The sequence below is a fragment of the Megalops cyprinoides genome, chromosome 9 (genome assembly GCF_013368585.1).
Source record: "Megalops cyprinoides isolate fMegCyp1 chromosome 9, fMegCyp1.pri, whole genome shotgun sequence".
NCBI classification, from domain to species: Eukaryota; Metazoa; Chordata; class Actinopteri; order Elopiformes; family Megalopidae; genus Megalops; species Megalops cyprinoides.
In genome coordinates, this window is record NC_050591.1 from 7,588,780 (window position 1) to 7,732,958 (window position 144,179).

Sequence of the window (144,179 nt, forward strand, 5' to 3'; positions counted from 1 at the left end):
CTGTGTCACAAGCGAGGCTTTATCTCTCAGAGTTGCCCATTTCACACGGCTTTTGTTTCGTTGTGGTGCCAAGGGCGATGTCAGCAGCGGGCTGTTGCTTAATGCTGCGTTTCAGCGTTTCCCACGTCAGCCCAGTTCGGTACAGTATGTGTGTGTTTTGGAGTTGACTTTTTTCAGTATTTACAGTTTACATTCCCAAGCAGTGTCGTGTTTCGTTGAAATGACTGACCGACACAAAGCAGAGGTGTCACATTGTGAAGATGGGTGGCAGTGTAGCGTAGTGGTTAAGGAGCAGGACTCGTAACCGAAAGGTTGCCGGTTCAATCCCCGCTGGGACACTGCTGCTGTACCCTTGGGCAAGGTACTTAACCCACAGTTGCCTCCGTAAATATCCAGCTGTATAAATGGATAACATTGTAAAGAGCTGTAACCTATGTAAGTCGCTTTGGATAAAAGCGTCTGCCAAATGAATAAATGTAAATGTAAAATGTAAAGATGGCATAATCCTCGCAAACACAGACAAAATCTTTCCTCTGTGTTTTTAATTATATTATTAGAGTTTGAACTGTTTTACAAACCATGGCACACCACTTTTTTTCATCTCTGTGATCATTGTGTGGATGAGAACACGAGTGTGTGCCAAGTAACATTAATTAAACTAGATGATTGTAACATAGGAGCAAGGACAGATCAGGGAAGACCCATTTAGCACATTTGTGCTTCTTGTTTTATACCATTTATTCCCTTGTTTGCAAAATTCTAATGGGTCTAATGACAAAACGGATCTCTCAGCTTTCCTGCGCATTGCAATTAGTTGTTACATAAAAGAGCACTGAGAAAAATTTGCAATAGGCTTGCCAGGTGCCATTTTTTTGTTTGTGAAAGGATTTCAAGTGTTGGGTGAGGTGTGGGAAAGGGTAAGTGTTAAAACCCCCCTTAAGTCAAGTAGCTGTGGAATAATGAAACCTTTTGGCTTGGTCCACATTCGTTCACTTTCTGGAAGTTGTCCCTCAGTGGCAATTTTGCTGTAAAAAGCAGTCTCTGGCTTAAGTGGATAACACTGTGGCAGATGGGCTTTGGGAAGCAACAGTGTTGCTGGATGATTTGTGTTGTTGAAGTGTTGTTGCATAACCCTGCCAGCAGAGGGCGCGTCCAGATCGAATGGCTAAAGAGCACGGTGTGAAAATTGTAAGGAGAGCAGTGGGCGCTCGGAGCAAGCGCTCTGGCTAAGGCATACTCAGCACTGAATAAACAGGACCAGTCGTGTCGTTTATGGTAAAGGGCACCCAAATGTACAGGGAGCAGAGTCCCTCTGTAAAACGTGCTCTGTTCAGAGTACAAGGGCCCCTGTAGACACAGAATCGGCCCACTAATTTACTCCCCCGCCCCCCAGAGTCCTTCCTCTTACTCTCTGCTTTCAGGTTTAACACAGCAGATGAGCTGTTATCTTTACTGTTCCAGAGCGTACTGGACTGCATCAAAGGAGGTGACGTGATCGTAGGAGATTGAGGCGTTTCAAAGAGGAGGGTGCACCCGTTTCTGTCCACCTGAACCCGGCAGCCTCTGAGCGAGTTAACGTGTCTCATAAGCACTGGCCCAAGAGGAGTGTAATTGCTTGGCCCGGCTTTCTCCTCCTCCGAGATCAATACTCATTCGTCACACTTTGCTGTAAAAGGCACCGCCGCTTGACCTTATCGCTTGAGTCCACTCGCACAGTGATTCAGTCCTTCACACTGAGTCTGGAGCATGCTGTTGGGAGCTTTCATCTGGATCTGTGAGGCTGTTTACTGGGGATGCTTGGTTGTTTTTTGAATATCAGGCAAGAGCGGATAATATTTTGTTGATATTATGACACTTGGGTTGGCACATGCTCAATATGGTGAACTGTGTGCTCTGAAAGAAAGGGAGTTGGCAAACAGGGGTGTAGGGGGTGCAGTTTAGGACACAACCCTGTTAGGGTGCCTCTTTCTGTGCTGGGTTTGATTGCTTCAGTTTCCTCTACCCTTCCTATTGGCCCCCATATAATTGGGGGTGTGGCATCAACCCCTACCCTAAGATGCTACTCAGAACTCAGATTTGCTTTTCAGATATGCTTTCTGATTGGCACAGTCCCCTAAAAAGGGGAACCCCAGTCAGTTGTGTAGAGCCTGTGTGTAACTTCTAAAGAAAGAAATTAAGTCATTTTCATGAAATTATTCATGACTGACAGTCTCTCTCTCTCTCTCTCTCTCTCTCTCTCTCTCTCTCTCTCTCTCTCTCTCTCTCTCTCTCTCTCCTCACTCCATGGGTAAAAAAGTGGACCCTTTCTGGAATGAAATAAATAAGATTGAATGGCTGAATGAACTGGATCATGGTGCACATTGGTTCTACAGGGGATTGAGTTGAGTGTGGGGATGCCCAGTGGATCACCTCATAGCTGAAGGGCTGTAGTTAAGAAGCTCTGTTTTTACATTACATTACTGCCATTCTTACCCAGAGCAACTTAAACAGGTTACAGATTTACATATTATCCATTTATGCAGCTGGATATTTACTGAGGCAATTTTTTGTGTTAATTACCTTGCCCAAGGGTACAACAGCTCAGCCCCTGCAGGGAATTGAACCAGTGACCTTTCTGTTACAAGCTCTACTTCTTAAGACTACACCACACTGCCGCCCCAGTGAACAGTTTTCCCGGGGAACAGGGGGGGGGTCCCACTATCAAGAGGCAACACAAGGAACAGGGCGCACCGTGAACAAACTCCCAAACAAGCGGCGTCACAGAGCGCAGCCTCTCACCCCTTTGATTCCACTGCAGACTCTTGATGAAATGCTCTCACTGCGCTGCGCTGATGCAGACAGACTGGTAAGACTGAGCTGAATGTGATGCCCTGAGGGCTGTGCTAACAACAGCTAGCCCTTTGATTCAGAGAAGCCATCATCTGACTCCAGCACCTAGTCCAAATTTAGACTTGAGCAGTCCGCACACTGCGGCCTGGAGTTCCATCTGCGCTGGTATCGTTGTGTGGCTTTTATGAAAAGACTGAAATTATGAAAATCACGACTTTGCTCAGCAATATATTCACTGCAGGAGGCGGTTATTTTCGCACCAAACACCTTTGATCCTGAATGTAGACTTTGAATTGGACTAGCCAATGAAATGAAAAATGCATTACCTGACATTGAGTGTATTCATAAAGTATATTTTTAAACACATTTAGAAACTTTTTGGTGATCTTTGACATCAAAACATATTTATTTTGTTATGGAAGTGGTGTTTATTGGCATACCATGCCAGGTACACAGGGTGATGTCGCAGTATAGGGTCATTTGCTGGTTCACTTCTGTTGTGTTTCCGTTTACTGTGCTGATTTTTTCCCCGACATTGCGGGCTGGCTGTCTCTTACCGGGGGCTTTATTCTTTGTGGAAGTGAAAAAATACCAAATTTCCATTTATATCATCAGCTCTATATTGAATAAAGAATAACAACAGCAGACATCTGAAGAAAGCATTGCTGTTCTGAATACAGAAGGTTTGAGTGACATTGGAAAATTGCTACTGCAGAAATACTTGTCCCCTATAATCCGTGTGGCACAGATGATGGGGCTGCTGCTTATTTGTGATTATATGACCCGCAGCAAATGAGAGAGTTCTGGCAGTCGAAACGGTGAATATTGTCTCGTACGTTAGACCGCAATGTGCTTCACTGATGACAGACAATGGTGCTTTTCCACCTCGACCTTAATCAGTGTTGTTGCACAGTGGCACCAAAACCACCTACTGTAAAATGAGATTCTCACCAGAGATTAGATAAAGGACACAGTGAGGTCTGAACATTCCCTGTCTGTCAATGTGAAATCTTTTAATTGCACTCCCCTTTGTAAATATCAGTGCTGTTTTTCATTCTCTTGCAACCAAAAAACTTTCAGTTCCATATCTAATCAAGCTTAAGCAAACCAACACCCACTTAGGATAACCCCTAGCAATCCATGACATTCATCCATTCTGACATTTCAACTGATGCGTAGGAAAAACATCAAAGTAGACATTGTGGGTGATTCACAGACTAGATTCACCAAACATATTTATGCTTTGCCTTTTGTCTTCAATTAGCTTCATGGCAGATACTAGTATATTCTCATCCCTAGAATGGGGAAGCAGTTGACGATGTCCTCAAGGATACAGGCTACAGAGAAGAGGCTGAATTGGAAAATTCATGTGATAACATAGTAGTGTATGGCAGACTTCGTCTAAACTCTTACCTGCTGTTTCTGGATCAGTTATTGGCAAGTGAGCAAAACATGTGACACGTCAGGTTCAGATCAGTTGTCAGCATGGATTGAAAGAGTAAAGGAAAGGTCTGGAATGAAGCCAAGGTCTCCTGGGCACATTCCTCACAGGTAACAGAGCACTGACTGCAACGTTCTAAGCCAGCAGCCTCTGGGAGGGACTTGGAAGAGCCTACAGAGGTCACCACCGGGGAGAGGGGGCAGGGTCTCTGATCAGCTGACCCATCTCCACCAATGGGGGTGGGATGGGTTAGGGGAATAGAAATTTGGCTACTAATGAATGACACTGTAGCTCTTCTTGTCTTTGATATCAATCTATCAATCAATCAATTTTAAGTGAGAAAAATATTGGAATGAATAAGCTGTCATTTATGCGCGTGAGTGCCCTACATGTTTTTGGATTTCCCTGCCTCTCCCTGTCTGCCTGTAACTCAAAGAATTGTGAGACACCTGCTTTATGAAGCCAACACTTTGGCAGGCTGCCTCCCAATCCAAGCGAGCAAGGAAAGTGTAGGTGAACGAGTCCATACTTTATCTGAGATCACACAAGTTAATTCCTGCACCTTAGCTTGCATTGGAAAAAAAGTGATAAAAAAGAGGAAACTATGGCAACAGAACAGAAGCATTGGTCTCTGGAAATCATGTCAAGATCATAATGCATTTAATAAATATTAAATACAAATCTGAAATGGGTTTTAATACTGTACATTTTTTTAAAAAAATGGCACTAATCTTTCTTATTAATGACAAGCAGTGTTTGGAACTTAGGGACTCCACAGAGATAACATTAAACCACAACCATAAAATATGCAGAAACTAACCTTATATGCAAAAAAAAACATTACTTTACTACATGACTCCTATTCACAGTAGTCTTCCAGTTTTAGCAAAATAAAAAGTTATATGTTACATTAAACATACAATTGTAGTAAGTTATATGTTGTAGTGAAGGGCAGACAGTTATAAATCTGCTGTGAAAGACAAATGCTGATGTGAAAGGTTTTGTTTTTCTAACTCTTCACAAATGCTGCTTGAGTAGCAGATGATTATCATAGTGATTCAGATTAGTCTAAGCCTTCAAATCCTTTAAGTCCTCTTGCGATTGTGTGTGAGAAATATTTATTTGTACAGTCCAATTTCATACCATCTGTAGTATTGCAGCCGCACTGAAGTGTATGTGTGCATGAGGCAGTGAGGGAGAAGGGCGCATTACTGTAAAACACCAACCCCAGCAGCAGAATCGTTTATCCCCGGGCACACATGCAGCATGCTGACCCGCTCTTCCCCTCCACACACAGATCCCAGCAGGCCCACTTCCATCATCCTCAACCTCCCCAAGGATCACATGACCATTCTTCATCTGGCAGAAGAATAGCCAAAAGAGCAAAAACAAATGAAGAAATGAATCATCAGAATCATTCTTTTGTTGCCAGGCAGCAGGCTGCCAGGATGACAGTTATACGTGCCCAGCCATACAACTCCTCTGCTAATTACTTTTAATCGCTAATGCAAGAGCAGACCTACGCCTGCAAACAGCATTACAAAGAGCACATCACATTACGGCCGGTTAGGGCATTCAGGGAGTACAGGAAGGAGGAAGGAGGCTGACGGGCCAGGCAGTGTGCTGCAGAGAGATAACAACGCCCTCGCGCTACACAGCTTTTGCTTGCTGTGCCACTGCTCAGTGCCTGGGACCCCTTGTCTGTGGGATTTCACAAGCACGTTCCAATGCCGGGTAGTTTCAGGAGTAGAAAAGTGAAACCAATACGGTCAGATGAAAGCATACATTATATATACACTGTTCAAACATGCAATATATACAGTGTATCGTATACATACATAATATATATGTATACATACATACATGCATTGTTAAATGTATATGTGTGTATATTATACAGTGTGTGTGTGTGTGCGTGTGTGCGCACACGCAGAGGGAGAGATAACGATAAACACAGGAACAGGTTTTTATGGAAAAAAAGTGGCCTATTCCTTCTCTCTTTCTAGAACGTGTTTACCGTGGCTCTGTTGCGATTGCAGTGTCAGGTTGCAGAAGGCAGTGTGTAGAGCTGGTGCGCTGGTTTGGCTGCCACGTCAGAGAGAGAGAGAGAGAGAGAGAGAGAGAGAGAGAGAGTGTGTGACATGAGCTGTGTGGCTTAACCACTGCAGCAGCTGTCCCAGGGAGAAATGCTCTGATAAGCATGAGATGAACATCTCTGCCCAGCACCTAGGGTAACTCTGTACCCTCTCACCAGAGATTAGAGTTTTCCGCTACTCTACTTTAAAAAATGTAGATAATTCATGGGACATTTGGGGAATTATTTGTGAATGAATGCCTCTCTGAAATGTGAACTGAAGACGATTAAGCTTTTGAGATTACATTTTCTTTGCTCTCTTTGTCAGCCATTCTCAAATCTAATTCCAAGGGCGTTACATAAAAATATATTTTACATTTTACATACATGCTACAATTTAAATATTTTGTTTAAATTTTATTATGGTAGCATTACCATGGTAATGGTAGCATGGAAACATTTTTGTCAGATCTTTAGAACACTAACACGACTGACAAAAATCATCACTGTTAATAAAAACAAATTCTAGTGTAGTTCTGATATTATAATTACATTTTGTTGCTTAGAAGATGCTCTTCAGCATCTTCAGAGTGACATACAAGATAAGTACATATAACATTACATTTACATTCATATATGTTTTCATATCTGAAAACATCACATAGTAAAAGGTGATAGACTGAAGAATTTAGAAGTGAGAAAATGTTTTACCAACCTCATCAAAAAAGTTGCAATACTCACTTGAATCGGACTATAAAGTTATTCATTTTGTTAAAACATCTCAGTCTTCTCAAATGAGAGCTGGACCTGTTTTTTTGACAGACTGCACAACTCTCTTCATTGTGCAATAAGTGTGATGTCAAAAGTTGGATCCCACTAGGATTGTTATTTGAAACCAGACAATCAGCTCCAGGGAAAAGTTCATATGGAACCTCTGACCAAGATAGTCTGTTTTGGGGGAACTTTCCTCAGACCACCTGGGGCCAGTTATTACAAGCTGTTCTCTGTCCTGTGTCTGTCTATGTCCAGCAGGGCAATGTTGGCACAAGGAGGGAGTTTTGACAACTGTACTTCACATTAAAATAATCAGTTTCAGTCTGACACTGGATAAAGTGTGAAATGAATAAAAATGTCTGTGTGTGTCCATGCAAAATCAAAGTCAATTGCAATGGTAGTTTCAATTCTACACTGAGGGAAGTGGGTTCCCACGCTAAACAAGCAGTGTATGTAGAACTGTCTTAACAAAAGGCATAATGTGTGAGGAGCAGTTTGTCGAGGCAAGCAAGGATTTGTCTGTATAGAATGAAAATGATGCTAAGTGTTTATGTTTAAGGTCTTTTGAGGTTTTTTGTACAAACATGTGAATTCACCTACATTCTTATTGTCACAGGTATTCTAGGCCATGTACAGTACGTTTAGAACTGGCACAAATTCACCAGCATCTGAACAAGACTTAAGTTGGACAAATGCTTGCAGAGTGATTAGTCATGTAATGTGAGGACTACTGAGAGTCACCCGTGATTGTGACTCTGGAATACCCACACGAACGTCATTAATTTTGTTCGATCGAAAAACAGCACGTAAGATTCCATAGCTGGTATCTCGCTCGGAAGAACTGTCTCTTCGTTACGGGAAAAAAATCACAGCAATGAGTAACGCTTCATTGATACGGAGACAGATGCCGAATCATTTGAATCCTGAATTAATAGTGACGTATTTGGTAATCACGACTCTACGTGTCGTTCATATTTGCAATTTTTATGAATGTGAAGGAAGCTGTAAGCCTGGAAGCGTCCGCAATGCCAGCGCCGAAGTGCCGAGGTTTATACACAGTGGGATGTTAATTGCAATTCAATCTGTTGAATTCGCGGCTCCCATCACAACCCGTAATGATATTGCGGCGCACATATTACAGTAATTGCCCTCCTGCTGTCAGCCATCAGACTAGATATTTAACTGAGGTACTTGATAATATTTTTGAGATGACAACTTTTCAAAAAAAAAAAAAACTCACAGAAAAGCTACGGAGGCTACAAAATTCAACAACGTCATACGCGCAGTCTTCTCGTACAATACGTGGCTATTACCAACGTGTTGAGGGGAAATGAACTAATTGCTTTTACTTTAATTGCGTTTCCTTAATTTTGCGCCTGTCTTTTGGATAGTTTGATACATACTGGAACGTGAAAAGCAATTCTTGGGAAATATTTCCCTTGCAAGACGTGACGTTGTGTTGTGCGGTGATTAAGTGGTTAAAGACTGCGCAGCGAAGCTTCTGTTTTGGTTGGCATGCTCTCTCAAACCGATAGGTCGCTTAGAAGTGGTCTGCTTTCTCCGGCACAGGGAACCGATTGCAGGGACGTAATGTAACGGGACTTCATGACTCCGCCCCTGGGAAACGCCGATTAGCCCGTTGATGAAACGACTTGGTCGCCGTGAGCGGAATGCCTTTTATGATTGGAGCTCGCCTAAGTCAATCAAACATTCACTGTGTAACGAACACATTGATGCTTGTCGGAATGTTCGATGTTTCGAAACTTGGGGAGAGAATGCAAAACTCAAAATGTTGCATGACACAAAGTTAACATCCATCAAGATAGTGCTGTAGTGCATTTTATTTACGGACTTGTTATTATAAAAGTATATTGACAACTCATATTTCACTCCATTTCCCCGATGGTAAATTGCCGTAAAGGTGCCGTTTACAAATCAATGCGTCTTCCTCCAGCCGGCTCGTGGTTTTGTCTTCGAAAAAAAGAAATCAGAAAATTGAATGCGAATTAAAGTAAACTTGAGCTACTGCATCTATACAAAGGTAGACTCAATGCTGGGACTCACATGGTAAAGAGATCTGGCTGCGGTGTGCATCGGACGCCTGTAAAGGTAGGAAACTGGTGAAAATATATTGTTTTTCTTCTGCGGCAAACTATGATGATATGCCACTGGGGTGAAAGAACCTCTAGTTTGTCACTAAGAATGGATAACCGTGGCTTTTTACTCGTTTAATCTTGTCATCATATTTTGACCAGTGTCGCTGACATGCGTGAAAATGCGTTTTCCTTACTGTTGCGATTTGATTGATTGCCGTAGCCCAGTTGTCTGATTACCTGGGATGTGTTGGACTCGTGTTTACTGTTTCAGTGTCTTGAATTTAATCCACACGCCAAGGTTTGGTGAAGTCAATTATAAATGTTTCTTTCACGTGTCAGTTGAACCATATTTTTGGAATATAATGGTTGGTTGTGGCTTTCAGGAATAGCACGTCAGTCGGTTTGCAAAGAGATCCGCATGATTTTTTTCCCCAAAGCTGTCATTTATCATATTCAACCTAGAATTATCTATAGTGGGCTTTTGCAGTAGTTTTACAAGAACGTGGGTGCTCTTAATTGACATGGCTCCTGAGGATATGTTTTTGCATTTCAAGGTGCAGGTCCAGCCTGACGGACCCATAGTGGTGGGAGAATGCTCACCGTGCCGTCTGGTCCAGTCTTGGTCTTACACTATACACTACAGTATATATTTCACTATATATGTCACTGTATTTAGTAGTATATTCTTCTTCTCAAACGTTATATTCATTTTCTCTCAAAGCGTCAGCTGTTAGTAGTTTGCTGTATAAAATGAATGGCAGTGATTATTATTATGACAATGTGATGCTGATCATTGGGAAAAAGCTTAAGCATTCATTTTAAGTTTTGCGCTGGAAATGTTTTGAAGACAAGATACAAATGGGGTTAAAACCAAAAACCTCAGTGTTGGGAGTGTGAAAAACATTCTGTAACTTCACCATTGTTTGGAGGTGTAAGTGTATCCCATCCACAGCTGTTGGGGACACATGGTTGTGTCCTGCTGAGTACCTCTGCCATGTGCAGGGGGCTGTCAGGCTGAGGAGCTGCTTTCTATTGCATCAATGCTGCGCAGATGCTGCGTAGATCCACCAAGGTTTAAATCATGTGGATGGCTCACTCTTTTGACTTGGCCCACTGTATCAGCCAATCCCTGTCCTATAAAGGATAGTGAGTCTGCGTAGCATTGTCGCCCCCCCCCCCCCCCCCCCCCAAAAAAAAAAAAAATGTCTCTGGAGCCCCATCTGTCATATCTGATTGGCAAGCTTCATAAGGGTTAGGTGGTCAAAATGTCGGGTAGGATTTCATAGAGTTGCTGATAGGTGGTGAAAGGCTGTGCAACCTTTTGCCACGAACTCTGCTTCACATTTTGCAAAGCCTTGGGAACATTCTGCCTGTAAAACTCGCCTCTCAGTCAGGCTCAGTGCTGAATGGTACAGACAGCTGATCTCTCAGATGTGCCTTACTTTGTTCGGCTTGTTATGTGAAAGTGTTTCTTCAGCTGACAGGAAGTCACTGCTCTGGGCCCCTCGGTGCGAAACCCAGACTTCCTGCCCCTGCTTCTCTGGGTTGCGCTGATCTCATTCTTGTCAGTGCTGTCACACAGGAGGAGCGAGCGTGTGTACGTGAGTTTTTTTTACAGCACCCTGGGTGCATGAGACGCAAACCAACGAAGCCCTGGGTTATTTCACTGAGGCCAAAGTGAGGTGGCTGTGCACAGATGACGCAGAACAACACTCCTTCTCAGTTTGAATTCGGGCCATCAAGGGAAGGTGTCACGAAACGTGCTCTTCCCAGAAATACAGCAGGACTATGGACTTATGCAACGGGTCACAGTTCACTGAGCTCTGTCTTAATATGAGGAAATGGATTGATGCTGGGGGGGGGGAGGTTCAGAGTGAACAAGCTGGAAGGTTTCAGAGAGAGATGGACGTCACAGAGAAAAACAGCACAAGCCTTCCGGGCAGAAGGAGCAGGCTGTCTTTGCTCCTGCGCCATTAACTGGAGGAATCAGATGTTTGAGCCTGGGCCAGATGTAAGCTTTTAAAACTGGCTCCGCTCTGTCATGAGACGCTTTGACAGATGGTAATGAAGCATGTGGGAGGTGCAGCGATCCAGTTGCACAGATTCCCAAGAGCATGTATCTTAAGTAAGAGTCTGCGCAATTAACCTGTGGCTGCTTACAAGTGCAGTCCCCTCAGTTCTGCTCTGTGCTACACTGTTTCAGACTGTTCCCAGACGGGGGTTGAGTGACCGCGTGTCCATCGAGAAATTGCCGAGTTTTGACAAAGGGAAAGAGGCTGTTTTTTAATCGTTTTAGCTTGCTCAGACTGGATTGTGCTCCCAAATCCAGGGGAGTAACACCGCACCGGCGGTCTCAGAATCTCCGGCGCAGACCCAGACGGGCCAGTGACCTTTCTTTAAAGGCCCTCTCCTCGCTGCCGGTTATTTAAAACCCCGGGCCGGGGAAGGCGGGACGCCCGCCGTGCGCCTCAGACCGATGGAAAGTCCGCTCTCGCCAGGGGTTGTGGGGAATTGGGTCACCCAAAGCAGGCTTGAAAGAAAAAGGCTTTATCCTGAAGCTTAAGTCGGCACTGCAAAGGAAGCCCAGGTCTGGGTTTTCCAGTGACTCAGACTAAATATTAGCATCGCACGCAGACCGTGAAGCAACAGGCTTTCTCAAGGGAGAATAAATCGGCAAACCACAGTAACAAAAGTTTGTAAAGCAATAATGTTTTTTCTCTCTCTAAATGATCAGGCTATTAAACACGTTACATAAAGGTTTTTTATGTGTGGCATTTTTCTGGTGCTGCATTATTCTAAAATGTTATCATTCTCAAAGCCCTGTAAATACCGATTTCAAAATATCGAGATATATGTCGTGTATAGCGATATAGCCTAAAAATATTGTGATATTATTTATAAGCCATATCGCCTCCTTGACAGGTAGGGAGTTGTTTCCTAAATTAGTGAATCAAATCAAGGCACTGCTGTAGGAGTTTTCTCTGAAAATTTAAGGTATTCTACAGTACATCTGTGATTTAAGGAGTTTAAGGAGTCTAATTCCAGCTTAATGTATTCTGGAAGATGTCAGTAAGTGTTTGAAAAGGAACCCCAAGGTCATTGTCTCGAGAACCCTAGGGAAAGTGTACTAAGGTTGTACTGTTCGAAAGACATCAGACTAACAAGCACATGGCTGATACAAACACCTCCAGTTCAGCCTTTCCAGTGTTTAAACTTTCTAGACAGCCACCACACAGCAGGTGCCATTTACAGAAGTAGGTACTGTTGGAATCAAAATACTGAAGAGTCCCATTTTCTCTATTTCTGTGTATGGAGGAAGTAAAAGTTGTGATTACATCTGTAAAACCAGGTGCTTCATCAGGACGTTCCACTGAAGTTTCACCATAGCTCCAGTAAAAGCAATTGCTCCATTGACATGCGCCGGTCACTGTTGCTGTAGGAGCAGTGGGGTTCCTCTCTCTGCTCAGCAGCTTTTTAGATAAAAATAACATGAAAACGCTCACTGCTCCCCTTTCCTGTGTCCCAGACACTGTACCCATTGATGGCTTCCCTGCGTTTGGCAGGAAAAGCAGCGGTAAGGCTGTCTGACGGGTCTCCACGCACGAACACACACACATGCGCGCGCGTACACACACACACCCACAGAGGCACGCCCACATATACACACACAGGTAAACAGGCACACACATACACACACAGACAACACACAGAGGCACGTAAACATATACAGAGGTGAACAGACAGACACGTACACACACACATACACAGAAAGGCATTTGCACATTTAAACACACATAGAGGCACATAAACACATGCACACACACACATAGATGCTTACATACATAGACAGACACACAAAGGCATGCACACAGAGGCATGGTCTCACACACACACACACACACACACACACACACACAGCCTCTCTGATGGCTGCCATCCTGGCTTGGCTCTAAAATTAGAGCACACGGAGTATATGATGTAAGCTGTCCCTTCAGTGCAAAATCAGCTTTCTCATGCGCTGATAAAAGGTGTAAGGCATCCCAGAGAGGCACACAGTGCAGTAATTGCTTGCTGGCATGATAGATTAAGCACGACAATCCTTTTATAGCCCATCAAAGAGAATATAAATACATCCCGGCGCTCTGTATCTTTATTTCGTAACTCTCCGGCCATTGACAGCGCAGAACACCCAGAGCACAATGCCGAGTCTGTTCCCAGGTCACCCTAAGAAATGTGTGCGTATGAGATGAGCTCCAGTCTCAGTTATGAACGGGAGTTATTGTCTGAGAATAACCAAAGGTGGAACCGTCCAGTTTCATGCTGTGTCCACAGGGTGATGTTCTGAGGGAGAGGCCGAGCGAAGCACAGCTCCGAAGCGCACAGGGTGTTCCTGTGCGAGCCCAACTTGCGAGCTTTATCTGTCATGTGTAATATTTTAATATTTATGGCGCTGTGGTTTTATACTGGTGGAGTTTTATTTCGGACCCAGCTGACATTATTATTAATAACTCATTATCGATGATGCGAGGAAGGAGGTGGAGGTGGTGGCAGTGCGTCTGTGAATTTTGGAGCTTTTCAGTGTAGCGCAGTATGTAAGTGCTATGCTTACACTAAAACCTGGCCATGAATAAGAGCCTGAATGTACCAGTGTCATCAAATGGCCAAGGCAAAACTTGTGGCACAAATGTAATACTTAATTCATTTATTACCATGAGTTATGCTATATGGTTTTATTATCTCTAGTTTATTCCTTTGTATATGTTTTTTTATTATTTGCAGTTGAAATGAGGTGGAGGTGATAGAATGGCTGTTTGGCCAAACGTACATTGCAGTGTTGCTGGTTCTGTGGTTCTTGTTCTTGTTCAGGGTAACTGGCACACACTTTGCTCAGAACCCATATTGTCATCTTTGTCTATGCTGGAATAGCATTTCATGTATTTCGCAAAGCATTTCTTCATAGCATTAATCCAGTTTGTACACACAACAGGTGCCACATATGTAACTCACACAGCTTCTGGTCCTTGAATCAGTGGCCATATGTGTGGGTAATCATACGCAGCCTTGTATTTGAGCCTGAAGTTAAGCCATAAACCATGACTGGTGAAACCACAGAGCTGAACAATGAAACAGTTCAATTATATGCCCATCTTACTTATTCAGATTTCATATGTCATAAATGTATATGGTATGCACTTCACCCTTCCCATCATTTAATCACTGTAATTCGATCCGTTCCTCGCCTGATTCCTCACCCATCCTCAGCCAGTCGGAATTGGCCGTTGGAGAACACCTGACCACTCTGGGCTGTATTGTAATTGTGCTCCCCTGATTATGTGATGATTAACTCAATTGCTCTGAAGCGGGGAGTGATTGTGGAGTGAGCGGTCTTTCTTCCGAGCACACAGGAAATAGGAAGCGCCGTGATCACCTCTTATATGTGCACGTGTGTTTTGACACAGGCATCTGGGATCAGTAGGCAGGGGTTGGGTTGTTTTGGTCCCTTCTTGGCTGGAATGCACTTGACTCCATATTGTGCAAGCTTATGCTGTGTAGCTGCTTCAGGCCTAGATTGTCAGGTGAGTTGATGTGAGCCAAATAAGGTCTGGCCAGGATGAACCGAGAATGTGCAGAACATCCAGCAGCACAAGCCGGTAACTGGCGGAGTGGTGTAGTGCTCAGGGAACTTGGCTCGCAGCCAGAAGGTTGCAGGGTTGAATCCCGAATGGAGACTGCTGCTGTCATTCCTTTGAGTGAGGAACGAACCCAGAATTGCTTCAGTTAATAGCTATATGGGTAAGTGGATAATGTTTAAGCTCCGTAAATAGCTCCGGGGAAGAGTGTCTGTGAAGTAAATAAATAATGAAAGGACATTGAGACAGAACAGCAACAGAGGATTTCAAACATTGTGGGATTACTGTGGGATTTAAACCGCGTAATTAAGAGGGGAGGAAACTGTTATAGTTTAATAAGGGAAGGATTTAAAGCAATTTAATAACAAGGAATAATTGAGATAAATACATTTTCGGAGTCTGCTTTCTTTCCCCTGTTTATTTGTTTTGCACAGGGAAGGTAGTGTTGGTAGTTGTTCAGGCCACGGTGAGATTTCAGGGCCTCTGAAGTAGGGGTGTACGGTATAAACGGTATAGAAAGTACACTGGTATGAATTTTCCCTATGGTATGGATTTTGACTGTATCATGCTGACCGGTGGAGCCCTCACAGATGTAGGTGTAATTTCATCGAAAACACGCGATGCACACCTTGATACATTGCCAACAATCTGATAGATTAAAGATACATATGAAGCAACTAATAATATAACTACATGCGGTATGATTCACCTCTATTGTGATGCAGTACGATTCGACATGATTTGATTCAACACAATGTGATTCAACACAAGACGATGCAATGCAAAAGAATATGATGCTATGCAATTCAATATGGTACAGATTGTTTAATTTTATTTCTTTGGTTAGCTAATTTTATTTCTTTGGTTAGCCGTGCTGCCTGTGTACTTAGCGGCACGACATATTTTGCAAATTGCATGCGTCTTGTCAAAATGTCCGTCTCTTTTGAAAAATCTGAAGTGTCGCCAAACATTTGATTTGTAGCAATTCGGTGGAACTTGTAGCTCTTCCTCCTCCATGATAATCTGTGATTCACCCGGACACACCTCCAACTCGCGTGAGACTTGGCCGAGAGACTTGACGAGAATTGGCCACTGACAGCAGTGGAGATGAGAGAGCGCGCTTGAGAAACAGTTTAGAGAGGAGGAATCAATCTTAATATAAAATTATTGATCACAAATTATTGGTCACATTTCTAAATAATAAAGGCATAGGACCTCTACTAATAATTAATTATAAATAAATCAGATTTTACCGATGCAAAGATGTTAGAAACGATTCATCCCAAGTTCATCCCAAATTGTATCAGGTGCACACTTTTTTAATCGGGGCATTTCCATCGTAAACTTTTATGCTGGTGCATGCACCGTGGTGGCCTCTCTGGGATCCAATTGACGGAAATCCGTCGTAGCGACAGAGAACTTTAATCCCTGAGTCAGTTTTTATTTTCACTTTGTGTATTTTGATTTTATCGTATTCATGAAAAAGTGTTTTTCATAGATGGAAGTTACTTGAGAAAATGTTTTGTGTTTTTTTTCTATTTATTATTGCAGTTTTTCACAGTGAATATTCTTAAAATACCTCTTAAAATACCTCTGTACTATGTGAAATACATCCTAGTAGTACAATTAAGAGTACAGTACCCCCTGCATATAAATTGAAATTTTAAGAAAAACTAATATACCGTGATATATACCGTTACCATCCATGCTAAAAATCATGCCGTGATATAAATTTTAGGCCATACTGCCCAGCCGTACTCTGATGTGACCATTCCATTAGATTTGGCCAGTTCACACTCAGGGTGCCACAGCCTTCGGAAGTGTCATGTCAGGGAGTGTGTGACATTTGTATGTCTGTGTGTGCATATGTGTGTGTCGGTGCTCTTCAGAACAGCCAGTGGTTCCGACAAACCCTGCTGGAAAAATGCAAGGGGTACGACAGCCTGGCACCTCTCCTCCTGGCCTGGGACACTGTGAGAGGGGAGTCCTCTCTGGGGAGCCAGAGTTACAGCATTTGTGAGCAGCGTGGATGTGATGGGACATTCATTATGGTAATGGCCCCTGCTCTTATCAGCTCAGCTAGAGTGTGTGAGAGCATGTGTGTGTGTATGTGCGTGTGTTTTCATATGGAAGAACTACAGCAGAATACCATCACAGCTAATGACTACCATCAGTAGTGCTCATGACCATTCTTCATGTGGCTGTTTGAATATTATAAACCTAATTAATAATCCGTCTGCTGAGCTGAGCTGCTGAGCTGACCTCATTGAGAGGCGACATGCATTCACCGCTGATCAGACCGGTATGATAGATGGCATAACTCCAGCTATGAAGTGCGCCTGTGTAGTTTGTGAACTTACCTGCTTGTCTCTTCAGACGCTCGAAAGCATTCACAGTAGGAAGCGTCCCTGCGGGAAACTGTTGGATTCAGTGTGAAGATAGCTGTTTGGGTGCTGCCTGCCTGGCTGTCACTTTCAGGTGGGCGGAGGGAACAAGGAAGCAGATATGGGTGTCCTGTTCAAATCCCCGGATTCAAAAACAAGGTCCTTTTCTCACGAATTACCTCAAGAGTTTTGTGGGAGATTAGGCAGTATTTTGCTGCATTTGTTGTTTTAACTGACGCAGGAGTGCTTAAAATGAGGAGAGTTGGAGTGAGATTGGCTGGCACGGCGATGAAGTAAGATGGATTGGATTTTGTTACAACGGCTGTATTGTCTGCATCGCTTTCTTCGATCTGTTTAAAGATATTATTGGAAAACCCCAGTGGAAGGAGTAAGAGAAACGGGCTTTCTTGAAAAGCATCGCTGTGTGCCTCTCTGGCCTCGGCTGGACGCAGCCTTGTGGCGTGTTTCCACGAGGTCGCCGTGACAACGTGCGCGCTGCTCTAATTCGCCTTGCCTCGGAGTGCATGCTGAAAAGGAGGCAGCTTAGGATTCGGGTGGAAAACGGGGAATCAAACCAGCAACCTTTCGGTTACGAGTCCTGCTCCTCAACCACTATGCTACACTGTCGCCCCGATGTGAACGGATGTTGCACGTGGTAGATGCGACAAGCAGGTGTCACCATTTCCCTTTCGTTCATCATCTTCTGACTCTCTCCAGTGTCTTTCCTCACCCCCCTCCATGATCTGAGCAGGTCTTGGACCAGTTAGATTAGCGGTTAGCGGAGCTGGAGCTGGGTGCTTCACTTGAAGGTTGGGGGCTTGATTCCCGCTTAAGTATCTGCAATTTTACAACTGGAGAATGTGCTTAATCTGAATCGCCTCAGTGAATATCCAGCTGTGTAAATAGATGATGTGTGAAACTGTTAGCTGTGTGAGTCGCCCTGGAGCGGAGGGCCTGCTAAGCAGAAGAATAATGTAAAGTAGCAGTACGCTAAACTCGTGCCAAAGCCGAGGTGCGGAGAGAGAACGCACCGGCCGCACCGCGGAGCTCGCTGAGCTGCCCCTCCTTCCTCACCTGACAGACCGCTGAGAAACAGAGCCTGAAATAAAAACAGCAGCTGAAGTAAAGGTAAATAAAGGCTCCCGGAACCTGGCGAGACTCAGTGCGGTGCTGCTAATTTAGGCCCAGGGAGGATTTCCTAATGCCTGCTGTCTGCGGCGCGTCTGTCCCCAGAGTTGTTTTCAGAATCCCCCACCCCACACCCACCCTACCTGTTCCCCTGTGGATCCTCTTTCCTACACTGTGCTCTTAATGGAAGTGTGGACTCCTGCTGAGAATGGCGTGAGGTGGGGGGGCGGGGATGAGAGGGGTCCCAGTGGAGCCAGCCAGTCCTGTTCTCCCCCCCCCCCCCCCCCCCAAACCAATCTCACGCTGAGATCTGCAGCCAAAAATACCCGACCAAAAAAAAAAATTCACCAGCAAACACATTCATGGAGAGCTGTTTCTCAGCACTGCCTTCTTTTCTCTGTGCTGGCGAGGTGATGGAACAGCATTCAGACCACACTTCAGTTCACCCTGTATTCTCAGGGCATGATAAGGGGATGCATGACATTCAGTTTCTCATCCACTTTTTGCCCCGTAGCCTCCAGCCTCTCGTCTGAAAACCAGGCAGTGAAGTCAGGACAAACTCAAGGCTTTATCAGCAGCGGCCTGGTTGTTATTACAAACCAGGGCAAGGGGCACTGCACGCTGCTGCCACCTGTGGCCACAGATGGTAACACTCGCACACATTTACTGTGGCACTGCACAGAGAGACATGAATACGTGCTGTCAGACTGTCCTTGAGTGCTTTGTTCGTATCCTGGAACGTAACAGCGGTGTCCACGATGTGGATGAACTTGCGCGTGTGGAAATTTCCGCTCGCTTGCGGACACACGCGCTGAGGGCGCGGAGAGACTTCCTGTGTTCACAGGAGCTCAGCGGCTCACCAGGGGACGCAGCCGTGGGAATCTGCTGACCCCGGCCGGCCACGGGGCCACGGGGCCACTTCCGCTGCCGGACCTCGCTGGCCTCGCTCCGGTAAAACCCACCGGAACACACACGCCGTGCTAGGGGGGTAGGGGGGGTGTTTTGGACCGGGAGGCGGCAGGTGAGACCGCGTGCGGGGAGGATGAAAGCATGGCCGCGTCATGCACACAGGCACGACACGCACACCGGCCCTGCAGCGCTCATCCTGAATAGCCCCTCTCTAGAACACGCCTGTCCCTCACCGTCTGCTTTTGTCACCTCACTAACCAAACCGTCAGTCTGTTAATAATTCATCCAACGCTGCAGCTGGCAGCTCAATTAACGCCTCCGACGGTTACGGCTTTCCCGCTGGTGATTCATATGAGCACACGCATCCAGAAAGATCTCACCGCGGTTTTAAGGTAGATAAGGTCTGAGCAGATTGTGGCCGAGCTGTGAAATTCTGGCGTTTCCTGATTGCTATCCTTCCCATCACTGTGTCTTATTTTACATCGGTGTATATTAGCATGATCATATTCAAACTGCCGCATACAGTACACTCTGCCCTGCAGAACTCCACCCTACTGGCAAAGCCCCTCTCATTCTCTGCTTCAATATGAAGGGCCGACTGCTGTGGAAAAACAAACCAATACCGTGCTATTGCTGCCAGTGCCTCAGTTTGCTCACAGTCCTCACTGAGTCAAATATTTGACAGTGGTGTCCAGGTAAATAGTCTTATCTGCGCTGGGGACAGGAGTCCCGTCCGTTCCCTCAGTCCTCCCAATGGGACTGCTTGGCTGCAGGGCTTGTGTTTGTTTGTCATTGTGCCAGTACATTTCAAGCACACCCCCAGCGTACTGTCAGGCAGTCACTATCTGAATAGGATAGGTGGCATTTTTTATTTATCTGTTTATTTGTGTGACCGAAGGAGGCTGTCTTCTATTATCTGTCAAGGTTGGCATTACCCTGTATAATTATATGTCACTGTATTCTTCGTAATTACAATCTGTATGATAAGTAATAAACAGCACCACCACAAGTTGACTGTTTTATTTTCCTCCCTTGGGCTACAGCATGGGGAAGGATGTTGTCGTTAGTGGCTGCTTTGATGATGTTTCTGGCAGGATATTCTTAGTATTTAGAAAACCTAGAACGTCCAAGGCACATTGAAAAGAGTCTTACCAAGCGTAAGAATAAGGATCACTTTGTGTTCAGTGGAGTAATCCTAAACATTTTTAATTAAGGTGTTTATTAAGAGGTGGCTTTATGTTACTCTGGGTTCCAGTAAAGCCCTATTTCAGGTGTCTGTACCAGTGGCGGCTGGTGAGCTGGAAACAGGGGAGGCTGAAACATTACCTTTAGATCTATCATTACTTTCAACCTGTTCCCCTTTATCCTCCTTGATTAACAATAAAACAAATAATTCACAGAATATTTGACACCAATCACGTAAATGGAGTAAATGATTATGCTCGCGAAACAGTGCAAATTGTCTGTAATTTGTGTGCTTGCGAAAGCTACAATGTGAGATTGTTTAATTAACAAGGATGGCAATTTGAACAATTATTCTGTGAGTTATTTCTTTTATTGTTAAGCCGCCACTGGTCTGTACATGTTACAGCACACAGCTGCAGGGGTATGTAGATGTCCGCTATGTGAAGGGCAAGTTTCTTTACTGTGTACTGTAGACAGGGTACCACAGGGAGTAATGTAAAATAATGTAATGAGTGTACCATAGGGAGTTTACCGTATAGAGTGTGCTGTAGAGAGTGTACTGTAGAGAGTGTACCGTAGACAGTGTACCGTAGACAGTGTACTGTAGAGAGTGTACTGTAGGCCTGTAACCCAGCCGCCCCGTCGCTGCTCACTTTCCTTTCACTGGTAACTGAGTCATTTGTTGTGGCTAGTTCTTCAGGTTCTGGTACAGAGACACAAAAACAAACAAACAAAGTCCAGGAGCTGGTCACCCCTGACCGAGGAGGAGCGTGCGCGTCCATGCGCGGAGTCCCCTTACATGCAAAGGGACGAGCGCGGGTGCCTCCCGCAAGTGCTCAGGGGTCAGGCGGTCCAGCGAGCGCGGGCTCCCCGAAAATACATCACTCGGAGATAGTGAGGGAGGAGGCAACGGCTATCTCCGCATTAGCGGCAGTGGTAGAGGGGTGTTGTCTTGCACTGAGCTGAACTGGAAATATTGAGCTGGTCAGTTCTCAGAAATTTGTTTTGTAAATTCCAGTGTAAAACTTTGCAATCATCACAGGAAGTGATTTTGTAGTTTTTCTGTTTATGTTTTGCTCACTATGACCAAGCTTGTGAAATGGAGCTGGTTACGAGGAGGGCGCGCCAGTCACTTCTCCGTGATGTGTTTGTGGACGAGAACTAACGTTCACACTATCTCACTCAGCTGCTCTCCGTTCCTCTTTAAAGGAAGGAAACTTTTCTGTGCGCCTAAACATCGAAACATACATTGTTCACAGAATTCTGGGTTGCATTAAGAATTATTTCTGTCTTCAGAATTGCTCGTAGCTATATGTGGATATGGCTGCGCTGTCCTAGCAGGCTGTGTCTACACTTTGTATTGCTCCAGGATCAGTGAACCAGCTGGCGGAACCTCTGAGTGGTTGAAGCAAGCTCAGATGTGACCGTTTCAGTTGTGGTCAGGAATGCGTGCGGCAGTGCGCGGTCAGGAATTGGACAGGTGTGGAGGGAAGCAGTGGAGGCACTCAACCACACCTTTGGGCTTGGAACAGAAAACGGCCCGGCTAAGTAAGGTTCTAAAGCCCAGCTTGCTTACAGCCTAATTCACCGTCCCGCAACACACAGATAACAGATCACGTGGAGGATGTTGCTTCAGTTGCATCAGTTTGCGTGAATCTTGTGGGTCAGAGAGTGACTGTATGTGTGTCTGTCTGTCTGTGTTTGTGTGTGTATGTGTGTGTGTGTATGTGTGTGTGTGTGTGTCTGTGTGTGTGTGTGTGTGTGTGTGCGATATGGTTGTGGCTGTGACTTTGCATTGTGTGCATTTGTGTGTTCGTGTGTCTGTGTCTGTGTTTGTGCGTGTGTGTCTGTGTTTGTGCGTGTGTGTCTGTGTTTGTGCGTGTGTGTCTGTGTGTGTGTGTGTGTGTGTCTATGTATTGTGTGTGTGCGTGCAGACATGTGCAGGCAGTGCCATTCCTCGCACACCCTATCACCTTACTCTGACCTGTAGGCTGCGGAGGTGGCGCGGACGAGAGGACAGGAGGAGACAGGAAGTGACATCGCTGGGGACAGAGGCTCCTGCGATTGGCCTGCAGACTCATGCTCGGGAGAGGACCCAGACGATCCTCAGACTGACGGTGACCGAGAGCGCGGGCGTGTGAAGCTCCTGTCCAAGAAGACCTGCAGGGGGACTTGGAGAGGGACCAACGTGATCACTGCTGCAAGTGTGTGTGTGTCTGTGACTCAGCGTCGGTCCCAGGAGAGACTGGAGTCCTGTTACACTCCCCGCCGGCCCTTATGCATGTTTTATCGGCCGCTCGGAGAACAGAACCCCCCCTCCTGCTGTTATCTAATACAGCCTCTCTCCTCCCGCAACGCCACCCAGCTGGAACCTTCAGGCAGCACTGGGCAGCCGGGGCACCGAGGAAGCTGTGCGGCTGTCAGCTGTAAGAGGGGGCGCAGGGGGAGAGCTCGTCCCGGGAGCCAGAGCCTACAGCCGGAGGGAACGGCGGATCTACGAGCCTGGACTGGAGGTTTCTCTTGGAGCGTTGCTGTGGTCAAACCGTGTGAACAGGATCTGAACGGGGTCTGAACACTTGGACCGGGAACCAAACACCACTTTATTCAACTCCCTGTTGTTCAGCCTGAAGTCCACGACCGTGACCGTGATTGTGACTGGGGGCGACGAGAGCCAGACCATGACCGAGACCCTGCGTCTCCCGGAGCTCCAGGTTCCGCGGGACCACGGCGGTGGAGGGGCGGGGAGCTCGGACGGGGGTGCAGGGGGCGGGGCTCTGGCCTGGTCCAGCTCCTCCACGCCTACGCTTAGGCGCAAGCGCTCCAAGATGCGGCGCATGAAGAACGTGGTGAGCGAGAAGGAGGGCGGGCCGCTCCGCCGGGCCGGCTCGGGGCCCGGCTCCGCCTCCAAGGAGTACCTGCAGCTGCCTTCCATCGAGATCACGCCCTCCAGCGACGAGGACGCGCCCTGGTCCAACTGCTCCACGCCCAGCGCCTCGCCCCGCCGCAAGCGCTTCCTGCTCAAGAAGTGGCTGAAGGTGCGCGAGAAGAAGGACCACGCCAGCGAGAGCAGGTTGGTACAGCGCCCGGCCTGGACCAGGGGCTGAAACTCCAGCCAGTCCCCCTCCACTGCGAGCGACTGCACTGTAACCGCACTGTAACCGCACAGTGACCGCATAGTGACCGCACAGTGACCGCACCTGCCCTTACATTGCACCAACATGCAACTTATATATTTGCATCTGAGCTTCCTTCTACTTTATATACAATATTTTTTTCTATTTTATGTATATATATGTATGTATATATATATATATATATATATATATATATATATATATATATACGTAAAAATATATGCACGTGTGTGCATATAATACATGTTATATAATGTGCATATATATAGCTGTAGCTGTATCTGAACTAGCTGTAACGCAGAATTCAGATGTCAGAGATGAGAGAGTAAAACTGATAAGACAGTAAAAACAGGATATGGTGTGACAGGCTGAGTTGAGTTTTCAGTGCATGTCGTGCCTTTCAGCTGAGATCAAGGCAGCAGGGTGACTGTGCAAGCTGTAATTTCACTTCTGTTTGAAAGCTGCGAGTAAAACAGTAACTCGGCACACATTTCTGCAGAAAACATGTGCAACAGGCTGGGATGTTTGTGAGATGCACATCGCTTGAGGTTTTCTGTTGTCAGGCCACCTCTTGGATTCCACAAATAAACACTGACATAAACCTTCTTATCTTAACTACCTTAGAATGATGTGTGTGAGTGTTGCATAGTTTTATTGGAAAGGAAGAGTGCAATTTGAAAAAATCCCAGTGTTATCTCGCTCTGCTGGCTTCAATATTTTATGGCTGAATCTTTAATGCCAGCCTGCACCCTGGACCTCCCAGAGTCTCATCCATGCATTTATGTTGATACAAAATCTTTTGGAAATGAGCTGAACATAAAAGGTCTAACAGAAATGTAGTGTTTTCTAGCACAGTTGTTTGCATTTTTCCTCCTCTGCGTTCTGGTTGGGTGCGATTGGCGATGAGCCAGTCAGGTGACCCTGTGGGCGGAGTCGAAGAGCGCTGCTCATGCCAGACCAAAGAGCATTGTCCAATCACATAATTCTGCCGTGCTGACATTTGGGAACAATGACTTTGCTTCATCTCATTAGTCTTAACATCTCTGTGGAGTTTTGGAGGTGGCCACAGCTAACCTGCCAATGATGTCTCTGCACTCTCTCAATGCCAGTGTCTTCATCTTAAATGTGACTGTGGCCAGAAACCACAGACGAACTGAGTATAAAATGCTACGAAGGAGTCGCTCCTGGGTTTCCAGTTTGGCTCGACTCAGGCCCTCGTTCACACTAACCGGACAACCGTGGCTTGGCGTTTGGATCATTGAACCATTTGAACCATTGTCCTGTGGTCAGCTGACTCCGCCCCCTCCCCACAGAGGCCTGGCTCAAACATGCTAAGTCCACCCGCTCTCGTGCTTTGCCCTCAACAGTGACTAATTAATATAAGCAAGACATGGTCAACAATGTCTTAGACTCTTTCACATCAGTGCCAGTTGTGCTGTTAACTGACTTTTTAACAGATTGTATAGGGATGAAAATGGTTATTCCTGTCTAAATTTGATACTTATAGTTAAACACTATGTGCTGTAGCTGTGAATGTTGCCTTTATTGCTCCAAAGGGCATAGGGGACCTAGCTTTGCATTGATATATTAGTGCTATACACCAGAAGGGAAAATAGGACTGGAGCTGTATCTCAGTAAGATCACTGAGAAATGAAATTTATTCCACAGAGAGGTCTGCAATATTTCAGCTGAAAGAGTCTCGGTCTACCCACAATCCTCTGCACCGTCAGCGTTTCTTAAGTACAGTAACAGCAGATGAAGAGCCCACTGTTAATGCTGGGTGAGTTACATAAGCCAGCGCTTGATATTAATTGTCCTGTCAATTATTAATTAAGGCAGACCATGAGCTATTAATCACAGAGGGAGTGGGGAAGGCTGCACTTATAATGAGGCCAAAGACGGGAGTCTCCACGCCCTCCACCAGCCCACTGGGAGTCATTGTGTCTGCGGCACGTTGCACCATTAATGAAACATGGCAGTAATAGCACACGCTGTTCCATATCGCTGGCACGCTGTGCTGTTGGTCTTAGCTCACTGGATGTCATAACGCTGCAGAGGAGACGCCCACATTTTCATGCTCCTCCATCTTCAGCAACCGTAAGATTAGTGACATGCCCTGACCCTGGGCCAGTGTGGTTTTACATTTTGTTGACTGCGTTTGGTAACTTATGTATGTCTTGCATCGTTTGACTTGAAGTATGCCTCTTAAATGTCTCGCAATGTCTCACTGGGGATTTGGACTTTTATTCCAGAATCCTGTTTACACACACACACAGATATATATACACACACTGTGTTGTAATGAGAGAAGACATGACTTCAGGCAGCATTATAGAAAAATTGGAGATAGGAGCTGAAAAGCAGATTTTGCTCTTCAATTATTCTTAATTCCCCTCTGAATGAAAACAGGAGTTCAGACTCAAGCCCAGGAGTTTCAGAAGCAGTATGTTGGATTTTACTGTGGCTGAAGAAAAAGTGCATTTGAGTTTTTGTTGTGAAACACATCCTGAACCATACATCTTTGTGCGCTAGCGTTTTAGTATGAAAGCCAGCCGCCATTTGTCTGCTTTAAGTAAAGCCTTTGAAAGGGCGGAGTAGCTGTGGAGTTAGCTGTTAATTTGGGGAGTTAATGTATAAACACGGCATAGGGGTAATGGGTAAACTGGGCTAGACACCCAGGCAGGAGTGTCTCTGTGTGTGGAGATTTCCAGACCAGAATCCAGCAGCCCACACAATGAAGTGAGTACCCCCAATACACCGTGGGGATGTGGAGGAACGGACAGCATGGATGGTGGGTCTTGGCTTTTGTAGTAAACCAAAATTCATCTAGAGAAGTGTGTATGCTGTGTGTCTACATGCCAGTCAGTCTGTAGACCTGGGTACCAGATGTTTTTTCTGTGTTTTTTAAACATTGTATCAGGTTGATACAATAAAACTGGATTATGCTGCTGTTAATTATATGTTCTTATTTTTCATTTACTGATTTTTGGATAGCCGGTAGGAATGGAATTTTCGTTAATTTGCATAATTGAGGTGAGAGTTCAATGTGCCACTCCAAATGAAAGATAATCACACTCTCAGTTAGGGCCCAAAACTGTTTTTAATTATGCATCACGTTCATCAGAGAATATGGGTCATGATTTCAGTGGTACTCTGGCTGACTGGTTGATATGTGTTATCACTGGCTGCGCCAGGAAAGGACTGATAATAAACCCTCTGATGTCTGGGCTCAGACAGTGCAGCGGAGACCTAATTCTGTTCTCATACAGCTTTACACCTCTTAAATGGCTACCACACTCGTGCTTCAAGAGGACAACTCCCAGGGAAAGTGCTTGGTTGGAAATGCGTCACATTCTTAAACCTGCCCTGTAAGGGCTGTTGGCTTGTTGTTGTTTTGGTATGTCCAGCTCAAAGCTTTCCCAGTGAAATTACTGTGTCATATACGCTAGTTACTGGGAGGGAGGGGGTCATTTCAGTAGAATAGAGTGACACAGTATAGAATGTGTGCAGAATGGCACAACATCCCACGGCAGTGCTTGCAGCATCTTTCACCTCAGGCTCCACAGATACTATCTGTTACATTATCTGATTTCTTGTAAAGTCTCACATTAGTGATGTCGTAATCACGCACTGATGTGATCAGATCTCAGTGCAGCACATGCGAGGATGAGTCTTCAGGTTCCCTCATCTCCAGCTCATGCGACGGCAGGCTTTTCGAGGACGCGCCTGTGCCGGTGGCAGCCATCGCTGGGGCTCTGTGTCCCACCGATTAGATGGTGCTATGCAAATTCTCTGAGCAATGAGCCAGGGTGGGTTTGAGTTAGTGCGGCCATAGCTCGATCCACGGCTGGTTTCTAACCAGCAAGGCCGCTCAGGTGAACATTATTTTTGCCTGTCATCTTTTTAGAGTGCGTTAGCCTGCAACTGATCCCTGATGAAGTCCTTTTCTTCACATTTACCATGACTTCCAACAGTCAGTTGCTCCAGTTTTTTTTATTTAACTTACTGCATCTTCATCGCTCTGCATCTACATTTAGTTGTTTGGCAGGCACTCTTATCCAGAGTGGCTTCAGAGAGGCGCGAGGGGCGCGTTCTGGAAGGTGAGATTTAGGGGCTCCCCTGTGGCTTAAGTGCGCACTGTGAGCACATGCTGAGCTCTGTGGCCAATGATGACCAGCACCAAAGGAAATTGGTTTCATTCTGCGGGGGACAGGGGTGGGTATGTCGGTGGGGGCTGTTCTCCTCGCTACCCTCAGGTACCATGTGACTCATCCGGCGCCTGCCGATTGCTCGGATGATGCCGGTGACATTGAAGCCATCCTCCAATAGGCGCTTAACCTCACTGCAGTGCGCTGGGCGACTCCCAGTATGACAAGCAGTCACGGTCACCGTGTGATTGTATCGGTCGTCAGTTGTCAGTTGTCATATGAGATGGACATAGCTTGTCCAATCAATGATTCCAAAATTCAGCCATGTAAAAAAAGGCATGCTTTGTAAATACTACATGTTTTTCAGAAGGAAGGCTCTGACCTGAGCCTGGGGTCCTTCGGCAGTGCGGGCTGCGTGCTTGTGTTGAATGCGGTTGTGGGTCAGACACAGTTGCAGGTGAATGTGCGTATGTAACAGCCACAGGAGTAGTTGTTCTGCGTGCAGCCAGTAGTTTGTGTTCGTGGCCAGTTGTTGTTAGATATGTAACGTCATGTACAGCGCACTGTGGTGGCTCTAGTGGATCGTCGGGAGGATTGTGAGACAGACAGCTCTCCTGAAATCCTTCCAGCCCTCTGTTGAGTGCCATGCACTGATAACTTCCATAGAGAAGTGTGATCTGGCCAGTACAGTGTGACACTGAGGAGAGCAGTGGGGCAGTAATCTCGCAGAAACGCTCAGAGTCCATCTAATCCAATAGAATCTCATCTGGCCATTTCTCAAAGGTGCAAAAGCGGAATGCAGTTAGAGATCCCTTTAAAATGAGTGAAATTGGGAAGGGAGTTGGTCAAACAGCATGTTTTGAATGGTATTTACATGTGATTAGCCCCCGCCTATGGGAAGCGTCACGTGCCATTGGCATGGCAGCAGGCAGTGACAGGTTTAATTAAGGCAGATGGGATATCACACAGCCTATTCTAGTGATGGGTAATGGGATATTGTACTCGCTCTTATGGTTATGGGTAATGGGATATTGTATTTGTTATGGTGGTGGGTAATGGGATATTGTACACATTGTTATGGTTATGGGTAATGGGATGTTTTATTAGTGGTTATGGTGATGGGTAATGGGAAATTGTATACGCTGTTAGGGTAATTGGTAATAGGATATTGTACATGATATTGCGGTGATGGGTAATAGGATATTGTACATGATGTTGCGGTGATGGGTAATGGGATATTGTACGTGCTGTTATGGTGAAGGGTAACGGGATATTGTACGTGCTGTTATGGTGATGGGTAACTGGATATTGTACGTGCTGTTATGGTGATGGGTAACTGGATATTGTACGTGCTGTTATGGTGATGGGTAACGGGATATTGTATATGTTGTTATGGTGATGGGTAATGGGTTATTGTACATGTTGTTATGGTGATGGGTAGTGGGATATTGTGCACATTGTTATAAGAGCTAATGGGTGGATTATGTTATCGGTTTGAATTCCTGCCTTTAGTAGTCTGAGGCTGATACTCTTTTATGGTCTAGACATTTTCAGTGATGGGCTGTGGAGGATGCATACATTGCAGGCAGTTATATCATGTTGAGTCCAGGGCATTATGAAATATTCAGGCTCACGCTCGTCTTTCATGTGCTGATCTCTAAAAATAAGCCCTGGGCTGGCCAAACCGAGCAGGCGCTCTCAGAGCGGGCGGTGTCGGAGTGACGGGACCGCAGCGGCGCTCGCTAAAGGGGGCGCTTTGCTGCGCTGCCTGCAGTCATGCTGAGAGCACGCTACAGTGGCTGTGAAGGGCCCTAAATAATGCATCTGCACACCGCAGCACGGCCACTTCCATTTCTCACATCTCAGAGGTGTGTGCATGAAGGCAAACTCTGTCTCACACACACACACACACACACAAACACACACACACACTTCTACACTCATATACATGCACACACACACACACACACACACACACACACACACACAAACACACACACACGCGCATACACACACCCACACTGACGCAGACATACATACTCTCACAAACACACTCATGCACACCCTCTCACATACACAGACCCACTCACACACACAAACACTCACACTCACTCACACACACACATGCACACACACACACATACACACACACACACACACACACACACACACACGCACACACACATACACACACACAGACACTTCTGTGCTCACACACACCCACTCACAAACTCCAGTGCTCGGTGTACAGCGGAATGAGTGAGCGCAAGGCTGTTTTCCCCTCTGCAGCACTCACCCCAGGGCTGCGCACACAGGCCGCTACCTGGAGGAGGCTGGAGGGGACAGAGGCAGAGAGCGCAGAACACAGAGCAGGCCTGCCCAGCTCACAGCTAGTCACGCTAGCGCCACTCTCAACCAACGAGTGCCTCTCTGTGCAGTAGGGGTGCTCTCAAAGGCATGGCCACCGCCTAGCAGGCTGCAGCTGTTGTAGTCCCGTCTCATGTTCCACCTACAGTAAGACCATTGAAAGCTGGCCGTCTGGCAGCCCATATGTATCAGAGTGTAATAATCTCTTATTGCTTTGAAGGCTGCATGACAGGGTATTTCTGTTGCTATTCAATTAAAGCCCTCCCACAGTCCTGCTTATGTTACAGCAAGTCCTGTTTGCGGAGCCATAGGCATAAATGTGAAGAGTGAATGGTTTAGCAGAAAGTTAAAAATGTTAAAAGAGTTCATAATTAAAAGTGCTTCACCCATCAAAGGGTGGGAATTAGCTTTTCATGTTTTTTTTTAACTTATTTTGTGGCATGTGGTCAGCTTAAATGGTTGGACATAAAATGGCTTCAGTTAAATAGAGTATGAGTAGAATAGATGAAAACAAAATAAGTTATCCTTTACTTACAGAGAACAGCCATAAGGAGAATTAACAAAGACCAAGCACTAAAGCTAATTTTAGCCACGTATTGTAATAAGCACTTGATATACTTAATCTGAAATGTATATGGATCAGTATATTTAAACAAGTAGAGGAGTGCCAAGCTGTGATGAACTCCTGCTCTTACCCATCGCAAGTGGTGAGTCTGCTGAAGTGTGTAGGTTTCTCTCATGTTCAGCACAAGGCGGAAGGCAGAAGATGCTTAGTCGATATGGGGGAAACTGTCACTCATGATTACAGGCAGCAGGTGTGGTTCCTTCGAATGCATAAAATCCGGGGAAAGTGTCTGGTTGGACCTCAGTGAAGTGAGTATAACCCTGCTTGACCAGGAAGGCTGCTCAAAGTACACGTTTTCTAAGCGAGTAGCTCAGCGAGTCGGCCAACAGTAAGGGGACAGGGCGAAGGTGGAAGGTTTAAATTTTCACCCCGGACACCCTCCGTCCTGACTCAGTGTCAACGGCAGAGAGCAGAGAACATGGCGTAGAGGGCGGTTTGGGACAAGCCCTGGTGTGTGCTTGGTACAGGATGTCAAGCATGTGAACTTTTCCAGATGGTCCGTTATCATAAGATCACTGTCTGTTTTCAAAACTTAATTAAAGGTTTTAATTAGGGATGCGTGTTAAAAAGTAAGCTTGAGATGGATTGGGTGGGTGGTAAGTCCATAGACAGCTTGAGGTACCCTTTAAAGCCCTGTTAATTTGGCTGGAATGGAGTTTGGATGGAAATTAATATCTGTGTATATAATGTCCAGCACGAACAGGGGAGTTTTGTCTGTCCCACTGTGAATTAACTGGATTAAGAACTCCATGGAAACTCAGTTTTTGAGAGACAGGAACACTTTGCAATGCTACAGTATGTGTCTTGTTGTGCCCCCTAGTGGAGTATTGGTGAAATGCGGCAGTGTCGCATAGTGGCTAAGGAGCAGGATCGTAACCGAAAGGTTGCCAGTTCAATTCCCTGCTGGGGCACTGCTGCTGTACCCTTGGGCAAGGTACTTAACCCACAATTGCCTCAGTAAATAGCCAGCTGTATACCTGGGTAACATCGTCAAAGAAAAAAAACTGTAACCTATGTAAGTTGCTGTATATTTAGAGGCAATTGAGGCAAGTACCTTGCCAGAGCTGCTGCATGACAGCAGCGGGAATAAAACTTGCAGTCTTTGGGGTACAAGCCCTGTTCTACACTACACTGTCTGTTTCCGAAAAATCATTTTCAGAAACATAGAGTATAACCAGTGGGTTGGGTTGTTTTGTTGTGATTGCAGTAAGAGGGTGGAAGTGAGCTGTGTGTCTCAGTATGAGCTCAGATTCAAGAGGATTAATATGTCAAACATTTCAGGAAGAGCCATATGGGTATATTTTATATTAACCAGCAAAATAAATATGCATGTAATTTAGTGTTGCAGAGTGTGGGTGGAATGAACCCTACAGATCGGCATATAAGTGTTTTCTCCTCTAATATCTGACATTCATGGCTGGAATGTCAGTTAAATGGAAAGTTTTGTTTGATACTGACACTGTCTCTGTTTGCTGCTGCCCCCTGGTGGATGTTTATGGGAGGGCCACCGGTTATTTCTTGTGTATTCTACATTCTGGATGGCTGGAGACTGACAGGTATCTGTCTCTGTCCTGTTTTACAGCAGCCAGCAGAGCAGCCAGCAGAGTAGCCATGACGACGACTCTGCCCGCTTCCTGACCCCTTTCATCCGTGAGGAGAGGTGAGTTCCTGAGTGGGTGTATTTGTCTCCAGACATCCAGACACCTGTGTGTGTGTGTGTGTGTGTGTGTGTGTGTGTGTGTATGCACACATATTTCTGTGCTTCTGTTCTATACATTTCTGCATAGAACTGATGAGCTGTAATATGACTCGACCATTCATCCATTCATATATATATATATCCATAATCACTGAAGGCAGCTGTCCCCAATCACCGGGCCACGGCACATTCGCTACCGGGCCGCACGGAAAGGATAAATAATTTATTTTTTAATTTCTTTAATCGGTAAAATAAAATAATATTAAATGAATAATTATATACAATTATAGCCTATTCGTGCAGTAATTGCATTGAACTTGGTGCAGTCTATTGGTCCTTTTCGCACCACTCTAATATCAGCCCACAACAGTTTACAGATTTTGAACTTGAGTAACGCGCGCGCCACGAGTTCGTCACTTACTATACGGTCTGCTTGAGCTGTGTTGCCAACTTTGTACTAGCTAGCTAGCTGACATGATTAAAAAAAAAGTCGTTAAAATCAAGGAATCAAGGCTGAATATCCTGAGAAAAGCACAAAAGCCATGAAACCGTTGCTTCCATTTCCAACATCCTATCTCTGCGAAGCAGGGTTTTCCGCAATGATGGCAACAAAACAAAATTTACGGAGTAGACTGGACATAAGGAACACACTTCGGGTTGCAGTGTTTTTAGTATATGGTCATTAAGAGAAATATGCACTTGACGTTTTTTAATAATATCATCACGTTAGACCTACTTAAACTAAAATGTTATAAAAAAAAGCGGCCATACTAAACTTATAGGCATAATCGATATTCCGGTCGTGTCGTGATACTCTCCAACGCCCACGCCCCCTCGACGGTTGGTCCGGGAAAATATTGTCTATATGAAACCGGTCCATGGTGCAAAAAAGGTTGGGGACCGCTTACTTAAGGAATTAACCAGCACGTGTATTATAAAGCTCTGCATTAAAACCAATAACCACTGGGTTCAGTTTTCTTAAAAAAGTTTTAAATTGTGGCCAATAGAGGGCACTGCTTCATCAGTGCTTATCAAGGTTACGATGCACAATATATCTGTATGTTGTTAGCAGTTCACCACAATGCTGGTTGAAAGCCACTGGTAAAGATCAGTAGCTGTGCTTCACATGTTAAGTCACACATGTGGCCCCACAGAGAGTCTGTAAGTAATGCTGTTGTTGATTTGAGTTGCTTGTGTTTCTTGACACACAGTGAAAATACTACATTTGCTATCTGAATGTTTTCAGCTTTTAATTTGTCATAAAGGTATGTTAGGAGGAAATGAACTTACGTGTGCCTTTGAAAAGAGGTGTAAACTGCAGTGAAAGTTACCAGCAGAATATGCCTATGGAGTGCAAACATTGTTTTAAAGGTGTCTTTGGCACCCTGGGAACGTTTTGATTGGATAATCAGTTTGTACAGTAAATAAGCCACTAACTCAGTGCATGCTTGGGCATTCAGACAGACTCTCTCTATGGCTTTTAAGTTGAAATGTTTATTGACTTTTTCTCTCAGAAAGTGTAGAATCAGTGTCAATCTCTCACTAAAGATTCACCAAATAAGAGCTGTAAAGAAGAAAAGATAACTCAATCATATCATCTAATCAATCATATAACTGAGCAGAGCGGTGGGTGCCCTTTAAAAGAGTGGGAGCTCGGTACTGACTTCCCAGCTGATTAGCTCGATTGTGAGGCCTGACATTTCCAGAGTGCTTTGCGCTTCAGATAACTAGCTCTCTGGGGTTGCTCCATCCTGCCTGCTCTTGTGCCTGGGGCCTTCGGCGCTCTGCTGCTTCTGTCTGAGCTCACAGCTGATTTCACATGACAAGAGCCATCCTTCTCCCCGGGCTGTGGTTTCTGTGGTGAGAATCGGGTCTCATGTGGAAACACAGGGCTGTGTGTAAATGAAAAGGGTGGTATGAACGGGACATTTCCAGTGATTGGTCTGTCTTGACGAGCCCTCTGTTCAGTCACTCTGCACCTATGGAACATTAGGATGTACATCATGTGATCAAAAGTGGATCAAATTGGAGCGCGGGTAATGACCAGTTGGATGCATTTGCTTTAAAACAAGATTCAGTGGTCCAAACCATTCGAAGCCTCAGTCTCCACAGTGCAGTCTTCAAACAGACAGGTGTTATCAAAATAGAGGCAGTTGTTTGGTACAATCATTGTAGTTACTATAAGCCAGTTTGTAATAGCTTTGTTTTCCATTCAACATTACATTGCATGCTTGCGCTAGCTTTCCCCTCTATTGTTGTGTAGTTAGGTAACTTATTGCACAGTTAGTTAAAGGCATGTAATGTTCACTTCAGATAAAGCAAGCTATCCTTAAGAGATGTTTCTGACACCTGTGATTGGCTCACCCGGGTTTCAACGAGACAAAGAGACTCACAGAGAAATCCGCAGTAAATGAGCCTATGGCGGTTGGCTTGCCTTTGTGACATATGACCCCTCAGTGCAGATCTACGATCGACACAGTAATAACTGTTCCTAATTAGCTGAGGCTTCAGGCTTTGAGTCTTCATGAATGCCTGTTACAATTACAGCATGGGGTTTTTCTCCACAGACAGCACAGAAAACTAGCAGCACCTTTAACTGTGTCCTACGTCAGTGAACAGTGGTGCACCCATAATTCCTCCAAAATGACAGCTCATTTACATCTGGAATCAGTCACTCCCCGGGGGATGGGGCACAATTCATTCAAACACGCGACAGGCGCGGCTATAAACCCAAACGGTGGGCGTGCTGGCTTCCATCAATCTCCCAGGGGAATATTGACCTGTCTTCACCGAGCGCAGCGACTGCTTAATTTTACTATGGAATCAAACCTGCTGCAAGGTTTGCTGTTTGCAAGGCTGAACATGAACGGTTTGTTATAGGTTGTGCTGTGCAGTCTTGTGTTTAAATTAGATGTCACACGTGAAAATATGACTGGTGAAAGTCAAGTGTGAGCTGCTGCTAAATCAGTACTCACTGATTGAACCAATTGTAGCATTTTCCTTTGGTCTGATTGGTTCATGTGAGTCTGTGACAGAGGATCTGTAGTAGCTGCTTCCATTATAGGCTTCCTGAAGCCTTACAGCCACAGGGACCTTGGTGGAGTATTGTGTTTTAATATTGCTATATTTTGGGATTATTGATTATTGTACTCTTGCACTGGAAACAAGGAGGATAAGACAAAGATACTGCTATAATGCAAATTATTTGTTTCTAAATATCCGGGTCAACCTCCATTCAACCCACCAGCTGTCCAGCAATGTAGTAATTATGATTATAATTTGACACAGTAGCACAGTGCAGTACTCTGAATTTACACAATACACGACTGTAACACTACAGTCCCCTGCATAACAATATAGCACTCTGCAGTGGCACTGCAGTGCTCTGCAGAAACTCTACAGCACTCCAGAGAAACACAGTCATTTTATAGTCTCTGTACCTCTCTGTGCCTCATACAGTAAATCTTTTGTACAGATTCATGCTGACCCAGCTCTGCATCACTGGTGCTCCAGGACAGAATACAGTATACGCCACAGCGGTGTGTAAGAGCATATATCAGAGCCTGAGACAGCTCTATCCTAATAAATCAGGTAGGAGCGCTGCTCTGGGTCTCTGCCAGCCGGGAGAGCAGCTCGTTTGTAATGACGGAGGAGAGAAATACTGCAGGAGAGATGAGAGGCGATGCTCCGTCCAACGTGCGAGCCGGAGAGGACGCTCCAGCGGATTCACAAACAGGCAACGCGCGTCCCTGCGGTGGAGCGGTGTCGGGTTTCTCTCCTGATCGCCGGTGACGAGAGGTAGCAGGAGCCGCGGTAACTGCCGGAGACGGACCGTAAGCGGGGACAAGTAAAAAGAAAAAAAAACTGAGGTAACGCAGCGATCGCTCGGTGAGAAACGGTGATGTAACCACTGTGAACGGAGGGAAAAGCACACAGAACAAGGATCCAATGGGGATGGAACGCGAGAGGCAACCCCAATAACTACAAGGCCGGCTTTCTGTCTGTCAGGAAGACTCTCATTCTCACTCTCTCATATTTACCCTTTCTTACGCTCTCCTCTTTTCTCTCACCCCTGCTCAATTTGTATTCCCTCGTTTTCCCTGTCTCTCCCTTTCCTCCCAGACTGAGCAAGCTTTGATTTCTCACATGACATGATGAAGGTCACCCCCACACAGGTGTTCTTCAGGCACGGAGGTCCTAGAGCTCCTGTGAAGCCGCCTCCTGTCAGGGCACAGAAATCTATGACTGTGCACCACAGCACCCAGAATTCCTCGAACATGTGACTCCCTCCCTCCACCCCCCATATCTTTTTTTTTTTCCTCCGAACCGAGTGTCATTATTTCCTCCACCTGCTCCAGCTGCAGCCGGAACACTATGTACCCGAGCGCAGAGGGCGTAGAATGTCATGTTTCCTGTGCAGGTAACTGCTTTGCGCTTTTGTTTCCTATCTGCGCGACCTTTTCCCGGGTGCTCGTCTTACAGCGCAGTGGGGAGAGATGCGCTCCAGATTACCTCCTCGTCGCCGGCCAGAGAATGCCTCACCAGCGGGATCTCTCGCTCGAATCACCCCAGCCTCCTGTCTCATCGAGAGCAGCGGTGAGAAACCCCGCTGGAGAGACGTGACAGACACCACTGTCCTGAAGCATCGATTGGTCTGGCCGGCGCGTGGGGACTGATATGTGGTCCACCACAGTAAAAGACACGTTTGATTTATTCTGAGTGTGTCAGCACTGCATGGACCACTTATAGGTGAATTGTATGCAGCAGTTGCAGAGTGAGCAGTATGGTGATTTGTTACTAGGTTTTTTTCACATTAGATTAGAGGCTGAAGTTATCCCATTGTTTGCTGGAATGCCAGTTCAAATCTTGCCACCAGCTCATCACAGGCCTCATATTTGTTTGGCAAATGTAGGAAGAGGGATGGTTTTCTTTGCAGGCCTAAATTGAGGCCAGCTGTCACCTGGCTTGACATAGTGGTTTCAGCAGTGGGATACTGCTGTTTGCAACAAAAAGGTAAGGTTGAAAATGCTAGCTACACTGGTCCGTGGGGAAACGCCGTGGATAGTGTCCCAGAGTAAGGCTGGTGCTGAGTAACTGAAAAACAAATCTCAGCCATGTTGGATTTGCTGTGCTGTCAAGCAAATAATGTCAAATGGATTAAATGTGTAAAGAAATAAGGAAATGACAGTTGGATCTAAAATGTTGGGATTTGCACACCAATGATATTGGGAAAACCCAGCACTGACTGGGTGAATGTCTCAAACTGGCAATGTGCCAGAGTCACCACTGGGTGTCATCAGAATTTTGTCATTTCCTGCAGTTTGAATAGAGTTGCTTTATTGCAGTTTGAATAGAGTTGTTTTACTGCAGTGAATGTCCCATTAATCTGATCAGCAAGGTCTTTGTTTTAAAGAGGCATTGTGGACAATGTGGCCTGTGTTGATTACCATATTCTGACATTTTTCAGGATCCCATACTATTGTTCCTGTCTTTTCTATTTCATAATCAGTTGGCTAAATAAAAATGAAAGTTGAATTTAATTACATTTATAATGCACATAGAAACTTTTTAGACTTAAGTTTTTGAAATAGTCAATTTTCTGTCTTTATGCTGGAGCCAACACTGTCATATTTGGGAGAATTTGACTAAGGACTAAATTCAGTCCTGCAGCAGTTCAGTCTTTCATCTACTTTTCAAGAATCTTACAGCGTTATTGGTGTGGGTCATTGACAGTAATGAAATTTTTGTGTGCTAAAAGCTGCATTTTAAATGAAAATGTCTGTGACAAAGTGCATTCGGTTTAGCTTTGCACTGTCATTCCTTTTGTCACATAGAGTAGCTTGCACATTTTTCTAATCAATCTTATCAATAATTGTTATCATTGAAACATGGCACCCCGTATTGACAAAAACATGACATTGAATTTTATTGAACATCAGTAGAATGAATTACAAATGCGTAGTGTAGAAGAAATAGAGGTTTTATGGTTGTGTGTCTTTAAATGAAAATGCTGAACTCAGCCGTAGGTGTGATGTCTACACCTGGTGAGGTCAGAGCATCACCATCTGTTCCTCCCCACCTCCCTCCCTCCCCCTGTTAGTCACCAAACTGGCCCAGGTTCCTCACAGTCACATCAGCTGTGAAAGGGGCAAAAATATCCCCTCTGGGACCTCACTCAGATTGTCAAGAAAATTTAGCTGAAGCCTGATCATATGAAGCTTTGTTATAATGAAGCTTCAGTCCCGGTGAGATCTTTAACTAATGATGACTGTGGCATTAAAAACCTGGCATCAAAAGTTACTTGGCCTCAAATGAGTGGAGCTAATTACAACATTACAAACTATGATAGCTCTCATTGGGGCCTCTTTCAGAGCTATATGTATGCCAATCAGTGCAATTTAAAATATGATGTAGAATTAAAATGCAAAAGGATGAGAAGTTTTGGTGAGTACAGGCCACCCAGCTAGGCATGTCATTTTTTCTGTAGTGTAGAGTGTATTTAGGAATGTGCCAGTCCTGGTCTTGAATACCCTCACAGTCTCTGCTTCCATTACAAATTCATGATTTAGATTTATATTTCTGAGTGAAAAAATACTTTCATGGTATCAGTACAAAAATTATCGGTTATTAATTTCCTCATGTTCTTTTGACAAAGTTAATCTTAATATAGCTTCAGTAGTCTACCCATTTTAAAACTTTTAAAGCCTTAATCAAGTCTCTCCAGCACTATTTATTAAGGTTCTTGAGTCTTCATTATGTGTTTGACGCCTGGAACTAGTCTTGTTGACCTTCTCTGTACTTTTTCAAGAGCGCTCTTCTGAAGGCGTGGTGTTCACAACTGGACACTGCTTCAAACATGGTCTGACATTGTATGACATTAATAACATGTTTTTTTTGTGATACACACATTTTAGTTCGTATCTCCTGTTGTGCCTTGTATGGGTATCGCCCACATGTAGAACATTTGGTGATGTCATTCATTTGGTGATCTCTTCATTTGCTGGGTGTCTCCGCACCTCAGGATTCTGTTTAATTCTATTTAGTGTCCAAACTGTAATTTGTGACTTTAACTGTTTTGCTTCTAGTGTGTATGCCAAGCTCCTTTATGTAAATTAGGAACAGCAGAAATTCCAACACCATTCCCTGAGTTTCTTGGATATCAGGGTATTTGTGCCACAGATGCAGTCCTGGAAAAGAATTGATTGGCAGGTGTCTTGAATGGAAAAACAATTCCTTGTGTGACTAATATCAAAGGACAAATTTGTATCGTTGTGCTTTTTTAGTTATTGTTATTGCTTTGTTATTGCATGACCAGGCCTTTACATTGTTTCAGACCCCCTGGTTGGTTCCCCATACAAAAAAATAATATATTGAGAATGTACTTTAGAGAACATGTTTTTTAGCTGAATCAGTATATTGAAAATATGTAAATTATTGCAGTTTTGGTATATTGCAGTATATTCCTGCTTTACATTAATGTATGTTAAATGTATTTACAATACATGGTATATTGCAGCATATCAGTATGCTACAGTATATTTCATTTTCATTTGGATCTGGTGCACCCAGCACCTCTGCACAGCACACCTTACAGCTGAGGGAGGGGTCTCTGAGCAGTACACTAACCTTCTGTGTGCATTAACATCATTGAGGAGACTTTTTGATGTCAAGATGATCAAATAGACATCAGTGATATGAGTACTAACCCGGTCTCTTCTCGTCTGTCACAGGTCTGACGGCGGAGCGGACAAGTTCAGGTAAGTCTCTGTTCCTGCTCCTTAAAATGGCTTTCAGAGCTGTTCGCTGTCCTGGCCGCGGTGTGCCCGACAGCGTACTGCTCTGTCCCCCCCGCGGTGCCCCCCTCCTCCCCCCCGGCATGTGACACCGTGCCGAGGTGTCTGAATGCGCTGCGTATCTGTAAAGTCACCCCGCTCAATACAGTTGCAAGCCATTGAATGCCATTGTTCGCTTTGATCCGAACGAACAGCGGCGGGCACAAGCACTGCTTTGTCAGCCGAGAGAGGACTGAGCTTAAAGTGTCTACCGCCACGGTTAGCTCACAGCGCAACCCCCGAACAGTAGGTCTGGTAAGCTGAAGAAACACAAACGAATCGACGTGCAAAGCGCCAGTACCTCCTAGCGCCCGAGTCTCTGGAAGAGGTGAGTTTCGGTGCTCGTTTTGTGAAAGATTGTGTGCTTGTCACCAGCGTTGCCTTCCAGGTGTCTGTGTGACTGTTGGGGACCGCATCCTCTCATTGTGCGGGCCGTGTAGAACAGGTGTCTGCTGTGTAATCACAGTGCTGTTGTAGGCCCCACAGAGCACACAATGCACTTATTTGGTCTGTACCCACCTTATTTATACTGTATTTTCTTGATTTCATATATTTTCTAATTTAATAAATTACTTTGCAAAAGCTAATGTGTTATTTGTTCTCATGTGTTGTTGGTACCATGTGGCTGCATGAAGCAGTTTGGTTCATACGGTAATTCAGCCTGCAGCAATTTTTAATGACTTTCATTAAATGACTAATAATGGCTAGCCTCTGATTTGCAGCAGGTGGGTGTTTGTGTGAATGCTTCCATTGGTTTTCTCATTCTGTCGTTAAGCGCACTGACCCCACACAGATGTAAATGTCGTCAACGTCGGGGCTGCAGTGTGAGAAAGAAAGGCTCATAGTGCAAAAGGCTACCAGTTCGATGCGCAGATGGGCCACTGCTGTTGTGATATTGGGCAAAGCACTTAACCTGAACTGCCTAAATTAAATTACAATATCCTGATGTATGAATAAATAACATGTAAAAATTGTAAGCTTGGTAAGTCTCTTGTGTCTCTTGTATATGAGGACATTTGATAAAAAGTAAAAAGTTCATTATTCAAAGATCAGGAAAGAACACAAATTGGGTTAAATTGGATGCCCCCAAGGGTGAGGTACATGAGCTGCAAACAGATTTTACTTGTTTAATTCGCATTTAATTGAAAATAAGACTTTCTGCACATGGAGTAGCCGGCATGCATTTTCTGACAGTCATAAAGCCTGCCTCATTAAATGTTCTGTTTGTAATGAATGAATAAAAATGCACATTTGAACCCAGTTTGTCCCCTTCCTGGCATTTTAAATGATGAGCTGTGTTTACTGTGAATGCATTCAGGTATGAATGGGTCACAATGACCAGCTTTAGACCATGCTAACCATCTGTGAGGCCTCAGTGAGCGCTCAGAAGAGCAGGCCCAGGGGTGTACTTCAGTAACTATGTTTGGGTTTGTTCTGTGGCTTACTCTGTTGTCATGTGTGTTTCAGCAGTGCTGTGATGTGGTCGCCGCTGCTCCTGCACTGCATTGTTATTGGGCTTGCGGTTCATTGTTGGGAGTTCGTTACAGCTCAGATCACAGGAGTCAAAAGGTTGATAAACCACAGTGTGTGCAATAATGCAGAATTAGAGGCCGCGAGGGAAACATCGCTCATCAGACTGACAGGGGGAGGGAGGTGTGGGGGGGCGTCGGATTGCCGGGGGTGGGTGGCGTCGACTGCTGATAACGCAGGCAGGGCTGGGCGTGCGCTGGATGACGGAGCGCCGCGCCGTTCAGCTCTTCTGAGAAGAAGAGCGGGATGAGTCATCCCTAACGGGAAGGCTCGAACGGCAGAGCGGCCATCTCCCGTCACCCCCCCCCCCCCCCGCTTGTTTCGAACAGCCCACTCCCGGGCCCCTGAAACCCGCCGCTGCTGTGTGCCGGCTCCGCGGCTCTCTCCCTGCAGAAGGGCTGACACAGTGCGAGCCAGAGCCACACCGACTGCATTGTCTGAATCTTGGCGTGGCTTTTAGTTTCCTGCATTTCACAGTGCAGTGGTGTGTTAAACGTGAGTTTTCTCAGGGCAGGCTGCAGCTGTGCTGTATTTCTGGTGGGTGCTGTGTTTCAGGATAAGCATTACATTTACATTTTCATTTACTCATTTGGCAGATGCTTTTATCTAAAGCAACTTACAAGTGACGCAGAGTGCAACACAAGCAAAAAACCATAAAGACTCAACAATATTAGAAGCGCTGCATGACCAGCTCTCAGTGGTTTGCCAGGCAAGGTACAAGGTCGATGCAGTATGGTATAGTGGTAAGGAGGTTCCTCTTTTGGCCCAGAGGTTGCTGGTTCAATGTCCTAGATAAAGCTGTTGTTGTTGTAATGTTGAGCAAGATACTTAACCTGATTTGCTTCCATAAATATCCAGCTGCATAAACGGATTTGTAAGCCACCTGTGTCCCTTTGGATTAGCACATCTGCTTAGAAAATAAGCAAGTAAATAAACATTTCTGTGACATAACTTACACTTGAGTTAGAACTCAAGCTGGAAGGAACCTGAAGGGAAGACTTGCACACGTGTTTTTTTTTCTGTGTCTCACCCTGTCACTCATCCCAGGCTGCAGTGATCCAGCGGTTTTGAGCTGCATGGCTCTGAGTCCTGAGCGTAGTCCCCCCCCCCCCCCCACTCCCACCCACCCCGGGGTAATAGGAGTCGGTCTGAGTGCTGATGAGCGCAGATCCTCATGCATTATTGAGGGCTGCAACTTCAAGAGCACAGGAAGTAGCTGCCGTTCTTCTGCCGGGACTCTGGGGAATATTAGGCTCACCATAATCATCTGATCTGCCCACTAACTGCCTGTAAGCGTGATGATAGAGACCGCTGTACATAATGCATGCCAGAAGCCACTGGATTAAAGACCGCACTGTCTTAGCCTCTGCGTCTTCTTCTCTGTGCAAATTTTGTATGTGGTGGTGGGGCAGAGCGCGCATGGTTCAGTGCTGAGAGGAGTATGGTGTTAGATTTATGCTGACTCACTTGCATTTTGCATCTTTTATATGAATTATTATGCCTTAATTCCAGAATTTGGGGTACAGATTCACATGGGAATTACAGTAGGTATTTCCTGGAACAGTTGGTGACAGCTGGTTTTATGGTATTTTGCAGTGGCCTTTTTTTGTATTGTTTTGTTGCGTTTTTGCAGAGTTGTTCTATTTTATAATCTGAACATCAAAAAACGGTGGTGATTTGGAAATGATGTAGTTATTGCTCTTCAGTTCATAAGGTAGAGACACAAACTGGCATGGTTAGTATGGATGTACGGTGAGTGTAGTGGATGTACGGCTGGTCTGAAACCACAGCTTCCAGGTCATGATGTCCCTCATCACAGCACATGTAGGTGGTGACTTTTTGCAGGATGAACAGCTGCATCAAGGGCTCCATCATCAAGTTGTTTACACACAAAATGTTCTGTGATATGCTTGTGAATATAATGTTCACAAAATGTAACCATGTAAAAAAATGACGTCGTTTATAGGGAACATGGAAAAACCGGAAAAGATTTGGTTATTTTTTGATCACATATGACATTGAGAGCTGTTCTGGGAGCGTGCTACAGCAGCATCAGTCCTCTGCGCAGTAATGTGAACCACAGTCAGGGGGACGGTGGGGGAGACACAGGGGTCCAGCTAATGGGCCCGAGTGGCTCGTCTGCGTTTGCGCGTGCGCGCTCTCACCCCCTTCCGGAAGGATCCTCTGAGACCCAATCCCCGGGCCATTGATCCATGGCCTCGGCCTGCGTCCCGTGAGCTGGCCGTCTCCTTCCCCTGCCGGACTCAGCAGAACTCGATCCCGTGTCTGCCTGCGGTGGGGGGTGGGGAGGGGGGGTGGGTCTGAGGAAGGGCCCAGCTGCATGCCTCTGCGCAGCTCTGCCCAGCTTGCGGGATGTGAATTTCAGTCAGGTGATCCATTTGAGTTAACGTCCCAATGTATGGCCTGTGTACGGGAACAGAGCTGCTAAGTGCTTCCCCTCAGAACTGTGAAGTTGAAGAGTGCTAACCCTGTTAAATGAAAGGCTAGGATTGAAATCACAGTTTTTTTACTTCCGTTATCTGCCTCCTCCCCCTGTGTATAGTGTGTGTGCGTGTGCGTGTGCGTGTGTGTGTGTGTGTGTGTGTTCGTGTGTGTGTGTGTCATGGGTTGGGGTGACTTTCATTTCAATTCATTCAGTTCAGGAAATTGACCATAATTCATTGAAATCCTATAATGATCCATGAAGATTTTTAAATTAATGAATTAAATTTATTTCCTGAATTGATCGACTGGAAATGGAATTTGCCCCAACCTGTGAGCGTGTGCGTGTGTGCGTGCATGAGTGTGCACACGCAGCTGAGTGCCAGACTGACTCATTGTTCTGTTTTAGTTCAAACCCTCATGTGTCCTCACAAGGCATTGCTTTTTTCTACTGTTGTTAAAAGCAGTAGAGTTCAAATCTTGTCTTAGACATAAATGAAGAAAATGTTTTTTTTTTTTTTTTCCCAGTTGTTCCCCTTTGATGAAAATGAGGTTCAGTGGAATCGTGTCTACTCTGGAATCTTCATAAAATCTCTCCATGGCACTGCATTCTCCTCTGCACGCACACACACACACACATTAATTTTGGAGCATCTCGTAATAGTGTTTATTGGCAAAAAATGGAAGTGCTGATGATGATGAGGACGGTCAGGTCTGTGATGATGATGGTTACAGTGTAGATGATGATGATGGTGGTGATGATGGCGATGGCTTTGATACAGACAGGGAAACAGGACTGCAGTGGTGTGATGAGGGGTGTGGGGATGGAGGTCAGGTGCACCTGCAGAGACTGCTGGGAGGTCACAGCACCATTGCTCTGTCCCCTTCTGTGTGTTCAGCGGGGAAAAGTGCTGATTCACCTGAACAGGGTGGCGCCGCAATGCCCCGATCCTAAGCAAGAGAGCCAAAGATATGAGCCGCTGTTCTCCCCACACACACACACACACACACACACACACACACAGGGAGTGAGAAAGGAAGGAGAGAGAGCAAGGGGGGAGGGAAAGGAAAAGAGAAGGTAGTGAGAGAGTGAGAGGCGGAGGAACAGGGAAAGAGAGGGAGGGAGATACAGAGAGAGGGAGATAGAGTAAGCGAGTGAGAGAGGTACAAGGTTCGGATACCAGAAATCCACTCACTTCAGGAAGGATGACATCGTCCCAACCCACCGGGTCAAAACAGCCAATCACAGGGCTCCTCCCACCAACATTTCCCTCCCCCCCCAGCCTCCTCAACCTGAGGCGAGGAAGACGGAGTGCTGAGAGTTTGTCTTCACCTGATCGGAGCTGAAAACTTCATCCAGGGATGGAAGCTGCAGAGATTCCCCTCTCCTCATCCCTCGTCCTGAAAGTACCCAATTCTTGAAGGTGAAACTCCAAGGACTTTGGCTGGGGGATCGCCACGGAGTGATTGATGCTCTGACGATTACCACGGAGACACCAGGCGTCGTTGTCACTCTGAGTAACTGTTTAATCCTCTGCGTGTCGCTCAGATCCGCGGGCCTCTCGCCAGCACTTTTTCGACAGGATGCTGAAGTGGAGAGTTTAGACTGTTTATGTTCCCCCGTAAACTCTGCGGCACAAGCTCTGGATTTGTTTAGAAACTGTCGATTTGGGTGAGGTGACGCCTTGATCATCGGCTCGAGCATCGTAGGGAGACGGCGTGCACGTGCGACCCAGGACGCTGCCACAGCGGAGGTCACCCGACACCCCCGCCCACCCGCGCCCGTGCCTGTGCCCGCCCTCGCCAGCAGCCCGGTCCACGCTGGAGATCATTTGATTACAGCCTCGCAGCCACGTCCAGAATTAGCCTCCTGCTGTTCACTCAGCCCGCTGCTAAAAGCATCCTGCTCGCACACGCCGTGGATACGAGGTGAAACCCTGATCGCAGGAGGAGCTCAGGGTGGCGCAGAGCACCGGGAGTTCCAGCACCGGAGGAACCGGTTCGGCCGCAGGCTTCTGTATCCCGCCAGCCCAGACCGCGGGAGACCGGCTAAGACGCCAGGCCCTGGAGTCTCAGGAACCATGGGACAACTCCACAGGGGAGAGGAGCTGTTCTGCTGATTGCCAGCTGCCTCTTCTCTTTCTGCTTCTCTCTCTTCCTGTCCCATTCTCTCCTTGCCTCTCTCTCTTCTCTATCTTTCGCTCCTTCTCCCTTTCGCTTTCTTTTTTGTTCTTTCTCTTTCTAGCTCTTTCTATCCCATTCTCTTTTGGCCCCTCTCTCTCTGTCTCTCACTCTCTCTCTTCCTCTCTCTCTCTTTCTCTTTCCATCTCTCTCTCCCTCTCTCCCTCTCTTTCTGTCCGTCTCCCCCTGCCTCCCGGATCTCGTGTGGGAGGGACAGTGATGGCATGCACAGAGCGAGTGTGACTTAGCCACACAGAGGAAGAGAAAGACTCACCAGGCCGCTGGACTCTGGTTCCGCTGTGGACATGAGAGGCGGGAGACGGGGCAGGATGGTGTCCGAATATTCACAATGCACAAACACAAGGTCAGGTCCTCTCTCTCTTTTCCTCTCTCTCCGCCCCCCCTTCTGCCCCTGACCCCACCGGTCTCCCTCGCTAGCCTCCTGACCACTGGACTTAGTCTGACACAGCTGTGTGCAATATAAGGTTTATGTGAACAAGTGGAGTAGCCCTCAGTAAAATGTACAGGAAGGAAGAGTGTTGAAGGTATAGATGTTGCTCTGAAATAGTTTTAGAGAAGGGAAGATATTGAGCATTCAGTCTGTTTTTGCAGCATTGTGTGTTTGTGAGCTGCAGGTGACTTTGACCTGTTTGGTTCACCTGGTTGTGTCCTTCAGTAGTTTTGGATGTAATGCTCGCTCCACTTCCTGGGCTGGTTTTGGGTGATGGGTGTGGGTGATGTCAAAGATGAGTCGACACTCAGACCCGCCCCTCCACCTCATCACCGGATAGATGACTGTCACATGATCAGGTGCATAGCGGTGCTGTCAACTCATTTACAGGATAAAAACAAGTTAATCATCAAATTATGCATGGTGTTACGTGTTAGTACATCTCTTTATTTCATTGGCTGTCTTACTGTATTGTCCTTGCTGTATTGCGATTGGCTTCCCACGGTGAGCCCCTCGCCAGTCTAGTATGACCCCCCGGTCACGTCGTTGCAACCTTCCTCTGTAATTAACAGGAATTTGGGGAGATTTAGTGCCCCCGTCCTGTGAGAGCGAGCCCTGCCCCAGAGACTCGTCAGGATGACACCTGATAATTAACGCTGGCGAAGTACATTCTCTGTTAGCTTTGCATAACTGCGTCGACTGTCTGTTTTTTAATCAGCGTGAATAATTGTCGCTAATGACCGGCAGAGACTGCTCAGGCAGCCTCAGCTTAGCTTCACCCCCTCTGCCATGTGATAGAGGGACAGAGCAGCAAACACGTGGCTTAGAAAAAAGGGGGATAGACGAGAGGGAGATTGGCATGAGGTTAGGAACAAGCGAAAAAGCACACCTGCTGTTAATAGCCTTTGTAGTCTCTGTAATTTTCCACTGTATACTGATATAGGCAACATATTGAAGCAAGCACTTAAGATGTGTCTCTAGGGTCAGAAGGGACTTTTGTATTGTAGGAATTTTCCATTGGACAGATTGGTGGCCCTGTCTGCATGTCACCACCTCCGATAAGCAAAAGCAGCACAGTGAGATAAAGTCAATGACTGGTGAACGTGTAACAAAAGTTGCTGTTTTCAACCCCCCCCCCCCCCCCCCCATAATTTCCATTGGTCTCCCCCATTGCTTCTCCCACAGACTGTTAAGTGTCAGGAGTCTTCTCATTGTTAAGTGCAGTGCAGCTGAGGTAGCTGGCAAGGCCCATTCATCACCAAGGGGCGAGGGGTGGCAGCAGGAGAAGGATCATTAATAATGGGAGAAAAAGGTGGAAGAAACTCGAGATAATACCAGAGGGATAGAGAGAGGAATAGAGACTGAGAAATGAGAGGGAGGAAAAGCGGAAGGAAGAAGCCGCAGGGGGAAACAACAGTATCTCCTGCTTGTTATCAAGTTTTGGATTGGGTAAAACAGTGTGCCCCTGTACATGTCCGGCTCTGTCTGTTGGAGAGGATAAACTGATTGGTCATGTATGTTTTAAAACACCACATTCCCGGCAGCCCCCGCCCCATCTGGACTAACTAGCCGAAAACACTGAGTTTGCCTCCCGGAATGGCACTTTCAGGCCACCGTACACACCGTACCACCCGGTCTCTTCCACTACCTGCCCATCTGCAGCCCGACCCAAACTGCACAGTCATCGCCACTCTGATAATGCTGTATGATTCAGTTATGGTCATCAGCCAGTCCTTACACCTGCTCTTACTGTAAACTGCTGTAATATGAATTCCTAATGCTCAACTGCACTGTGTCAGCAAGACGCATCCACACCAGATTATGACTTTTTTTTTCTTTTTACCGCAGAACAATGTGCCCGCATCTTGCCTTTCTGCATATACATATGTAGGAATACAGTCAGTGTATTGTTTATAAAATATGTAACAGATGTAAACCTGTAATAGAAATATGATCTATAGAAACACTGCAAGCACAGACTGTTGAAACCACAGAAGTTCAGCTGATCTTGCATTTGCAGGACAGGTTCTTCTGAAGACAACATTAAGTTTAAAAATAGCTGTCCTCCCAGTTCTTCTTCTTCTCCTCTCGACGTGATGGGCCCTGGCTCCTCAGATCAAGGGCGTAATCTGTATTCTCTCTCCCACTCCTCAGATCCACAGACAGCCATCTATCGATCCAGCAGGTCCAGCCAAATGGCAGGGCACATTATGCAGGCTGGCGAACTCTCACCTGGGCCAGGGAGCAGGAAGTGTTTGAGTCGGGGGGGTCACCCCCAGCAGGGCCCCTGATTGAGTGAGGCTCCAGCACTCCGCCCCGGTCCGTTCAGATAAGGGGGTGAGGGGGCCATTTGCCAGTCGGCAATGTTAGCCAGAGGATGGATGGTAGAGTATGGTCCATTAGGACTGGCTCGGGGTAAAGCCGTAGTGGCCACTGGGAAGCACTAAGACTCATTTTGTGTGTGTGTGAGTGAGACGGAGGCTTTGTGTCGACTCTAGAGGGGGAAAATGATGCAAGCCTGTCTGTGAGCGGGGAGTGATTTACAACAGACTGTCTGCAGACTCTTTCACGGGAGATGTGGGCACATGCCTGTCAGTCACTCCTGGTAATATAGGGCTGAGCCGTCAGCCTCCTCTGCTGTCCCTCACCTGTACACACACACTCACACACACACACACACTCACACACACTCACACGCGCATACCCACATAAACATACAAACACACACACACTCACATGCACATACTCACATAAACATACAAACAAACACACACATTCACATGCGCATACCCACATAAACATACAAACACACACTCACACATGCGCATACCCACATAAACATACAAACACACACACTCACACGTGCATACCCACATAAACGTACAAACACACACACATATACACACACCCAGCACCTAGTAGAGCATATGATATACCTGCAGCAGGCAGCGGAGCAGCAGACAGATGAGGGAACCCCAATGCTGAGGGTTAGGGTTAGGGTTAGGGTTAGGGTTAGGGTTAGCAGACAGATGAAGGAACCCCAATGCTGAGGGTTAGGGTTAGGGATAGGGTTAGCAGACAGATGAGGGAACCCTAATGCTGAGGGTTAGGGTTAGGGTTAGCAGACAGATGAAGGAACCCCAATGCTGAGGGTTAGGGTTAGGGATAGGGTTAGCAGACAGATGAGGGAACCCTAATGCTGAGGGTTAGGGTTAGGGTTAGCAGACAGATGAAGGAACCACAATGCTGAGGGTGTGGAAGCTGCTGGTACATGCATGTGTTGCACAGAACTGCCCTTTAAAACATGAGGATGGCAGCTGTGATTGCCTGGCAGCTCTCAGTCCCCCCACCCGCAGCGCCCACCCCAACACACACACACACACACACACACAGCAGCACCGCAGGCACAGTGCAGCCTTAAGACTCACTGTGAGTGCCAGTCAGACCTGAGCCCACGACTTCCCAAACAGTTAATGAGTGCCTGAAGCAGACGCTGAAGTCAACACATTCCAGTTAAACCCTCCTGCATGCAGCATCAGCAGGAACACGCACATGACTGACATGGCCTCTGTTGCCGCTTTAAGTGTAACATTGTGTGTAGGAGGAGGAAAAACAATGAGAGCAGGATATTCATAGTAATACACCAGACTCTGTGATGCAGGGGGAGCTATTTATGCTGTTTGTGTTGGTGCTTTTAAAATAGCCATGGATTGATGCACATAGCCCTACCAGAGTGAGCTCACCATAAGTAACTAGACAACTACCTAATGTTAATTAGTGGGACTCAGGAGAGAACAGGTAATTTCCCCCAGCGGGACTGTAGTTTGGGGACAACTGATTGACAGGAGTGAATCCCAGGGCTCTATTTTGCACTACAGCCCCGCTGCATGCTGGAAGCAAGGCCTCAGGAACACTCGCCTGCACGCCAACCCCCCCCCCCCCCACCCACCCACCCCACACCCCTACTCTCCTTCCTCCCCTGCTGACTAACAGTAGCAGAAACAGCAGCTGCTCCAACAGTGCTGCCCCCTGCTGGTCAGCCTCTGTGACGCGTTTCTCCACCCTTCTCTCTACCGATAGGCCAAGCCGAAGAAGTGGAAGAAGCTGATATGGAGACCACAAAGGTAGGAGTGCCCTGCGTAGAGGACACATGATGGCCGTCAGCTGTTTGGACAGGGGGTTCTGTATAAAATCTATGAATTTTATTCGGAGTCTACATTTACAATGCATTTAACCCGTAGCTGTTACTGCTTCAGGACCATTTCAGTTCTGCATTACCCAGATGAAGCTCTGTCCCTGCTTATCATGTAAGATTTTTTTTATATATCATTACTTTAAGCTCATTACTGTTTTATTATGCCTCCAGTTACCAAATGAAAAAGTGAAAACTGCGAAAAGAAGCAGATTGCCTTAAGTTCTGCGAAGTTTCCTTAGTTCACGCAGGTGGAGTAATTCACATAATTAGGCAGTAAGCATTTGTTCTGTGCCATGGTTTTGAAATGGTGCATGCATCTTAATTTTCCGTGAACTAATGAAATGCATTATGGGAAATAATGCATGTACACAATTCTCAGAAGCCGGGAGGCTATTTATCAGCCCTGGTTGAGTGCACAGCCATGAGAGAGAAGAGCAGAATAAGCAGGGCTAGGCTCATTTGTTCTCAGGGACTAATTTAGTGGCTGGGATCTCTGTGAAATATATCTCTGCATGCTTTTTTTGACGGCTCCATTAGTGTCTGTGTCTGAGCTGAGCGCACCTCGCTGGAAAGGTTCGGAAGTGAGAGATCTGGTTTCCGAACACTCCGGAACACTCTGGAAGCACTGCATTTTGATATTTTGTATCGTTGGGCCTCTGTCCGGCTCAGGGTGAGACGGCAGCAGCAATGTCAGGTTTCTCCCAGTGCGGCGTGGCACTGCTGAGTGGCGTCCCCTGCTGCATTAACCGCCGTTTTGCATCTCTTCTCACTTTTGTGTTCGGAAAAGTAAGCTTTTGAGCTTTGAGCCTTTGAGCAGCTTACTTTTTTTTACTGTTTTGCTTCTGAGAATTTCTTGATCATCTGCAGTGTGAAGTGGAGTCTGCAGTCCAGTACGAGGAGAAACTCCACTCTCCTCTTGTTTGCAGGGCAGCCCATTGCAGCATCACTGAGAAAATCCTGACCTCCCTGCAAGCGCAGGACCAAGGGCCACCACACGAGGGCGAGCTCCGCACTGCCCCACAGAGTGCAGCGGCCCAACTAAAGCACCCCCCCCTGTTGAGGCACAGTTGGGCCCCAGGTCTCCGTGTCGCTTATGCTAGGGTAGAAGATGTACTGCAGTGTTGTATTGTATTACCAGAGCCGATGATTCATCACTTTAGTGTCAGCGCCGCGCTGCAGACGCGCGATATCAGAGCTCCCATCAGCGATGCGAGCTGTGACTCACCCCCTGTGGCCAAGCCAACCGAGTGGGCACAGCGATCGCAGCGTATAGGGCGGTCCATCAGCACGTAACCTGACACCATCCGATTAGGCTCTCCTCATTATGATGTGATGGTTCTATGAACTGCATCCCTCCCACCATGAGCTCAGAATGCAGCCCTGTACCTCTTCAGGGACCGAACGGCTCGTGATAGTGGTGTAGCAGGGGACACAGAAGCTGGAGGTATGTGACCGCTGCATCCACGCATCAGCAGCTGAGCTTTGACCTAGGCACATTTCATTACATACATTGTTGCCATTTAGTCGATGCTCTTACCCAGAGCAACTTACATCAATTACAGGTTTTTACCTTGTTATCCATTTATACAGCCGGATATTTACGGAGGCAATTGTGGGTTAAGTACCTTGTAGAGCAGCAGTGCCCCCATGAAGAATCGAACCAGCAACCTTTCGGTTATAAGTCCCGCTCCTTACCACTATGCTACACTGCCGCCCCGAAGTCTCTTTGAATAGTAACCGAACATGGTGCTCAGGCACAAAGCTTTTCACTCATTTCCATATCATATGTTCAGTTCCAGCAGGTGTGACTGACTGGCCAGAACTTGTACACATGGAATGCCTGAATGGCATATATGATGCCACAACTGAAGAATCCCTGTGTTATCGAGCAGAAAATGTTAAAGGAAATACACATTTCAGAGGAAGATAGGCTTACTAACTAGCAGAAAATACCAACAATGTATTCACATCCTTGTAATTTGGCTGAACATCGTGGTGATATCAGTATGTGATATTGTTAGACTGTGTGAGTGTGCGTGCGTGTGTGTATGTGAGAGAGACAGAGAGAGACAGAGCGAGAGAGAGAGGAAGCCGCCTGTAATCCCTCATGCTCCCACATGCAGCTTTAAGTCACGAATGTAAGGAACAAAGTGTGCTGTACCGCCATTATCCTCTGGTGTATTCCTAACTCCCAGACTCCAGTCTGTCTTTCTGAGGTATTATACAGCTCATGACAACACTCATCAGGACAGATGCCACTTTATACTGACTTCTAAGTTAGATATGAAGTGAAAGCGTTTCCACAGCTGCTGGGCAGAAGCAAACCCACTCACAGGTAGAGCTTAGCAGAACTGAGTATTCCATTTAAGCATGGTTACGGTGTGAGTGGACACATAGGTGTAATTTACTGAGATACAACAGGGTTTTAAGAAGCATGTAGATGCAAAACTCTTCCCTCCCTTTCAGTGAAATTCTCCTCCATGGGTTATCTCAGCCTGAGCAGCTAAAGTGTTTAATCTGGAAGAATGGCCTCAGCTCTCTATTGAGTGTTTTTTTTTTTTTAATGAATGAATCTCAAGGTTTGGTGCGGAGGCAGAGAGGTGTTTTTGTCAAGTGGAGGCTCTGTGGAACGGCAGCGCTTTTCACAGCGAGAGGCATGGATCATCTGCCGGGCTTAAAATAGCACAAGCTGTCCTCGCACGCTCAGGAGCCTGAATGCACACTCTCAAGGTGGAGCTTAGTGTCCTGCCGACCTGCTGTAAACAAACAAACAATAGCGGGCTGTGTGTGTGTGTGTGTGTGTGTGTGTGTGTGTGTGTGTGTGTGTGTGTGTGTGTCTGTGTCTGTGTGTGTCCTTGTCTGTGTGTGTGTTTCTTTCTGTGTCCATATGCGTCTCAGTGTGTGGACGGTGTGGTTTAGTTTCTGCAGTGTGGAGGACAAGTCTTTATACTGCTTTCCAGCGAGAAGCAAAATACCTCAGGCTTTGAAAGCAACGGGTCCTGTTAGTCTCCATGGAAACACGGTGGCCGTTCTGGGAGCCGTGGGGGTGGGGGGTGGTGGGTGGCAAGGCCTCCCACTATTTATCTCTGTCCCAAAGCTGGCATTTTCTGTGGGTTGGGGGTGAACCAAGAAGGATGTGATGCCAATCAAGTAAGCCCCTCCTCCTCCTCCCCTGCCTCTAATCACCAGGTGTCTATCCCTGGCATTAAGACTGAAATGTTTCTGACCTCAGATTAGTATTCTGTGGGCATTTAGTAAGCTCAGTCACACATCCCATGTTATTTTAGTAGAGACTGTTTTTCAGTCATCTTAGTAATGCTTCCATTAGATTACCATTGTCAACTGTCCAGACTGAACATGGATTAACAGTGTGATGCTGCCAATCAACAGGTATAGTTCCCAGTTAACTGCATTTGCGTGCTCTTATGCACAGTTAGTGCGAAGGAAACACTGCCTCTTTAATGAACATTTTTAAGCGTGCTGGATCGGGTTATCTTTCAGATAAGTTAGTAGGAGACTTCAGTTTTGCTTCAGTGGCACTGCTGCTTTCCATATGGCTCTATGTTTTGTGTGTGTGTGTGTGTGTGTGTGTGTGTGTGTGTGTTTGTGTCTGTGTGTGTGTTGAGGGAAGGGTCAGCTCAATGTAAGTGAACAGAGGAGAGACCTGATGGGGTGGGAATTCCAGTGTGCATCTGTGTGTGTGAATGGGCATGGGTGCAAGCGTGCATGTCTGTATGTGTGTGTGTTTGCATGCATATGTGCGTGTGTCTATGTACATTTGTGTGTGTGTGTGAGCATGTTTGCGTGCATGTTTGCCCTTGCGTGCACAGACTGAGCTCTGAGCCAGAAAGAGAGAGGGCCGGTATGTGGCACTAATGTCCTCACGTCCCCCTCCCTGAGAGAGAGGCTGCACTGAAGCAGAACGCACAAACAAACGAGAGACCCAGCGGCTCCCAGCAGTAGCCCTGTCAATCAGCGATGACGCCGTCAGGACGTCCTGCTCAAAGTCCAGCTGTGTGCATCCCCTCTCAGCAGAGGCAAGGACTCTCGCCTCCAGAGGTTTTGTCTCTGGCAGTCAGCTAGACCCCAGAACACTGCTTAGCATGTGTGACACTCAGGTCAATCCAGCAAGATCAACAGAATTATCCTGGAGATTCCAGCACCCCAGGATCCTAAGAAACATATTTGTAGCCTTTGTAACCCTGCTTTCCTGCTTGCTTTGTCCCTCCTGCACCCCGGCCCATGGCGGTCAGGTGGTTTGACCTCTTCATGGCTGAGTGAGGGCTAAATCATGCAGAGAATAGGCGAGGGGGACCAAAAGCCGCAGAGAGCAAGAGCGTCCAATGAGGCGGAGAGATTGGGGGCTGCAGGGGAGGGAGGAGGAGGAGAGAGAGAGAGGCAGAGGGAAGAGAGGGTCAGAGGTCAGCGCTCTCACGTGCATGAGCAGCACGGAGACGGCCTGGGAACAAGGAGCGCTCCTCACGGCATGCCCGTGTCCTCAGAAGGCTGCGAGTTTTAACCCCAGCCGAGTCGCACCAAACATACAAATACCTGATCGCCCTTCGGATTGGCAGAGCGTTATGAAACTTGTCCTTGCTTATCATTCTCACAGTGGACCAGCATTCTATCAAGGGGACGCGGCAGTAACGCTGGTTCCAGTAAGGAGCAGGTGATCAGCTGCATGCTGGGAAATGGATGCAGGAATTTATGGTTTGGTCGAGTAGTCCGTTAATGTAAGGCCCTGAACGCACATGTCAGCAATCTTTTAATGACCACTCAATGATGCATGGATATGCACAGATGTGAAAGGCAGCAGGCGTAAGCACAATCTCCTCACGATTTGTACCCCCAAGAACAACAGGAGAGCTTATTTTTTTGTTAGTTTATATGATTAGTTTCAAAACTACCTTGCTCGCAAGCAGAAATTATTTAGACTCTGTGATTATGTATTGCTCAGCAGGGCTTTGCCAAAAATATTTTGATGGGATCAAAAATTTGGTGAGCAGCTTTATATACAAAAACATGGAGCTAGCACATTCTCTTTTAGTTTAGGTAGGCAGAATAAGGCTGTGTGGAGAAATGAAATTGAGCTCAAAATGGATGCAACTGCCCAGGAAAACATGCAGCCTGTTTAAGCTGACATCTTCCTTAGGCAGCGCTTTAACAGTGTGCAGGAGTGCTGATGGTAGAGATAAAACTCCATTTACAGAACCACACCCATTCAGAACACATCAATATCCATCTGAGTTTATTCACATGAGCAGTTCATTCTTAAAGCATAGTTTCAGTTTTAAACTGTTTTAAACTTTTAAATGTGCTAAACTTTTTTCTCATGATTTATTGAGAAATGTCCTTAGCTAGGTTCATGGAACAAAATGTATTTGAAGCGGAGTATTTTTATACAGTCATTCTTGGAATAAAGTATAAGTGACATGACTCATGTTAATTGTTTAAATGTCAATGAACACTATTCTATCCTTTACTGAATAAAATATAAAATATTACTCATATTAATTATTTTTGAATAACTCCTTAATTTTCACTGTGGTGCCTTGCCTGTTCACATCAATTTTAATGAAGTGACACCTCCTTGGTTGCTTGAACAGTGTTAGACAGCGTAGACCGTGGAATGCCCAGTCGCTCGGTTGCACTTCTTTTATAGGTTGTAGGACTGAAGAAAGCAGCGTGTATCATCTGTATTAGGTGCCTTTCTCATTCATGTGAAATGGCATTCAGGGACTTTGTATGAAAATATTTTGTGTGTTTGGTGCTTTGGTAATTAGTCTGAGATGAGATATACACTGTATTCAAATTCAGTTGGCATTTTTCCTTAATTATGTAGCATTGCACTGCATTGTGTACATTACTTGTTTGGAATCTGAACCATCTCATCATGAGTCAAGTGCCCCTGTCCTGCTTTGATGAAATGACCCCATCCCGACTGACAGTGGACAGGGCAGACCGAGGTGGGTGTGTCCTTCTTCAGCCAATCACAGCCCTGGCATGAGCACCACACGGTGAGGTCTGTTGGTGTCTCAGCCACCACTCCCTCAGTGCTGCAGAGCCCTGAAGAGTCCCAGACCCTCGTGGAGTCAGGTCCCATTCCTCAGTGAGTGGACAGGCCCTGTACTTGGACCCACGTTTGTGTTCTTGGGAAAGATGTAGAACAATGCACTTTGCTGTTACTATGGCAACGCCATAAGGGCAGGGGTCGAGTTTTATTCCCCCCTCTGCAACCCATACAACAGCACTGGGCTTATTATTTACCCTCGACCGTTCATGTTCTATTCACATGCAAAGGTACCAATTTGCCATTGTTACCCGTGTCCTCTGGGGATGGGCCGCAAACAGCCCGTTCTATTTTCTGCTGCTCAAAGCCGCAGAAAACAGGAAGCGTTCCAGTGTTTCTAATGAGCACCTTATGTATGCGCACCCTCAAATTTGTTCTTTTATTTATGGAATATGTTGCCTGTGTGTGTGTGTGTGGCTCATTCTTGGCTCCTTTGAAAGCAGCTGCAGTGCTGATATCATTAGCCTGTGAATGTAGAGTTTTGGCTGTCATGAAGAGCAAAATAAAGCAGTTAGATGCCCCAGAAATTCCAGCCTGGAGGAGAGTTTCGGTGTGGGTACATTTTAAGGATGTTCAGGTCTTCCCCGGCCCATTTCATCCTTTCAAATGATCAAATTGGAATCTCAAAATTGCACTGAGGCAGCTTTGTTACAACATTGCTACAACATTGCTGAAATGTTGAGAAAATGCTAATCATGTGATCAGTTACTGAAGCAGCACTTTTTGCCTCCAAAAAGAACGGGTGCTTGTAAAATCACAGAACCTGTGTAATATTAAAGAGCTTGTCTGATGAGTTGAGGGGCTCTGGGCTATACAGTAGGCATTGTCTTTGGGCTTGAAGCATACATCCTGATGCACACGATGACACCTTGTGGCATTAGACATGGAAGCAATGGGGAAGAAACATGATGCAGAACCAAGAAAGGAGAGGAGGCAGAATTCGTTATTGCGGCTCAGACTTTAGGGCTATGCCCCAGGGACATGAGTTCAAATCCCACATTGCAGAGAGCCCCGGTAGCCTCGAATCAGGCTACTGTGTCTGAATCGCTTCACCAAAAACCCAACCGTGTATGTGGGTCGCTGGCAACGTGTAGGGGGACGCGTGCACAACGTCACCTGCCCCAGATACGGAGCTCCGCCGAGCCGATCCGGAGAGCGGCATAAATCACGCAAGGTCCTGGCACAGCAGAGCGCTGAATCGGCACTTCCTCCCCCGTAACTCAGGTACAGCGAGCAGGACGGTACAGCGGCGTTTCAGTCAGGCGTAATGATCTCTCCCCCCTCGGGGAGAGCATGTGCAGTAATTCCCTTTAGTGTGTTTGCATTGATCGAGGCACATCAGGATCTATTCATGCCTTCACCCGCTCCACCACCTCCCATCAGAGTGTCAGGGGGAGATTTAACACTGAACTCATTGCAGCAGACTTCTGTATTTAATACTGAATGTACGCGTATGTTTCTCTCTGTCCTGCTCTCTCAACGCCAAAGTTTGCCTGTCCTTTGCACAGCTTTGATTCCTATCTGCTTCGTAGTATGACAGCAGGGAATTTGTGCATTTCCAGGCATTATTACCCAGGGATAAAACAGTAATTCAGAGTGACAGCTCAAAGGGCAGAAAGGTCAAAGTCCATCATCCAGGACGGTATGGAAAAAAAGGTCACTCATTCTCTCTCTCTCTCTCTCTCTCTCTCTCTATCTCTGTCTCTCACTCTCTGTCTCTCTCAAAATATTCAATTCCATTTTAATGTTATTGGCACATAATTATTCTGTACATATTGACAGATCTTAACAGTTGATCACAAAAAGTAACTGCCAACAGCAGTGTAAGCATAGGTAGGTATGGCTTTCTGTCTCTCATTTTCTCTCTGAGTGGTTTCCAGTGTGGACAGTTTGTGCAAACAGTGCCTGAGCGAGGCACACAGGGATTGTCCAGTGGGATTAGGCGGCAGTCAGGAGAGGGGCGGAATCGAGCAGCGGCCGGGGCAGGAATTAGCGAGCGTAGCCGCATGTCCCCGTCCCTGACGCTAAACGGGTCTGACAGCGGCCCCGTCACCTGATCCTCCCACTCCCGCCCGCCATTGGCTGACTGCAAGCGGAGCTACGTGCCTGTAAAAACCCTCCCGTCTGAGCGCAAATCCGGGCCCCGTCCCCGTCGGTGCGGTGGGGCTTGCAGCGCAAGCAGCACGGAGACAGGAAGCGGCCGTGCCCTCACAGAGGCACACGCGAGGGAGGCAGGAACACGCCTGTCGCTCTGAGGTCACATTTCTGTGTCCTGCAGTCAAGAATGGAAATATCGTACCCAAGAGGTGAGGGTCTCAGAGGTCATAGGTCATAGGTCTCAGCTGGCCGGTTCAGGCCTTGAGAGGGTTAGACCTCCAGAGCACAGAGACTGCAGCTTTGCTCCTGGCTGCATTCCACTCACCTCTCAGTCATAAATTACCTGTGAATTAAGCTGAAATCAATAGGAAGTCATTCTGTACAAAGATTGGGCAGAAGGGAAAGTAAATTTACCAAACAGCTGACAGAGACCACAGGCTTACAGTGTACTGGATGACCGTAACATTAAAAACACATGGAAAACACAGAATTTCATTGCGTTTTAGCACTACAGTGATTGAAGGTGGTTTAGAGCATGTTTTCAAATACTTCATACGTTACAATATATAATAAAAACCAGAGAGACAATAAACTCCTGGAAGTGAAATGCTCAATGATTACTTTGATCATTTATTAATATAACACTTTGAATTGCGTATTCATTATGGACCCTATGGTCAGTATTGACTTCCCCAGAAAAGTGCACATTTCCTACGACATCAGTTGATAAAAATGAAAATATGCTGTGCTTGAATGATTGAATGTAATATATATATATATATATATATATATATATATATATATATAGTATATGTATGTGTATGTATAATATATGTATGTATATATGTATGTGTGTGGGCATGAAGTGTATATTTACGGTTCATAATTAAAGAGACCACCCCCCCACCCAGATAGATAAGTAGTTATTTTTATATCCATAAATGTACATGACATGAGCCCCCTACCTCCCTGCCCCTCTGCTCAGTGCATCTTCTGGCTTTGAGCTGCATCTCTTCCCAGGAGCTGTCCATTCAGCACCACACTGCTGCAGCATTCACTCACAGAGCCCAGAGTTAATGCTGAGCAGAGGCCCTGCGGATTCACTCTCACACAGAGTTAATGCCGAACAGAGGCCCTGCGGATTCACTCTCACACAGAGTTAATGCCGAACAGGGGCCCTGCGGATTCACTCTCACACAGAGTTAATGCCGAACAGAGGCCCTGCGGATTCACTCTCACACAGAGTTAATGCCGAACAGGGGCCCTGCGGATTCACTCTCACACAGAGTTAATGCTGAACAGGGGCCCTGCGGATTCACTCTCACACAGAGTTAATGCCGAACAGAGGCCCTGCGGATTCACTCTCACACAGAGTTAATGCTGAAGAGGCACTGCAGATTCACTCTCACACAGAGTTAATGCCGAACAGGGGCCCTGCGGATTCACTCTCACACAGAGTTAATGCCGAACAGGGGCCCTGCGGATTCACTCTCACACAGAGTTAATGCTGAAGAGGCACTGCAGATTCACTCTCACACAGAGTTAATGCCGAACAGGGGCCCTGCGGATTCACTCTCACACAGAGTTAATGCTGAACAGGGGCCCTGCGGATTCACTCTCACACAGAGTTAATGCTGAGCAGAGGCCCTGCGGATTCACTCTCACACAGAGTTAATGCTGAGCAGAGGCCAGCATCTGAGCATCCACAAGGGTGGAGAGGTGTGTTATATCCCTGATTGGTCTGAAAATATGCAAATGACAGTAATTAGCATAAAGGAGTGATGTTAGAGGTGAAGCAGCATACAGAAATGGGCTCATATTTTACCCCCCTAATTGGACTCTGTATGGGGACCCACTTATAGAGAACGTCTACCTAACCAATTAGAGCAGAGTCACCTCCCTGCAACCCCAGCTAATCAAAGTGCAGAGTGCAGAATCACCACCCAGAGCATTAATGTTTTCTCTGTCCTCGATAATAAATCCAGTGTATGTGTTCACCTGTTTTAATTCAATACTATGAATTCAGAATTCATATATGACGCTGTGGAAGAGGTAGTGTTTTGTATTTTGAAACGTGAACTCTTATTACGAAAAGGTCTTTTGTTTTTAGAATGTTATTGTAGTCATATTGATAGTATTGAAAAGAGTTACACTTAAAAGATGGCTAAAAAGTTCTTTCCATGACAGTTGTATTTAACAAAATTGTTACACGTTGTTGTTGTTGCAATGGGGTCAGGAGAGAGAATGTTTTGTGTGTGGTTGCAGTGGCTGATGTATGTCCGTGTGTGCATGCATGTGTGTATGCGTGTGTGAGACAGAAAGGCTACTCATCAGTGTAATCTCAATCAGCAGTTGAGCTGGCTATGGAGTCAGCGGTTGGGCTTGCGATCTCAGAATGGATCAGCATGTTTTGGGAACAACCCATCAGCGACCCAACCGATCAAGACATCCACTTTTATTCTGCTTGTGCAGGTTACTTAAGACTGGCACTTTTATTGCATGTGTTCTGAATGAATGTCAATGGTCTGTTTGTGTGTGCGTATATGTGTGGGTTTGTGCGTTCTTGCTCACCTTGTCTGCTTGTGTGTATTGTGTGTGTCTTTGTGTGGGTGCAATTGTGAGTGATTGCTCACGTGTCTGCTGGTCCTTGTGTCTGTGTTTGTCTGTGTGTTTGTGTGTGCGTGTGCGTGTGTTTGCGGACTCCAGCTGTGTTGAGTGCACCAATAATGACTCAGCACCTCTTAGCTGGTGTTTTGGAGAAAGAGCTGTCAGTGGAGCCACACAGCTGCTGCAGCTTCCAAACCAATAACCCCCCCCCCCCCCCCACAACACACACACACACACACACACACACACACACACACACACACACAGCCAGCTGATCCCTTGCCAAGCTGCCTGTTATCAGAGCATTACCATGATGTCATCCTGTTTGTTCTCTCTCTGACCAGAGAGGGCGCTGTGCAGGAGGGGAGAGCCCTGCTGAGTTCCCACTAGAGCACACGTGCTTTTATTTCAATTAACACATGGATGACTCTGCACTGACATAGTTGTTATTTTATGTGTGTAGCATTTATTTTGTTGCTTTCATGACTACGCTTTAACATATTTGTGCAATTTGACCTGCCTGGCTGATTTGTGTAAATATTGGCATAGAACCCGTAGGAGTCATACCACTGCATGTTTTCAGTTGCTGTAGTTCTTTGTTGGACAGTGAATTCCCTCTCTCATAAATGCTAATACCTAATACTTCCTAATACTCAGTAAGAGGAAGGAAGTTGCACGTTCATTGGAAGGTGTTCATTAGAAAGATTAAAGGGAGCGGAACCTAGATTTAAAGCTCCTTGGGGAAAAATGCTGCCTCACAGTTCATTACTGGTCAGGTGCTCCGTTGTGTGTAGCGATAATGGTGTCGAGGAGGATAGGGCAGGGCTTTTAATACCATTTAGTGGCCACTCAGGTGGAGGGTGAGCATTCCTGTCCTTGTGTGAGTGTCACCTGCTGCTGCCTAATGTTTAACTCTGAGTGTGTACGCACACACACACACGCACACGCACACTTCGCAGTGTGCCCTGTCATGCCTGCATTAAGAGATTAGGAGGCCCAGCTGCTGACACTGATTACTGATTGAGCCCAACACGGGCGTAACGAGGCTGCAACAGGTCCCTCCTAATCCCGCCCCCCTCCCACAGATGGGTGTGGGGGCGGGGGCGGGGGCGGGGCTGGCATCCGAGCTGGCTGGGTGACACGGCCATGGCCTCGCAGTGGTGTCATTGTGCACCGGACACGCCGCAGAGGCAGCCGGACAGGACCCCAGCGCCTGCAGGAGACCTGTTTATGTAGGAGAGGGAGGGTTAGAGAGAGAGAGAGAGGGAGAGAGGGAGGGAGGGAGCTGAGCCGAGCATGCTCAGTAGAGGCCAGAGCCTAGCAAACGCAGCTCAGCCTCTCCGTCTGCAGCAGAGCTGAGCGAGAGAGAGAGAGAGAGAGAGAGAGAGAGAGGGGGAGAGACCGGCTGCCGCCTGCAGAAGCAAACGTGTGTGCGGATCCGCTGCTGAACACTCGCTCCACGCTGACCAATGAGACTCAAGGCCGGCGGAGCAGACAGCGAGGGAGCGCGCCGTTAGCACCGGGGCACGGGGAGAGAGAGGGAGGCAGGGAGAGAGGCGCGGACGCCGTCCCGTCTCCATGAGACCCCTCACATGGGACGAGAGGCACGGCCGGGACACCCCCCACCCCACCAGCGGCTCTCTGTGGATATTCCATGGAATGACAGGGCAGCCGAGCACGGAGAAGACGCCGTGTCCATGGGACGCTCCCCGCAGTTCTAATGAAAGGCTTCAAGCTTGCCTGGTAAGACAGCAGAGTGGGGCGCGTGTATGTGTACGTGTGCGTGTGTCTGTGTGTGAGTGTGTGTGTGTGTGTGTGTGTGTGTGTGTGTGTGTGTGTGTGTGTGTGTGTGTGTGTGTGTGAGTGTGTGCGCGCGTGTGTGTGTGTGTGTGGAGGGGGGTCAGGGTAGGATGAGAGGAGGGCGGCAGGCTTAGGGGAGCAGTCCCGCATCGTTTTAATAAGGCATGAACTTGGCAAGCGCGTATTCCGCCCCCCAGACTCCTTGCGCTCCTTCCCCTTGGTCCGCTCTCTCTGTCGGTTTTCCCAAACGGAGCCGGGTCTCTCGCCCGCCCCCGCCGCAGTCTCCCGTCCCACCGCAGCGCAGCCTGGTTCCAGCGCTACACTAATCCCGTTACTAGCTCGTGTGTCCGCAAGGGCACCGGGACATCCCTCACTCACCCAGGCCAGTCAGGACGCTGGGGTGCAGCAGCTGTCTGTCCTCCAGGTCACCCCACACCCCCAACACCCCCACCCTCAAAACAGCTCTGTTCCCCAGGCAGCAGAACGAGGGTAAACCGGGGGTCACAGCCTCAGGGTCCACCCTCCATGACACCTCCAAAGCCGCTGCTCTCCTGGCAACACTCGGAAGCAGGGCTGATGCAGCAACTATTTAGCTTTCACCATTACATAAGTTTTTTTGCTGTTTTGAATGCCAGAATGATTCCGCTCCTGTTGACGGCTGGCATTTATTTTTGTCCCCGGGATCGGATGCAGATTAGAAAACTAAATCTGCCAATGAGTCAGCTCCCTGAGTCTTTGACGGCGCGGTAAACAGCGCACTTTCCTGCCAGAGGGCTTCGGACGGCCATTATGCGCTCCTGCTGTTGCTGTTGTGGTGCGAGCGGCAGAGATGCTGCTGCCCTGCTCTCTGAATTCATCACCGCTCTGTACAGCCATATGTTTGCTGAGCGGGACAGGAGCGCCGAGACTGAACTCCGGAGATAAGGGGAAAGGAGGAGGGGATTACCTCCGAAATAGTGTGATCTACCGTGTGATCTCTGTTATTTACCCATGTGATTTGGGTTATTTATTCATTTGATTTGGGTTGTTTATTCGTTTGATTGGGGTTGTTTGCTGTTGTGATTTGGAGTATTTACTCATTTGATTTGGGTCATGTACCCATTTGATTTCGGTTATTTACCCATGTGATTTGGGGTATTTACCCATGTGATTTGGGGTATTTGCTTGTTTGATCTGAGTTATTTATCCATGTGGTTTGGGTTATATACTAATTTTATTTTGAGTCTTTACCGATGTGATTTTGGTTACTTACCCATGTGTATAGCTCTCATGCACCATTTTGTTGTAGCAGCACTGTAGCATGCAGCATTGTTTGTTGGGTCAAATGTCTACAACATTTTTTTGCTCTTACTGCTTTTTCTCTGCCTGTAACTCACTCACTCTCACTCTTTTTCTCTCTCTTTCACTCTCTCTCTCTCTCTCTCTCACACACACACACACACACACACACGCTGTTCCCAAAGCTGAGTGAGATGCCCTGAGCGATGCGGCAGAAGTTGTGTGTTTTGGCTTGTGATGGGGGAGCTCCCTGCGGGAGCGTTCGTCTCCGCGCAGATGTGTGCGGTCCTGAGACACGCGGCTGCCCTTGTTTCCATCTTAATGAACAAGGTGTATATTTACACGCGACGTGATCGAGGCGACTGCAGCATGGCCGCCGTGGCCCTTCTCCTGCTTCAGTCTGGCTGGAGGAGTGTCTGACTCTGCACCGTCTCAGGTTTCTCCAGACCAGTTACTGCCTCTCCCTGCTGCAGACAGCACCTGCTGCACATATCCTATGGTACACTCAGCTTTACAGTCCCATATGTATCTCACCACCAGGGTGGGAGCACCTGCCCAATCAATGATGATGATGATGATAAAAGTTCAGCAGTGTAGACATTTATGGGTCATTTACAGAGTGTGTGTGTGTGTGTGTGTGTGTGTGCGCCAGTGCCTCAGGTAATCCTAAACTTGATAGATCACATCTGTACAGACATTGACTTTCATACTGTGCATCTACATACAGTAGAATAGTTTAGTGGTTCTTCTCTTATGGAACATAAAATGTGTCCCATACAGTTATACTGCAAGGCAAAATATAGTAGGACCTAGTAAGTTGGCACTATATTGATGCTGAAATTATGAGCTTGTGTCTCCAAGACAAGAACTCTTATATTCTGAGGTCATGTATATACAGAATTAAACAAGCAATTAACTCCAGTACAGATATCATCCTTCTACATCAGTAGATGCTTACGGACTTCAAATAAACGTATTCATGTTTAGATATTTAATCTTTTAAAAATAGAAATAGATTAGTTTTATATTTAGAAGATTCAGCTTATGTTTTCAGGTTGTGAGAAGGCAGTAAGTATTTTATTGGATCCGTGAGTCTCTCCAGTGATTCAGAAGGATGAGGAGGAGGAGGAGGACGAAGGCTGCATGCACTGTCCCTCCAGCATGACTCAGGGCTAGCGCGGTCCTGGGGGCGGTGGCAGGCTTCCCTGCCGTGATTGTCACACTCTGTGTGGCCTCAGTTCTTCCTGTTCATTAGTGCCATCACCTCAGACTTCAGGGACAGTGACAGTCACTGCCACCTGTGGCTCCCCCGTGAGCAGGGTGCCGTATTAGTGTCCTGCTGCCTCAGGTGGGGTGCCTAACGAGCCAGAGTCCATGCAGTGCAACAGCACTTGATTGTTCAGGATTCCTGGTTAGTACAAAGGGGCCAATTAGAGATCTGGTCTGAATCCGAATGTAATGCACAGCTTCTGTTGGTTCCTTCTGTGTACAGGAGTCTCAAGCCATTCCAGAGGGGATACATTCAAGAGATTTTCATGAGTGGGAAAATCTGTGAATACTGTATTGTATTGTACTGCACTGGTAATAAAAGCTTGCTTAGGGGCTTTTGTTCCCAGCAGAAAAACAACTATGTTTACAGTACCACAGCCTAATGTGGTAATGCAGTGATTAATACCTATATTCAAGAAATAATGCTATATAAATATTAGGATTCTTACGTGCGTTTACGGTGTTAAACAGTGATAGCAGGTGCTGCTAGGTGGGAATAGTAAAACCATGAATTGGTTTGTAAAGCTGGGAATCAAGTAAAGCCCATCACTCTAATCCTGCAATCAATGATGTCCCAGTAAACCATGCTAACATTTTCAAGATCAGAATCACGAATGGAGCACAGGTGCATTCCGTGCACGTTTCCATCAGTGGAGAAGCTCGGAAGAGAACCCGACAAATCCTCTCAGCCCCTCAGTCTAATTTTCGGGGAGACCGTCTGCACAGTAGAAAACGCAGTTTTATGGGAGAAGCTTGCCGCGCCTGACCGCCGCTCCATCGCATTCGCGGTCTTTGGGTTCGGCGATAGCTGCGCAGTCCCGCCCACGAGGTGCTCTCGCCGCGTTTCTGCGAGCGCGCCCGTGTCCCTCCTCACGCTGCAGCTCCTCAGAAACGCTCGCTCGGCCGCCGCAGCCAATGGCGCGGCACCGTGAGTAATGCTTTTTACAGGAACGGCGCAGAGGCAAGGGAAGTGTGCCGCTGAGCTATTTTTAGTGCCGCGGAACAGCGGAAGTGTTTTTGGACCAGCAGAGCGTCACCAACGCCAAGGCAACTGCTCCCTCAATCTGACAGCGATAGAGGCTGCGTAGGACTGTTTCATTTTAACTGAAACAGGAGGAGTGTTTCTGCTCAGCTGCTGCGCTGTCCTCACATGGCAGTCATATTGCCTCTTCAGCTACAAGAGGCTTTTTAAGATTGTGGAAGTTTAAAGCACCCGGTGCTTGATGTAAGAATTCAGTTTTTATCAAGGAGATGATAGATGATTGGTCCATTTCTCAATCCTGTTGCAGTTCGCACAGGAAGGGGAGGGTCTCCATAGGGACCGTGCTGTGCTGTCAACCGCAGCGTGAACAAAATGAGCCAATCAAAAGGCGTTTGCTCTCCAAGCCACAACACAACCGTGTGCTCAGATCAGTGAGTCACTGATAACGTGTGATAACTCCACGTAGTTTGGAGGTCATGAAGCTTCACTCCCTGGTCACTAGTTGGGAGTGAACTGTGACGGGCTCCTGAGGTGTCATAACAAAATGCAGATAAATGACATCACCATGCCAAAAATGACAAAAGGCAGATAGATGACATCACTATCATTCTCACCACCTCCTGCAAGGTATCACCTAATAGGACTGTTTTTCAGCTACTGTGAGAATCTCTCTTTCTTTCTTAATTTATTACAGCAGTAAGGGTTTGATGAATTGCCTGCTCTCTCGTAAGTGTTGCTGTAGCAATGCCTGCAGCTTTTATGGCCCCTGTTGAGAAGTTTCAAGAGCAGTCTTTGATCTAAATTCAGCAACTCAATCTTGGACTGAATCAAAGGATATTTTACATTTGCATTTATTAATGGATGTTATTTCAAAACTCTAGCCTCTTGGGACCAAATCCACAATAACTTAAAAGCACGTAAAGGAAAAAAGGCACTTTTTGTCAGATTTATCTTCATGCCACTTCACTGGATTGTGAAGTTACATTTCCTCTTTTAAGTTGGTTGAAAGTAATATTTGATTTCAACACTGTGATGCTTCTTATACCTATAAGAAGTACACTGACAAAGGGACCCCAGTGTTTTTTCTTTGGACAACAACAGCCAGTAAACCAGTCATTGATCTGAAGCCTCCCTACTCTCTCCAGCATTCACAGGGTTAACCTTGCTTGGAAGCCCAGATTTAATGATTTTCAATAAAATAACCCCCCGCCTCTCCTGCAAGTCCCTTTGGCTTACTATGAAAAGTAAGTGGCCCAGTTTTGACAGACACCCCCCCCCCCCCCCCTGAAAAAAATGCTTTGTCACTTCCTTCTTTCCCATCTCAGCTTCATTTTGCTGGAATGTAATGTGAGGGTGTTGTGTCAGGAGAAGCTCACAGTAATGATGAAATAACAGGGTTGTGTTTGCATAGGCACAGCAGGGGTGCTGGAGCAGAGACTGTGGGGGTATTCTTTCCGGTCGGGAGGCTGGCTCTCCCTGTGCGGGGGTTCCCCCTCTCCCCTCTCCCAGCTGCTCTCCCTCATCCTGCATCCTCAGGCGCACGGGCGCCGCTTTGACTGACCACACTGGCGCAGGTGGGGGAGCGAGGCTTCGTGTGCCGTTGATCAGCCTTGTGTGACCCAGTCAGGACTTTCCTTTCCCTGCGAAGACACTGTGATTGGCTCAAATCTGTCACCGTTGAAGTGTTTGCTCCACCCATTTTACGGATCGTGAGCCCTCACTCTCCCATCACTGCAGTGACATGTTGAGCTTTGAGCCTCCAGAGGAGTGGATTTGAGAGTGTAAAAGCAGCATTGTGGAGCGGTGGTCAGAGAACTGGACTGGTTGAACAGCTTCAGTACTGACCTGTGTTAATGGACAGTCTGTCTTATTATGCATGGTGTGGCCTTGAATAAGTAGATCAACTAAACTGGGTAAAAATATACTGTGAGTGTGATCATACTGGACCCTTCCCACTAAAAGTTTCATCTCATGCTTCTGTGTGAACCATTCAGAACCCCCGCCCACCCACCAAAGAACAGATAATTCTTTATTAAAACAGTGTCTCCTTTAATTTTTTATTTCAGAGAAAATAGCAAAATAATCATGTCCACAATTCTGTGTTGTTAGGAAAAAGGAGGCTGCTTGAGTCTAAATTTAATAAGACATGAGTAATTATGCTTTACTGAGGGTGAAATTACATTATTACATTACATGATTTGCTTAGCAGATGCCTTCGTCCAGGGCAGTAGGCATAGCTGACAGTTTACCCATCACCTTTTTGCACAGCTGGATGTTTTAATTTAGCAGTTCAGGTGAAGCATCTCTGGTAAGAGCACAATGGCAGTGCCCCGCCATGGGGGCTGAACCTGCAACCTCTGCGTTAGTCTGCGTGCCTTTGCAAGATGCTGTATTGCAGTGAAAAGTCTGGCACACTGAAAGTAAATGAAGATATTTGAAAAGCTGGGCCTTCTCCGGCCCTAGAGAGGGATGTGGGCTGCTTCTGGCACCAGTGCCGGGGTTGCTCAAAGCTGGATGGCTCACGCTTTTGTTATGAGAAAATGAGCATCCCGTGTTTGAAATCCATTTGCATATCCATATGGACATGTGAAGTAGAGCTGGTGGTTCATATCTCATTGAGTATATACTGATGAAGTCATTAGAATAGCTGAAGGCTTTAAACACACTGTATGAAGTTCTTTGTTTTTCTACTGGATCAGTTGCTTTGACTGATGTTGTCATGAAAGAAAGTGCATAAAATCACTGTGTGGTGTATCTGTTTATTGACAAAACAGAGCTCAGGATATCTATGGTCTTAGTCTACTTCACAGCATGTATGATACTGTAAATTGTATATTGTCCATGTGTTGTCTGATAAATAACTAGATCGGCATAATTTGCACTTCTCACTGATTTGCTTTTCTGACCCTGTTTGACCTCATTTCTGGTCAGTAAGCTTGAAAAGGTCAGTATTGACATAGACTTAATATTTATGCATGTACATTCTCCAGGTAAGATGTATATCAGGATGCTAACTTTGAGCAAAACAGTAGAATGGGAGTTTGTAATGTTAATGCCACAATACTCAAAAGGAAAGGCTTTCTCTATAGACATGGCACAGGTCATGTTTGGAGAAAGCTCTGGCAAGCTGTTGTACCTGTGTATGTGAAGAGAGGGAGTGGGTTTTCTAATGGATGCTTCTGACAGGCCTCTATTGTTGTTTTATGTAACACTGGCCAGGGCAACAGCGGTTCTTCCATTAAGCTTTTAATCGGGAGCACCAGAAAGATAATTACAAGGGCGGCGGCCTCCGAGTTTCCTGCAGCCGCAGATTACCGCGCCACGCCCGCCTCCGTTTACCGCGGCCCTCGGCCACGCCCCTCCCGCTGTCATTGGTCTCTCTGCACTTCACAATGCGTAATCAACGAAGGGTTCGGAGAATCGGCCAGGTTTACAGAGGTTGGGCTTTTGATCCAACAACACAAACAGCGTAAGGTACTTTTTTGCTCATAAGCACCGCGGCCTGTGTAGTGTTCAGATAATGCAGATCAAATGTCTTGCAAGCACACTGGAATGTAATGGGGGGGACCATGGTAACCATGGCTTTCACACATCAGGCAATCCCCATCCGGTGTGATGAAGTCAGAAAATGATTCTCAAGGCCGTTGTGAGGTTGGGAGAGAGTGGTTCATTTCTGAGGGAATCTTCCTCGCTTGGAATTGTGTGCTCTTGCTTGGATGGATGGTTATAAAAAGAAGGTAAAAGCACCCATCAAATATTCAGAATACCATCAAAGGTAGTGTTTCCACACAGTATTTCCATTTCCAGAAACCTTCAGCCACTGCGATGAAAGATTTATGTGGAAAAAAACAGTATAGTGTATGGAGTTGGGCTGAGTTTTCCATATTTGCCTGAAGTTTTACCCTAGGTGAAATTTTTTATGGGGTAATGTGTTTCTTTTGGAAGTATTTTTTCCTCACCGAGCTGCCTATTGATCTGACCACAGTGCACACGGGGGTCTCTCCCCTGAGGATCAAAATCGCCGATAGGAGATCAAGTCCCAGTCAACTCCCATCCACCCCTCTAAGGAAAATCTGCAGGACATTTTACCTTTAGATATCACCCCCATAGTTCTGTGCTATTTTTTAACCCCATCCAGACCTAAGGTATACTACAACCAGCCACCTTGAAAAAGAAAGAAACACAGAATTACCAGCATCTTTCCATCTAAATCCTCTTTGCAATTCTGCCCATTTGAGAATACTGGCGTTCATAGAAATCCATAGAAAGTCCAGTAACTAGAATGCTAGCAGCTTCTTACAAGAAGCCATCAATTGACCTATTCAGTTCTGCCAGTCAATACTATCTGAATCTGACAGTGTAAATATCATCCAGCTGGTTTACACAGAGGCGCAGGGCTTCTCAGCAGACACTTGGGATTATGGACTCACCGCTGCACTGAGAACCATGGGGCAGAACAGTCCTCATTCAAGCTGGTCATTGTTTACCATGAGTGTTGGATGAAACCAATAATGCCATGGCAACTTGAGTGAAAGGGAACGTTGATGATTAATGTATTTTTTCTCTGACCTGCAAACCACCCGCGATCCAGCAGCACTTGATTGATTATGTCGCGAAACCCCAGTGTCACTCTGCCAGTGCAGAGTATTCAGACCACTGGCTGAGGGGTGCAGGAAGGGTGCTCGAAAACGTCCCGGCCCCCCCTCCTCTCTGCCGGACGTGGCACTCTCCTTCCGCCTGTCCCCCCGTGCCAGGCCTGGCAGTGCCCCCGGTCCACAGGACAGGCGGAGGCCATTGTGCTCCTGCCATTCTGCCAGTGAGTTTCCTGCCCGTGGCCACTGCGTGACCCCTGCCCCCACCCCCCTCTCTGCCTCAAGGCCAGTTTGTGCCACAAACAAGTCCGGCGATCCCAAACACCCCAACCCAGGAACACGCAGCTCAACGTCCTGCGTTCCCACACACAAACGCCCCAACCCAGGAACACGCAGCTCAACGTCCTGCGTTCCCACACACAAACACCCCGACCCAGGAACACGCAGCTCAACGTCCTGCGTTCCCACACACAAACACCCCGACCCAGGAACAACCAGATCTCAACATTGTCTTCCACCACACAAATTTGATTTCCCTGCACCACTTCAAGAACATGCTAAGTGTCTCACAAGACTCACGGCAGTGATTGCAAGCTTGCACATTTGCTCAGTTGCCTTGATTACTATCACTCTAATAATTCATTTTTCTCATCCTGATAACGGGCTTTCCCAGCCCTTGTTAGTGACCTTATTCATAGCATTAATGATGATTTAGCTGAGCCATAAGCTTGGTCTAATGGTCGCCTCCCATCCTTTTCAAAGGCACCTTGGTGTGTTTTATAAAAATTAACCAAGGAAAAGTGATTCATTGGTCACACGTTACCATCTATTCATAATATGACCTTGTAAGTAGCTTGTAATATGGCCAAATAAACACTTTTTTGTAAATTTTTACTTCCTTTTTACAGGAAAGTTAAACTTCAGTTGAAGGTCAAATTAGATGCACATGTTAAGTGATAGTAGAAAGTCATAAGTGAGTTTTTGTGAAGGAGTGTGGTGAGTACCCACAGTGTGGTGTCCCGCTGCAGAGTCAGGAAGGGGTGGGGGGGGGGGCAATCACATCTGCTCCCCCCTCTCCACTTTTGGCCCTCTTTGCAGCGCTGGTGAATCGTTCAGCACATCACCGTGGAAACCTTGGAATAAAACCGCTCGGTGCAGCAGGCATCTCTGACACAGCCGAGCATAGATCCCGCTGCCCCCGCCCCTTCCTGTCCTGTCACCACAGCAACGTCACAAACAACCGTTACCCCCCCCCCCCAGAGTGCTAGAACGGCAGAAGTGAGGGCCATCGCTGTGGCACCAGCAGCTGGAGTCCCACCCGAGCCGGTCGCAACGCTTCTGCAAGCCACCGGGACAGACCGTCCCAAAACAGCCGCATGCCTGATGCATGCCTGATGCATGCTGAACTTGCACTGCAGCTTTTTGTGCAAACTGTCTTCAATCCCGATCTGGGTTTTCACCAGCTTTCCAGGAAAGACAGAACAATGAGGGCGAAGGCCTGGAAGCAGGCCGTTTGCGTTTCAAAGCCAGCTTATTCAGTTAGCGGGTCCAGAGCGAGACCCTCGACCCTCTGAACACGCAGTGGTCTACTTTCCTTTAAACACACACTCCCTTTACCTAGTTGTCTACTTTCCTTTAAACACACACTCCCTTTACCTAGTGGTCTACATCCCTTCAAACACACACTCCCTTTACCTAGTGGTCTACTTCCCTTTAAACACACACTCCCTTTACCCAGCTCACACGGCGAGTGAAATGGCATCACACACACAGCAAGACTAAATGCTAACAGAGCCTCTCTGTCCCACCATCACACTGTCTGTTTTAACCTGGGCTTCCTGGCTGCTCTTAAAGTGTTCAGGATCAAATTAGCCACGCCACTGCTTAGCTCTTGAGCAGCCTCTTAATTATAAATAACAATAGGACGCTCAAGAATTAAATAGGTATGTTGCTCAAATTCTTTTGCATCTGCATGTATCCATTACTTAGGTATGTGTGCATGCACGTATGTATTCAATTTAGTAATACTCCTCTCAGTACCGTTCTTAAGATGCAGTTAGGGCAGCAAATGGCATTCAGTGGTATGCTATTCAAATAGAATCTGCTCACATGCGACAAGTGACAGGTTTGAAGGGCAGTTCTATTCGAGAGCGTACCGTGTAAAGCCCCGCGAATGACGGATTTCACAGCTCCCGAGGTTGAGTCGGGATTTAATGGCTGAGTGGTGTTCGCTGGGCCTAATGTGCGATGCAGGAAGCCTCCCCGCTGTATGGCGCTCCCTGTAGGAGTCACAGCTGACATTTACGGGCTCGTCCTCTGTCACAGCGGGAGAAGCTTGAAGCTTACGCTAAGTCCACATAATAATTACATTACAGATGATTGTAATGCCTGGAAAAAAGGCGAAAATGTGGATTTGCAATGTTATTACCATTAATATATTTGGTGTGCAGCGTGTATGTTCTGTTTTAATGTAGTTCTCCTGAGGATATATCTCAGAAATGATATCTGAGAAGGTGCAACCTGCTGAGAATGTCAGAGATGGTACAGTCAGTATCAGGGTGGGGTTTCATTGACCTCATAAAGGGTGGAGCTATCACATGTTCTCAGTCGACTGACTGACTTGACCAATCAGCACACTCTGCTCTCCAAAGCAGTGAGTCACTGAAAGCACATGATGGCTCAGTCCACTTTGTTGTTTATCAGGCCTCGTTTTTTCAGTCAGTAGGTAGCTGAGAGTACCTGCAGACCAGTAGTTGGTCTGCAGGTACCAGTAGTTGGTAAATGCCAAATATTGGCATTGGTGAGATAATTTCCAAGGTTGGTTTTGTTGTATGAAGATTAAAAAATTAATAATAACAAAATAAAGGAAATAAAAAACAGAAGAGTGTAACACTCAAATGAAGTGTGGGCCCTTCTCTGACTGGAATCAAAGTTCAGTGGAAAGTTCTGCTCTCTCTCTGAAAAGGCCTTTTTGGGTTAATTTCTTTTGGAGATGTTCCGGTTGAGTTGAAAGGCTTTGTCGGCCTGTTAAATCTGGACTATGAACACCTCCATAATTGGCTCTGCAAGGACTTATTTATGTATTTGAGGGCTTTGTCCCTAGTTATTTTTAGATAACGCGTGTTTTGCCTCTAAAGTCCAGTTTACAACCTCTGACACAGCTCCAATTATTTCGATGAGGCGATCCTCAGGAAACCTAAAAATCTGACTGTTTCCTGCATTCAGTTGTGGAATAACTAATAACTGGTGGAATTTCTGCAAATATTGGGTGAGTGTGTTTACGGACACATTTTGTGGTTATATTTTGTGTTTTTTCCGGTCCATTCAAATATATTTACCTCAAGCGTAATTGGTCTCACATTATATACATATTTTCACTTAATAACTAATAAACAGTAACATGCAGCATAATTATTTCATAAGATTTTCTTAAGATGTTTTTCATTTTTTATTATCAGTGTAACTTAGGAGAATGCTTTAATGTATTCATATATATACTTTTTATTAATCTCAAAACATACCCAAAATAATGTAATATCTGTTAGGATTTACATTCTATTGCACATTCATCTACTCACCTAAATCATGCCAAATTTAATCAGGGCTAGACGATCTGTCCTGATCACACCCAGTTGCTCACAGGAGCTGTCCTAGAGCAGAGCCATCACCATGTCAATGCAGAATCACACCACATTGTCCATGAGAACTGTCTTAGAACAAAGAGCTGTCACCGTATGATTGTGGACCAGACCAAATGGTCCACAGGAACTGTCTTTGAACAAAGGGTCATCAGTATATCAATTCTTGTAGTTCACTGTCATGCCAGTCTGTCTAAGTGCAATCAACAACTGTCGAGTTTTGGCCTAATTACACCTGGATATTTATGTGAGTGCTCATCTGAGTCTAGGTAGCCTTAGTTTGGGGGCTGTTTGCGTGGGTAACTTTGACTCCTGGGGAATAAACCTAATCTCTGCAAGACTGGCCTCATGTCATTCATCTGACTATCCGTTAATTTGCCTCTCAAAGCTGCCATCTACAGTCCTTTTGGTTAATGCAATTGAGCTCTAAATTCTGCAGTATAGGAGTATGGCAGTAATTCCATGGCAAGTGCCTTAAAATGTAAATTCCAGTGGAATGCTAGGGCTGCTTGATTATGGCAAAAATCATAATCACGATTATTTTGGTCTATATTGAGATCACGATTATTTGACATGATTACTCATTGACTTTGGAAATATCATGTCATTGAACTTTAAAAAAAAAAAAAAAAATTTGTCTTTTTAACCCTTTCGCAGGTACGGTCACACCGGTGTGATTAGCCGTTTAGCACATATGCTAAAAACGGTGCGATTAGAACACTAATTTGGAAAAATTCTAGCTAATTTTAGCTTTGAGGAAACAGCAATTATATATATATATATATATATATTAAAAAATATAGCAAATGTTAACTGAAAACTATGAGAAGCTTATGAAATAACATATGAAACGCTTATGAAAACATAACGAGCCATGTAACGTAACACCCGCGCTACATAGCATAAAAATAAGTTATGTGCGAAAGGGTTAACAGTGTATTTTCTTGAACTTTAAATATAACTCAACTGAAAAACAAATAAAGAATAAATGTAAAAAATGAGATGAATAAATACATTTCCATAAATAATGCGGCACAATAATCATTTTATCTCGATTGTCTTGTTTTCATAATCTTTGGAAGCCAAAATCGTAATTGAAAATAAAATTGATTAATCGCCCAGCCCTATGAAATGCACAGGATGTCTCAGGATGTTCTATCACTAAGTTCTGCTGCCAGTTCGAAACCTCTGAAACCACAAGCTTTTTAAAAAGTGTGTCGTACTAGAATTCAGCCACCTAAGCATGTTCTGGGAGGCAGAGCCAGAGGGCCAGAGCACCGCTCTGAACATTGAGACGTATCCATCCGCTCAACAGAAGGAATGTGTTTGTTTTTCCTCTGTAATCGCTGTTCAAACTGAGCGACTAAGCCCCCCCCCCCCAAAAAAAAAATTAGCTGTGCCAGTGAAATTCCCAAGCTTTGCTAATAGATGAAACTCATCTCAAAGACCACACGTCTTTTACTTGTGATCAACAGCTGAGTGTAGGTGCGGCAAAAACATAGTCATTCACCGCTGAATGAGATCTGGGAATGCGTGCCTTCTGTGACTGGATATAAATTCACAGGGTTGACACAAAAGAGTGTGGCTGTTTGTGTGTCTGAGGCGGCGTGCATGTGCTAGGCATTCATTAGCGTGTGCGAGTGTGAGGAGGCGTATAGCACATGTGGATGGCCAGTTAGATTTTGGGAGGGAATATAAAATGACCTAGAAGGCAGTGATGTCAGCTGCTCCATTCATGAAAAGCATGAATAATTGAGAAGCTGGCAAGCTCACCGCGCCAAGCAGAGGCTATTATGCAAAGTGGCTGGTAGCTCTTTCTATCTCTCTCTCTCTCTGCCTCTCTCTCCTCTGCTCTCAATCGCTCTGTCTCTCTCTGAGTATCAGTGTTTGAGCGCGAGAGAACGGGAGCAGATGAGAAAGAGGGTGTGAGTGTGAGAGGGAGAGCGCGAGCGAGCGAGAGAGAAGAGGGCGAGTATCGCTCGGACACAGCCTGATCAAACGGCAGCGAAGCGCGCGGCGGCGGGAGGGGGGGGGGGACGCGCGCAGAGAGGAGTAAGCCGAGGCGAGGAGAAGCCTTCCACAGACAAGGGGAAGCCATGATGGAAGCAGCTTCCAGCGCCGTAGCCACGGCCGAGCGCCCGCTTCTCCCGGCGACCGCGGCCCACTGAGCCCAGCGCCGGCCCGCCTGTCGCCGCACACCGCCCGGGATGCTCCTCAACACCGTCTCCTTCCTCCTCCTCCACCTCTTCCCTCTCCCCCCCCCCATTCTGCGCTTGCTGAGTGAATGAAGCCGTGCGACAGGGAGCGATTGCATCCGTGCACTCCTACATGGCTGCCAGGTTAGTGTCCTCTCCGATGGCTGCATGCAGACACCCCGTCCGCGCGCTGATCAGGCAGCCTCTCCACGCCAGCGTAGCACCACTGCTGCCCTCAGAGAGGGGGCTGGAGCTCTCGATTTCCTCCCTCCAGCAGGTGCTACGCAGGAGGGGTAGCTCCCTGAGAAAAACATTGCGTGTGTTTTCAGTTTCCCCGTCTCTCAGTCGTAAGAGCGAGAGCGCAGCGAGCACAGCGAGGGAAGGTGGAAGGTGAGGGGTGCGTTTTTGTGAGAAAACTGTTGAATTGGGAATGCGTCACAGCACTGGCAGAGGGGGAAGTCGTCTGCCAAAGGGGGCGAGAGGGTGACTGTGGGAGTCGGGGCGCACAACCTATTGAAAACACCCCCCACCCCCCCAAACGGCGATGTTCGCTGCTGTGGTAAGGCAGGCCTCCTGCCCATCCACAAAGCCAGAGAGTGAGAGCGTGTGTGTACGTGTGGAGTGAGAGCGTGTGTGTACGTGTGGAGTGAGAGGGTGTGTACGTGTAGAGTGAGAGTGTGTGTGTACGTGTGGAGTGAGAGCGTGTGTATGTGCGCGCGTGTGCACAGAGATAAAGTCTCCAGGGACCTCATGGCACGCCGCTGTTTCAACACGAGCAGGATGTTTGAGCTTGCGTTGTGCATACCTCCTCCCTCGGTCCAGGTGAGACGCGCTCACCTGCCAAACTCCCCTCCAGAGCGGGCATCGCGTGGCGGGAGGCATACTGCGGGTTTACACCAAGCGGGAACATCGCCGACACAGCAGCGGAGCTCGAAGTCTGAAGAGCCATCAGTGGCCCGCCTTGCAGAGCGGAGCGTTCCCTTCCTGGAACTCAGGCGCACAGACGTGACCGGTGTCCGAGCGCGGCGAAGCAGAGCGAATGTCGGGTTTGTTTCGGGGTGACAGAGTGTGACGGGGTGTGGCGGGAGGTAGCGGGAGGTGGCCTGTAGTACCACACATGTATCACGTTGCAGCTTGTTCTCACGTCGTCAGTGACCTAAGCGGCTCTTGCCATCTGCGGAATCTTGTGGTCCACGCGGCGTGTGTGTGTGTGTGTGGGTTGTTAAAATCCCCCGGGTCCCTCAGCGAGCAGCAGTGCCAGCATGTTTGGCGTGAGGGATATGTGTAGGAACATGTGTAGGAAGTTAGGGGCCGATGTAAAGAACACCTGATTACCTGTTTTTTCCTCAGTAGAGGGTAGTAACATTCTTCCAGATGATATGAATTTCACACACTGTTCTCTGATGATAGTGGTGTTCAGATCTCACAATGTGTATCACTCCTGTCATATATTGACAGGGCTGGTGGTAATGAGTGCTTCTGATGAGTTAACTATTAATGCTGCTAGCCAATAAACATTTAAATCATCCTCAACACTGGCTGCAGAGATTTATGTATTATACATGTCCATGATGATTATACTGACGGAAGTACTTGTTGTTCCCTTCAAGTACTCGTTGTTCCCAGTGTGACTGAGAAACACTATGTGTACTATAGGAATGCACAACAGTTGGATTGTTAAATTTTAAAATTTGAAGGTATTTTTGGGGGTTGCAGGAGAGCGGCAGAGGACGGAGAAAGCAGTGGTGCTCTGTGCGTGTAGGCTGCTGTCATCTCTGAGTGCATATGGCACACCAGCTCCCAGCCAGTGGTACAGGCACATACAGTACTGCAGTTGAGCGTGCTCCCAATAAGCCACCACAGTGGCAGTCTAGCGTAATGGTGCAGGACTGTCTGGAGCGCCAGGGGCGAGTAGTGCAGGTGCAGGTGAACCCAGTGCTGGGGGGGGGCGTCCTGTCTACACAGGTTTCAGTGAGGACTCAGTCCAGCTCACCTGTGAGCTCCACAGGGGTCCAGATTTTAGCCAGCCCTGTGCCGGGAGAGCTGGTGTGCAGGATCGCAGGAAGTTAAGGAGCGCTTATTTACTCGCCCCCAAAGTGCCCCTCCCAGCCCGCTGGCTCATTGCAGTTAGAGGGCTTTATTGTGTCATGTCCATGCATTTGGGCTATTATTAGTTCTGAATTTAACTCTGAGACGCAGTGTGATTCCTCTCGTTTGAAGAGCGGTGAAAATAGAGATTGCAGTGTTTTTGGATCGCACGTTGCCATGGAGACTTAGTTTCACTGATGCACTGCCACACGGTGTGTTTTTTTTTTAGTCATTGTCAGCTATTAATTCTTCAAATTTTATACCACCAGTTAATGACCTGCAGTTGCTTTGCAGAGTTGCAGAGATCAGAATTATTCTGATATGTGAGAATTATGGAATGTACGAGAGATGAAAAGGGTGCTATCAGTACCCATGCTGAAGCTGTTGCCATATAGAGAAGATATATATGTGTGTATGTATATATATACTGAGAGAGGGAAACAGGGGGAGAGAGAGAGATGGAGAGAGAGGGAGAGGGAATAGGGATGTCACAGCTGTTTGATACATCCACTGGCCCATGAAGTTCCTGCCACTTTATCTTCTTGGCCGTCTTTGTGTGCACTACAGACGGAATGAGGAGCTCAGAGGATGGCATATTGGCCAGAAATTCCCCTGCCTTTTCTAAGGCCAAGTCTGGCTATCAATAGAGATTGTTAATCACTGATATTAAAGTGCTGGGCTAATGCCCCCTGCTCCAGATGTTGCGGAGCCGCCCATTGTCAGCCGCTAAGCCTCTTTCAGGTCAATGATTCATTTGGAAATGCCCCCGCCACTGTTCGGAAATGTAGGCTTGCTGCGTTTATGTTGGCAAACGGTCGGCCATTTTACATGCAGAAGTGCAGTTTGAACTCGTTAGGATGGATCATTATTTCCTTTTCTCTGCATGTGTATACGGAGTGCTTTTATCTGATTTCTGCCTCCCGTCATTATGTTCTCAAACACAGACCCCCATGTTTGTGGCTGTGATGCTCTAGGGTGCTGCTGCGCATGTGGACATGTATGTTAGCAGTGTAACCACATTAATGAGCTGAAAATGTATCAGTTTAAATGGATAGTAATGGGCAGATCCATTGTATATTTTGGGCACAGAAACTTGGAGTGCCGTTATTAGTGGACTTGCTGTGCAGTGCAGTGTAGTGATGGCCAGATGAGGCCATTAGTGGCAGAAACAGTATGTGACATGAAACCTGATGCAGCCAGAGAGCAGGCTGGCACAAGAGAAGGCTGTGTGTGTGTGTGTGTGTGTCTGTCTGTCTGTCTGTGTTTATATGTGTGTGTGTGCGCCTGTATGTTTCTGTGTCTCTGTATGTGTATCAAGACAGACAGAGGGTAGCAGGCAGCAGGGATACCAATTTGCTCTGTCCGTTCTGAAAACCGACTGCAGGAGCCCAAGGCAGTATTATACCATAGTGTCTGTAGTGTAGTGTGTCCAGCACCATGCCCAGTTCAAGGAATTCATGTTTGCACCCACACATAAACACACATTCGAACTACAGCTCTATCTCACTCTCACACACACAGACACACGTGTGTACCAAAAACATATGCCAGTGCCCATAGAAACTTGCACAAGCATTCATACAAACACACACACAATGTGTCAGTCCCTTTGAGCTCTAATTGTCAGCAGCTGTGGTGACAATGAAGATGCTGTTTGCAGCTGTCATCCCCACACTCTCAGTAATTGAAGTGCAACATTTGTCATTGTCCTGGCTCTGTTGCTTTTGGCAGGGGGGGGGGGGTGTTTTCCGCCGGAACAGTGTAAGCGGGAGTATTAGCGCACCTGTGCCGCCCCCTCAGTCAGAGCTCAGACTGTTAGACGGGGATCAGCCCTGTGGCCCGCCAGACGACAGCACTCCCCCGCCCCCGGGCTGCCCCACCCACCGCCAATCCCTGCGATTCAGACCGGCCCTCGTTTACAGACCAGCTGAAATAGCAGGCCAGCGTAATTACCCCTCGGGTGGAGCGATGCGATTGGCTGGCCGTGACATCACCCCGTTACACAACACCCTCTAAAGTAACGGGGTCTGTTGGTCACTGAGCCGCGGGGATCGTTTATCGCCTTTGTTCCCCGGCCGGGCGCCGTAAGTGAGAAGGATGGAGTCGGTGAGCGAGAAACGGGTGGCTTCCGCCTTCCAGAAAGTCCCTCAGGTGCCTCTGCTGAGGATGGCGGGACAAAGAGCGGCTGGAGACGGTCAGCATGATGGGAGGTGACTCATTCAATGACTGACTGGCTGAGTGGCCAGTGCTAGAGAGTGTAAACGCACACGGTGGATTCACAGCCCCTCTGAATAATCCTTGTGTTTAATGTGCGCTGAAAGCACCTCTCTTGTGCTGCCTCTGCTGTTGTGTATTACTGTATTTATTTTTAAAGCCAGGCTCTCTCTGGGCCTGTATATTTGCAGTAATAATTGAATTCAGATACTAACATCCGTTAGCGCCGGCCTAGGGAGGAGAGGGGGGTGTCACGGAGAGAGGCAGGGAGGGAGAGGTGAGGGCAGGACTCTGCAGGAGGCACTGTGTGGGAGTGGGTGACAGAGGGAGGGAGAGGAGGAGAGAGGGATCATTCCCTGCAGCGCGACAGCTGCTCCCTCTGCAGATCTCCTATGCATCTCTCTCCCTCTGTTTCTCTTTCCTTTGCACTCTCTATCCCTCTCCCTTTCCTTGCTCTCCCTCTTTCTCTCACATTTTCTCCCCTCTCCCTCTCTTTCCCTCTTCTCTTTCTCTCCTTCTTCTGTCTTTCTGTCGCTCACTTTTTCCCCTTGCTCTCTTTCCCTCTCTCTCTCTCTCTCTCTCTCTCTCTCTCTCTCTCTCTCGTTCCCTTACTCTCGCTCTCTCCTCTTGTTTGTCTGTTCTATCTATTGAGCTGGAACAGCATGCAGTGTCAGCAGAGGCTTCAGCGAGGTTATTGAATGAGGGGCCAGTGATAAAGTGACTAAAGAAAGATGGTTTTAGCGGGCAAGCACCCAATCCATAGACTCAGAGAGCGTTTCAGACTCCAGATCAACCAGACGGTGTGTTCATCCCTGTGAACATGGGGCCCGTTCGGCCCAACACTGCTGACAGAAACACAGCGAGCAGTGTGGACATGGCGAATGTTGGCAGGCCCGATTCCAAAAAATGTGCCGTCTGCTCGTTGCAACAAAGCTGTTTGCAAGTTCGCGTCCCCCTCTGGGCACGCGCTATTGTTGAGGGCCCATGTGACTGGCAGTGAACTAATCCTGATAGCTATTCAGAGCACAGAGAAACACGACAAACAGACTCGGGAAGCCAGGCTGTTTTCCGCCGCTTGTTGCGATCGTGGCATTTGACGAGCATCCAGAGGGTCGTGGGTTCAGATCACGCGTGGAGGAGCGCGGGTTGAGGATCATTAGGAACAACTAAGTTGTAATCTGCAGCCAACGTGACTAGCCTTTTGTTCAAGGCAAAGGCCTTTTGTGCACAGCAAACAAATAATGCAATGCAAGGCTTTCGCATCTCTTGTAATGGTATTGAATAAATTACATAACAAATTCTATCCGACCAGATAGCGCATTACATATATTGGCATGATGGGGATTGTACACACTAATCTCTGGTCTTTTAAAGCTGTGTGTGTATGCTGAAATGGGCTGTGTGCTCCTGATGTTTTGGGGTTTGTCAGCTGTAGATGATGACCCTTAAAGCTCACATTAGTTTCACGTCATCCAGGCACTGCTTGTCAACACCAGACCCTAAAAATAAAAAGGATTCCTTTAAAATGAAGCACACAAATCCACATATAGACCACACCATGATAAACACACAACCTGTAGCCCTTCCTTCTCTCATTTCAGCCCTTTGTGTCTTTGAAAAAAGTTTCAAAGTTTCAAAGCCATGAATAGCAGGCCTTTGTTTTTGCACAGTTGACAAATGTGGAGTTTTTTGCGCAATGCTCAATACCTCAGGTGGCCACTTCATTGGCCACCCCGGAAATTCTTTTGTTTTCATTGGGTGGGGTGCGTTATTTACCAGATTACGAAGCTCTCAGATGTTTTGTCGTTGTTGTTCCTTGTTGGGGATAAGGCATCAAGCTCATTAGCTGACTTAGCATATGTGACGTAACGTGCTGACCAGCTCCGAGGATGTAAACAAACTCCCGGAGAACTGCGCTCACTTCATTACAGCGTCTTTAGTATGGAAGCCTGAGGAACTGGCTCACACTGGATTTGTTTACAGAGCCAACTAACTTAGATAACATGTTTACATGCGTGTTACTCCTGGTTGTGTGTGGGTATTAGGTTAACACAAGGACCTGTGTTTCTGCAGTGAATTTAATATGGTGAATTTTGAATTGTGATACTGTGAATGATGAAAGTCTGTAGGTTGTGTTAATCGTGTGCCCCCGCCCCCTTTCCCCCGCCTCTCTGTCTCCCCAGCACTGCCAGTAACTCGAACCGGAGCACGCCAGCTTGCTCGCCCATCCTTCGCAAACGCTCGCGCTCGCCCACGCCCCAGAACTTGGAGGGCGAGACCATGGTGGAGAAGGGCTCAGACCACTCCTCGGACAAGTCCCCGTCCACCCCTGAGCAGGTTGTCCAGCGCACCTACTCTGTGCAGTCTGCCCGCAGCGGAGGCAAGAACTCCAAGGTGAGCCCTGCCCACACCCCGCCCCCAGGAACACCCCACAGTACTGAAGTAATCTGAATAGCCCCACCCTCAACACACCTGAGTTGCAGAAGTAACAGATATCCTACATGTTAACCTCATAGCTGTCTGTGCTCCACACTGAAACTTCTGTTTCCACCCTTGTTGAAGCCCTGATTTGCTGGCTTATTATGAACAGTCGGGGGGATGGTCTAAACCAGAACATATTTTGCTGGTGTAAAATGGAGATGCTGCTAGAACATGTTGTCAGGCTTCCTCATAAAAGTAAATATGGAGGATGGAAGGAATGCAGGAGCCAAATTTCTGGTGCTAACATCTATCTGTCGCTGTAGTGATGTAACAGATCCACTTTGCTGACATAAACACAGTACACCATCACAGCACCATTCCTCACAGGGTGATCTCAGAGTCCTAACCTGACAGTACGAACCCACAGCACAAAACCCACTACACAGCCACAGCAGCTTTAGAGAGGTGGCCTCGAACCTGCACCTCAGCGGGGCGCACTGCCTGCACCTTCCAGCATATACAGTCCCCAGGCCGCCTTGATCCATCACCACCATCACATAGCACTGCTCTCACTGTGTGCACCCACACACAAGTTAAAACTCAGCCTGTGGAAAGGCCGGCGTCACTGTGTCAGAGTGATGCAATCTATTACTCATAATGTAGTCAGTGCTAACCTAAGTGCCACATTGTAAGCTGGCTGTTTGCATGCGGGTTTGGATATAACCCTAGGTACACATCGACTGATGCATCTTAATGGGTAGAAATTACAACATGCACAGTACATTTTCACATTTTTCTTTTTGTATTGATGGCCTCCATGCCTTCACAGCAAATTAGATCCATGTACAAAATGCGCAATGCTTGTGAGTCTATAATCTGTGTAGACAGCGATAGAGAATGGAGAATATACTCATAGTCTTACTGTGTCTGTTGGTGGGTGTTGGCAACACAGAGCGGCGTGCTGAATATATAGCCAGGTATAGAAGCAGATGTGTGTTTGTGAAGTGAAGAGGAGGTCTTTTCAAGGACAAGTGTAAATGGCTTCAGGAGCCAGTAAGCAGCCCCTCGGCTCCAAGCATGGCCTTTTGTGTAGGGCTTGGTTAAAGTGCACCCTTTCATCCCTTTAGGGGACACTTGTTTTTATGAAACCCTGTGAGGGTCTTACGTCAGCATATTGCCCATGAATGTCAGTGTGCGGCAGTCATTGTGATTGAATGCTTGTGACAGGGCCCAGCGTTTACTCTTAATCAAGCAAGTGGTGCTTGGTTTTACGTATCGACAGCCAACCTACTTCCTGGGGTCAAAGGTAAAGCAGAGGCCACTCAATCAATGGGCCACTCAATCAAGCGGTCAGTCACTCCTGCAGAAATGACAGCCTCGCTCCCTCAGTCCCACTTTTAGAGGACTAATCAAGCTGATGTGTGCTGATTGGCTCTTGGAGGGGCGTAGCAAACACTTGGCTCAGATGGTAGAAGGGGGGATTTATTGATGTGTGGGACTAGATTGGGGGAGGCAGCCACAAGACATTTGACGCCATTTGACAATCGGTTCTGGGTTTCCCAAAATGGACACCGTACTTTTGTCATCACGGGAACGCCCTGTCATATTTCCTGGTGTTAACGTGGCATGGCTGTCGCAGACTTGTTCCTAGACGCTTTGCACTGCTCTTTACTACAACGCAGGTCCTCATCATTGGGTTGGACCCACAGAGTCAGATTGAGTAGCGATGTCAGTTGAAGTTGATAGCATTGGGCTGATGTCAGGTGATATGGTGACCATTCTGCCAAACTGTCGCCTCCCTCAGCTGCAGTGGCAAGGCGTCATGATTCTGGAAACCCAATTCTGGAAGCTCAACCCGTGGGCACTGAGAACACTGTTCTCCAGGGGCTCCCACAAAAAGGGAACCGAGAGAAGCGTGAAAAGGTCCAGTCGCAATGCCCTCGATCCATAACAGTGCCTCCTATACAAGTACTGTCCTGTCACCCAGCCTCCTGGGAAATGCTGAAGGCCCCGAAGGTCAGGAGGAAGTGACTGAGCTTTCCCAATCTCTCAGCATCTGTAAGACTGGGAAAGGAAGACAAGTGAGACACAGTGGTCATTCTCTGGCCTTGCGCGGCACCTTGTCAGTTAGCACATGCTTGAAAAATAATGTCACAGACAGTAAAAGGCTGAGGTTTGAAATCAGCCCATTTGGGGCGGCAGTGTAGCATAGTGGTAAGGAGCAGGACTCATAACCGAAAGGTTGTTAGTTTGATTCCCTACTGGGGCTCTGCTGTTGTACCCTTGGGCAAGGTATTTAACTCAGAAATGCCTCAGTAAATGTAAAAAATTGTAACCTATGTAAGTCACTCTGGATAAGCGTCTGCTAAATGCCAATAATGTAATGTAATTTGCCGACAATGACCAGGAGCCCACATCAAATTGTCTTCTTTCTGCTGGGGTTAAGGGTAGGTCAGGGTCCCCTCGTCACTCCAGTCTTGGGTGCCTGTGAGTTTCTCAGATAGTGTCAGGAGGATGCGCCTGTTCTCCAGCAGTATTTGCCTCCTGGTGCATGGTGGGAAAATAGTTCTGGTGGATGTGTATGGATTTGGAAGGACTGCATGTGCTTTGTCCTGCACACCTCAGTGGGTTCAGCGGTTGTCACGGCATTGGTGATGAGGTTAAATGTATTATTAATGAAAGAGGTGTGAAAAAAGGGGGAAAAATACACATAACAAACAAAAGAAAATGTCACTTCCTTTTGACCAGGTATCCATTTGCTGAAGGAATTAAATTAGGCACTTTGCTACATACACATAACAGCATCTCCTCGGACAGAATTCGAACCTCAAACCTCTGGGTTAGATTTCCAGTTTCCCGCTGTCTGAGGATCTCCTTTGCTGATGGCACAGTCACACCACATCGATGTCCCCGTGACCTCTTCCCTCATAGCACTGTTGTACCGTGCCTGCTGTTTCATCACCATTTTACTGCTGCTGCTCTTCTTTCGGCGACACAGAACGCTCCTCTTCCCTCTTTCCTTGGCGCTGGGGTGTGTCTGTTAGCTGTCAGTGACATCCAGCTGATTGCACTGCTCTGGCTCTGGTGCTTGGGCCATCAGCACTATTCTGTTTTCTGATTCTTTTGTTCTTTTTTTTTTCTTGTGCATGCTAGTCTCACAAGCGACTTTCCAAAGTAAGCATTGCTCTTTTCTGTTTTTACTGCCCCCCCCACCCCCCCACCCCTGCCTGTCCTGTGAACTGCTGGGTTGACCATTCTCTGCCCACAACCCTGCCCCTCTACCACCCCCTCCCCTGACAACCTCTCCCCACTCAACCCAGGCAAAAACACTACAAATTCGCTGTATCCTTATGTGTCTCACAATCCCCACCTCCTGTAATACGCCCCCTCCCTCTTTGCTTTGCCACTTTGCTGTGCTCCCCCTTCTTCTTACTAAAAACATGGGAAACATAATCTTGCTGTATTCAAGAAGCTCCTGTCCTGCGCAAACCATCTTTTTTGTGGATGGATTTTTTTATACATTCCCAGAAGATGAACAGGAGTTGAGCTGGTGATGTTCAAGCCCCTAGAAACAAGGCCGTGTCATGTATCAGATGCTGAGGCTCCTTTAGCAGGATCCACAGTGGCGTTGTTGTTGTGAGTTCGCTGTGAAGTAGTGGAGCAAAGGGAAAGCAAAAGCTGCATAACAGGCTCATGTAGTGCTGTGGCACGCGACCCATTCCACGGGTCGGCCCTCATCCAGTGCTCTGACCGAGAACTGCTCAATCGCTCCGTCCCTGCCCCATGTGAGAGTTGCTCTAATGCAGGCTGGGTGACATCCAGGCAAGAGGAGACAGAGCCTCTTAGAACAAAGGGGACAGTACCATACATATTGAACCACCTGTCCCAGCTCTGAGGTCTCCTTCAGTGTGCCCATTGCTCTGTGGGACTCTGCATGACTTTGGTGTGAGAGTCTCTAACCAGGATGACAGTACAACAATCTCTGATTAAATTCAGAAGGTGTTCTCAGGCTTACCTGACAGCAGATACCATGAGAGAAAAGTGGATGTCGTTTGTGTTCGGTACCCTCTGAAAGCAGTAGAGGCCACCCTCCGAAATCAGACTGTTTGTTTGAGGTTGAAAGCTCATGCTTTTCATGCTTGCCAGACACTCAGACGTGTTCACATGCTTATTTTATTCTTTTCATTTTCTTTCCAGTATGACAGACTAAGCCTCATAAGAGTAAGCTTTTTGATAAATTTATCCTGGCCACCTAAACCGTAACCCACCCGGACCTTTTACCGCTGTGTGGTGAACACCAAAACCTGCCTTCTCATCCCCAGATACTTCTCTGAGTGTTTCTACCTCAGACCCCACCCCCCGACCTCTTGATATCTTGTGCTGTGCCTCTCCGTGGTTAAGCATTTCTTCTTAAGTGTCTATGATGTGACATTATAAGTGATCCATACAGATACTATCTGTCATCACAGATTACAGTATGGAAGGATGCTATTACAGTACATAACAATTAAAATTTCATTGAAGAATCGCTTGCTAGACTAAACTAATTGTCACTTATAATTCACATCAGTCATAGCTGCAAATAACAGTGGTCACAGTGTGTTATGATTTTACTGGAGTGCCATCTCTCAGAGTGCCTTTGTGTAATGTGATATTCTCACCCATTTTGTCATTTCCATGGAAGCTTTGTAAAAACAGTCCCTTTTACTTTGCTTGTTTCAAATTTTATGTCCTGGTTTGAAAGGTCTGAGAAGTTGTCCGTGTTAAAAGTGCAGATAAGTTGTCCGTGTACTTGGCATAAGGCATAACTCAAATGTGTTTCATTCCCCTCCTTAAGTTCGGGTTAACCATCGGCACATAAACATTCCTTAAGATTCTGCACGCAACTGACAGACAGTATGCACTTCAGAGCTACTCAAGGGTGGGAAATAGTTGTCAATATTAGCGTAATAAATATTTAAAAATATTTAAATAAATAAAATAAATAAATATATTTTAAAAATTGTTATTTATTATATTACTAGCATGGGCAGGTTCATAACACATGTACTAAAATGTTCAGTGCTGTGCATCCTGTCAACTTCAGATGCCTGATGTACAAAAACTGCGACAAATATGAACGATTCCTATCTTCACACATTTTTTTATGAAATTGCATTGGTACTACAGCTGCCTTTAGTCATATAGCCAATAGCAATACTGCCCTCTTCTGACCAACAAGAAGGAACTCACTGTTAAGTGTGCAGAATTCTGCACAGATTTAAAAGTTGTCTTGCCTCGTATTTAAGATGCATTGTGGTTACTGAAATATGTTTTCTCTTGCCTGTGTAGATTCAAAAATGCCCTGTGTGGGTATGCATACTTAGCGAGGTTGTTTTAATAAGTTTGATTCAAAGGATTAAAAAATGCTGCATACAGTAATACTAGAGTGGGAGGAAGGGGTGGGAGGGGGCTTAAAAATGTTGCTTTTAAAAAAGCATTTTTGTGTTCAGGAAACCCACACATAAGCAATAAACAATTTTGAAAGTGCTGGTGAAAAAACTGAGCAAATCGCAATCTTGGATGTAACATACAAAAACAAAGAATGAAACACTAGATTCAGTGTATACACAAACCGAAAGCATTAATTGATCACTGCTACATATACAGCCACAGAGAGCATTTTCCCCCTGTCTCAGTGCAGTCCCATCAGCACTGGGGGGGAGACACAAGCATATCCATGTCCTTCTGTCTGCAGGAGCTTTATCTCCACTGCAGTCCTCATGAGTGACAGCTAAGCAAAACAGCGGTCTTCCTCACTCAATGCCACAAGCAGCTCACATACCACAGGGCTTCATTGACTGAGTGCTCCTAACAATATACACAAAATAAACAAGTAACATATTAAATATTCTAAAAGGTATGTTTTCACTGACTCTAAAGTCCGTGATACTTATAAAATTTTAAACGAATGTTCATTAACAGTCCCCACATGAATCTTTGAAGCATTTATGTTTAGCCGTAGCTGTTAAAAGTGGTTTATTTGTCATTGGACACTACATATCCCACATCCTGTATTCAAAAACATTACAGTCACATTTGCTTTAAATATTGCCCATTTGTCCCTCTCCATTGGTAACATTGTGTTGTTTATTGAGCAAGGAGAGCAGCAGGACTGGCTTTGTAACTAACAACCTGTTTTTCTTTCTTTTGTCTCCCACGCCGTTGTTTCCTGTTCCACAGAAAAGCCAGAGCTGGTACAACGTAAGTCACCCATTATTTCCTTCTATATGTGTCCTGTATGTAGCCTGTGATTGTAGTCTGTGTTTGTAAGTGAAATGGGAGCCCAGTCTTTGCAGGGTGCATGAGCTGAACGAATGGGATGCCAGCCTTATGGCTGACAGGAACAGTGTCACGGGACGTAGAAGGGTTTGTTTTATCGAGGTGTCAGTGCTGCCTGTCTGGCGCTGGCACTGTAAATCATGGTGGCTGAGTCAGATACGTTCAGGTGAACTTGAGCTGAGCAATGTGACAGGATTACTCAATAACCATATTCACCTGTTACTCACCTTTCCTCTGGAGTAACTGGAGCCTGAGTCAAGGTGACAAACAGGTGTTGGGGTATAAGATTATAGGTAGCTTCCCAAGTGTAGCATAAAATACACCATTGTTTTTAATGTATGTCTAAGGAAGGCCTTTAACATGTGAATTTTTTCATATGGTCATTGTTAGGCGTTGTGAAAGTGGTGAAGCTAAATATATATATAAACCCTGTCTAAAAATACTATGTGTCAAGTTTGCCAATTTGAACATGGCAAAAATGTCATCCCATAAATGAAAAATATTATTTTTAGCCACAAGAGGGAGTGCTTTGATCATTTTTTTGCATTGTTCCCTTCAACATGTATGAGGTCTCCATTTTATATAGAGCAGATGCATAATCAATAACAGTATATTCATGGTATTGCATAGCATGTTGGCTAATCTCGGAAACTTTATGAGGCTGACGTAGAAGTGAGAGCACATTTCAACATTAATTCAAGGAGACAAAAATGTATGAATGTACGAGTGCTCTTAATAGAGTTTTGGACTGTTAGTCCATGCAGTCCGTGACTGCTTGTCCTTACAGCCCATGATTGTTGGTCAGAGGCTGGACATCGAAATGCTATCTCTCCAAGCTCCCTTTACCACTGAACAACGCATCACCCTACCCGGCTCTTAGCTGCTCACTCGTCAGTCACTGGTTCTGGAGCAGGGAGTGAGTAAGCAGTCTGGCACATCAAAGTGAGTGTCACATCAAGACACCTGCCTGCTCAGCGTTATTTTAATCACTTAGCTAATGCTGTACTCCAAATGGAAAAATTTAACCCAGGACTCATCTTAGTGCCATTTATTAATGAGTGGAAAGCTACAACCAGTTTCTTTAAGAGGAATTTTCGTATTTTGATCACTTACACGTGGATTCAATTATCATTGGTCCTTCGTCTTGACTATTTTTTTCCCAGTAGAGATGCTTTTTTTTCCATTTATTTGGGTTGTTGCAGAATTCTCCAGAAAAGAGTATCACTTGCATTTAACTGTGAGCCAGAATTACGTATGAGACAAATATTAATTGAATCCAGGGTTTAGCTCTTTAAACAAACCACGATAAAGAACAGTTGTTACAATCAGGGGTAATTCCAGGATCAGACCTTTAGGGGGGCTCAGCCCCTGATGAGAATGTGACATGCATATAGTGCCTTGCAAAAGTGTTGAACCCCCCTGCTAAATCACTCATTTCACTGGATAACAATTAATACATACAGCTCTTTGGCACTATTCACACCATGGAACTATAACCAGACACTTTCTAAGTAAGGAATAAACCACGACTGGCGGTGCAGTTCTATGGAAGTAAACCACGACAGGCTGGTGTGATGCGGCTGCACAGCAAAGCCAAGGGGCCGTTAACCACCCTTAAGTGGTTTATTTCCATAGAACTGCACTGCCAGGAGTGGTTTATTCTGTTTATACCATGGCTATGTTAGTAAAAGTCCGGAACACCAAAATGTGTTTCGTTACGACAAAGAAGCAGAGTCGGTGTTCGTAGAAAAACACAGGGAGGTTTATTTGCACAGCCGGCCGTGGGAACATCAGTATTGAGCAGAAGTTCGACAGGTATAGCATTTAGTTCATTTTTATACAGTTAATAACAGGCACATTTAAATATGAGTTATGATGACCAGCGGGGGTGCTGTTTCTGATTGGTTTTGTGGAGCTGTGTATAGCTAAACGGCTCCCTCTCTAATTGGGTATTTCTTGAGCCCTGTAACCTAATTGGCTCCATAGGGTTCACAGGAGGCACCCTTTGGCTCCGGTTGGATAGCGACATCGCTTTGTATTCGAATACACATCACTTGTCTCCAGTGTTTGTATTCGAATACACATCGCATGTCTCCAGATCAAACGCCAACTGTCTCCTAACAGCTACTTACCAAAGAAATAATTCAGCTCTCATATTAAATTAGGCTACTATTTTATTATTTTTGAACAAAAATATATATTACAATATGTGCACATCCGCAGAATATAGTCCACTCATATAGCTAGCTTGACACATCCAAACTTTAAAATTTAATTATTTTAAAATGTACTATATTAGCCTACATAAAAAAAAATACTATACGTTACACATCTAGGCTTCGGCTACGGAAACTACAGTAACTTAGCCCACTAACTAGAAATTTCTGATATAGCCAGCTACACAGTGTCCGCTTAGCTGGTGAAGTGGATAACGTTACACTCATGTCCCTCATCTGAAACGTACGTATATGGAAATGGTGACTATAAGCTACATTGTACTCATTTATTGAAATTAAATTGAACGTTCCATATATTGTAAAATTTGATATTGAAAATGGTAGATCAAACGAGGTACATGGGAGACTTGACGTTTGGAATTCTGATCTCGCTGTGATCGTCACCATTGCTTCATGACCGGAATTTTAAGGGTGAGCATTTGTTTCTGTCGATGACAGTACCAGGCTCTAGAGTTTCCTCTCTTCGACATATGGTGCCCAGTAGCCCTCCTCTTAAGGCCAAAAAACTTGAGACTGTGTACTCAACATTTAATGATTCAAAATCATGTTTCTCCTAGTGTTCGACTCCCCAGTCTCTTAAAACTCCGATTGCCTATGTTTTTGATTTTTTTGTGTTGTCCTCGTGTTTTCCTTCCTCTGTTCTCCATTCTTTATCCATTCTTTCCAAAAAGGTTGTTATTTCTGAGAAATTCTCCATTTTAAGTGGCAAATGTCACGGTGTATTGGCGATGTCTCTTTGTTGATGCTCTAGCTATGTTGCTGCTGTTAACTGTAACGTTATCTAATGTTATTACACTGTTGCCGTTATGTTCGGTTGTAAATGGGATCTTCAGTAAAGTTGAATGAGCTTGCGTATTAATTTTGAACGGTGATGAGGCCACTTTCACTGGAACTACTTCATAGCCGTACACTATTACTGTGCCTTTACTGGGAAATAATGCACAACCCTCCAGCCAATCAGAGATGAGTATTTAACCAAGCCATGGTATAAGTCACAGTAATAACGACCAATTTGACCCAACCTTCTCAGAACATTCAGCAATTTTATTTGCTAACGTTTCAACTTACTTTTGTTTTTATTCTGCGCCATGAAATTCACTAACCAACTTCTCCTCCTTCTCCTTTCACTGGTGTGGCGGACTACCAACGTTAAAGGTGCATGCCGCCACCTACTATAACCAGAGTGTGTAACATTGTGACTTTATAAAGAATACTGGACATTAAACCTGTTTAAATAAAGCCATTTGAACCTGTAATTGTTTGCCCCGTCTCTAACAGACAAGTTTGCAAAATCTAATGTTAGAGGGTTAAAATGACCTGTAAAAGAGTCTAAAATCGCCAATAGTTACAATGACTGTTGTATTTCCATAAATATCTCCTGTAGTTGTTTGAAATCGTTAAGTAGTGCTTTGTAGTAATGTAGAGTAAGAGCAGCTAACTAAAACATTTAATTTAGGAGTTGCTCACTCTCAAATGGAAATTACATTCAACTAAATTTTGCTTAGTACTTTCACTCTGGGCACTCAGCTACTTAATGCACCCCCCGAACCCCGACTGATTAACCCTCCCTCACCCCCATCTCCCATTCTCTTACTGTCCCATTCCTTCCCTATCCCACACAGCAGACCTCAACATGCAAAATTGAGATACACAAGTGCAGATACATAAATGCCTCAGAGCTTAAGTATGTCTGCTTTTTTCATATGTTCTGGTCCATACTGTACATAATAAAAGTGGAATATTCAGAATAAACATAGATGGTATAATTACGGTGCATATCAAATCAGCCACTGTTCTTTGGAAAGCAGTTGATGTTATATTGAGGTTTGAAAGCCACCTCAGGATATGTGGAATAGAGATTTTGGGAATTCCTGGTACAGTACAGTCCTTTTGCTTCTTTTAACTCTGTTCTTGCCAGACTTTTCATTGTTTTTGTTTTTTGTTCTGTGCTGTTTTTTATTCTTTCCTTTTTGTTCTTTTTTCTGTCTGCTGTCTCTGTTCCCCCAGCATGAAAGACAACACCTCTTGAGAGTAAGCATGTCTTGTATTTTTTAATTTTTTCATCCCTTGTTGTTTTTCTCCTTTACTTTCACTGGGTCTCAATTCCCGTGCTCAGTACTTCCTGTCTGATCCTCCTGAGGCACTGCCATGCTGTAGATTTTACCTTGGTACCACCTGATAGCATGCCCACAAGGGGCAGCCAGACCCATGTGGCCAACGCCGCTGTCTGAAAGTTAAACCGGTCCAGGCTGACCAAGTCATGCCTGCTCCCTTCTGCACATAATTGGGACAACTGACAGCATTTCAAGCATTGAGTGAAAATTCCCACAATTCCTCCCCAGGTGGTATCAAGGCATCTTTTTCCTTCATGCCTTGAATAGACTGCTTACTACCACAGGGCAGCCCTGCAGTTCTCAGAGTGAGATTGTGTTGTCAGATGTGTGTTTGTGCTAACAGTAAGAAGTAGAAGAGTAAGCCCTTATTGAACATTGCTATTGTTATTGCTAACATCTGCCCATTAAAAAAAGTCAAGCCTCTCAGTTAGGTCAATTGCATGCTCAACTGATTATTCCAGGGCCTAAGAGTTAATTGAACAGCTAGCTAATTGTAACCAAACAAATGGAGTGGCAGTGAATGTGAACAATTTGTTTAAGTTGCTGAAAGAAAAGAAAGTAGGCTGGGTTACATTTATATTTCACAAACACAACAACTGTACAACCGTTTTCACAGAGGACTGACAGCAAGCCTGCAAGCACCTGTAAAGTAATTTCAGGCCCATATCAGCATTAAAGCAACAGCTCAATTGATCCTTTGAATGATGATGAATAATGAATTCATTAGAAACAGCTGGATTGAAAACACCCAGGATCTTATGGCTTGAAGCTGAGGCACAGCTGATGCTGTGCAGGCTGTGGTAGGTGGTTGGAAGAGCTTCTTTCAAAATGTGAGTGCAAGTGTGTGTTTCAAGCGGAACAGAGCTTCAGATCTTTCAGGGCTTCTCACATTATGAATGCATCTCTGAAATCCCTCATCACGTTTTCCCTTACCGTAATGGGTGCACCATTACAGTGTGCCCAATCAGATTGAAAGTTGCATTTCCATGATTTTCAATTGGTGAAAAGGAAGCTAGTATGGAAAAGAAATGCACATTTCTATGTACGGGGTGCAGAGATGGATCCAGTGGTCATGGTTCACATTGTAATGACATGGGTGAAGCTGGGTTTGAGGTTTTGCTGATCAATTAACAAAGATTAAGAGCAGAACCTCTACCGTTGGCTTCTCTTGAAACCCCCTGGTAGCCCAAGGAAGCAAATTTTCAGATGTCGATTTAGCCATGGCTACAAAACAGATGCTGGAAATAGAGGATTTTTTTTGGGGGGGAACTGGGGCTGATTTTCAAACATGTTGGGTTTACACTTGAACCAGAAGGGCCAGTGTATGCACAGAGTGCCTAAGGAATATTTAAACTACGGAACTGAGGAGCGAGCAAGTTAATTAGCATTAGAAGTAGGGAAATGAAACTGTGCAGATAACAGATGTCAGAGATACTCCCAGCAATAGCAGGAGAGGAATCTCAAGTAAGGTGTATAATGTTATAGGAGACTCGGTGGATTTTTCTTAGGAAGTGGAACATGTTTAACAAATTTCCTGGACTGCTTCAAGGAACCAATGAATGTTTTCACACAACTCAAGCTAATGATACTATATATCTGAATTTTCAAAAACTGTTGATCATCTACATGAGTGAATCATCATCAAGTCTGAAATCTGCATGAATTTGTAGAGATGTGTTAAAATGGATTAAAAAATCAAATTCAATAAAATACAAAGAGTAAGAAGTGAGATTTCATCTGAGCAAAGAGTAGTGGGAGGTAGAGTTCCACTGGGTTCTGTACTGGGACCTCTGCTGTTGTTTATTTAAATAAATTACCTTGATAAGTACATTAGAAGCAAAATAGTCAAATTTCATCTTAAATTAATCTTAATATTGCGATATGTGAAGTTCTACATGTAAATAATAACAACAAGGCAGGACTATTTTATGGGAGGTACAAATTTAGAGTCCTGCAACATGAAAAACTTGGGTGTAACAGTTGACACATATGTTTGGAACTCAATGTTTTGCCAAATGCAAGTAGGATGCTTGGATGTAGCCAAAAGAATGTGTTGCCAATCAAAGGAGACTATATTAATGTTACACAATGCCCTTGTCAGACCTCATTTAGAGTACTGTGTCCAGTTGTGGGCAATGCACTATATGAATGATATAGAAGCTGTTGACAAAGGTACAGGAGAGGGCAAGACCAGTTCCAGGTTTTAAACATGTGTTATGAAAAGAGGCTTGAGACACTTAAGAAACACTTGGAGAGTCAGATGAGGTTTGTTCGAGGTTTTTAGATTTTGAAAATTTAAAAGGAGTAAATAAAGGAGATATTTTAAGATTAGTTCTGTCAGAAGAACAATAATATACAGAGGGAAATGGGTTAAAGGTAAATTCCAAACATCACAAGATAAGTGTTTTTCTTCAGTCAGGGAGCTAAATCCATGGAATTGCTTACTAGGATTCGTAGTCGAAGCAGGAATCCTTAGAGCCTTCAAAACCAGTCTTCACACTGTTCCAAATAACTTGCCTTCCTCTAAATACAGTCTCCTGTACCTAAAGTAATAGTATTCTCCTCTAAGGAAAACGACACTGATAAAATTATGATAAAATTTAATGTGTGTTAATTTAAAAGGGCATTTTGTCAGGTCTTCCGGGAGAAATTAATTTTTTGTCCATACCCAGTCTGCGTAGTGGTGTTATTAACACTGCTTACACATATTAATTAACACATATTACTGTATGTACGGTGGAACAACAAGTTTTGAACTATGGAAAGGCCTCTTTTCTGCATCCTACATGTTTTTAAGTGCTGTTGTTTCAGGCAGCCATAAATCCTGCTTACTGGCTCTCTGTAGCTTTGAGCCAGATAAGCAGAGACCATTGCCACAAAGAAGGGCATTGTGGGGAAAAACACATTTGAATGGCTGTCTCAGGTCAATGCCAGAACAGCTCCCCCTGGCTTTTGTGCCTTGGATCAACACCATACAAAGCCAGTGGATTCACACCCTGGGGCACAGTCATGTTGATATAGAAAAGGGACTTCCCCAAACTGTTGCCACAATCTTGGAAGCATAGCATTGTCCAGAATGTCTTGGTATGCTGAAACATTACAATTGCCCTTCACTGGAGATAAGGGGCCTAGCCCAAACCCTGAAAGACAGGTGTGGCCAAATACTTTTGTCCATATAATGTATATTGAGATTGAGTGTTGCAAGAAGTAGGCAGTTGATGAGGAGCAGATGAGTAGCCTTTCCCCATCTAATGACTCCAGCTGTGCCATTTACTTCCTGTTTGTGGAGTACAGATAATTCTTTACAAAGTGAATTTTGGGTAAATGTGGGTGGTAGTCATCGTGTGTCTCTTTGTGGCAGTGATGAGCTTCCATGGCACTGAATGCTCTGTGATTATAACTAAACCGCCCTCTTGTGAGTTCTGAGCCCAGCGAGACACTGCACAGACCTGTTCTGTTTGCTTATCCCATTTCTTCAGCTACCTGCTGTCAGAAGTGTGGAAGCAGGGGTCTAGAGCACCTGCTGGTGGAGGAGGCTCTGGTTGGCATGACTTACAGTTGAAAGTTACTGTGTGTGAGGTGGGGGATGGCTTTTGGCAGCTGTGGGTGGACATGGTGTGGAAAGCTTCTCACAGAACCTCTCAAGTTTCAAACATGAGCCATTATGATTGTGTCTGTGTCCCTGCTTGGCTCCTGTTAAAGGCCAAAGGGGGGAAAAAGTCATCCCGATCGCTGGAGCACCACCCAAACAGTGCACATACATGACTCCCTCTCTTCTGCAGCTGGAAAGACTGGCCAGCTGCTGCCGATAGTTTGGCTCATTGTAGAGGGGCTTCCCTGGAGGCAGATACAGGGTTTGAGTGGGGGAGGGGGGGGTGTGATTCACCTCTTTGGCATGAGTAGGGACTCTGTTTTTCTCCAGCCCCACCCTCATTCTCTCTAAGAGAGGGCACTAGAGTTCATTCACCCCATGCAGGCTAAGAAAGAGCAGAGCGAGGGGGTTTGCCTTCAGCCAGGCTGCAGTGTTTTCAACTTAAACACAAAGGCCTACACTGTGGCTCCACTCTCTAATCACACTAAATATGTTCAGCAACTTTTTCCCACTTGCTAGGGGTTGTGAGGTTCACGCCAGAGGGTGGTTGTGCTGTGTCTGTGTATACGCAAGACGTCTGCCTTCAACACGATTCAGGTTCCTAAGATGTTAAGAATGAATTGTTTTCTCATATACCTGTCGTGCACTGGCTATAAAGTGCCCAGTCCTGCCTTTCTGTTTTCTCCAGGACCACAAGAGTCCAGCTGTTCTGATTGGTTCCTCAGGTAGAGTGTAGCTGTAGTTGCACAGTGGAGTAAACAGAGAGCCCATGGGAGGCTGAGGAATGAGTAAGAGGAGGAGGACGAGGAGTGGGGCTTTCTTTCTGTAAATTGGACTGCCCCTGACTCTTATCCATGAATGTGCAACTCCCACATCTGCTTCTGGTTTGCAGCAGGCTCCTCCGACTCCGCCCCTCCCCTGACAGCTGATTGGTTATGAGAAGATGCACTTCTGAAAGAAACTTGAGCCCACCCCGCCCCTCCCTCGCTCTCGCACATGCCCACACACACGCACTCACACACTCCATCCACACCGCACTCCTCAAGAGCTGTTTTCGAAGAACTCGCGGCACCGCCGGAGCAGATGAGAGGAAGTTGCCCTGGGGCTGCACACTGGACGGCCGTGGCTCTGCAAGCACACGCTGCTGTCACTCATCGCTCGCGGTGCCTGTCTCCGCCCGCACTTACTGTTTGCCTTAAGGTTAATGTTTAATGCCCCTCACTGGAGCTGTTCATGCAACCATCATCCGGGACTGCTCACTGTTCCAAGGTCAGTGTGAGATGCAGACACTGACTCCTGGAGGAAGAGGTTCACAGGAATATCATGGCGCTACTGGGGATTGCACTACATGATCCTTTTTACTTTGTTTTTGAGCTCTTCGGTTGTGAAATGTGCTGAGATTGCATCACTTTGCATGGCTTTTGGCGGTTGCTTTATAAGTCTTTACATTAATCTTGGAGAAATTTCACAGATGGCAAAATTATTTTTATTCCATGTTGCGACAGAAGTGCGTATACAGCGCGTTCTCTTTCAAGCTGAAGATTTTTCCCCAAGGTAAAATTGTTTGACTCCTAGCATGACTTTTCTCTGCTAAGTCTTTGACTTTTTATGAAGTGCTGATCTCACTGTGCTAAGTAAGGCATATGATTTTGTGGCTTGGAACCAGGGCACTGATGTGACCCCAGGTGACTTTGGCTGAACAGGCATTAGAATTGCTCCACAGCAGCACACAGACTGCTGGATTTGTTCTACACCTGAAGATGATGGGCACTTTAAAGTGATGTTAAGTGGATAAAATAGTGGGATTGACAGTCGTCAGATATTGCTGATTGTTTCTGGCTATTCAGAGATGATTGCATGGACCACAGCCCTATTAAAAAAAGAAATCATTAATATCTGACTTAGTCCCGTCCTGGAAGGAATCGTATTGCAGCTTCTTTCCCGCTTGTTCCCCACATCTCTCATGGATCAGGTTTCTGAGGTGCATTGCTGACCTTACTGGACACGGGAGACTCCAAAAACAGGACCACCACAGCTTGTGGGAGGCCAGTACCTAGTGGAACTGAGGGGAAATTGGGGTGCAGTCACAAAAACATTTTCCCCTTCCTCTTTTCTTAACTCCTCTTGTTCCCATTTGGCAACCCGATCGGTCGCTCTTTCCACACTGCAGACACATCGAGGACCGACCAACTGAAGCAGGCACACTGCTCCGGCTGCTTTGCATTTGTCACAGCTGAAAGTCGTGCCTTGTGATCTCTCAGCGCTGCGCTTTTCCGAGCAGCGCGTTGGAGATAAACCAACTTGTTTTTTTCGCACCCAAGTTGCCGAGGGGGGCGCGCGCGCATCCGTCGCGCTGACGTTCAGTCCTTCCGTCGGCCTGCGAGACGGGACATCGCTCAAACCAGAATTCTGACCGCGCTGGAGGGAACCTCGAGGGAAGCTTCCCTCTGCTTGGAAAGTCTCAGATCTGTCAGTGCCTTCTCTCTGGCCAGCGCAGCAGGAAGCAGCTGAGTCTGGACTGCAGAAGCCCTGCGGGGAGAAAAGGAGCGATAATAATAAGAGGAGTGAGCGGACGGGGTTACTGCAGGGCAGTGGCCCCCGGCTCCCTCTGGGTGTGAGACGCTGGGATCATGTGGCAGGAATCACCAGGGTCCTGCACTCGGGCTGTTAGGAACGCCGTCCAGAGGGGGAGCGGCCCCTTGCCCCTAGCTTCTTAAACGCTGCAGGGAGGGACACCTGTGCCTCTGTAGCTGGAGATCGGCTCTTGTCTTTGGACCGTGGAATGGACCAGACTTCTCTGGCTGGCTGCGTTCGGTCGTCAGCTTACGGTGGATTGCAGGACACGTTTCTAGGGTTTACAGTCGGTCTGGGGTCGCCACAGCATGCAGTCCTTGGCTGACTCCATGGCGGACTGGGAGGCTGTCCTCGAGTTGGACGAGGCCCTGAGCAGCTGCTTACTGCAGGGCCCACCTGGAGGTGAATGGGACTGGAGCAACTGGGAAGACTGGGAATGGGAGTCTGAGGCCATCCCTGCTGTAAGTGCCAAACCGGAAAGCTTGAGAAGGTGTCATGGAGTGTACCAAGGGTGGCCCGTACCATCCACTTGTTGACACAATTAGGTGTAAGCTCCTACAAACCCCTTCAGCAACAGAAAGGCATGAATTATCTGCTTCCTGGACTGCTGTGGGGACAGACTGGTTGTGGAAAGAGTGAGAGGGGTCCGTGTCAGACGTCACCTGTCAAACCCTTTTGTTGTATCTGCTGTCTGCTACAGTGTGAGAATGCATAGGTCTGCAGCACTGTTTGCTGTGTTGCTTAGATAACTGCTGAAGATACCAAAAGTGTTCATTTAGGTTGTTTTTATTTTGACCCAGATACTTTAATGGGTGTGGAAAACTAGCTGCATACTTACTGAAATTAATTGTGAAGTGTTATAATGGTGTTTACAATTTGTAGCTCATATCTTATCTGTTCACCCACCTCATGGTTATACTCTGCTATTGAATGCCATTGCTGGGTTCATGCCATACCACACGTATTAGAGAATATTTTTTTTCATTATTGTGTTATTATTTTAGTTGAAGAAGTGTCAAATTCTGAGCAGCATAATCACATCGCACTGGGGCAAACAATAGGTTATTTTCTGGTGCAGGGAGGCTTTCTCCGAAGGGATGTCTTTGGTTACTGCATTGGCAAGCATTGTTTCCTGAAGCTGTTTTTCTTCACTAGTAACAGCTGGCAGAGACATGTATGAGAGTGCTTGCAAGGAAGCTGTGGGTCTCATTTTCATTTGTACACAAACCTCTGCCTGCTGGTCCGAGAAAAGATTTACAGTAATGACCGTGGATATAAAAAGTGGAGAATGTTTTCCCATCAAACAGGCAGAAGAATGTGGTGGTTTTTCTAGCCGTCCGCAGAGGAGTAGCCAAGTCTGTTTAGTCGCACAGATAAGTTTGACAGCTCAGGCCCCTCTGGCAGGAAATGTGTTGTATATTGAAGTGATTCAGATAGGGCGGCATCTGCAAATCCAGTTCAGTGCAGTCTGTGAAAAATCAGTGGGGAAAAAGAGGGAAGTGATAAAAGGAAGTGAATAGCTTTTTGTTTTCCACAAAAGCAACAGAAGACCCATAAAACCTGGTTTGACCACATAACTTTCAGCTCTTTTGGTTTTATGGACAGAAATTCTGGGACATGAATCTTTCTGCGTTACTGTATGTCCCTCATGATCAGGGCTTGTTAGGCATGACATTTCATCTGCTGTAGGTTTATTACAGTAATAAACTGATTTCAGAGCAAAATCTGTTATGAGACCACTGATACTGTATTCTGCATGTTTTAAAGGTATTTTACCCCACCGCAGGATTTGAAAGATCCTTGTGGGAATGTAATTAGAAGTCAGTCAGTGACCCGTTAAGATAGCTTTACCCATCTGAGTGAGCGTGCTTACTTTGATCATTATGGGATGCCAGGAGTACTCAATAGTTGTAGTCTATAAACAGTGTGTACACTCAGCTGGTACACATGATATATTGCTGAGGTAAGGCATCACCTTGACCCGTTTACCTTCGCATGGGATTCTGGGATATCGAGGGGTCACCTCCTCTGTCATTTCTCTTTTTTCCACACATACTCGGGTCTGTGAGTCTGAGTCCATTACTCCATTGTCGTAGGCCTGTGATTGTGGCCTTTTCCTTTACCCACTGCAGGCAGGTTTGTGCTTTCCTTGCACAGGGGTCATGAGGTTTACTTTCCTCTGCATCAGAGATGTTAGGCAGCTGAGCAGGGAATCCAGTCTGCCCTAATGGAAGGTGCACCATGTGGTTCAAACTAGAGCACATCAGGAATGCTGGAGGGAGAACAAACAGCCCTCTGCTATTTACAAGCGGAGGCTACAGGCGTTAGGAAAAGTGTTTTTATGTTTGTTTGTTTTATTTTTTTTTTTTTTCCTGGAGCTGGAAGGGACCTGCACCCCCAACATGGGCGCAGCATTTCACGCATTCACACGCAGCTCTTGTTAAGTCGTCCCACAGTTCCCTGCTTGTCCCTGTTTGGCCTGGGCAGCCTGTGGGAAGTTTTAACAAGCATGGAGCACATCTTGCCGTGTGGCATGGAGACTGGTGTGTGTGTGTGTGTGTGTGTGTGTGTGTGTGTGTGTGTGTGTCCTCTCTCAGCATGTGTCGTTCTCCCTCTTTCTTCCCTGCAGGTCTTGAGCCCCACTTATAAGCAGCGCAATGAAGACTTCAGGAAGCTCTTCAAACAGCTCCCTGACACGGAACGGCTTATCGTGGGTGAGGAGGCGGGGGGGGACAGAAAGACAGTGGGACAGGGGATTAGGTGATAGGGGCACAGGAAATGAGAAGTAGGAAAGATGCAGTTGAAAAAGGAGGTTACAGGGTGGCAGGGAGAGGGGTTAAATACAGGTACAAAGACAGTGGGGGACTGGGTTATAGTGGGACTGAGGGTTGTGATTCAACCGTTTTTACAAATGTACTTTTCTTTAAATAAAAGAACACAGCTCTACTCTAGTACCACAGCTTGTCCTGCACAAGTGTTTTTCCTTGGGGGGCATGGGGTTAAAGCATTGTCATCACACATTGAAATGTGTGGCTTATTGGGTTGTTAGTAGGGGTGGGGAAAAAAAATCGATTCATGATATATCGCGATTTTTTATAGCACAATACTAAATATTGATACTTCTTCCCAGAATCGATACTTTCTGTGACGTCATATGTGTAATAGTGGCGCTGCACTTCTGTATTGCTTTCACTGACAAATGTGAGCCAAGAGTGGCCGAGAATTCCACCAGGCCTGTAGAGAGCGCTTCTAAACGCTTCGGCTGCTGAATACTGTGACACGAATCAAAATAGTGCCAGAAAAATCGCAATAATCAATACTATCAAATCGCAATACTTGTAGAATCGCAATATATTGGAATCGCAATACGAATCGAATCGGCACCAAAGTATCGTGATAATATCGTATTGTGACAAAAGCATATCGTCCCAGCCCTAGTTGTTAGCCTGGTAACAATTTAGGGGCTTGAACTAAATCACTCACCCAGTAGAGTGAGAAACTGAGAAAGAAGAGGCCGCCTGGTGTATGACCAGTGCTGTTAACATCAGAACATACCCCTAAACCCCTAAAGAGAGTTCACGGAAATAAGGCGTTGTTTCAGAAACACTGAACTGGCTGTGACCTCTCAGTGACCAAAGCCACAGCAGTTATTGCCGGTAAGGAAGATTGGGAGAACTTGAGGTCAGGGAGCTTCTGGGTAATGACCTTTAACCTCTGCTGGCAGATTACTCCTGCGCCCTGCAAAGGGACATCCTCCTGCAGGGACGGCTCTACCTCTCCGAAAACTGGATCTGTTTCTATAGCAACATCTTCCGATGGGAAACGCTGGTAAGAGCTTGGATTTCAAAAGCTTTTTCCTCTCTTCCTCTGGCCTCCCTAGTGGCTTTGTGTTGCTCTGTTGTGTCACAATATCTTCAGCCCTCATCCCTGTGCAACTTATGCTGTCAAGTGGCTTCCTTATAGGGGCATTTCCCATATAGAATATACTGTGGTGCATGAAAAGATGAAATGTGTTTTTAATTACAATTCATTTAGCTTAAAGGTGCACATACCAGATTTATGACAATCCCAGATGACATTGCACTTGTGGGAACCACTCCACACCATGTGGGAACGGCTGCATCTGATTGGTTGGCTGTCTGCGTTCCGTGTGTCACTCCTTGTCTGTGTGTGCAGCTGACGGTGCGGCTGAAGGACATCTGCTCGATGACGAAAGAGAAGACCGCACGCCTCATCCCCAATGCTATCCAAGTTTGCACTGACACTGAAAAGGTGAGGGCCTCCACTCAGCTCCATGGGAACGTGACCTCAGTGACAGCACAGACATACTCACAGGAGTAACTGGACTATGATGCTACTGTACATTTGTGCATGTGTGTTTACTCCACTGAGCTGGACTTAAATGGCCAGCTTAAGTATGTACTACAGTGGAGCTGGACCATAATTACATGTTTAAGTAAGTACAACAATAGGACTGGTCTGTAATTACCAGTAAAGCCTGGTGGCATCTCAAGCTTTTGCAGTGTATTAGCTTAGTTGTGAATGGGTTGCGATGATACAGGCCTGCGCTGTTTAAGGTTGCACAGTCTACTTTTAATGTTTTGTGTTAATAGTTCAAGGTTGTATTCCTTTTGACAGAACTTAAACCCATTGCCACAATGGCACTACATTTCAAGGATAACGCTAACATTTCAGTAGCGGTGCAGCTAATTGCCTAACTTGTTGAATGCACTTTAGTAAGTCGCTCTGTGTAAGAACGCCTGTCAAATGACTAAATGTAAATGTAAGTTATAGTCCAGCAGCAGAGGTGGACACCGCGGCTTTAGAAAGTAAAAGTCCTGCCACGTATTTGTTCCACCCACGCACTACACCAGCTGAATTTAATAAGCACGACTCTTCAGCTAGGTAGAGGTGCTAATTAGTGAAATCACCTTGTTTAGTGAATGGCTAGAACAAATACATGGTAGGACTTTTACTTTCTAAAGCCAGGGTGTCCACCTCTGTCCAGCAGAAGTATGTGTTCTGGTGCACCTGGACCATGACCTCTGTCACCCCTCCCACAGCACTTTTTTACCTCGTTCGGGGCCCGGGACAGGACGTACATGATGATGTTCAGACTGTGGCAGAACGCACTGCTCGACAAGGTGAGACTCAGGCCAGACCTGGCATCACACTCCTATTAGTGCTGTCAGTCAGAAATGTGGGTGGGGAATCAATTTTTCCAGGATTAGGTGTGTGTGTGTGTGTGTGTGTGTGTGTGTGTGTGATTGTGTTCCTAAGTGAGATTTGAATAGCTGCAAAGCTCTTCATAATGGCGGGTAACATTGGGAGGTATGGAGCGTGTCTGGAGCTTGTCATGTTCTTTAATGTTAGATGCTGAAAATCTCTCCATTGCCTTTCTGTCTCCAAAGCCTTTGTGTCCCAAAGAGCTGTGGCACTTCGTTCATCAGTGCTATGGGAGCGAGCTGGGCCTGACGAGTGACGACGAGGACTATGTGCAGCCGGACGATGACTTTAACACCATGGGGTGAGTGTCACCTCCCCATCCACAAACACCAACATACACCGTGGCCTGATTTGCACTACGTAATATAGCTGTTTCCCTTCACTGCCTCATTCCATTAAAGGATTGTTAGACCGTCTCTTAGCTATGGTATGTGACCTCTTGTAATTTTGCTGAAGGAACTAAACAAACGTAATCGTCTAAAGGTTTTATCCATTTTTTTTCCTGTTTACCTTTAATGCAGTCTCTGTGGTAGAATTAGGCCATTTGATTTTATCATGTCCGCTCTAAAGGTTATGTAACGCCTCATAATCTCTGTGAGACCACCTGTCGAAAATGGTTATTGCTGCCCACGTCTGCTCTTTGTCGTCAGCATCACTGTCGTCATGGGAAAAGTGGTACCCAAAAACAGCTACACTGTGTATCTGGTGTCTAGACGTAGCTGTTCCATCATGCTCTGCTGCAGGGTGAGCCAGCCCTGGGGCGAGACTGGAGGCCCAGCCACATCATTCTTGGGTTTAATTTGTGAATATTGTAATTATCATGTTCTGTGTCCATTACCAGCACCAGGTACAGTAGCTCAGATAACTTTAGGACAGGCTGATGAGCTGGGCCATCAACCCTGAGTGGATTTGTATTCTAACAAGCAAGAAGTTAAACCAAGATGAGTAATTATGTAGCACTGAGGAAATCATGTGGCTGACAGCAGGGGGCGATGTGGAAGACGCTATTGGCTGTGTTCATATGTAAATATTTTTTAGGCCAGTTGAAATTGTTCTTGGTGTGGAAAAGTAGTAGAACTGACCATGGAGCTCCTAAGACCTGCCAGGGTACCTGCATGGCACCTATATGTCATATTATGGACTGCCCCCCTCACCTGATAACCCTGAGCTCCCTGTCTATCACCCCTCCCTCTGCTGCAGGTACTGTGAGGAGATCCCAGCCGAGGAGAATGAGGTGAACGACAGCTCCTCCAAGAGCAGCACGGAGGCCAAGCCTGACGTCAGCCCACAGCTGCCCAAGAAGTCCCTCACCCACAGCACGCTCACCTCCACCGGCAGCAGCGAGACGCCCATCTCTGTGAGTCACCCGAGGACGGCGCCACCTGCAGGCTGGGGGAGGGAGTGTGCCCATCTGTCAGCGATAGCAACACTCAATCCTGCCTGCACTCACTCGATTCAGCCAGCCATCACTTTAATTAAACCACATTGAACCACTCACACTTAATTGAACTCCCTCCACTTCTGACATTGTAATTTATGTATTCATAGACGCAAGAGCCGTGGGGACTAGGATTAGGTACCTCTGGTGCAAACACCGCATGGAAAAAGGGGGCCGCAGCTCACTGCAGCCACACCTGTCAAACTAACCTTCCCCTGCCATAATCACCATGGCAGCAAGGCTGTCTGACGTGTGTACGGAATTCCTTCCTATGGAAGGGCAGGAATGCGCGTAGACCCTGTGAACACAGAGTGAATAATGGCTACAGCACATGTCAAAACTAATCCCTGAGAGTGCAGTAAGGAGACATGGGGTCATGAAGAGGGCATCTGACAGGGAGGGGGTGGAACAGCAGTGTGATCGTTTGGGGTCAAGAGTCATATAGGGCATTTCATGCTTTAGGTGTACCCAGAATGCCCTCTGATGGTACAAGTATGAAAAAGACATCCATTCCGTGAATGTTTGTCTTTGAGAAGACAAAGGGTTTGCTTGGATCCACTAGGTAATAATAGATGTGGACTCGTGTGTTCAACGCATCCACTTTCTTGGATTCATTTTCAAATACGTATTAACATTCTTCCAAGTTAAAGTTCCAATGCATTTCAAGTTCCAATGCAGGTATGCATGTTAAGTGATATCTGTGACAGAGAAACAGAGAAACAACACACATGTCTTTTAATTGGTTCCAGAAATCCTCCCTGCCTAGTCCAGCAAACAGCCTAGATAGATGCCCTGTTCTGATTGGTTCATGTGTGGCCCCGCCCCCTCTGTAGTTTGACCTGCCCCCGGAGGAGTACACAGACTGCCTTCCAGACGGTGACCTCCTGACCATTCCACTGCCCGAAGACAAGAGCAGCGAGCCCATGGGGCCCGTGCCCTCGCCCTCGCTAGACTTCAACGATAACGAGGATATCCCCACTGAGCTGAGTGACTCCTCAGAGACTCACGATGAAGGTACTAGGCTTACCATGCACTTACTATAACAGCACAGCGCCCTCTGCTGGCCTCCCTCCCAACACATGTTTCTGATAGACAGACAAAGCAACGTCACAGACCCTACCCTAAACAACCCTATGGGTGGTTCTATAAGAGATAGAAAAATAGGGATTTTGGTTGAACATACCAAGCATTTTCAAAATAATCCAAGGAGGAGCCAGCACTTTCTGTATTGTTCATTACAATAATATTTATATAATGTAGTATTTTCCCAAATATTCATCGACATTCATCTTTTTTACTGGATTTTTAAACATTGATTTGAAATACCAAATAAATGTATATGCAACATGATTCTAATATTTTCTATAAACTACTGATGTGCAGGTTGTAATATAATACAATATTGTACTGTTGTACTACTATGAGTAATAATAGATTACAGTATACTTTTACAAAGAGCAGGCTAAGGTGCTAGCTGGAATAGCACTAAGTTGCCTGCTTTAGCACACTTGCCTTGCACCATAAGCCAACACCAGAGGGTGGTGTGTGTGCGTGTGTGTGTTTCCAGCAGGGGAAGTGCAGGCCTTCCACGAGGACCTGAACGGGCGGCAGTACATCAACGAAGTGTACAAGTTCAGCGTGGATAAGCTGTACACCATCCTCTTCACTGAGTCGCAGTTTATGAGCGACTTCATGGAGCAGCGCAGGTTCTCAGGTGACTGTCAGGTGTACAGGGCAGAGCCAGGGCACAGGGGACAGGACTAACCACAGTGCTGGAGTCCCTAATGGGGGAGGAATGTGTCATTGGTAAGCTGCCTTAAATATAGGCATCTATTATGCAAATTTGCGATGTCATAATGGAGTGAATTCCATCCCCATGGTGAGGGCCCTTGAATTGCCCTTAGTTGTGATGGATGAGCATGCTCTCTTATCTAACCCCGCCTCCTCTGTGCAGATGTGGTGTACCACCCCTGGAAGAAGGAGGAGGAGGGAAACCAGACGCGCGAAATCATGTACACCATCTCCCTGTCCAACCCGCTGGCCCCCAAGACCGCCACTGTCACCGAGATACAGGTTAGATGGCGATATAGGTTAGATGACACTGCCTCTCCCTTCCCACAGGGAACCCAACATTGATCTCCTGCGTGTTACTGTCAGGCTGTCACAGGAACTTGAAGGTGAAAGTTTTATGCACAGCATTTAAAGCTTCTGCTCTGTGAATGGCTGATTTAGGTATCACTCAGGTGATGCAGTGTTTAGCAAGCATGTCACTGCTGACAGAATCCAATTTAGTAATGATCCCATTCCTGTTCACAGAAATATTGACCCAGCTATGTGCTTTTATCTTTTGCACAGATAGGATATCCCCTTATATTGCCACCCTGAATAAAATGTCTGCTAAGCACAGTCTTTCTTAAGAACCATGCTGGGTTGGTGTATATGTGCTATACATGCTGTATATGTCATACGTGTTTGCATTGCTCTCTCTGACCTCAGAAACTGTACAAGGCTAGCCAGGAGAGCGAGTGCTACATCATCGATGCTGAGGTCATCACTCACGATGTTCCCTACCACGACTACTTCTACACGCTCAACCGCTACATGCTGACGCGCGTGGCCAAGAACAAGTGCCGTCTGAGGTGAGGGGGGCCCACCTGTAACTTGTCATGTAACAGTGTCTCAAGCTAATTTACCTTTAACAACCATGCTGAATACAACCGTAAGGCTTATGACAAAACTGATAGATAAACATGACAGGTCAACAGGTACACATATCCATCAGCACAGCGTTGACCTTGTGTAATATGAAACAGGAACTGAATATGGAAAGTCACAATTTCAGTTTCTGCTGTGGCTCATTCCTGTCACTCACTGAAGGGAAATGTGACACTGTGTATCCCCCCCATGCCACAGGGTATCAACGGAGCTTCGTTACCGCAAGCAGCCATGGGGGTTAGTCAAAGGCTTCATTGAGAAGAACTTCTGGAGTGGCCTGGACGAGAACTTCCGGCATCTTGGTGAGACGAGGAGAGAATGTTTCTCCTTTTATATCTTGCGATTCACAAAGGTCTCTTTACCAAAACGCACCTTTAGTTTGGGTGGCCTTGAAAAGTTTATAAAAGTAAATAGACTGTCCTTAGTTTCAAAGCAGAAAAGGCAGCAGGAACTGTAAGTTCAGACAGGAGCACACGAAAGACATTAAGCTTTATTTAATAGTGCAGTGAACACAGGTGAAGGCAAAATCTCTATCGTTAAAGAATCTAAAAAGAATTGGATTCCACTAGAGAGACATATTCAACGTAAGATTCTGTCTGCAGGAAGCAGCCATCTGCGAGAGTTCTGACTGCGGAATCTCAGCACCTTGTGGCTTGTGATGTCATTGTTAACCCCTCTTGTTCCTCAGAGGTGGAGCTGTCAAAGATGGAGGAGGTGCTGATGGAGCCCCACAGGCAGTCTCCCAAAGCCAAGGCCATGAAGACGTCGACAGTACGGCGCAGGAAGCGGCCACTGGTGCACCTCCGTGCCCAGCACCTAGAGGAGGCCCTCAGCCCCGTTACTACGCCCACCGACGACGAGGTCATCCACCGCATCAAACACGTGGCAGGTGCGAGACCACGCTCACGGGGCAGGGCCAACACGTGGACATGGAGAACCCCATTAAAACATGGCCTTGTGTTTTCATGCAAAATTATTTATGAAGTATTTAAAGGATGTTATCAGCCAGTGTGTAATTAACTTTCAGCATTATAATTGTAATATTACACAGTATTGTACATTAAAGGGTACAGGACAGGTTAATGATAAAACAGTGATGTTTGCCTGAAGGTAGCAATCATATGTATATCAGCCTTGTACTGTATGGGTCAGGTCACAAATTTCGTGTCTCTGAAAGAGCATTTATTTTTGGTCTCCGTTTTCCTGAAAAAAGCAATGCTTATTTCATAGTTGAAAGCCAGGGAAAAGCTGGACCTACCAAGCACACATTACATAAGTGTATTAGTTAGCATATGCCTATATTAGGGACTTGTATAAATGTGAAAGTTACATACCGTTCCAGGGTATGTCAGCAAGATGAACTTAGGGTGTGAACCAACAACCTCCTGGGGACAAATTCACAAAGCATTGCACATATCTACCCAAACACCAATAAATTACTTTTACAGGGCCACCTGAAACTTTCCCAGAATATAGTAACAGGGTAACAACCTAGATTACCTTTGGTATGTTCTGTTCATTGTTGTCATATATATATATATATATATATATATATATATATATAGAGTGTATTTTTTCTGTATTTATGTGTTGCTTCCCTTCTGATCCCTCCATAAGGTTCAACTCAAACGAGACACGTCCCAGAGCAAGTCCCTGGTGGAATTGCGCTCTACAGCGTGTCCAAGCTCCTGCTCATCGTCAGCTTCGTGTGAGTACCACTAGGGGTCGCTGTCCCAATGTGAGTGTGACATTACAGGAGTGCTGTGATTATGTTAAACTAACAGGGATTGTGAATTTGTTGTACAGAAGCCAGTCACTTTGATCATTATTGTCACCATCAGTCACCATGTTTTTTCAGATTGTTTCTGTCATATGTTTTTGTTGGTTTCTTCCAAGCAAGTGCAGTTTGTTTGTAACAGATCACATGTAATGCACAAGCATATTTTGTCCTTGTATTTGTATGTGTTATGAATGTAATTTCTCTCTCCTTTTCCTCCATTGCCTTCCATAGGATTTGTCTAAGGTACACCATTTTATAACTGTTAAAAGCCAAACATATGAAATCTGGTTGGCTATGCTGTTTTCTCTGTGGAGCACAGTTGTCGAGTTCTCCATCACCGTTAAGGACAGTAGCAGGGAGGGATTTAAGGTGGTGTGACTGATTTGTCCTCTCGGTTGGTGGTGCTTGGTCACTGACCCCTGGATCATATTGCTTCCTCTCGCAGCCTGGTCCTGCTGGTGTTCCTGAACATGATGCTGTTTTACAAGCTGTGGATGCTGGAGTACACCACCCAGAGCCTCACCACCTGGCAGGGCCTGCGACTCCACGAGAGGTGCGCCCCCGACTCCCACAGTGCCACGCTCCTTGCACACTGCTGACGTTTGCAGCACAGCACACCTCACACGCTAGCGTGTAGTGTACCGATCATATGCTGCAGTACTGTAAAGTATGGCACTTAACAAACACCATACTTCTCAATACTGTAGCAGACTGTATACACATACAGTACAGTTATGGACAATGAACATTTTTACAGTGGTGCTTTCTTCATGTAAGGGGGTTGAGGAAAGGATGTCAGACTTTCCTTCACTGCCCTGTCGATTGTACTAATATTCTCCCCCGCTTTAAATTAGGTTCTGCTGAAGTTTTCATCTTTTTTAAGACAGGTAGTTTTTTTCCTTGCGAGTGTTGCCTTAGTCTTGCTCTTGGGGGTTCAGGCCCAAGATCTCTATAAAGCTGCCTTTTGACGATGTCCTTTATGAAAAAGCACCTCAGGAATATGACAGTGGCTCTAAATTGAATTGAATTGAATTGAATGATAGTATTGAAACACATGAATATAACCCAGGTGCCACCAACAGCTCCTACACATCTGTTGTCTTTCATGATGGCCGTTCCTTTTGTAACACTTGGGCAGGAGTGTGTTTGACAGAGAGGCGGGTGTGTGTGTGTGTCACGTGTGTTCCAGTAAACTGCCGCAGACGCAGCTGGAGTGGGCCCAGCTCCTGGAATCCCAGCAGCGTTACCATGACGCCGAGCTGCAGAAGTGGAGGGAGATCATCAAATCTTCAGTCCTGCTGCTAGATCAGGTAAAAAGCCAAACGCTGAAACACAGCCGGGTCTGACTCTAAAACAAAACAACAGGCAGTCTAGAATCTGACTAATTAACCTTCATTTGTGCGTCACAAGAAAGTGGCCCTAAACTGTCAAATCTGTTTGATTTTGTTTGACTTTTCATGTTATGAATTTACAAATGGTGCTTGCGTTTGGCATAATCTTGCATTGAAAAACTGTACTTATTTGATTGAACAGCCTTATTTGCTTTTGCCCATTTTTAGAAGTTAAGCACAGAGAGAACTTCTGTTCTTCTCTTACTTGTATGTCAGTGCACTGTGCTCAGTACACCCTAGCCAGTGTATAAGCTCTGCTTCTGTAAGTGAAGGCACTATCTCATCTGAAATCGTCTCTCTGCCTCCGCAGATGAAGGACTCTCTATTGAACCTTCAGAAGGGCATCAGCCTGAGGGACTACAGTTCAGAGGCCGAGGAAAAAAGGAGTGGTTATCACTGACGAACAATCCACAGGCGAAGGAGAATCCACAGGAGAGGGGGAGCTGTGCAATATGGAACCGAACACAATTAAATGTGGGAAAGGGCGAGAGGGCACCTGAGCCGGAGCACCAGGACAGAGGGATTCGAATGCTTCTCTCGCCACCCCACGTCGATAATCAGCCCTCACTCCTGACCTCTGACAGGAAGTGGCCCCGCCACCGACAGGAAGTGGGGTGCCACCAGCACCGAGGCATAACTGGAGAACGGCAGCGTCGCTTGCCTCGGCCTACACTCCTTTTTTAATTCCTTTTTTTCTTTGTCTTTTCTTTGTCGTACTGTAAGCTGTTACCGCATACAGGAATGGGGGGCGGGAGGGTGGGGGTAGTATTACAGTAGCATGCGATTCTATCTTCACCTTAAACTCTTTTCAGTGAGGATCTGTAGTTTGAATCCTGCTCTGTCTGCATCTGAGAAGAACAAAAGGAAAAAAAAACAATAGGACTAGGCAGAGGGTTTCTTTTAGTTCCCCAGACTTTCAGGACTCCCTCCACTGTTCCAAAAGGATCAACTAGAGTTCAGGGCTGCAGTATCCCTTTTTTAATCATCAAATGTGGGACCAGGTAAATTACAGTGTATACACATGTATACACATACTGTAAGTATTTTATGTTTTATTTTTCAATGGAAAATAACTTTGTCAGGATTTTAGTTTTTACCAGGTTTCCATGGAGAGTCAGGGCTGGTTTCCCTGACGGTGATGTGCCATGGTGTTTATATATTTATGACATACAGTTAGGGATTCTTATCACATGCTGTGGAGTTACTCCACATCAAGTATCACAGGAAGGTGAGCAACCTCTTTGCAACTACAATTGTCAAAGTCTCTGACAGCTGAGGTCAAGAGCGTTCAGAAACAAATGAATAAAGCATGCCGCTCGGTGCAGTTTCGTGCTTTTTTACCCAGACTTTTCACCTTGAGCACTCACGACTCACAAGTTAAAAGGGTCTCATTTCCGCCCGCCCTAGTGAATTGGCATTGTTGGAAAGTGCAATTGACACGCCATCGTCAATACTCAGCAGCAATCATGCAACAAACGTGTCAACAGAACCACTAGCTCCTGTTGTCTCTGTCTTTGCCATGTCCTTGAATCATAGCTTTGGAACATGGAGATATTTATTTGCACCAAGCGTTGAAAAGGCGATATGTTGCTTCTCAGATTTTCTTGTGAATTTCCTCCTTTAAAGTATAATTCCACACGGATGCAGTTTCTAGATCTGTGTACAATGAAATAAAGAATGCTAACACTTTCAAAGGGGCAATCTATTAATTTATGTATTTATTGTAATGGGTCAATGATTGCTGCCAACTTCTGGGGGTGGCCCTCTTTAACTGTATTTTGGAACTGCAGTTTGGAAACAACAATCTGAAACGTCTTTGTTGCATTAATATTCCCCATGAACTTAGAGTAATATAACCCCCCAGTTTTTTTGAATAAGCTCAAGTTGTGGTTTGCCCTTTAAAACAGAATGTACTCAGCATAGGGTCCCACATGGCACCGTGTTAGGTCCCATTAAATTTGTGTGAATGGCTGATAATGTATCGCGACTTTCATTTGGAAACATCCAAGGGCATTGCATCAGTATTAATTTCTCGTCAATGAAAAAGAGATTGTTTTGGATAGGATATTATTCATTGGTGGAGAGAAATGTGTGTTTTTAGACTGAGGCCAGTGTGTGACTGCTCTGCCATGAAGGAGCCAGCTGGCTGAAGTCGCTGCTCGGAGCAGAGAACCTGTCAACTACCAAATATCCAATCGGAGATCGTTGCAACTGTTAACAGCAGAAAGAAAATCGTGACAATTGAGATATCAGATCCTTGTTACTTGAAAAAGGGATACTGCAGCTGAACTAGTTGGGTGTCCTGTGTAATTATGTGTTTGATTACTAAACTGTGAATAATGCTCTTGAAAATGCTTGAAGATGGAAAAGAATATCTAAATTATATATTATATGTGTATACTTACTGTATATACATATACATATATATAAATGACTATGATGCAGATATTTATTGTTAATTTATGTAAATAGAAAATTTTAACAGAGCTCTAGGCAGTGTGAAGAACTTCTAGGGAAAAAGAGAAGTATTTTACATTTAACTCTGGGAACGTCACCCAGACATTTCTGTGATGTGTTGAGGGTGACGTGCCTACCATTTAGCATCTGCTTGTGTCCCATCTGCTCACAGTCACCGCACGTAGACTAACACAGCATTGCTGCCTTTTTTTTTTTGCGCACACACATGGACATAGCCTTGCATTCTACACCCCGGGTACCATTTGCAACTTGCTCCTGAGGACCAGTGGTGTCACCAGCAGAACCCCCCCACCCCCCACTAATGGCTCTCCAGCCATTATTGTGCATGGCATTATGGGACTCTTAAAAACTACCTAACATCAACAGCGAAGTCCCAGAATGCTGTTGGTACATTCCAGGACTTCATCCCAGCCTTTTCCGTGCACTCGTCCTTTCCTTTCTTCCTTTCTTTGATTCCGTTTGACGTGGTGCTCACAGATTCAGACCGCTCAGACATTTGGTTGAGACAGTCGTCCCCGCCTGGTAGAAGCACTGAGCAGTAACCTGAGCATTATAGCGTAGCAAGGGCTTGCTTTCGAGGGGAATCAGTCCACACAGGCTTTGTACTGAGTCATTGTTCTGGCTCCTGCAGAGAGCTAACCTGCTGTCGTGCAAATTCTAAAAATCGAATGTGAAAAGTGCTTTGCTGTGCGCTGAAGGTCTCTTCACTTTGTGTTGTGTCTGCTCACAACATGTGGTTATACGTGAGCAGAAGCAAAAGGAACCAAAAGATGTTAAGCTAGCTTGCTCCTTTTTGAAAGGGTGATTTAGAGTGCAAACACAAACTGCATATAAATGAACTCACTGTAAGCTAGAAGGTATTAGTTGCACCACTGATAAAGTCTTAATATTCACATGGGTTGATTATGCTCTGTGATATTCATAGAAGGGAAGGCTACCTGTTCTACCAGAGCTGATTTCTTCTGTGTCAGGAGTCCTGTAGCCAGATGATAATGGTTTTAGTGTGGTGAAAAGTGTTACCCTGTCTTTCTGAGGTCCAGATCTCAGCATACTGGTGGTGACAGGCGCAAAGACAAATCATAACATTTATGTAATTATGTCAACATTTAGGGCAAGTGTGTACATGTAATGACACCTTTGCATGTACTCAGTAATGTAATTTGCTGCTTTCTTATCCTATACAGTGAGATCTGTGAGAAAAAGTTGGCAACAAGGCTTTCAAACACTGTAATTCCCACTCTATAGAGAAATCCAGTTGAAGGAGACATAATACACTGAATTTTAATAAAGATTGTATATTCACAAAGACAATCAAGTCCAAATCTTGCTATGAAATCTGTTGATACCATCACCAATTTACTATGCTACATGTAGGACCCTGCCCACTGAATATGGCAGGGTCCTACATGCAGCACAATCTTAGCAAGGGAAGTGGACTGAGTAAGGCAATGAAACATTTCTCATGTAATTACTGCTTTCTCCTCCTTCAGTTTGAGTTTGGAGTCTTCTGACAGTCAGGACAACTGATGAAGCAGGCAGTCACTCTGGTATCAGCTCTCCCTGTCTGAAGGAGCTTATAGGTCATTAGACTGAGCCACACATGGTGAACACAGGTTGTGACCAACGTTCAAGTGGGTCGAGCATGCAATTATATTCTGCATTCCAGGTCTCCACTTCAGTGTAAGATTCATCATGCAAGGAGCAGGTCGAAGGTGAAAGCTGTATATGGGGCTTTTTTTGATTATCCATCACTCTCTGTAAATCAGTATCGAAAATGAAATCCAAATCCCACCTCCAACTCCCCCACGCCCAAAGATATTGAGGATTGGCCTCTCCCAAAAACTCCTGATACGTCCTCTTAAGGAAGGATCTCGTTGACGAATGTAACCCCCCCAAAACACAAAGAGAGATTAAATGAGTGCACTTTATCACCCCTCCGGCGGGAGAGGGGCCTGGGGGTGTATGCAGTGTTATAGCAGGTGGCATCAGTAGTGTTTAAGAAGCGTTAGCCATGCTGGTGCTCTGCATGTTAGTGACAGAGCAAACTTTTGCCAGTCGCTGTCCTGTCCTGAGGTGGCATTATGTAGAAGGGCTGTCCCACTACCCCCTTAGAGCAGGATGGAAAATATGGCCATTTCAGAAAGACCTCTGTGAGATAACAACCCTGGCATTGATGTTCTCACATGATGTTGCTTTCCACCTCAGAAACTGAATATTGGGGCGGTCCGTCGACTGACTAATTTGTGTCATGTGTTACCACAGCATTCTCATTCCCACTGGGATGCTGAAGGACCCTGTGCAGTGAGAATTAACTTGAGAATTAACCTGTTTTCCATGTTAATTGTATTAGCTACAGGGGAATGTTACCATTTGGTTGATGGTTATTTTTCTTTACTGGTTTTTTTTTTCAGATTTCAGTTGGTTTTTCATTTGGACTGTTTTCATTTCTTAAATTTTAAGGCAACAGAGAGATTGTCAGAGTATGATGTCACTCACACTACAGGATGGAGTTTGCCTACTCACTGAGCTAGTATTAATGAGTGATGATGTGGCTATGATGGCTCTCCCCTCAATCCTGTACTTTCAGCCTTGTAGAAAGTCACTTCAAAATCATTTTGTTTATTTATCTAAAATAATATACCAATTGTATTGCTGCATTACAACTTCAATGTTAACAATGTGCTGCACAGGGACTTAAAAAAGCATTAAGCTTAGAAATAACTACAGAAACCAAGGAATTGTAATGAGCATCACAGTGACCAGTGTGGAATTCTTGGCTTGTGATGTAAGCGCACAGGATGAAGTGGTACCACATTCTCAGATGAGAAAGGGTTAAATCTGTGAACCCATTACAAATGAACTAATGTTGACTGGTTTGTATTAGAAGTACCCATTGCTTCTGCGGTTTTAATGAAATTCCATTTCTCAAGCAAAAAGAAAATCCCTTACATGCCTATGATTTGAAGTATAGAAAATACCTATGTAATTATACTGTAACAACACCCATATGTACTGTATACCTGTAAGCAACAGCTGTGTGTCTGCCTTATGAGAACACGTTCTAATGTAAGATGCATAATTACATCAAAGTAAGGGGTTTGGCAGAGTTGGGGCTATTGACTGAATATAGTGAATTACCCAATCTGTTACATTATTGTTCCAGGTCAGTAGCTCTGTAATAAGGTATAGGCACAGAGGTTGCACATTGCTTACAGTGTAATTACATGAGTAGATCAGGTGCTCACAAAGTTTCCATGTACTACTGATGTGTTGCCCACGATCGCAAAATCGGGTAGTGTGGTCACTGTATCCCAGAAAGCATTGCTTTTGTTCTGTAGGTTGTGCAAGGGGAGAGAAGGCGAGGCAGTGGAGAGGATCGTCTCAGCCCCATGCTCACAATGACGTGTAACAGACGGGACTGCAGATGGAGTCATGGAGCCCCACTTTTGCCACGGGGTCCAATAGCTGCAGTCCCCACATTTGACTCGGGGGGGGGGGATGGGGGGGGTTGAACACCCATCTGCCTGAGGAACCATCGCCCTCCGAAATCTGAAGTTCTGAATGTTTCTGTTTTATAGAAATGATCACTTTCACAATCAAGTAACGTTCAGTACACCCTGATATACAAAGGCTATACAGTATATATATATATATATATATATATACATATATATACATATATATACATATATATATATATATATATGAAAGTGTGATTGATTAAATGCTTTAAAACCAGTTTGTTGTTCTTATTTGTGAAGTGTATGGACTCAGATTCTGACCTTGGATTTTATTTTCTTGGTCCTAAGAAAGTGTAAATGACCGATTTCTGCTGCAGATTGAAAATGGCTTAAAGCATTGTTATGGGGGCATTTAAAGGCATGTGCAGATTTGCTGCCAGTATTGTTTAAAAACATCACAGTTTTCATTTGTTTCTTTAATTCTTATTTTCACTTACTTTCACATAAAAGTGTGAAGTGGATCTGTAATTTTACACACACGTCTTTGGAGTTCTTCACTGCGAATTTGCAAGTATGGCTTGTATTTTCCCTGAAAAGATGTTTGAAATACACCATTCCCAGTTTCACCCTGTTGTTATAGGCTTTGTTGCCTAATATCTAAAGAACATGTTTGAAGATGTTTGGCTTTGTAACCACATTGGCTGTGCTGATATTTCAGTGGGATTGATTTGAATGAAAATGAGATGAATAGTGACAGGCGAAACGTTTCAAGCTATAAACTTCTGGTCCAGTCAGAACAAATATGTCTGTGCTGACTGTTTAAATGGGAAAAGGGAATGTAAAAATTTTAATCCACAATCCAGTTGAGCATTTTAAGGAATTAAGCAGTTGGACTTTGAAGTAATTGGACAGAAAGACTCAGGTTTAATGTTCACCCTAAGTGTAGCATCTTTCTTGAAAACATTGTCAAACCATAAAATCGTAACACTTGGATCAGCCTGAATTGTAATTTCATCCTGGTGATTGTAATGCAAAATAATATATGAATTAAGAAAATTCTAGAGAAGGTGAATCTTTGCCACTGGAAGATGTGACTCAGTTTGGCATTACCATGTCTGTTACTGAAGGAGACTTTTTAAAATCTGAGAGCTGTTTTGGGCATTACCATGTCTCTTACTGAAGAAAAGCTTTGAGTATCTGAGAGCTGTTTTGGGCATTACCATGTCTGTTACTGAAGGAAAGCTTTGAGTATTTGAGAGCTGTTCTGTTCGGGCATGTATCCACAGCAACCCAGGGATTCCACAGTTCTGCCTTTCAGTGTAACTACATTCTCATCACCGGCCCAGATTCAGCTAGAGATGACAAGATAAGGGCATATTTGCACTCACATTAACACGCACATACACATCAATTCAAAGACATTCAAACTCATACACGCACATCTTGCTTCAACACGCACCCCCTCATGCACATTCAAACACGCAAACCAGCTTAAACATTCATACACACACACAAAGATGGCAGACGTGTCACAGCCTTATCTATTAACTGGTATATGTGCAAAATTGAACTAAAATTTTTTCTGGGGTTTTGTAGCACTGTTTTCATCTTTATAGTTACAAATCTTAGAATCATAAATATACTGTATGTATATGCCGAGTATATTTACAGTGTACGCAGACAAGAAAAGACATCTGTGCTGTGCGCAGGTTAAGGTCCGCTGAACACTTTGCCACCCGGAGACAGAGAAACATCGGCTTTCAGACTCTTGTGACCAAGAAATGGGAGGTGTGAATAAAATCGATTGAATAAACTTTCAGGATTCTCTGAGTAGTCTGTGAGTCTTATTTACCTTCTGTTACGTTTCTGGCAGGCGAACATTTTGGTAATGCTTGCATTCATATAGTCACACAAATTACCTCTTCAGGCATCCACTGGTAACTTTGAATGAATTTGGACACTGCAGTTAGCCACAGACCTTTCAAAGCCTTAACCTCTGTGTTTTTCTATTTGCACACTTTTCATGGACTAAAAGGAGGATGATCGCAGTCCAACACAGATTTAAAGTGCATTCAGCAATGTGCTGACTCCTTTGTCTCAGTTTGGCTGTTGAGAGAGCCCTATTACAAAGAGTAACATGAATGTGTGGAGTTGGCAAAACGGCATGAGATGTCTGTGAGCAAAATGTATGGGGTTATTACTGCATTGACAGGTGTGCAAACCTGTAAAATCAACAACGGTCTCATTTCATTGTGTATTCATAACTCACTATTTTGATGTCACGTGGGTCACATACATTTTAGAACTGATTTATCGATGTAAAATCATAAATCCACTGCTCGTGTGCAATACCTCTACTGACCACTGGGCGGTGACAAAATACATTACTCTACTTCTGCGCAACTAAGAAAATCAGGATCTGTGATTTAAATTCTCTGCATGTTTTCTGGTAACACCAATGTAGTACATGTAGTTCTGTGAGAGAAGAACCATACTATTGTCTTTTTGATACAAACCATTTACTATCGAACCGGCAACCTTTCAGTTACGAGTCCTGCTCCTTAACCACTATGCTACACTGCCGCCTTTATCAACACAACGGCACAGAATCATTATACACCTTATTGTAAAATATCACTGTGGGTGAGCAATTCATATAAATGACCAGATAAACCGTTTACATAATTGGATTAAATATCAGATTTAATCATTTTTGAGACTGAAGACATGAAAAGAACTAGTGAATCGACAGGATTGCTGTTGATTTTCCTGAGTTCTCTTTTTCCCATTTCCTTCCTGTGGAATTTGTGCAGCATATGCATTAATGACTGTGACTCCAAGGTGCCATAAATCTTGTGTCAGCACTGGTGCTGTATTAATTTAAGTGCTCAAATAAGTATACCTCTGCGCAACAGAGCAGCTTGCCATATGTGTGTGAATTAGTAGGCAGAAGGTGCATCATAACCAAGGATGCTGCCACCTCTAGCATTTAAAGGCAACATTGCTGTTTCAGCAATTAATTTGGAAAAATAATTTAGCATCAGCTGCCCGTGCAAACATCTTTGTAGAAGCTAATAACCTGCCATGTTCTAGCTGTGGCTCCCAACTCCAGTCATGAGAACTGCACACACACAGGATTCTGTTTTGCTTACTTGATTGGGGCCATTGATCAAATGGGAACTTGAATCATGTGTTGCAGGCATCAATTAGCTGCTGTTTGAAAGGCATCTCTCCAACTGCCTGGAACAGGAGCAGGCAGCTCTATCCTATTTGAGTGTTTCAAAGTGAGATGTTGTCAGACACTGAAAGCTCAGGGAAAAACCCCATGTTGGACAACTTGGTTGTGTCTGTAGTTGACATGCTGCCAAAGTCTGCACAGATTCACTGATCTCTACGTCAGCCGGAGGGTCTGTTGTGTTCACTGTGGCCCAATAGGTATGCCAATCCATATACTATGGCAATTAGTGATGCCAGGCATAGCTTGTGCACTGCACAGTTTATTAAAATTAGTGCCTTTCAGAAAAGGCTGTTTGATATTGTACTGTGTGTGTAATAAACTGCTCTGATATGACCGTCTTTAAAACATCAGTAATTATAATATTAGTATTAGTATATTAGTATAAGAGTATTGGTAGTAGTATGTGTCGCAGTGATCCTGTGGTCCCCAGCTAGAGAAATATTCCATAATGCTTTGTTGTCGATTTCTCTGGCTCCCTAACAATTTTACGAGTGGACAGTTAACAGGTACATATCAGGCATGTCTGGCATTTAATTATACGTATTTGTTGCCAAGATGTCCTAATTCAAAGACACCGTCAGAGGGCGCCCTTACATCACTGAAAAGTGTACGATTAACTGACAGGAGCAGTCCCACGTTGTATATGAAGTATTTAAACACTCACAACATAGCACGTTCTTTGAGCTCAAATAAGCGGGTATATAAAATATTAATCTTCAGTGTTCTCTTGTTCAGAAAAATGGTAACACACGAGGGGCATCTTGACATGTTTGTATTTATGGTCCGAACTAGAATGTAGGTTTCACCCTGGGGGCGGGGGTGAGTGGGAATCACAGACAATTCCAAGATTATTAAAACAAAAAACTATGGTTTAGTCCGAAATTACAGCTATTTCGGGGTCTATTAAAACACAACAAGCACATTTTGATTAGAAAGTAATACCCAGAAATTGCAGTTCTACTGTTACGAGTATACTTACCTTCACCCGTATCTCATCCAGTTACAACACAAATCCGTGTCTAACTCCAATTTTCAAAGGATAATTATAGCTACAGCAACATATGACAGATAAACGTCCTTCAGGTCAGTTGTACCAGATTTAAGAAGACTGAACTGAGGGGCAGGCCTCTAAGGGTGGCAGATGGAAAAAGATGTGGCTGTCCTGGTAGGTACGTTATTCCACCACCAGCAGGATATGGTGTACTTGTAAAACGAGCTACCAACTGATTTTGAGAATTCTGTATCATCATAGTTAAGACACGTTGTAGCTGTTTTTCAGTCTTTTCCGTTATGTATAATTGCATTCTGTTTATACCTTTGTTTTACACAATTAGGTACAAACACTGTATACACTGTTAATTAATCTTGTTCACTCAAAGACTGAGAGGAGTAGCCTATAGATTTAGCATTTACCTGGTCCTTGTCACCATGCCGATTGTTTTGCGGTTCGCCAACATGAATATTCAATTTAAAACAATTTGAGCGATGTTAACTTTTTCGAAAAGGTTTTTAATTTGAAATTTGAGGATCATCTTTAGGTTCTTATCTACTAATTCTCTACAATACTTCAATTTTGGCGTTTCTGACCTCCACACCACAGATTGTAATTTCATGCTTTGCACAGCTGTCATTAACAGAATGTTTAAACCAAAAGAGTTTCATTAAAATGAACGTATTTTCTATTTAATACTACTACGCCAAGACTTGTCAAAAAGACCGTTTCACCCTGACGAAGTCGAAACGCGATAAAAACATTTTTAACCAACAAAAGGTGGCTGAGTGTTCCTGAACTTTATGACGAGCTGCAGGTTTTTTTTATTGGTCGGGGACTTCAGCCTGTGAAACGGCAAGGTAGCTCTCGCACTTCTTCCAGTATAACATGACAAAATCTCCTGATTTATCAAATATTGTTTACATTGTAGTATTTGTGAACTGCTTTTTTCATGCATCCCTTCGCCATGGAAGAGAGACTGTAAAGGCACAGAATAGTTTTAGAATTTCATAAATCTTGAATGGAATCGCGGACGCGTTACAAGCAAGCAGTGGCTTCTACGGACCGAGACTACTCGGGCAAACGGAAAATGGCAAACATTTATGTACGTAAAAATGATGTTTACACAACTGCAGAAATGGAAAAGCATCTAATTAATCCTCCGCATTGTTTTAAGATATCCACATATCAATAACTCGTAGCCGTTGATTAAAACCCGATTTACTAAGACGCTTGGATCAAGCCGTAACGAAAAACATCGCGGCTGTACCCCCCTTCCGACGCTGTCATCTCATTCATTAGTTGCACTTTCATTCAGAGCGTGATTTCATTAAGTGATGTCATCTTTGAGCGAAATTTAAACCAGGCTCATAAATGTGGAAGGGGTGGGGCAGCTGCAGGCTGAAACCTCGCGCAGATCCCACGCGCTCACGGCCACCAGCGGCCCAATTGAAGCAGACATACATCGCAGAGGGCGGACGATGTAATACATATTCATACATATTCATCGCGTCTGGGGCTGGACAGCCAATAGGGTGAGGAGAATGGCGGCATACAGTAATGAGTAGTTGACAGCTGCGAAATGGAAAACTAACAGCAGTAAGGAGAGAGAGAAAGAGAGAGAGAGAGAGAGAGAGCGAGAGCGAGGGATGGGGAGAGGAGTCGCAATGTTTGGACAACCACAGCTGTACCGTTATTCTGAAAAAGGTTTACAGCAAAATGCGCGTACTTCAATGAATGGCACTGTGATAACATCGAAGTCCAAATTCGGGCTGAAAAAGTAAAAGAAGAATAAAAGGTATTTTTGGATCAGATTGTAATATAAAGTGGAGTAAAGTCTGACGGAGCGGGGGTTTGTTTCAAAAGAGGGAGCAAGGAGGGGAGAGCCATGCACCGCGCGTTCTCTTTCCCGATGACGGCTGAGCGCAGCCGGAACAAGGAGCGCCTGGAGGCGAGTCTGGCCGGACTCTGCGAGCTGGAGTTACTCAAACAGAGGCAGGAGTGCCTGGTTCTCAGCGCCTTGTCCCTCGGGGACACCGTCCCGGGGCATCCCGCCTGGGGTGACCTCCAGCCACCCCGCTCCACCCCCCCGGGCCACAGCCGAGCGCAAGACGACTTGACTTTGAGACGCCAGCTGGTAAGAACACGTTTGAACGGTGGCAACATTAAAACAATGTGTTTCACGTTTTATGTGAATTTGCCCGAGAGCGTAGTAACAAGGCATGAAGTCTTGTGTAGCTTCACGGGTGAAAGAGAAATAAAGGTGAGGGAGAGCATTTGCCGTTTTACTTGCACTTCATGCAGTGTATTCAACTTGGCGATACACCAACCTGCATATATAACGCGCTTAACCCTTGATAAACTCTCATTTCTGCTAATCTAAGCGAGTGTGCTTATTTTTTACTGCAGAGACCAGAAAAGGTGTCGCGGCCGCCCCTGGTCCAACCGTGACCATTTAAGGGCAAACACGGGGATTTGGCAGTGGTACCCTATTGTCCAGTGACGCCGAGGCGGAAAGATCCCCCTTATCTTCAGCCGAAATAACTTCATCTGATTAATGATCCCTTTGTCTACGCTGGGATCCGATCGTGTCGGTGTTACGGGTTGTGATTTATGTGCTGCGGGTAGTAAAAGAGGGGGGGGGGGGGGGTGGAGCACTCCCCGTCTCCATACCATTAACATCGCACCGTTCCATTGTTCCTCCGTACGTCAGTTCATTCTCTTATTGCGTCGCGGTACTACTCACAGTTTTCCTCTAGAAAACAAGACCATGCATTTTCTGGCAAAGTTATAAAACTCGCGTACGGGCTGCTTACAAACATGATTCTAAAATTGTGATAATTGCTATTAGTTCTGTTGTTAATTGAACGTGATGGTGCCTGGTCCTATCAGTCGAATTTAGACATTCTTTTAGAAAAATATTCTTCTCGCGCCTGTTTTCGCCACGAAAAGAAAAACAATGATTAATTCATCAGCCAAGTTCTGGTGTGGGTAGTGTTGCTCAATGGTTCGCTGTGTCCCAGTATTTCATAATACAGGCTCAGATGATATCAAAGTGTTCGGTGCCCTTGATCATCGAACAGATTCACTCTTTATCGTCCTTTAGTTGTGTAGCCTGTGGTTATAAATCTTGGAAAATGGGTTCACATGGGGATCGTGGAGGCGCGAGCACGGGGCACCAAATTTATTGCTAGACAGGCTCACTGATGTCTCTTGGACTAGAAGCCATACCTTTACTGAAATATTAAACTAACGTCTAGTGAGGAGGAGAAAGAATTCTACAGAGTGCTGTTTGTGTTTGATATTTTTTTACAACGCCACTTGCCCTATCCATAAACTCAACCACAGTGAGTTTGATTCACTTTTTAATATCCATGTCCTTAGATTTTGAACATTTCGACATGTATGGTTTTGAGTAGTATTAAGACACCCTTTCTCTTTGCTCGACCGGCGGTCTGTAAGAAGACGGGACTCTTCTCTCGCACTCGGGCCCCCGTTTTCAATGGAGAGGCTGTTGTAAGGGTTGAGCGAAATTAAATAAGCAACCCCTTTTCTCCTCCGTCTCCCCCCCCAAGCGTCTGTCTCCGCCGCGGTGCACACAATGGCCGCGGGTGGAGTTGAATACCAATGAGCGCCAGTCCACTCAAGCAGCGCGTTGGGGGCACCGTGCGTGTGTCGTTCAGTTTGAAACCACACGCGAATACGTCACCAAGTATCCCTCAGCGCTGGGAAACGATTCTGCGATCAACGTGGGTTCTTTTTCCCAAGTGTAACGCGCGCATTGTAGATTCGCTAGGACAACGCTTTTTTATAAGGACGTGAGCTAAGAGCTCATTGAAGGATCTGTCAATAGAGTGATGGATATTTGCCCTGGGTTTACTCGGGGTCATTTCAGCATGCAGCAGCGATCTTGAGGATTCATTAAGTAATGAAGCTGGGGAATTCGATCAATAACTATTTTTAAAATCCCTTTTATTTCATGAACTCATACACATCCCAATGCTATGTGCGCCTTCGATTGCAAAGCACGTTTCAATGAACCGTCTCCCAGGAATGCGTTAATGCTGGCGTCAGTGTGTGCGGTTGAGCATGGACTGGCGTTAGGGGAGGGGGAGCTGGCAGCCCCTCTACAGGCTGGGAGAGGGATCAGGACTAGTCTGCAGTAATCGTGTTTCATCACCATTTCAATCAGAGCCAGTGGCATTTCTCTGCGGAGAGAGAGGGCTAGAAGGTGGGGGGTCCCACAGGTAAAGGGGAGAAGAGGAGGTTGGGAAGAGGTCTCTCTGGCCCATGCCACCCTCCCGGAGTGGCTGTCCCTCTGCTCACGGGGTCCTGTGACAGCGCTCTCGCAGTTTGCTCATGAGGCGACGGTGCTGACGGACGTCCAGGGACAGGCAGCAGCTGGGAAAGCACCACACCCTCAGAGTGTGTGTGTGCTGAGACCCCACACCGTGCGTGTGCCTGAGAGAGAAGCAGGGTGTTTAAGAAAAAGAGAGGTAGAGAGCGTGTGTGCGTCTCAGAGAGAGGCAGATAGTGTGTATTTAAGAAAGAGAGGCAGAGTGTGTGTTACAGAACAGAAAGAGAGTGAGTGAGTGTGTGTGTGTGTGTTACACAAAAAAGAGTGTGTGGGGGGGTGTTTGTTTGAGAGAGAGGCAGTGTGCTTGTGTGTATGTATGTGTTTGAGAGGAAAGGACAGAATGTATGTGGGTGTGTGAGAGAGTGTGTGAGTGCATGTGTGTGTATTTGAGAGAAAGAGGGAGGGTGCGTGTGTTTTGTGTGTGTGAGGAAGGAATAAAGAGAGATGCAGAAAGTGTGTGTTTTGTTTGAGACAGAGACCGTGTATGTCTATGTGCTTGAGAGAGGGAGAGAGTGAGTGTGAATTGGTTGAGCGCTTTAACTCTGTTCTTTGATCTTTGAGTATGGATGTGTTTTTGTGCCTGTGCAGGCTTCTGTGTCTGGCACCAGGTTAGTGTGTGTCTGTGAACTGGATCTGTAGTGTGTGTGTGATACAGAGAGAGCTGGACACAGTGGACATAAGTTAGTGTGTGTCTTTTTGTGTGTACTCATGTATATATGTGTTTATGTTTGTGTCTGTATGTAGGTGTATGCATGTGTGTGTGTTTGTGTATGCGTATGTGTAGACATATATGTGCATGTATTCACAGTATATGTGTGTATATGTTTGTATGTGCAGGTGTGTCTGTATACTGTATGTGTTTGTGTGTATATATATATATATATACATATATATATATATATATATATATATATATATATATATATATATATATATATATATATATATATATGTGTGTGTGTGTGTGTGTGTGTTTAGATGTGTATGTGTGTAGGTGTATATATGTCTTTGTTTGTATGTGGCTGTGTGTATGTATGTGTATGTTTGTGTGTGCATGATTGTATATGCGTATTTCTTTGTATGCGCATGTGTGTATGTATGCATGCATATGTGAATCGGCATGTGCTTGTAGGTGTATATGTATATGTGTTTGTGTGTATGTATATGTGTGTTTGTATATGTGTGTGCATGTTTGTGTGTAGGTGTATTTGTGTGTTTGGTTGTGTGTATGTGTGTGTAGGTGTATATGTGTGTTTGGTTGTGTGTATCTGTGTGTAGTTGTATATGTGTGTTTGGTTGTGTGTATGTGTGTGTAGGTGTATATGTGTGTTTGGTTGTGTGTATGTGTGTGTGTAGGTGTATTTGTGTGTTTGGTTGTGTGTATGTGTGTGTAGGTGTATATGTGTGTTTGGTTGTGTGTATGTGTGTGTGTAGGTGTATATGTGTGTTTGTGCGTGTGTGTGTGTGTGTGTGTGTGTGTGTAGGTGTATATGTGTGTTTGTGTGTGTGTGTGTGTGTGTAGGTGTATATGTGTGTTTGGTTGTGTGTATGTGTGTGTAGGTGTATATGTGTGTTTGGTTGTGTGTATGTGTGTGTGTGTGTGTGTGTAGGTGTATATGTGTGTTTGGTTGTGTGTGTGTGTGTGTAGGTGTAGGTGTATATGTGTGTTTGGTTGTGTGTGTGTGTAGGTGTAGGTGTATAGGTGTGACTGTGGAAGACCCAGCTGCCTGCCGGAGCTTCACGCCTCGCTGTGCTGTGTAAACACCGCGGAGTGCCGGTCGTGTGTGCTCCTCGGGGGGGGGGGGGGGGGGGTGTTGGGGGTCGGGGGGGGGGGGGTATCCAGCCTCCCTCTGGACTCTCTGCTGTCAGCTCAGAGATCACAGAGCTTTAGGGAACAGTCATCGTGTTGCTCTAATTACACAGAGCCAGGCTCGGTAGCTGCCTGCAAACACTGGCGGTGAGAATCAAGGCTGTGAGTTTAGGGTTTCGAACAGAACGTGTGATAATGCCGCAGACAGAATGTGTGCCTAAGGATGCTCAGTTTAATTATTTGTTACAACAAAAGGTTTAATTGTTCATTAATCCTGCCCGGGGCCGGAAACGGCCTCTCTAAGCTGTTGGCGTCTTTGAAGGGATGGGTTCCATATGGTCTGTGTTTGTGTGTTTTGAGTGCGCAAATGTGTGTATGTGTCTGTACACAACTGAACAAATCTGAATGTTTTTGTGTGTGTGTGTGTGTGTGTGATTTGCATGTGTGCGAGTGCAGCTCTTTGTCTGCTCTGCTGGCAGGCTGAATGATTGACTTTGTAGAACAGCACCCCTGCCACAGATTGAGATTGATTGATTTATGATGCTGTGTGCATCTCTCATACACTCCCTCTCCCTCTCTCTCTTTCTCTCTCTCTCTCTCGCTTTCCCTCCTCTCTCGCCCTCCTTCTCTCTTTCTGTCCTGCTACCACTGCCAGACTCCTTCAGGACTCAAGCCACTGTGTTTCCATAGTGATACAACATGATGTCACTGTGTTTACTTTACAAGCTTACAGGCTGACTTCATTTCGGCAGAGTGTGGTTCTGATCCACGTCCATTGATCGGAACAGAGGACCAACCACTGTAACCTGCTCTGGAAAAAGGGATGTACAAATCCCACTGCTGACCATAAACCATTCAGGTCTAGTTATGGTCAAGAACGTTTGCATGACGGTCGCGTTCAGCGGCAGTTCTCTGCCGGTCGTGTTTGGAAGATGTTCTCTCATGTCAACCCATCCAGAGGGCCTTGTCATGTGACTCCTGTGGCCATTTTCATATGACAGAGGGCAGAGTGGAAGCTGAGGAAAGGGGACTGGTGGGAGTAAATTTTTTCTCGTGAATCTTTTCAGATATTTCAGATCAGACATGTGATGGTTTCAAGTTGAACCCCTCCTGGCCTGATCCTGGCCAGTCCATATCGCAGCCCAGATGCACTTTTAAGCCTGGGAATGTAAAAGGACCTTTGGTGTAATTTCTATGTTTACTTTTGTAATTAACCTATATTTCAGCTTTCTACATTGGTAAAAAAAAAAAAAACAGTGTAAAAAAACTTGTAATGACAGATTATTGCCGCCTTCAACACAGGAATGAACCCTGGTCACCTTCAGCTCCCCCTCCCCAGTTCTGAAAGCAGCGGTACGGGTGGTCTCTTGGCAGTTTCATTTCAGTGCAGGCAGTGTGCGCCAAACCCCTGCATACACAGATTCTTCCCACATGCACTGAACCTGGATCAGTTTCAGCTTTTCTTTCATAAGTCTCAGGGATGACCCCTGGGGGGTGGACAGTACATAGGGTAGATATCCCCATATATCCTCCTAGCCTAATCTTTTGGCCCTGGCCAGTAATCCAGCCCTCCGTCCATTTCTCCCCGGAGGGAGGTGGGAGTTTCCCCGACGCTAGAGTGAGTAATTGGGCCGGCTCAGTGATCTGAGAGCCGGGTAACTCCGCACAGCCGGCCCAGTTTGGCAGGGAGACGAAAGAGGCCGGGCAGAGGGGGTCCCGTGGGTGCGGCGGCCAGAAACAGAGGCCTCCGTCGAGCTCGGGGCGCGAAGCGCGGGCTGTCATCGAGCTGCTGGCGAGGTGTTGTTTTATGCAGGCTGTCAGATTCCTGCTGCATCTTCATCAGAAGCCCCCCCTCCTCATAGCAGCGGCCTACTTTTGGAGCTCCCTACGGCATGGGCTGCTACAGCGAACCACCCCCCCCCCGCTCAGAGAACAGCCCTGAGAACCCCCCCCAGGTCTTTGTTGTGTGGGGTGAATCACCACACCTGGGATGAAGGATGGATGAGCTAGCGGATGGCAGGGGGGCGGGGATGTGGCATGTGTGCAGAATGAAAATGCGAAACCCCTCAGTTTAGAATTAGGGGGTGGTGGTGGAAGGTGGGGGTGACCCAAACCTGATACCCCTCCCTGGACATCGCTGATGGTCCCTTCTCACCAGCTACTGACAGGCTGTCCCGACCATGCCTATTTTAGGGGGCACCCAATGTCTGTACCTTATGGGACACAAGGGCTTATGGGATACATTTTTACACATTCATTAATCATCCAAGAATAATTTTTGCATAAATGCATCTTCTTATGGAATTAACATGCCTGGACAGCTTGCCAGATTCAGAAGCACAGAAGTATCAGCTACTATTGCTAGCCTATTTGCCAATTTAGCTGCCTAGCTGTAATTAGCGATTTAAAACAACTTGCTTGCTAGGTACAATACACAGCTAGCTGGATACTTATGTAGCTGCCTATTGATACATTCAAGCCAAAGTTAAAATAACTTCTTAGCTAGCAAAGAAGCAAGCTACTAAGTTATTTTAAGCTGATAGTTGTGTTATAGCTTGCTGCCAAGCAATATAACAATTAGCTAGCTGGCTACAGTCATCAGCTATGTAACTTATTAAAATAACTGCTTAGTTAACTAGCACAGTCATTAAACGTGGATAATCAAAACAAGACCTTTGCTTGTTAGCAGTACACGGTAAACATAGTTTTGGCAACCATGCAAATGATTGCCTATTATTGAATGCTTAGTTGAATGTTTTCCCTCTCGAAATTCTTGTAGGGACCAGCAAGCATGAAACATATAGAGCGGGACTTTTCCTCTTGAACAATCCTGTACCAGAGCACCGTTGACACTGAGTGAGGGTGGAGGGCGTTAACGTTTCCCCCTCCCCTTACTGTCGGCTGACTCACTGGCCTACTTGGTGATGTCAGAAAATGTTCTTGTTGAGGCGCCTCCACTGAAGGGGAGAGGGGAGAAGGGGCAGTTTGGGGGCAGCAGTTGTCCTCCCCCAAGGGCAACGGACAGGGAGATTTTCTGTTGAGTCACCTCATGTAAAAAGCCAGTATAAGACTCCACCAAATTCCAGGCCACAAGCATTCAGCTAATTTCCGTGAGGCTCCTGCAGCCAGCACAGTGTTAGGGCAAGTCAGCCAAGCTGGACGTCCCCATTCTTTTCTCTCATACCTCTTTTCCTCCTTCATATACAAAGAAGTGTGTCTGAAAAAAGTAATGATATCATCTTTAATTATCCAACAGCTTCTTTTTTCAAGCCAGAGAAACTGTGTCAGAAATGACAGTTGGAAAACAAACATTTACTGCTGAAGTGTCGTGATATTATTAGGACAGTCTCTTCACAACATGGCGTTATAAAGAGAAGGTATTAATGCTTTATGAATAAGGCACTGAGTTTTAAGTAGGCTTCGCTCATTCATCTCAAACGTCAAACAGCAGGAGGCTGCCATGCTCAGAGCCCGGCCGGGCGATTGAACCTGGGCGCATGGCGCTGGCGTCCCCCCCAACTCCCCACCCGACCCCCCCCCCAGCTACCCTGGTGTGCCTCTCTGTGCCTTTGCACACATGAAAAGAGCATCGCGGCCTCGGTGCTCGGAATCAGTTCCGCCCTAAATTATTCAGCTGCCATTAGTTTCCCAGCTCGTGCCCCGGCTGGTTGCGTTCATGCGCGCCTCGTGTGAGCGGGCCGCGCGTTCCGAGCACGTGCAGAGTCGCGCACGGTTCCCGCCGCGCGGCGGCAGAGACCCACCCTCCCCCTGCAGCCAATCCTCCGCCCCGCCGCGCCTTGGGCCGAACGACCCAGAGCAGCAGCGAAAGCTTAATTCGCATCACAAGTTGAGCGTGAATCAATTGGATAAACAGTAAAGTGGCGGTATAAACAGGGACTAGTGTTCATTGCATACTCAAAACAGACTATATATAGCTCCCTCTAACAGACTGGCTCTTGGACAGTGATCAAAGCGGGTTTTTTCCAGCTAGTCCTTGGAACGGTTGATGTCTGTCTTTTGAATTCCTCATCTGTGTTCTCTTATGATCTCCTGTCTTGTTCTGTGCTAACCCCTGAGTAGTTTAGATGTAGGTTCTGCACTGTGTAAAGGTGTAGGTTTGGCTTATCCCATGACTTCACCATTACTATGTTGTGTTCACCAAAATGCTGAGTCTTATTGTTGTTGCAGTTTTAATGTTTTCGGTGAATGATTTATTGGCCATAGTATGAACAGTCTACCATTAGAAATAATGATATTGCGCCTCAGAAAATTCTGTATAATCCTTTAATTAGGCTCCTGTAAGACACCTGTCCTTGCAAGCATGCAAATGACTTATTTGGAATGTAAAACACAGTCACACATCGGGGTCAGTTACAGTATTATGTGTGCATGCATATGTGTGTACATGTGCATGTGTATGCATGAATGTGCGTGCATGCAAGTGTCTTTATGTGTGTGCATGTGTGTGTGCATGGATGCATGCATGTATATGTGTGCATCCATGTGTGTTTGCATTGGAGGCTAAAGAGCAATAGAGCAATAAATGAATGGCTGACAGTGCAGCATGGCGTCACTTATTGATTGAATCCAGCAGCAGCAGTATATGACTGTCTCTGTAACTGTGTGTGTTGCAGAACAGCCTGCAGTGCGCCCCCTGGGGGCTGATGGCAGCACTGGCTCAGCTGGTGGGGGACCTGAGGGTGGATTCGGAGTCCAGTTGCACAGAGCCCCACAGGGACATGGGAGACAGCAGGTCCAGCTCAGGTACCAAACCCCTGCTCTGTCCTCCCTCCCCATGACCTTTGACCCTATTGCCAAACCGAGCCTGATCCTGAAGATCTACAGCGCCCTCTAGTGTTTGTGTGAAACAGTCCTCTGCTTGTTTGGCTGGATCCTCCAATGACTGATGAGGACCACATGTTTAGGACACTTGGCGATCGATAACTCAGGGAGGACCCTACAGAATCTGCAGGACTGTGGATCTAAAGACACTGCATTGGCCTTTACTTCAGCCAAAATATATCAAAATTGTAAACTCATGACACACAAGCTAATTAAATGATGGGCTATGACAAACAGAGATTAAAAGATGGTATTTCATATGACTGACATCCCTTTCATGAAATGTTGATAGCATCTCACATGGGAATGGAGATGTGGTAGAGACAGGGGTCTGGGCAGGATGAAAATGCAGAACACAAGGGCTTATGGGATACATTCTTATACGGTCATTAATCATCCAAGTGGAACATTTTGCATAGATGTGTCCTCTTATGGAATTAACATGCTTGGACTAGCTTACTAGCTACAGGCACATATAAGTACCAGCTAGTAAAAGATGGTATTTCATATGATTGACATCCTTTTCATGAAATATTGATCGCATTTCACATGGATAACTCTCAGAATGAAATTATCTCAGAGTACAGTATAGTGCAGTTTACTGTTCCTCCTTAACTTCTAACTGTATTCGTTAAAGGCTTGTATGTCTCTGTGTCTATTTGTTGTAATGTTATTAGTTTCGTTATTTGAAATAACATAAACACAATTTTTGACACATTATGACTTTTTCAAACTTTGAATTTGAAAAACAACATGGCGTACCAGCATGAAATAGTTAAGAGCTGTATAAACGGGTTTATATTGGTTCAAAGGGATTTGCAACGTTATACTCGTGAGTTTAGACACACAAATGTAAGTTTCATAGGTGTGAGGCCTCTGTTGCTGGAGAGGGTGGTCAGGCATTAACGTCACCTCCGTGTCCCCAGGCTTCTACGAGCTGAGCGAGGGCCAGTCCCTTCTGGGCATGTCGGACCCGTCCGTGTGCGGGGAGCTCTCTCCTGCCTGCGCGGGGGACTCGTGGGGCACCTACTCCGGAGAGAGACCCAAGTCTGTCGGTAAGCCCTGATTCCCGTGGCACCATTTTGCACTCGGCCCTCAATGCTAATCGCAGGGAGAGGTTGAATCTTGGCAGGCCAGACTCAAGGTTATCACAGATAGCCATAAATAGGAGTTAGGCAGGAGGAGTTATACTGCTAAGATGTTGCGGTCCCAGCCAAGCTGGTCCAGTTAAAGGGGCAATGCCTCACCGCTGAGATTTAGCCATCTGATGGCATGCAGTGATGACCTGGCCTGATTAAGAGAGGGCCCTCTGGTTAGTCATGAGACATGTCTTAGTCTGCTCAGAGACAAGGCCACACTGTGTATACCCAGCTCAGCCAGTGGAAGAGAGAAAAGCTTTCTATACCGGGTAGCACACACACACATGCAGGAACGCACACACCCATAAGCACACACACACACACACACACACACACACACACATACACACACACACACACACACACACACACACACGTGTGTACTTAAACAGACACTCACACACACATACACACGCATGTGTACCTACACAAATACTATCCCACACACACACACACACACACACACACAAGAAGCTGTTGTACAGCTTGCCAGGCGGGCCTCAGACTACGTGTTTTGGTTTGGGAGTGCGTCCCAGTGGAGCTGCAGACCAAGGCTGATTCTGTGGCTCTGTAAACGCTCCCGTCTGCTGTGTGTGTTGTGTCTGGAGCCGCCTGTTGCTGTCGGAATGCGCCTGCTGCCTGTCTGCAGCTGCGCCTGTTATTCTGCGCAGCCGCCTCCATCCCGCAGCCTCGAGCATGTGATGGCATCTGCGTCCTCTCTCCGCAGGTGACATCTTCGCGGCCAAGCGAGACGGCCTGCTGGAGCCAGGGCCCCGCGCCGGAATGCCACGCTCCTTCTCTGCCCCCTACCCACCACTGGAGGGCATCGCGGAGGGGGTGGGGGAGGAGGAGCCGAGCTCGTGGGGCCCCGGGTACCAGGAGGGGGAGCACACGGCAGAAGACTTCCACCAGGCCCTGCGGGTGGAGAGCTACATCCTGGGCCTGATCCAGCGGCGGATCCTGGCCCCGCGTCCCGGCAAGCCCCGCACCACGCTGGGGCCTGAGTCCAGAGGCGTGGCCCGGCAGAGCAGCCTGTGCCGCAGGGAGGCGTCACCCAATCCGGAGGTCCAGGTGTGGGCCCCCAGGGGTGCGGAGGAGGACCGGTGCGGTGGCATCACCCTGCCCCCGGAGGACCGCCTGCTTTCGGTGTACTCCCCACCCCGGGGGGCCTCCCTGGATTTCCCCCGCGGGGCCCCGGACCCCAGCGGCAGCGAGGCCGACTCGCCCCAGCACTTCGAGGGCCGCCCCTCGCCCCACTCCCCGTCGTCCGACGACCAGCTGGTGAGCGCACAGTACATCCCCGCCCAGCCCGTCCGCGCTCCCGTCCGCGCCCACACCACGCAACGCCCCCCACCCCCATCCAAACCCCATCGGACTCCGTACTCCCCAGAGCGCGTCCCCGCCAGGTCCAGGGCTGCCCCGAGGAGGTGCCGGGCGGGCGAGGAGAGCCCCACCCCCAGGAAGCCTGGCCGGCGGGCCAGCCGCTCGCAGTCAGAGAACAGCTTGCTGGGCCAGCGGGGCGCGGTCGAGCGCAAGTACAACACGGTGGATCGGGACGGGAGCCGGGGGGGCCAGGCTCGCCCCCGCCGGCCACAGCCAGGCAGCCTGGGGTGTCGGCGCTGGCGCTCCACTCTGGAGCTCAGCCAGGACGAGGGAGAGCCACCAGGAGACCAGGCCTCCAGGCGCCCGCGAAAGTCCCGGCCTGCCCCTCCACCCTATCCCCACCCCCACCCCCAGGGGGCGCTGCACGCCTACCGCCGTGCCGAGGGCCCGGGTCCAGCACCGGCCTTCAGGCCTCACGAGGGCCACGCTGTCCCCGCCCCCGGAGAGTCGGAGTCCAGCCTGAGTGACGTAGACTCTCCCGGGTCCAGCTCCCTCTCCACCGACTCGGATGAGAGCGGGGGGTTGGTGTGGCCCCAGCAGCTGCCCCCTCAGCTGGCCCCAGCATCGCCCCCAACGCCAACTGGTGGATCCGCCCAGCCCAAGGCCTTCGTCAAGATCAAGGCATCCCATGCCCTCAAGAAGAAGATCCTGAGGTTCCGCACCGGCTCCCTCAAAGTCATGACCACCGTCTAAGAGGGATGCTCCCCCACAAGTCCCATCATCCTCCTCTTCCCATCCTGAGTTCAGGGGTCCATCCCCCCCAGAGGTGGAACAAGAACCTCCATGTGGACCGTGAACTCCCCGTCTTCTCACCGGCAGCTTCGCAATTCTGCATTCTGGTTTCCCACGGTTATCAGAACTGCCTGAGAAATGCTTTTACCCTAAAGTCATGCAAAAGTCATGTTTGGAAATTCCAGTTGCCTCACAAAGTCATGGAATATTGCCTAAATTTTATCATATGAATGTTTGTTCTTACCTTGTTCACTACCAGCAGTGAACAAAATCAGTCTTTTTGTTCCAACTTTCTTGATACTTGATGTCATTTACTACCAAGGTTGTAAGTGTCAGTGTAACAAACTGGCTTGTACCTTAATGCTTTAGAAAATATTTACTTCCACAATTCCATTTCAAAGTGTCTCAAATTCCAGTGAATATGACCATTACATCAAAAATCATTACTGTCCCTCAACATAATTGCCATTGCAACATTGTTTAAAGGTCATGCAAAACATAAATGTGACGTGAGTGGGAACCCTTTGCCTCAGTATAAATGTATTCAGGTCCTTTAGGAGAGGAGGTGGTCGGAACCCTGCCCTGGCGTGCTGTAACACTGCCAATCCCTGGAGAAAGAGAACATTCTTGCCCAGCATGCAGCGGGCCACCCCAGCTCGCTCACCTGCTGCTGCCACACCTGTAGATCTGTGTACGTACCTGCCTGTGGCCTTGGTATTTGTGACTGAATGTAGTTCGTAAATAAAGAGCGGATACCTCACGCTGCCTGGGTCATGTGAATTGAGCTGGGTTAAGTAGTGGCCGGGGGGAGGGCTCAGGCAGACAGGCTCCTTAACAGAAACCGAGAGTGGGGCTTCGGTGGCGTGAAAGTCATTGGCTTGTCTGTGGAGAATTCACAGCTCGTAAAACCGCTCTTTCTGCGCATAAACCCTGGGCTTACTGCTGCAGCAGACCGAAGTACGGGCGCTCAGCAGCAGCACAGACACCATTCTCACAGTTTCACAACAATCAGACACGCAAGTCGCAGTGAGGCTGAGGGTGGGAACGCAGGCACACAGACAGGTGAAATAAGAGGAAACCTGCAGAGAGGGTGCAGGCAGACGAAGGACGTGGAGCGCTGTGTATGACTTATTCAGCTTGCTTTTCAGGCAGCGTTATCTGGGGAAATGTACATTACATTTCAGTACAGTGACATGCATGCTTAACATAATGTGCACACTCTGCTGCAGCAGCATTCCAGCATGGAAAATGTAGGTTAAATACTTCACTGGGGCAGGGGAAGCGTGTCCCTGTATCCTGGCACACAGCGCCAGCTCGGCATGTCAGGAGAGGCCTCCAAGCTCCATCCTGCACTTTGACGCAAACACTTAATCAGGTCTCCCTCAGAGAGCTAACGAGATAATTAATCCCAGCTGGGCCGTAACGAGGCTCAGAGGACCTCCCACATTGCCCTTTGAGACGCTCTGGGTACTCTTGGCCACCAGCAAACCGTCCAAGAGCAGTTAAGACAGCCCTAATGCCTGCCTCCAGCATTATGTGAAAGAAAGCTTAAGCTGATCTAGGGTCAGCGATGGGGACAAGCATAGCTCTACCCCTCCTATGAGACGGAGGGGCTGAATGCAGACTAAACGCTAGAGATCTAACCCTGTGCAAGGCTGTCATATCTGTCTGCGCATACATGTTTACACAAATGCACACAGTGTATTACACACAGTTGCACACAGTATATTTAAAGCTCATGTGGACAGCGGGATTGAGGCAGGAAAGAGGAGAGGCTGGCAGTGAAAGGGGAGAGTACGACATGATGTTTTTGATGTTCAGAAGAGCACTTTCTTCACTCTGTCCCTCTCCTGCATGAGCCCTGTGCAGCCGGATGGACAGCTGCGCAAACGCAGCCAGAGCAGCACAACTGCGCTGGCGCGCGGCTGTGAGAAGGCAGAGGAGGCAGGGTGGCCTCTCTCCTGGAGAAGAAAGAGTCTTCTGTACCCCCCCCTCCCCTAACCCCCCTCCCCTCTCCGTCTGAACGCTGTTACACAGGCCAGGAGCCCAGAGTATTTCCTGTTGAGAGATGGGCAGAGGGGTTTAAGCGAAAACCAAGAAATCCAGAAACCCAGATAAACACGCGCAGAAATGGAGTGAGAGCAGAGCGAGTGAAACAGAGAGAAAGGACTGTTCGGTCCCTCCCTCCAACCACCCGACACCACATCTGGCTTTGATTAGAGGGGAAAGAGGGAGGGGTGATGGGGAGAGGTAGAGAGAATGGGGGAGGAGAGAAAAGGGAGAGGGAGAAGAGAGGAAATGATGTTGTTGCATTTCTTTGGTAGTCCTGTCAGTGCAGACCGACCGATCCCTCTGCCCTGCAGTTCTTTCCTGAGCACTTCTCGGGAGATGGGCCATTACCTTCATTTCTCAAATCCCCACCCCCACCATGCAAATGCAACCTCTCCCTCTCTCTCCTTCTCTCTTCAGCTTCCCTCTCTTCCTGTTAGCCCTCTTCCACCTCTACCATCTCCTTCTCTCCCTTTCTCAATCAGATTTCTAGTATCTCAATTCATTTCAATTCAATTCAAAATGCTTTATTTGATCTCTCTCTTTAACAGATTCAGATTCAAATTCAAAAGATGTTTTATTGGAACGACTTTACAATATAGTACTGTAAAAGCAAATACAGTTACAATGTAAAAGCCTTCTTCCTCTGTCTCTCTTTCCCTCCCTTTTCCTCCTTTCCCTCCTCTTTCACCGGTCAGAGGAATGGTCAATATAAAGACTTCCGATAGACAGTACCATGGTGCCGCACGTGATCACAGCTGTCAGTCAAACTGAAATTACACCAGTAATCAATCCAATTATAGCCAGGGCTGCACACTCACTTTAACCCTGATGCATACAATCACATAGTTTCCTTAATCATGTTTTGTTATTTTCGTTTCCCAGGGTCAAAAATATACATTTTGTTTGAACAGCACTGTTCATGTTAAGCCAGATTATCAAAGTGCTTTACAGGTAAGTTAAAACTAACACTGAATAAATATATAAAACAATTCAGGTATTTAACAAGGTAGAAAATCCCCTGAAAAAAATGTCAGATAAAGAAGGCACAGTCAAGCTGGTTTAAAAAGTTAAATGGAAGTGGATTTTAAGAGCATAATTAAAGGACAAGGTATATTTGGGAGCCCCAGGGTGGTTTGGTAGGGCATTCCAAAGCCAGGGACCAAGGAATCAAACAGCACAATTCTCTTATTATACACAACACAGTCATGGACACCAGGTCACCCTGTCCTTCACCTCGTAGAAACCCTTAACATTACCCGCAAGCTCTCACAGAGTTCAGGCTGTACAAGGCATTCATACGCTGTGATAGTATTTATTACATTTATTACTGCTTTATATCACCCACAAGTGGGGGAACATACCCTTCCCCACCCACACCAACCTGTTCCCACAGGGACCACAGTACACATTTAAAATGTAGGTCTGCGTGTGACAAAATAAAAAGGGCGACATTGAGGCAGGTCAGTCAGGTCATGTGCAGCTGATACAAGTGTGGAAAGAAAATCAACAAAGTAACTCGGTGGAGACACATTTTCTAACATGACATTCAACTGAAATGGCAATGACAAAATTAAATTTTATTAAAAAAAAGCAATACATAATAATGCTGGTAGGCCATTCAGTATTCTTCTACAGATAAATATAAGTATAAGCCCACCTCAGCTTTATTGAAGTATGAAATATGAATTATGCATGGACTTTGTGCTCGTATAATTCTGAGGTATGCTGTATGTCGCACATGGAATACAGTTTTTTCATCAGCCATATACTGCCCCCTGTGGGTAATAATGGGACAAGACTCCTCTCAGCCAGTGGGATGACAAACATGGATCTACTGCGACAATGTAGTCTATACTTGTCAAAATATAACAGTTGTAAAGGTTACAGTTATAATCTTTGCTGTCTTATTGTGTTATTTTATTAAGTACACCCACAATAAATTAGCACAGGGTGCTTTGCAGTGCATAGCAAACAATAAAATGGAAAAAAATATTTTAATATTTAAAAGTATTAACCAAGAAGGAATTCATTGACAAGGAGGATATTTTTCAATTGGTGATACAACATATAAATGGTACAACAGTTCGAGACGGGGCAGGGATAGGCACTCTACTGACTTTTTTTAGTTTAAAAAGCTAACATGAATATGGGTTTTCCTTCTCTTTGACAAATAATTGACAAATAATGACAAATAATTCCTTCAAACCATTCATTAATCAATCAACTAAATCATAAATGTTAATAACTACTTGTAAACTAAATATTGTTAAAGGTGAACATAACTGACACCTTAAAGTGTAACAAATAACAAAAATTACATTTGTCACAATTAGAAATGATGGTTGCATTTCAATTCCAACATAAAAGTGGAATAATACATTAACTCAATCGACCCAATTAGTCCAAGTAAATAACCAAATGCCTGAAGGGTATAATATAGATTACACTCATAATGCGTGAGAGCTTTCAGTTCTTCCTCCAGTTTCGCCATCTCAGCAACTACACCAACACAACAATGTGTATTTATAGATGACTATGCAGTTATGGGGAAATCACAGAGGACATGAACTCATAGGCATGCAATCTTATTTTGGAAAGTGGAAAAATGATGGAATGGACATGGAATAATTTCATCTGATTGTAATAATTATTTACATTGATTTATTATGTCTCAGAGCTGCTGTGGTCTCTCTGTTGTGTTGTTTGACTGGTTTACCAGTGCTTCCTCTGTCCCTGCTGTGGGTGACTATGGTGTGTTAGCACAGGTGTCCAACAATTCATCTCCTCCTTAGGCATTTGCACTCACTACCACAGCCACAACCCCGCCCATCTGTAATATAACCACTCCGACCCTTTTGTGAACCACCCCACCCACTCCCTTCCACAGCCCCGCCCCCTCACACGGCCTTCTCTTGGATGGTGCTCATGGTGCTCTTGGTGTTGGTGAGGCTTTGGGTGCGGACGGGCTCCTCGGATATGAAGGAGAACATGCTACGCAGCGAACGCCGCAGGCTGTCCTTGAAGCTCTGCCCCAGGCACACGTAGAGCAGCGGGTTGAGGCAGCTGTTGAGGTAGGCCAGGCAGAGGGCCAGCACGTGCGCCAGCCGCAGGTCAGGCTGGTACAGGTATTCCCCGGACAGGAGCAGGAAGAGGAAGTCCACGACGTGGAGGGGCAGCCAGCACAGGAAGAAGCTGAGCACCACGGCGCAGATCACCCTCAGTGTGCGCTGGGAGCGGCCGCCTCTCTTCTGCCCCGCCCCCGGCCCTTGCCCCGCCCTCCTGTACACCACCCAGTGGCACACCACTATGGCCAGGAAGGGCAGCAGGAAGCCGAGCAGGGTGCGCAGGACAGTGGAAGCCCAGGCCAACGACGGGCTGTGCAAGGCAACGCACTCCACCTTCTCGATGCCCCTGGAGATTTGCTGCATGTAGGCGAAGTGGGGCGCGCTGAAGAGCAGGGCCAGCGCCCAGGCGGCGGCGCACGCCCACCACGCCCGCCGTGGCTGCCTCCAGTTCTGGCAGAAGACGGGCCGACTGACCAGCAGCCAACGGTCCAGGCTGATGAGCACCAGCAGCAGCACGCTGCAGTACATGGTGAGCGACAGCGCGCCGCTCAGCAGCTTGCAGGCCAGCGGGCCGAAGGGCCAGTGCTGGTCCATGGCCAGCGGCACCATCAGCAGCGGCAGCGACAGGCAGCACAGCAGGTCAGCCAGCGCCAGGTGCATGAACCACAGCGAGTTGACGGAGCGCGGCATGCGGAACGCCGTCACCCACACCACCAGGGCGTTGCCGGGGGCACCCAGGAGGAACACCAGCCCGTAGCACACCAGGGAGATCAGATGAGGCACGCCCAACACAGGGGGGTCTTCGAAAGTGAACGGATCATATGGGTCTGTGTAGTTGGAGTCATACTGATTGTGGAATGAGTCGTTGTCCATCCTCGGTAAGGGACTGTAGATGAGGGAGTCAGAGCAGGACATGCAGAAGAGAAGAAAGGGGTTTT

At 46.2% G+C, this 144,179-nt stretch overlaps 3 protein-coding genes across 10 annotated transcripts in view; 2 read left to right on the forward strand and 1 right to left on the reverse strand.

Moving 5' to 3' along the window:
• Positions 1–23,128: 23,128 nt before the first annotated feature.
• On the forward strand, positions 23,129–114,363 carry LOC118783270 (protein Aster-B-like). Of its 8 annotated transcripts, XM_036537043.1 has the most exons (23): positions 23,129–23,520; positions 32,307–32,384; positions 40,154–40,180; positions 84,068–84,278; positions 90,528–90,548; positions 94,871–94,894; positions 103,773–103,857; positions 104,868–104,971; positions 105,320–105,415; positions 106,207–106,287; positions 106,555–106,670; positions 107,570–107,726; positions 108,641–108,821; positions 109,375–109,521; positions 109,762–109,880; positions 110,304–110,446; positions 110,721–110,824; positions 111,211–111,411; positions 112,140–112,230; positions 112,534–112,545; positions 112,748–112,855; positions 113,492–113,612; positions 114,004–114,363. In XM_036537043.1, the coding sequence occupies exons 1-23, from the start codon at positions 23,129–23,131 to the stop codon at positions 114,091–114,093; spliced, it is 2,709 nt and encodes a 902-aa protein (XP_036392936.1). In that variant the 3' UTR covers positions 114,094–114,363. The 8 variants fall into 8 exon arrangements, with proteins under 8 accessions (XP_036392936.1, XP_036392938.1, XP_036392939.1 ...); XM_036537045.1 differs by lacking the exon at positions 112,534–112,545; XM_036537046.1 differs by lacking the exon at positions 94,871–94,894.
• An 11,172-nt stretch (positions 114,364–125,535) lies between these two features.
• LOC118782915 (dapper homolog 1-like) lies at positions 125,536–138,268 on the forward strand. The gene is made up of 4 exons (XM_036536538.1): positions 125,536–125,998; positions 134,663–134,792; positions 135,797–135,925; positions 136,737–138,268. The coding sequence occupies exons 1-4, from the start codon at positions 125,750–125,752 to the stop codon at positions 138,083–138,085; spliced, it is 1,857 nt and encodes a 618-aa protein (XP_036392431.1). The 5' UTR covers positions 125,536–125,749; the 3' UTR covers positions 138,086–138,268.
• A 4,564-nt stretch (positions 138,269–142,832) lies between these two features.
• LOC118783544 (C5a anaphylatoxin chemotactic receptor 1) overlaps positions 142,833–144,179 on the reverse strand; it is a 6,621-nt gene continuing 5,274 nt past the window's right edge. The window contains exon 2 of the mRNA XM_036537467.1: positions 142,833–144,127. Coding sequence (XP_036393360.1) covers positions 143,074–144,114 — 1,041 coding nt within the window. The 5' untranslated portion in view covers positions 144,115–144,127 and the 3' untranslated portion in view covers positions 142,833–143,073. The remainder of the gene's footprint in view (positions 144,128–144,179) is intronic.

Bases quoted from the DNA above. Each gene is read 5' to 3' on its own strand.
- LOC118782915 (XM_036536538.1), top strand. From the start codon at position 125,750: ATGCACCGCGCGTTCTCTTTCCCGATGACGGCTGAGCGCAGCCGGAAC. The intron at 125,999-134,662 runs GTAAGAACACGT...TGTGTGTTGCAG, and splicing joins TGACTTTGAGACGCCAGCTG to AACAGCCTGCAGTGCGCCCC. The intron at 134,793-135,796 runs GTACCAAACCCC...CCGTGTCCCCAG, and splicing joins AGACAGCAGGTCCAGCTCAG to GCTTCTACGAGCTGAGCGAG.
- LOC118783270 (XM_036537043.1), top strand. From the start codon at position 23,129: ATGACCGAGACCCTGCGTCTCCCGGAGCTCCAGGTTCCGCGGGACCAC. The intron at 90,549-94,870 runs GTAAGTCACCCA...CTGTTCCCCCAG, and splicing joins AAAGCCAGAGCTGGTACAAC to CATGAAAGACAACACCTCTT. The intron at 106,288-106,554 runs GTGAGACTCAGG...CTGTCTCCAAAG, and splicing joins AGAACGCACTGCTCGACAAG to CCTTTGTGTCCCAAAGAGCT.